At 40.5% G+C, this 106,605-nt stretch overlaps 4 protein-coding genes and 1 non-coding gene across 10 annotated transcripts; 4 read left to right on the top strand and 1 right to left on the bottom strand.

Annotated features, from left to right (window-relative positions):
- Positions 1 to 1,279: 1,279 nt before the first annotated feature.
- Positions 1,280 to 19,938, top strand: LCA5L (lebercilin LCA5 like). Its single transcript, XM_033147047.1, has 8 exons — positions 1,280 to 1,414; positions 2,573 to 3,018; positions 7,250 to 7,755; positions 9,412 to 9,549; positions 11,180 to 11,273; positions 14,174 to 14,271; positions 16,570 to 16,699; positions 18,350 to 19,938. Exons 2-8 carry the CDS (start codon positions 2,595 to 2,597, stop codon positions 19,102 to 19,104), a joined length of 2,145 nt encoding a protein of 714 aa, XP_033002938.1. The 5' UTR covers positions 1,280 to 1,414; positions 2,573 to 2,594; the 3' UTR covers positions 19,105 to 19,938.
- Positions 19,939 to 21,305: 1,367 nt separating this feature from the next.
- Positions 21,306 to 30,886, bottom strand: GET1 (guided entry of tail-anchored proteins factor 1). 2 transcript variants are annotated; one of them, XM_033147045.1, is made up of 6 exons: positions 30,859 to 30,886; positions 30,050 to 30,144; positions 28,227 to 28,392; positions 25,080 to 25,147; positions 22,031 to 22,145; positions 21,306 to 21,515 (listed from the first exon to the last, which is right to left on the bottom strand). In XM_033147045.1, exons 1-6 carry the CDS (start codon positions 30,869 to 30,871, stop codon positions 21,442 to 21,444), a joined length of 531 nt encoding a protein of 176 aa, XP_033002936.1. In that variant the 5' UTR covers positions 30,872 to 30,886; the 3' UTR covers positions 21,306 to 21,441. The 2 variants fall into 2 exon arrangements, with proteins under 2 accessions (XP_033002936.1, XP_033002935.1); XM_033147044.1 differs by lacking the exons at positions 30,050 to 30,144; positions 30,859 to 30,886 and adding an exon at positions 30,451 to 30,668.
- On the top strand, positions 25,772 to 25,878 carry LOC117046151. The gene has a single exon (XR_004426523.1). It is a non-coding gene; the product is annotated as a U6 spliceosomal RNA (small nuclear RNA).
- A 316-nt stretch (positions 30,887 to 31,202) lies between the features above and the next one.
- Positions 31,203 to 35,613, top strand: HMGN1 (high mobility group nucleosome binding domain 1). The gene is made up of 6 exons (XM_033147046.1): positions 31,203 to 31,418; positions 31,956 to 31,976; positions 32,078 to 32,107; positions 32,205 to 32,255; positions 34,011 to 34,142; positions 35,410 to 35,613. Exons 1-6 carry the CDS (start codon positions 31,404 to 31,406, stop codon positions 35,455 to 35,457), a joined length of 297 nt encoding a protein of 98 aa, XP_033002937.1. The 5' UTR covers positions 31,203 to 31,403; the 3' UTR covers positions 35,458 to 35,613.
- Positions 35,614 to 46,779: 11,166 nt separating this feature from the next.
- BRWD1 (bromodomain and WD repeat domain containing 1) lies at positions 46,780 to 93,678 on the top strand. Of its 5 annotated transcripts, XM_033147035.1 has the most exons (42): positions 46,789 to 47,075; positions 47,295 to 47,353; positions 47,522 to 47,551; positions 47,749 to 47,808; positions 51,484 to 51,634; positions 53,028 to 53,126; positions 53,969 to 54,129; positions 54,963 to 55,184; positions 56,457 to 56,557; positions 56,897 to 56,967; positions 57,632 to 57,732; positions 59,229 to 59,269; positions 61,190 to 61,288; positions 62,091 to 62,241; positions 62,372 to 62,506; positions 63,122 to 63,250; positions 64,406 to 64,631; positions 65,778 to 65,963; positions 66,356 to 66,539; positions 67,058 to 67,151; positions 67,932 to 68,072; positions 68,390 to 68,475; positions 69,075 to 69,267; positions 70,204 to 70,302; positions 70,895 to 71,002; positions 74,480 to 74,604; positions 74,697 to 74,779; positions 75,196 to 75,307; positions 75,897 to 75,958; positions 77,040 to 77,195; positions 77,425 to 77,545; positions 78,603 to 78,728; positions 79,789 to 79,864; positions 80,610 to 80,651; positions 80,810 to 80,944; positions 82,341 to 82,493; positions 82,911 to 83,080; positions 84,031 to 84,260; positions 85,056 to 85,220; positions 88,004 to 88,903; positions 89,578 to 90,480; positions 91,224 to 93,678. In XM_033147035.1, exons 1-42 carry the CDS (start codon positions 46,919 to 46,921, stop codon positions 92,243 to 92,245), a joined length of 7,665 nt encoding a protein of 2,554 aa, XP_033002926.1. In that variant the 5' UTR covers positions 46,789 to 46,918; the 3' UTR covers positions 92,246 to 93,678. The 5 variants fall into 5 exon arrangements, with proteins under 5 accessions (XP_033002930.1, XP_033002926.1, XP_033002927.1 ...); XM_033147036.1 differs by lacking the exon at positions 80,610 to 80,651; XM_033147037.1 differs by lacking the exon at positions 88,004 to 88,903 and having other exon boundaries at positions 46,790 to 47,075.
- The last annotated feature ends 12,927 nt before the right edge of the window (positions 93,679 to 106,605 follow it).

Genomic DNA, 106,605 nt, shown 5'->3' with positions numbered 1-106,605 from the left:
TCAGTGATCGGTAATTTATTACACACAGTGGATTTTAGGACTGCTGCCATAAATAGCCAGCCCCCCCCCCAAAAAAAAATATTGGCATGCACTGAGATGAGGTGGATCCTGCACCCTGACCTGCAAAACTGGATGAAAAGCATCAGAATATAAAACTAATTTGGACCCTGCTTCCTCCAAAATCTCAAGTTTTAGTACCTTGTATAACTCTTACTAAACATGCCCATTTGAATGGTATATTCTCTCTGTGTGTGTATGAGAGGGATGGGAAATGTTTTATTTTTACCCAAAAAAATTAGACATTTAGCAGTTTCAATAGACTCTTGATGCTGCCAGCAACGTAATTACTTACTCCAAAATAAAGACCAGTGACATTTCTCCAAACCACGTATTTGATTTTTTTTTAAATAATAAGCTTTATTTTATTATTCATCAATACAACTATTAATACATTCGCATGTTACAAACAAAATAGACTAACATTCATTCATTGTTACAAACAAAATAAACTAACATTCATTCATTTAAAAAAGCAACAACAACAAAGACAACAAATAAAGAACAAAAACAAAAAAAACTCAACCAGTCTTTCCTTGCATCCTTACATCTGTTTTCCCCACCACCTTTCAACACCCCCCTCACCCAGTGCTTGACTTCCAAACCACGTATTTGAGAAGAAGAAACCTATCCAGATTTCCATTCATTTCAGACAGCAGAGATGTCAAAGGGAAAGAAACGTAATCGTCAGCTACTCTCGCTGGGCCTGGCGGTGGGACAAAGAAACCCATCCGCAACCTGCTGCCGCCGCCAGGTCTGAACCAAACTGAACTGCAGCTCCAAGTTCTGCCCATCTCACCCCACCTGGGAAGGGAGGGCGACCCCACATTATTAGAGCAGAACTTTGGCTCCCTTGCCACTCCAGGATCCAGCGGCGCAAGAAGTCAAGAGAGAAACTTCCCCTGCTAAAAATACGCAACACATTGTATTGGGAGTCTGCCCCTTCATTTGACAGGATCCTTTGTCCTAGTTGGACAGAAGCCACGTTGGCTACCCTACACCTGAAGAGTCCCTGAGAGATGCATGATACTCATCACACTGCCCATTAGGAAAGTGCGCGCTTGTTTTTGGGTGAGATCGCCGAGGGAGTCGATCTCTAGAGTCGATCTCCTTTTCTCACGGCCCGCAGGGACGGGACAGGACGGATAACTTGAGGCCCCTGCTGCCGGGATAAAACAAGAAAACCTTTGCGCCGCGGTGCAGAAGGGGAGGCGGGCTGGGGGCTGCGCAGCGAGCGAGCGACGAGGCCCTTTTGTCCTGTCCTACAAGTCCCATGACGCTCGGCGAAGTTCTGCGGTTGCCACAGTAACGGAGACCTGAAAACAACTCCTTCCGCCCATGTAGCCCAAGGAACCAGGTAACGTGGACAGAGGATCGGCGGGGTGGAAGCTTCTGTCTGAGCGCGGGAGAAGGGAAGAAGACTAAGCCCTGAGCTGCACAGGGAATAAGAGTTGTTCTTGGTCCTGGCTCTGGGTAAGAGAGGTCCAGGAAGGTTAAGGCGGAGCACGTGGGGTGGGGGGGATCATAAAGGGACCAACACGGCTACCCACCTGTGACAAAGGGACTGTTAGGAGGCGCGCTCTTTCGGGGGGCAGCAGATCTTCTACCTTCTCCTTCCTCTTGAACTTGCCGGAATTGCTTCTGTCGTTTACCCCCCGCGACTCCTCCAGCCCCACCAATCGGGTGAGGGGGAAGCCACCCGCAGTGAGATTGCAGCCCTATACCTAGCTAGCTCCAGGGTTTACTAATCCCGTGGGGCAGTGATATTTCCCCCCAACATTTCCTCTGATTTAATTTTTAAAACTTTTCAGAAGTTTTTTTTTCTTTTTTCCTTCTCCCACCACTATTGTCCTATGTCACTTCTCAAGCGCTTGCTTGCTTTGTCCTTGCCTTTCTCTGAATCTCAGAATTCAGCTTCATTTATATAAAAGCTGCGTAGTAGAGGGCTCAGCAAGTTAAACATGTTTTTAAATGTGTAAGTGAAAGGTAGTTCATATAGTCAGGGGCCTTTGGTTCTTTGTGGGCTTCTGCAGTAGCAAACGGTGACTTGCCGTTCCCCTTTCTCAGTTTAATTGCCAAGGCTAATGCTGTGGCTGCATACGTTTGTCTGGAGGCAGTTTGGGCCGACACAAAAATTTCCCATGCAAGTTTAAATCCTTTGCATTGCAATCCTTTGCATTGCAATATAACAGTCAATACTGTTACTTTTGTTTAAGCCTTTTTAGTTCCTTGAGAGAACTCAGAACTCAAGGAATGTTCATGAGGAATTGCAGTTCCTGGATGACAGTGCTAATAATATAGTCTATAGTGCAATCACATCACATCTTTGGAAAGTAAACTATATAATAAAGGTGACAGAAACTGGGGATTTATTGGTGCAGAATTAGAGCAAACTACTTACAAAGGACAAGGCCCTGAGTAAGCAGTGACAAAACAGCATAATTTCAATTTCTGACAAGCACCATGTTCTTTTTGTGGTTTTCAATATAATTGACAATCCTCTTGACTTTGGTAGGCTGTGGATCTGTAACAATGGAATGATGGCTTCAGAAGACTACATTATCCATTTTGTAGTCCAAGAAGACAATACATGTGAACAAGTTACAAAAAGTAGAAGTCCAAGTGATTCTCCTAGTAGAGTCTGCAAGAGCACCCAAAGCAAATGCAGCACTAAAGTTAGCCACTGTAGTAAGTGTTCCAGTCAGTGTGGAACTTTTCAGCTCGACTATTCCAACGACTTCAACCAGGATGTTTCAAGAAGGGCTAGCAGCAGTAGCAGCAGTTATTCAGAGCAGGACAACTGCAGAAATTCTCAAGTCTACTATTATGAAGATTTCCACACATACTCTTCAGAAACCCCTTGCAGCAATGGCAGTGGCTACAGCAGTATTTTAGAACAGCCAGAAACCAAAGAGGAGGAATTATCAATGAAAACAAAGGAAAATAATCACCAAGCCAAAGGTAAGAAGGTGGTGGACCACACTGATCACTGCTAATGTTAGCTTACTGTTGACTGATTATGACAGAACTAATGAAGACCAAGGCTTTGCTGGGGAACTGGCAGTTGTGCTTCTCCATTTTTATTGCTGAAGTGCCCCTGCTTCAAATGCTATATTTTTTGGAAACCTCTTGTCTGTAGGAAGAAGCATTAAAAAGAGGGAGAGCAGGGGGCAGAGGAAAGAAAGGCAGGGCAAAACCAGATGGAAAGGAGAGTTGAAGTCAACCAGTGCCTGCTTGTAAGTTATATTTGGCTAGACGTTCCCATAGCTTTGTGGGCAGCCCTCCGGAGTCTATGACAGCTCTCCATCCCAGCACTAGTATTTGGGTATGGCAGTCTGTGGGTGAAGTTCTGAGGCGAAGTTAACCTTCAGCATTACCTTCAAGCTTTGTAGTTTTCATGTGTGCCAAAGTCACAAACAAAAATTTAAAGTATTATGAATGAAAACAAATGATGGCAGTGGCATAGTAGAATCTATAATCCACCACATTATTTCAGAACTACCTGTTATCTTGAAAAACTTGTGTGTAAAAACTTGTGTGTAAGAGATATGCCCCATATATATTTTGCAACACTCCCTCCTCCAGCATCTGCTCCAAAGAATATTAAATCCCAAATGAAACTAATTGATTTACTTGAGGGAAATTGCTATGGCTTCTTCTTCCTTGAAAGGAAAGCTCTGAACTGTTGGAAGGCAATAAATGAGCATCGTCCCGGTAACTTTATTGATTTCACACCTGCTTCTTCCGATCATGCAATGTTTTCAAGCAAAAAAGAGACGCAATATGTTTTTTATTTGCTATGAAGGCATGCTAATGCATCTCTAGCCGACCTTCCTTCCTTCCCCATCACCCTGCAATGTAATGATAACAATGCCCTTCTCCTTTTGCCTTTGTCTAGGCAAACTTCCCCTGTATTCATCCATTCTATTTTCCACCCCAACATGTCACTGCCCTTGCTCATTGTTTCCCTACCACAATCACAGTGTGCTTTGCATGCTATGTCCAGAGTTCTCCCCAGACCCAGCATCAACACATGGCATCCTCAGTCACCTTTCAGAACAGGGTGCACCACTGAATCCTGGTCTGGGCCTCCTGTTGACTACTGAGCGCCCTCCCCACTTGGGGGTCTGGGACCTGCTATTTGAATTTGCAACAATGCCCCCCTAACATAGTATGGATCTGGGCACCGTGGGAAATTAAAATGGCAATGCTAATTAGGGGTATGGATGCCACCATTTTAATTTCCCACAGTGCTTTGGAGTGATGCTACATTGTGGCGATGTATTGTGAAATATTAAAATTCCCCTACCCAGACCCGCCCGCCTCCCAGGAATCCGACATTAATGGTGACTGCCACACTGATGAATGCCAGGTAATCATGTCAGGAGAACCTAGAAACAAGCCACCAAACCTGGAGCCAACACTGACTTTCTGTTCTTTTACATATGGAGATACACACACACACACACACACACACACACATATATATGAATGTAGGTTGCATAGACCTAAATAAAGCTTCATTTATGGACATGCACATTGCTTTAACTTTTCTGAATCTGTGCTTTACTCTAAAGGAGCTGAATTACATGCAGCTTACACTATCTACTGTCTAATGAGCATGATGCCCATTAATTAACAAACCCTGTTTTGAAAATCTGTAGAACCTGTAACTCTTCGAAAGGAGTTACAGAAAAACAGTGTTTGAACATCATAGGGAGTGAAGGCATAGAATAATATGAATAGAATGTCTTGAAGTGGTCTGCAGACTATAAAAAAGAGAAAAATAATAATTTCCGCATAGAAGTAAAATATGTTTACAATTCCAAGTAAAAAAACCAAAAACCTAAAACTGAATTTTGTATTGGATCCTCACCATAGCTGTCAACTTTTCCCTTTTATTGCGAGGAATCCTATTTGAAATAAGGGAATTTCCCTTTAAAAAAGGGAAAAGTTGACAGCTATGATCTTCACTAAGACAACTAAAAATTGAAAAGAAAGAAAAAGTTTAAAAAATGAAATTAAAATAGAGGGGATATTTGTCTGGATGGATTTATTCCCTCAGAATTCAGAACCCAAATCTCTTTTTTTCTGACTAGCGGCCTTTACCTCAAACGAGGTTACCTTTCCAATCACTTACTGATCAGTTCCTTGGAATCGAAAGTTTGTTTTGCCTTTCTTTTGCTTTCCAGGACTTCATATTCCTTAGTAAGGGCTCTAGTGTTTGGCGGGGCAGAGTGGGATGGAGGAGCTTCCCAACACCAGTTTCACTTCTGGGTACCAGAAGTGGGAGGTGGGAAGCTGGTTCAGTGCAGCAGCACGTAGTTTGGCCAATCTGATGCTCCCTCGCCTCTCTGCCTCGCCTCTGCCCCTCTCAATAACCAGCAGCGTCGCTGCCATTGGGAAGCCAGGTGAGCAGTGCAGCTCCCACCGCCCACCCACCCCACCGCCCGCCCACCCCCCACTACTCACTTTTTCGTTTTCTCTGATGTAAGAATGTGAAGAAATGCTGTGTGTATCTATTTGTGTTTTGCGTGCTTTTGAAAACATTTCTCTGACCTCTCATGTCGGAGTGTAACTGCCAACTTCGAGGCCTTCTTCAGTTACTGTGTTTTGCAAGCCTGTTTAGCAGTAGCTGCTTGGAGACAGCTTGTTCTTTTTAATACAACATTTCAAGATTGCTATTATTCCAGCAGGTATTTTAGACGGAATGCTTCTATAGTTTCCATTGGTTTCCATTTTTTTTTTTAACTTTCTGTATCTTAAAAAACCCGCTTCAAGTTAAGTTGTGGTTAAGTGGTATATAAATTATTTAAATAAATAAATGTTTTTTTTAAAAAAAAACAAACAAACAAACAAATAAAACAAGATGCCATTCAGGAATATATGGAGGCAAACCCTCCAGGACTGCTGCTGCTCCACAGTTGCATAATTTTTCTTGGACTAGTATTCCCAGATTTTTCTCCTGTTGAACATTGATGTCACCTGTATGAAATGGAGTCAGGTAAATTCTTTCCAGTATTCTGTGGGGAATTTACAGGTATTATTCATATTAATGCTGACATTTTACAAATGCTAACAAATGCACAATACCCTTTCTTCAAATACCTGCTTGTAGAACACACTGCCCATTGAAGTTAGGCAGCTCCATTATTGTACATGTTTCGTTGGAAGCTAAAAACTTACTTCTTTTTACAGGCTGTCACAGAATGATGACTTACAGGCAATATCAGGCTGCTTTATTTTTTTAAGAACTGTTACATCTGTTTTTACTTTTTGTATTTTAATGGATTGTTGTATTTTAGCTATGGTCTTTTGTAATGCTTAGAAGTTTATAACCATCCCAGATAATTTTTTTAAAATGTGTATAATATGAATGGGTCCCCACAAGCCTCAGACTTGTGATCCTTCCTCTCTCCCCCCCCCCCCGCCATACAGCTGCACAGTAGAGATCAGAATCTTTCATGTCTACTTTTGCATCTGGAAACTGGTTAACCACAGTTCCTTGTGTTGTTAACATTAACTATGGCTAGTTTAAAAGAAGCCAACTTCAAACCATGGTTTCTGCAGCTAGTTTGTTTGAATTAACCATAATTAATGCTGACCACAGTTCTGGCTCTGGGCAACATAATAATTTTTGGTTAACTGAGAGCTGCCGAACTCCTCACAATCTATGGGAGGAGGAGGGTATGCGAGTCTGAGGCAACATTATGCCTCATTCAAAGTATGCTGATCCATCTTTAGTATGATGTTTGTAAATTGCCACACACATTCACACATGTCTAATCTTTTAGTTATTTAAGGAGACCTCAAGTGTGATCACCTGTATGGGTTGTCACTCTGATTGTATCAGTTATACAATCTTTGGGGAAATTGCAGTGAATTTTTTGATGCAATGAATACATAAGCTCAACATGTTTGAACAATAAAGTCTTTTGCACATTCTATCACTTCCTGAGGGTGTATTTAACTTTTAGTAAGCAACTTATACTGAAACGACAAAAAACCTCTAGATGTTCTTGGACTTAAGCCCCATCAGCCGCAGTCATCATGACCAATGGTCAGGGATGATGCAAGTTGTAATCCAGCAATATTTGGAGGATCACAGGTCCCCCATCTCTGTTATATAGACTTACATTCTCTTACTCTCTCTAGTCTTATACCAATTTAGCTTGTTTTGTTCTTCATGTAGGGGGTAAAACACTTCCTAAGAAGAAACAGCAGCAAAAGAGCTTTTTCAATACTAGCACTATAATCACTTCCCAGAAGAACAATGTAGCCTGCCGCTTATTGTCAGCCAGGCTTCACAAAGTTAAAGAGCTGAAAAATGAAGTGTCTGTTCTGAAGAAAAAACTGGAGGCATCTAACATGGAAAATCAGATCTTGAAGCGGCTTCAATATCGACATTTGAAAGCAATAAGTAAATACGAAAATGCAGAGACTAATCTGCCTGATCTTCTAGCAAAACAGTGTGGTGAAGTGAGGACTCTAAGGGTACTTCTTAGGAAATCTCAAGAGCAGGAGCGCAGTGCGTCCAAGAAACTTAGAGAAGTTGAGGCACAACTACTAAAGACAAAAGATACCTTACTGGCATTGCAGAAACTTTCACAAGACAAGAATCTCGCAGAAAGAGGAGAACTTAGACACAGGTTAAACACCCTCACACAAAGAATGGAAAATGGTGATAAGAAAATTCAGGTACTAATGCGCAGTGTAACTAGAATTACAGCAAAAAAATAATTAAAAAAATCAGAGTGCTGCTAGATTTCTAATTAACAGTCCTGGCCAAGCTATTGGTTCCTTAGTGTGCTGAGGCTTTCCTACCGTGTTTCCCTGAAAATAAGACACTGTCTTATATTTTTTTTCCTCAAGAAAACACACTATGTCTTATTTTCGGGGTATGGCTTATTTTCGGGGTATGGCTTATATTGCGCAAATGCATAGAAATCCTGCTACGGCTTGCCGGTATTTTATGGGTATGTCTTATTTTTGGGGAAACACGGTATTTACCTTAAGGATGGGGACAGCTCTGTACACAGATCACCATAACGCACACTGGACACCTGCTTAGGCAGGAACTCCATGTGCATAACTACACACTTGGAGCTTAGGAACCAGAACAGCTTATTTCAAAGCTATTATTATCGTATTTACTCGAATGCAATCCACACCTTTTTTGGCCAAATTACGTTGTGAAAATTAGGGTGTGCATTAGATTTGATGGTGCATTAGATTGCCATAAATACGGTAGTATTAAACCTTAGTACGTTCAGATTTTGTTTCATTTTAAATTGCAGTCTAGAGTTGTAGTGTTTGTTTTAGGTTTAGAACCTTGTGAATGGGAATCAATAGTTTTTTACATGGGGCTGGTCACTATTACTGCCTATTACAGACAAGGAATTGAGATTAACAGTATGGTTCTATACATGTATAGGATAGTAGCCTCAAAAGGCCTGGGTATAGTTATTTAGAAATAAGGCCCATTGAAATTAATGCTGCATCTGAGTAAATGTGTTTAGACTTGGATTAATAGTGAATTGCCTAAAGCCACTAAGGCAGCCCTGCCCTGCATCCTTGAGATGGGAAAAGAAACAGAGCAGGACCCATCAAGTCATCCCACACCTTAGAGTAGTCCATCATTTTAATACTAAAAGCAACTGCACAGCTCCGTATCTGCCAAAGTGAAGTTTCAGGTATATGAGTCAGTCCACACTTTATGTATGTTTGAGCCCTTCCTATTTTCTGCTTTGGAGTATGGAAGAAGAAACCCACTACAGGAGTAGGAATGGCTGAAGAGGCTTGTAGAACTGACTTAGCCTCACCATGTATTTTTCACTGACCCACTGTATTTATGTGGCTCTAATGCGCCATCAAATCTAATGTGCACCTCAATTTTCAAAACCTTCAAACCAAAAAGGTACTTGCTGGTGCCATCAAATCTAATGTGTGCCCTAATTTTTGCAGCATAATTTGGCCAAAAAAGGTGTGCATTACATTTGAGTAAATATAGTATTTTCACTACTAACTAACTGCTATGGGAATGGCAGATTCTCCTTCTAGATTTGAGGGAGAGGGAGAGAACACATGATACAATATTTCTGATTATGGATACAATTTCCTACCACACTTGTTTACCATAAGCAAACTTGTTCTTATTTAAAAAATCAAATTATTTTTAAGAGTCATATAAACCATTGATATCATTAATAAGAATGGGAATTTTCATCTTTCCAAAGAAGTTTATTAAAATTTGCAGTGTCTGTTGTAGTCCTTTGGTCCTGTTACATTTAATATTGTATAATTCTCAGTGGGCAGGAGATAAAGTACATGGTCATGCGTTTGTAATATCTTTAGGTCTTAGAAAAGCAGCTGCTGTTGAATAATACCTCCTTTAGTCATCAGTTAGCAGTTGAGAAGAAAAAGACTCTTGAAGCTCAGTTGATTACCACAAATTTGCAAATGGAAATCAAGTCACTTAACCAAAAAATCAAGGTATTTAAGCCTCAAGTTTATTTTACTATAAGAGAATTAGCAATTTATAGAGAGCATCTGCACATCTTACAATGTTTAGTACAGGTGAGAGGAGATGCTACTTTATAAACATGTATTCTAGTGCAAAAAAATCAAAGTATTCCTAAATGTGGCTATTAAACACTGAATGCGAGAACAGATTGATTATCTGGTTTCTTGTGTTTCAAGCACAGTGGTACCTCTGGTTACATACTTAATTTGTTCCGGAGGTCTGTTCTTAACTTGAAACTGTTCTTAACCTGAAGCACCACTTTAGCAAATGGGACCTTCCGCTGCCACTGCGCCTCCAGAGCACAATTTCTGTTCTTATCCTGAAGCAAAGTTCTTAACCTGAAGCGTTATTTCTGGGTTAGCAGAGTATGTAACCTGAAGTGTATGTAACCTGAAGCGTATGTAACCCAAGGTACCACTGTATCAGACATTATAAACTGTGAATGATAAAATATAGTGACATTTTGTTTGTTTATAATTAGATTCATGGCTGCTTTTGGGTCACATGTCCTCAAAAAGTAGTTTAATATACTATAATCCTTATAAAAGGCAATACAATTAACAAGAAAATCAGTTCACAAATTGAAACTAAGATAGCAGCTAGACAAGATAAAACATTGGCAGGGATTTTAAAAACCTTGTCAGATTGGTGAGTTTTAACTTTCTTTGGAGCAGGTTTGTCAAATCTCCCTTGGGAGTGTGTTCCACTGAATGGATGCAACTACATAAAGCTGCAGTGGTCCATTTGTAAAAAAAAAAAAAAAGCTACAAGTAAATAGTTAATACTGTTGCACAAATTTCAGATATGAAGCAAAGGTTGAGCTAAATACTCACCACCTTTGATTTTTGCTTTAGAAGTTACCCTTTTAGTAAAGGCTGAACTTGTAGTTCAACTTGTCATGCAAAGAATTAGTGCTTTCAATACCACATTGTCAGGAACAGCTGTGGTGCCATGGAGTCCCTCAGCAAATGCAAAATAGGGATAGGGAACATTTCTAGTCCTCAGGAGTCTCCTTGGGTCACACATGCTCCCCACTCACCAGCTAGCTCTGCTTTGTACCCCTTTTTTTGCCTGGCTGGAATGTGTCCTGTGAGTGTGAAGAAACTAGCCTCCTGCACAAATGTAAAATTCATATTTGTTGCTCTATCCGCTTTTGCCTCTGATCCCGCCCACCATTGGTATGTGGCCCCCAGAAGGTTGTCCAAAAGAGAATATGGCCTTTGGATGAAAAAGATTCCTCACCCCCCATTCTAAAAGGACATGCCAGAGAGAATTCTTGCATAGCTGTCAACTTTCCCCTTTTTTAAAGGGAAATTCCCTTATTCCGAATAGGATTCCTCGCAAGAAAAGGGAAAAGTTGACAGCTATGCTCAGGTGCAATCTCAGCCAAACAAGCTCCATCCTACTTTCAAGTAACAAATGATAGAATATTTGACCTGTTGAAATTATGACTAAGCAAAGATGCTTTTTATGGAGAATAAAATGATGGTGCTTTATGGATGATGCATAGTGAATTCAGCTAATTAGGCTACATAGATAAGTGAGGTCCATATAATAAACCGTATTGCATTTTTTTAGCTTACTGCTGTGTTTTTATAGGAAAAAGAACGAGAACTTGGTGTGAGAAATATTTATGCAAATCGGATGCTTAAAGGTCAACAGGACAAAAGTGGTTCAGAGTCTCCCCCCAAAGGTAGCATAATGTTTTTCTGCTCATTTTTAATGTGGAATGTCGCTTTCATGTGCCAAAACTCTATTGGAAAACTCTGCAGTATTTATTATTATTTTTAATGACCGCAATGTCTCCCTCCCTCTGACCAGCCTAAAAGAGATCCACTGATGCCACTGCCTCTGGCTCAGTGCTTTGCTGTTACTGCTCACTGAAAGAGTGGGTGGTATCACTGGTGAAATTCAAACAGAAAGCCCCAAAGGGTGGTGTTCCGGTGAGTGGAAGCGGCTGAGCTGCCTTGGGATCCACCAGATTCTGAGTCAGCTCCACTGCCAGCACATGATGGCACTGGGCCAATCTAGACCCACTCACTATGCCAGTCCCCGGCTGGTGCAGTGTAGAGGAGGTTTTTCTCTCCCCTGCTCCCCTTTCTACCCTGGCTGGAGTGAGCAGTAGCACCTGTGCTGCACATAGACAGCTGTTGCCCAGCCAGGGTTAGGAATTGCTCTGCCACCAGCAACTTGCTGAACTGGGGTTTCAGCAACAAATTCTAATTATCAGCAACAGTTTTGTATTTTAAAAAATCCTCAACATTATTTTACAGTTTTTTCATAACTTTATGGCTTTGAGAATGATTGGGCTGGGGGTAACCAGAAGTAAATTGGCCAGATTACTGTGCAAGATTTAAAACTTTGCATCATTGTCATTCCATAAGAAAAACCAATCCACTCTAATACACATTTAGGTACATAGCTCCCCCTAGTCCTCAGTATGCAATTTCTACTGTCCTGATTAAGTGTCTTGGGTAAGCCTGCATTTGATATCACACCAGCAAAATAAGAGTGCCTATAATATCATTTCAATTTTTGTTCAGTTGCAGGTATTACTAGTACATATTTGCAGTATATGTCATTGCATTTCCCTGCGCTCTGTAATTTTTGAAGGGCTGATGAAATACGCAAATGCAGCATCAAATGTTTAATTATAACACAAGCTATATCCAACAGCTTGGTTTACAGTTAGAAATATGGAGATGGTACAGTAAAGCAGCCTGTATATTGACTGCAGCCCTCATGGAACTCTCCCCTCACATAGGGTAGGGTTAACATTATAGCCCCTCCTGTTGAGCAGTTAAAGCTCCATGAATACTACTGCACAATATGTATCTAGGGGTGTGTATGTGTATATGTTTATCTATAGCTGTGTGTGAATGTGTGTATACACTTGTGTGCACACCTTTCTTTGTTTTTTTATAGTTGCAATCCTATACATATTTACCTGAAAGTAACACTCATTGAACTGAGTAGACATGTCTATCATTGTAAAGAAAGACAGCAATCTCCTGCACATTTTGGGGGGAGTAAGTCCAGCTATGGTGCCCACTTATGCATTGCTCTACCACAAGAGTATATGCACCAAACATAAAAAGACAAAAGGTGCACATTTGTATGTGCTAATTTCTATTCATAGATGCAAATTTAAAAACTAATAATAATAATTTATTTATACCCCACCCATCTGGCTGGGTTTCCCCAACCACTCTGGGCTGCTTCCAACAACATATTAAAATGCAGTAGTCCATCAAACATTAAAAGCTTCCCTAAACAGGACTGCCTTCAGTTGTCTTCTAAAAACTATTATACTGTATGTAAACTATTATAGTATGTAAACTATTGTGGTTTACATTTTACAGAAGGTGAACCAAATGATTTCCCATTCAAATCACTTCGAATAAACTCTTGTGCTAATGGGCATCCCCACTCCTTATCACCCACACCATTTCTTCAATTAATTACCCTACTCATCAATTGCCACATAATTAATTAGCCTTTATTAGTTCAACTAAATAAAAAATAAATTGGTGTGACTCCCTGTGAGATAAAATGGCAAGTGGGTGGTCTTTTCATTCTTCCTTTTTGTACTTAATTAAGCCAAAGACCGCTGTTCCACCATATGAACTTAAATCTCAATCATGGGGAAACAATGTCATTTCTGTTTCCTTTCAATGGACATCAGAAAAAGAAATGGCTACCTACCGGTATATGTAGCAGAAGCTATTTCCCAGCCAGGGAAATGGCATTTGAGGTTTCAGTTTTGCAGCAGCAAGGTGGCAGAACAGCTCAGCTGCTCGCCTGCTTTTTGCTTAATTAAGTAAAAAAAGGGGGGGGGAGATAGCGAAGACCACCCACTGGTGAATTCGTCTCATCTTGTATGTCCAGTACTGGACTAAAGCAGAGGACCTTGAAGTACCAACCTCCCTGAGGACATTGAGATGCAACTGGCTTTGCTTGTGTGTGTAGCTAAAAGGTAGGTTTCTCAGTAAGCCACAAAACAAAAAGTAACACCTTACTCTAGCTTTTTCAAACAACTTGGACTGTTTAACGTATGCCACACCAAATGAGTCTTTAAAAAGTGGGAAGGAGGGACCCCAGCTTCATGGAAGAGGACCTACTTTGCATGTAGAATCTCCAACATCCCCAATTAGTACTGAGGATGCACTGTCTAAAATCCTGAAGAGCCACTGCCGGTTGGTGGAGATAGTCCAAGCAATTGCAATTCCTGAAGCACCATTGCAATGACCCAAACATTCAGTCCAAGTTGGTAGGCTAGTGGCAGCATTTCACACTGTAGCTTCCAGGCAGTCTTATCTATAACATGTTATAGTGCCTGATCCTGGATGTTACCAGAACATCCACTGACCCGACTTTTAAGGGAAAGTTAATAAGTCAAGAAAAGGCTGAATACCATCTCCCTGAATTAATGAAGCACCTGCCCATAGAACTTTTGTCTCCTCAGGATTGAATTTCAGTTTATTGTCGCATATTTAGCCCACCACCAATTCCAGACATAAGCATTTCATATTCATTTTTCAGGAGTGCAGAGGGGATACGTCTCAATATTTACTTCCTCTTGTCTTTTTATAGCTGTCAATGTCTCCAAGTCAGTACAAGTAGATGTGAATATAGAAGCAACAGCTCTTCAAAAGCACAAGGCAGAGAAAAGTTCCATTGTTTTAAAAGAGGTATGGCAGATCTGAATTAATCCTTTTAGAACTCTAAACCACTCTTATTCATGCTGTGTTGTGCCTTATACACTGTAATGAATCCAAATAAGAACTCTGGCCAAAAGTTTTAACCAAAAAACATACGTGCCTTATAGCTTCATTTCTTCCTGCAAATTGCAGATTCCTTAACATTTATTCAGTTTCCTGAATCATATTAAAGTGACATTGTGAAAATAACATTGTCCTCATTGAAATAATTTTACTTCATCATTGAGGTAACTCCCCCACCCCCACCCCCCCATCTCCCCATCCCGCCCACTTCTTTCTCCCTTTTCTTCCTAACGTCTCAACAAAAATGTTACATGGAAAAAATACAAGAGAGACATTGCACATACCTTTGTAAATCAAGAAAATCTTTAATAAAAAATACTTTATAAAAAAATCATTGAGGTGACTCCAGCTTGCATGAAACACTGAGCCAAATGCTGGCTTATTGCAAACAAGCAAATACGCTGGTTCCTAAAGTAAGAACCATGGTGGCAGCTGCACTCTTCCTAAGCCCTGTGTGGCTATCATGACCTGTGGCTAAGCCATGATTTGTCTTTGTCTTTTGATGGAACATTGGTTCATGGTTTGTCTTGCTCCAAATAAGCCATGAGCTATAGGCTTCTTACTGGCTTGGCACTCATAGTTTTTCAGGGCTAATGCATTACTTGAGTTAGTGTTACGTGCAAAGCAGGCCTACGGCTGTGAACCACCCTGACACCTGTGGGTACAGGGTGGTATATAAATTTATTAAATAATAAAATAATAATAGGAAGAGGGACTTACTTTTTAGTAAACACGCTGAGGATTGTTGTGTTAGCTTGCGTAAACAAGTCCAATTGCTATAAATAAGGGCTAGATAAGACACAAGATATTCACAAGGAACCTAATGTTGTACAATTTGCTCTTGGCACAGCTGTGTGAACACCCAGTGAAAAAATCTGTGCAACTACCTCCACCATATATTAGAGTATGACTGCACCATCCTCTGCTTTGAAGAGGCTATTGAGATAGTAATTACATTTTAGCAACAGGATAGTGGAGGGAAAAGGGGTCGTGAACTTAAATTGCCATGCACCATTTCTCTTCACCACTCCTATACTTGATAAGGACATGAAAGAGAAACTGTGGGCTTCTCATTGCATATCAGTTTTTGTCCAGTTCCTGGATAAGAGCAGGAAATGACAGACATGTTTGCATTGCACACTTTTCATGGGTTGTACCACTATGTTGGGAGATTCAGGACAGGGAAGAAGTACTTCTTCACATGGTACATAGCAGTGATGGTCAACAGCTAAGATGACTTTAAAAGGGTTTTAGGCAGATTCATGGAGGACAAGGTCATCAATGGCCTAGTCTTGATGGCTCCATTTCCTCCAGAATCAAAGGCCTATATCCCTGGGTACCAGTCACTGAGCATCTTGAGCAGGAAAGTGCTGTTGTGATCATGTTCTATTTGTGAGCCATTGGCATCTGTGTAAGCAGAATGCTGACATAAACCTTTGGTCTGATCCAGGTGGCATCTTAAGTTCTTACAACAGGACTGGTGAAGAAAGCAAAAAACCCTCCCTTCCACTTTGTTTCTGTGATTTATGGTCAGAAAATCACAGGGGGCAAGTCTTTGTTTTATTTAACAGACATTTTTCTACTCTGACTGAGCCTCTTGGGCTTGCTGATCGGAAGGTCAGTGGTTCGAATCCCCACGACGGGGTGAGCTCCCGTTGCTCTGTCCCAGCTCCTGCCAACTCAGCAGTTTGAAATCATGCCAGTGCAAGTAGATAAATAGGTACCGCTGGGGCGGGAAGGAAAATGGCATTTCCATGCGCTCTGGCACTCGTCACGTTCCTCCATGCGCCAGTAGCGTTTTAGTCATGCTGGCCACATGACCCGGAAAGCTGTCTGTGGATAAATGCCAACTCCCTCGACCTGAAAGCGAGATGAGCACTGCAACCCCATAGTCGCCTTTGACTGGACTTAACCATCCAGGGGTCCTTTACCTTTACCTTCCTGTGTTGTGGACTTTAGTGTGTTGGGACTCATGATCCCACTCATTTTAGACCATCTCCAAACAAAGTATGAGGTTGAAGCCAGCATAGTCTTAAATTAATTTGAGAGGAGTTCAGATAGATTATGTCTACTTTCTGGAGGCAAATTAGGTCACGGATTGAGAACTGAAAACTATCCACCACTTGCTGCTATTCAAAGACATTTGAAAGCTACAAAGTGCAAATCCAACTGACGTATGTGTTTGTATTTCTATTATTTCTTTAGGAGTTGACAACCAAAGATATTAATTTCAAAGTCAAACTACGTGATGTGGATAAAGAGATGGAATCAAAAACAGAAGTTCATCAAAATCAAAAATTAACAATGCAACAGATTTCGAATATAGCATGCACAGGTATCTTAACGGTATTTCAAATCTGTTATGTCTACAGATTTAGCAAACCTTTCAGCAGCAGTAGAGAGTCTTTTCTCAGCCCAAAGGGCAGATTATTTTAGTGTAATACTCTTAAGACAGGCTGGATGGGGCCAGACCCAAAAGGAACAGTACCAGACAGGCAGTCACTCATTTCACATATAAACACAATCATACACACTGCCCCTTCTGCCCTCTGCTCAACCTACCTCTTCTCAGCTGACACATGAAATTCAAAACACACAACAGACGTAACCGGCTGATAAATTAGTCTCAATATAGCATCATTTTACATATAAACGGTATAATATAGAACTAGAAACCAATATACATAGATGCAAACATTCTACTGAAATCTATGACATCAAATGTCAGCACGTCTCGCGCAACCCACATAATTCAGATAAAAGTTCCAAGGTACAAAGGTTTTATATAGTCTTGCCAGTCCGCAACATAGGAGTGTAGTTGCCACAAGGAGTATGATAAATGTTGTGGAGTCTGGTGATGTTCCTGTAGTCTCGCCAAGAGATAAAGGTAAAGTTGCCACGAAGAAACAAAGCAAACCAAAAGGACAAGGTAATCCAGATTACAGTCCTTGTTTCGCCAAAATGGCTTCATCAGCAAAGAATGTACTATATATTGTAAAGAAATATAAATCAGTATGACATTTGATGTCATAGATTTTGGTAGAATGTTTGCATCTATGTATATTGGTTTCTAGTTCTATATTATACTGTTTATATGTAAAATGATGCTATATATATATTTTTAAATACATTTTAACTTTTTCAAAACATCAACAAAATACAAACAACAAACACACTAGAACTATTATACAATAAAAAACAAAAACTTATTCATTTAAACTACTACTTTCCTTAACATTGTGGATTGACTTCCTCACGTCTGCCCTTCCTGCATTGTCTCACATCTTTAGTAATTTCTTTACATTGTATAACCTTGTTTTACAAAAAATCCTATCCAATTTTTTAAACTATTATCTTAATTCATTATCTCCAAATTCCTTAACACTTAACATAAGGTAATTCTAAATCTGCAGTCTAATTTATCTTCCAAGTTACATCTACATTTCAATCTTACTATAATTTTTTAAATACAATTTAAATTTCTTCCATTCTTCTCCCACCGCGTCATCCCTCTGGTCACGGAGCTTCCCGGTCATCTCAGCAAGTTCCATATAGTCCATCATTTTCATCTGCCATTTTTCAATCATTGGTAATTCCTCTGTCTTCCAGTTTTTAGCTATCAAAATTCTAGCTGCTGTTGTGGCATACATAAACACAGTTCTATCACATTTTGGGATAAAATGATGCTATATTGAGACTAATTTATCAGCCGGTTACATTTGTTGTGTGTTTTACATACTGTTGTACGTGACCTTGTTTTTTTGGGTATTAGACATGAAATTCAGCTAAGCAGTGGGTGGGTAGTTCCCAGTAGCTGATTTGCTAAGGGTGACAATTCTGCGTTTAAGATCATTTGTAGTAACTAAATCTATAGATGTGCCTGCAGTTTTTAAATTTCTGTCTGAATATAAAAATTGTGATATAAAAATGTTATTGACTGACTTCTAAGAACTTTTACTGCTGAAATAATAATATTCTTTTGTAGAGTTATTAGGGGAAGAGATATGTCCAAATACAGAAAAACCTTTCAGATGTGAAAACCTAGAAAGACAGAAAAACAGGAGAGAAAGACAAAAGCTTAACTTGTTGAAAGAAGAGTTTGAGAAATTAAGGACAGACCAAGCATTGGAGTCCACACATGACATCCAACAAAAAATGAATAACCAGGAAGAAGTTGCAACTGAAAAACAAGAAAATGAGCCAAAACAAGTGAGCTGTGATAAAATGGAAACAGTAACACAAAGATACAAAACACCATCCACATTAAAGAAACAGTATGTATTTTCAGAAGCTGTTGAAAATTTGCATCAGGGATACCCTTCAACAGGTCCACTGTCCAACACAAGCACCACCTGCAGTAGTAGACAAGTGAATAGACACCAGGGTGAAATAGCTGAGTTGAAGGCAGAAAATTCAAGCAGTGCCTATGAACCGTCATTTGGTAAGGTTAACAAAACAAGGCAAAAGGACATCACGTCAACGCATGGCAAAGAACACATTCCTGCAGTATCAACAGAAAAGAAAACTACTCTTATGGAAGAACTCTTTGGTCCAAGCTGCATCTTAAAGGACAGTCACTCAAAACTGAATTTAAAAGAGGCAGGTAAGGAAAAAAAAACTTTGATGAGTGAAAAGGCTTATGAGATTTCACAAGTCAATGATGGTTTGCAGTGTGGCGATTCCAAACAAGCCCATATAAAGGTTTTCCATACATTTGCCTTCCTGGAAAACTTTAAATAATTACTGCCATAATTTAACAATGTTTTCATCTTAAAACACACACAGTATGTGGAAATAATTCATTAACTGCTGCAGACTGGGTTTCCCCCCAGAGAAAGTTTCATTTACCATAAGAGGTAGACATTTTATATTCCATTGCAGGAAAACATGCACACAAGATATTTTATCAGTTTATATTTAACAATGAAATCATCATATTGCAGTGCATTTTTAAAAATTAAAATGAAGCACAATGACAGGTCTATTACTAGAGCTCTAAATAAGAATACATTGAAAAGAATTGCATTGAATAGGCATTGGTGGTAAAGCTTATTGGGGGGAAAGACAGTTAATGCGTATTTACAATAGAAAAATGAGGCACTGGATAACCTTTCTCACTTATTCCATTCCACAAAGCCTCTTAAATGAATGCAGTGATTCAAATTATCTACATGGTTCCAGTTAGGAAAGTGAATGCTTAGATGAAGTGGCCTTCAAATAGGGCGCTTTTGACCCATCCATGTTGATTTGTGTAATCTGATATAAACATAATGGGTGCAAGTTATGGGACTGTTGCCAGAAAGAATGACAGTATGGCCTATTTTATTAACTCTCAAATTTGGCCATCTTCAGACTACACAGACTAATTCATCTGTCTATACAAATTTCTCAGTGCAGGAAGATATGTTGCTAAAAGTAATTTCTATGGTTATAATTGGATATCCATATTTTTTTTACTATTGTAACTGAACCCCAAATATGGAAAACAGGTAACATTCAAAACAGCCATTAAAAGCTCTTCTTCTAATCAAACATTCTTGGTAATTTAAATATTAAATATTGTGCTACCCACAACTTTGTTCTCTTTTATTTTCCTTCTTAGAACACAAAATATTGAACATAATTAGTACAAAGTGGTGTCAATATATACAAGAGGATCCAGTATGATTAAACACACACAATTGTAACAATGTATCACTTCATCTGTTCCTAACAAAAGGAGATAGATCTTACTGCCATGATTTACCTAGAGCACTTAGGATCAGGGAAGCTGTACACCAGCACCACTTCAGTGGTACAGTATTCTGTTAAAGCAGCAGACATGGGCTCAATATGAGTGGGAGAGGAACATGTGCTGCAGACAGAGCCAGCGGATCACCTGGGCAGCAGAGGGAGTCATAGCATTGTGTTAAGAACTGTATTATTCCCTACATGGGAACCTAAAAGCTTTCAGTCATCAAATGGGTACAGATTTAGCACAAACCTATCCAGCAAGTTTATTTGTGTCAATGGTTGTTTGGAAATTTTATCTAACATGTCAGTTCTCACATCTCCTCCTTCTATTTCTTACACACAAGTGGCTAGAATAAAATACGCATCATGCTGAATTCTCTAAGCAAAAACACAGCATGTGGACAAGAGGGGAAGAAAGAGCCACTGTTACATAAAGCAAACACCCTTCCAGTAATATATTGATACTAATAAAAATATTATTAAAGAAGAATCAGAGGAGGAAGGAAGGAATTGATATCAGGCAGATACAATCAAAAATAGAATATGTGCTAGATTAGCTGGAAAGTTCCTGGCCATAAAAAATGTTGGACCTGTATGCTCCCCCTCTCCTCATACAATGCCTTAAGGGGACCTGTGATTTCATAATAACTTACTAAGCGGAATCTGAAACTATAAACTGATCCTCATTTTAGATCTTAGCCTGATGTAATGAATGGGGAACTGTAGTTCTCATGAGTGAAGTGCTAAAGCTTCAATCTTGTAGTTCCCTGGATTGAATTGCTAAATTGGTAGAATGTGGACTTGACACTTGTTCCTAGCTTAGTGAACTATGGTATATTATGTCTCTGTACTGTGGTAGTGGAGTAGAACAGTCAATAATAACATGTTTGACAACACTAAAATTACAATAGAAAAACAAATGTGGACAAAGTTAAAGAAAACACATTATTTTAAAAAGCTATTTTCCTTTCACTTTTAAAATGTCTACATGGCTTTAAAACCATTACATGCACACAGGCTGCAATCCTAACCTCACTTAACTGGAATTAAGACCCACTGATTTCAATGGGACTTACTCTGAGTAGCCATTGTTAGGATTGAACAACTATCAATTTAAATAGAACTTATGCCGAGCACTGCAGGTTACAAACTGAAAAGGAACTTTACACAATGCAATACAATACATTAAAATATTAACAATGTTACAGTAAGATTTATTGATGCTTTATTACTCAATCCCAAACCCTGCCTGCTTTTCATAGGCAGGTACATTCCAGATGGTACAATGTATGGATGCTGCATTTCACAAGAAACTGAGAAGTCGGCTGAAACTAGGATTCCTTCTCAACTGAAAGGGTGAAGCATAATGGCCACAACTTTGTTACAAACCACCAACCAACAAGTAATGCCAACACCACCTAAAAATAAGAAATACATGCTGTAAGACACTAGTATTCTCAGTAACTAAAACATACATATTTAAACATGTAGGGACAGGAAATCAGATTCAGTAGCAACACCAGTAGTTGCAGAAAACACTTGCATAAGGATATATCTATGAGTGAACTACTGATTCAGAATAATTATATAAAACCCAGTACCACTAGTATGCGTAATGTGGAGTCTCTATGCAAATGAAAGATGTGGTTAGGTGTGTGACTATGGGCATAATCCACTAAGCGCTTCCTTCTCCAATGTAAATTATGGAGTTACACAACAAACTTGTACTCTAACTGCATCTCTTATTCATTTAAAAATGGTGAACATGGTCAGCAACATGGTGAGCCAAGCATTATTAGCTTCTGCAACTACTCAGGAATCTGGGAAGACAGAGGTGTGGCAATGCCTTCAAAACCAACTCATGTATAATATTAGGAAAGATATATGAAATTCCTGGAAAAGCTTGAGAAGCAGTTACATACTATAGGCTTACCTGCTACTCCTGTTGGAAAAGCTACTAAACGTTCTAGTGGAGCTAGCCATTTGCTTGGAAGCACAGTAACTGGTTCAGAGTAATACTTCCAGATTAGTGAGATCATTAAGGCAGCCTGGAATTAAAACCATTGTTACATGATTATGCATGAAAACCTCAAAATAAAAGAGTGCTTGTTTACATCTAGCTGCGCAATCAGCATTTCTGATGCCTAGCAAGTGCTAGATGCCCATGTTATCCTTAAAAATAACCCAATGTTTAAAAAATCAATACAACTACAGTCGTACCTTGGTTCTGGAACACCTTGTGACTCGAACATTTTGGCTTCCTAATTTCACAAACCTAGAAGTGAGTGTTCCGGTTTGCGAACGTTTTTTGGAAGCTGAACATCTGACGTGGCTTCTGCGGATTCGGATTGACTGCAGGAAGTTCCTGCAGCCAATCGGAAGCTGCACCTTGGTTTTCGAACATTTGCGGAAGTTGAATGGACTTCCGGAATGGATTTCGTTTGAGAACCAAGGTACGACTGTACTGTGACCTCAAAGTCAGTGCCACACAAGGTGAGAACCCATATGAGATAACTGTACTGCCTAAGGAACACAGCCTCTTCTTGGCTAGCCATCACTTCTTGGCTTGCACTGTAACAGCTGAGAAGTCTGCATTTATATGCTGGACTATTCAGAGTGCATGGCACTGGACACAGCTTCACGTGATTGGTTGCCAGATGAAAAGGTAGAGCGAAGGAAAGCCTATGGCCTAAATTTCACTCAGATGGTAAATCTGTGCTTACACTATACAACTCTGGTGTATATGAGTGTATCACATAACTGAATGCACCTTCATATAAAATATTCCCCCCAGAGAGAATAAGTGCGTGTGCACGCGTATCACATAATTGAACGCTTCTTCATGTGAAACAATACCTGATTTCTTATGTGCAGGGAATTTGTTTCCGAATATAAACATTGGGTATTATTGCACAAGGCTGGGGAATCTTAATCAATTTTCAGTATTTATTAAATTTGTATACCACCCTTCACCCGAAGATCCCAGGGCAGTTCACAACAGAAAAGTACAAAATAATAATAATAATAATAATAATATTTATTATTTGTACCCCGCCCATCTGGCTGGATTTCCCCAGCCACTCTGGGCGGCTTCCAACAGAAACCAAATACAACAATATCAAACATTAAAAACTTCCCTAAAAAGGGCTGCCTTCAGGTTTTTTCTGAATGTCAGGTAGTTGTTTATTTCCCTGACCTGTGATGGGAGGGCGTTCCACAGGGCGGGCGCCACTACCGAGAAGGCCCTCTGCCTGGTTCCCTGTAGTTTTGCTTCTCGCAGTGAGGGAACAGACAGAAGGCCCTCGGCGCTGGATCTCAGTGTCCGGGCTGAATGATGGGGGTGGAGACGCTCCTTCAGGTATACAGGACCGAGGCCGTTTAGGGCTTTAAAGGTCAGCACCAACACTTTGAATTGTGCTCGGAAACGTACTGGGAGCCAATGCAGATCTCTCAGGACCGGTGTTATGTGGTCTCGGCGGCCACTCCCAGTCACCAGTCTAGCTGCCGCATTTTGGATTAATTGCAGTTTCCGGGTCACCTTCAAAGGCAGCCCCACATAGAGCGCATTGCAGTAGTCCAAGCGGGAGATAACCAGAGCATGCACCACTTTGGTGAGACAGTCCGCGGGCAGGTAGGGTCTCAGCCTGCGTACCAGGTGGAGCTGGTAGACAGCTGCCCTGGATACAGAATTAACCTGCGCTTCCATGGACAGCTGTGAGTCCAAAATGACTCCCAGGCTGCGCACCTGGTCCTTCAGGGGCACAGTTACCCCATTCAGGACCAGGGAATCCTCCACACCTGCCCTCCTCCTGTCCCCCAAGAACAGTACTTCTGTCTTGTCAGGATTCAACCTCAATCTGTTAGCCGCCATCCATCCTCCAACCGCCTCCAGGCACTCACACAGGACCTTCACGGCCTTCACTGGTTCTGATTTGAAAGAGAGGTAGAGCTGGGTATCATCCGCATACTGATGAACACCCAGCCCAAACCCCCTGATGATCTCTCCCAGCGGCTTCATATAGATATTAAAAAGCATGGGGGAGAGGACAGAACCCTGAGGCACCCCACAAGTGAGAGCCCAGGGGTCTGAACACTCATCCCCCACCACCACTTTCTGAACACGGCCCAGGAGGAAGGAGCGGAACCACTGTATAACAGTGCCTCCAGCTCCCAACCCCTCTAGCCGGTCTAGAAGGATGTTATGGTCGATGGTGTCAAAGGCCGCTGAGAGATCTAGCAGAACTAGGAAACAGCTCTCACCTTTGTCCCTAGCCCGCCGGAGATCATCGACCAGCGCGACCAAGGCGGTTTCAGTCCCATGGTGAGGCCTGAATCCCGATTGGAAGGGATCCAAATGGTCCGCTTCTTCCAGGCGTGCCTGGAGTTGTTCAGCAACCACCCTCTCAATCACCTTGCCCAAGAATGGTAGATTTGAGACTGGGCGATAGTTGGCCATATTGGCCGGGTCTAAAGATGTTTTTTTAAGAAGCGGTTTAATGACCGCCTCTTTCAGCGGGGCTGGGAAGGCTCCCTCACAGAGGGAAGCATTCACCACCCCGCGCAGCCCATCGCCCAGCCCCTCCCGGCTAGCTTTTATAAGCCAGGATGGGCAAGGATCAAGGAGACAGGTGGTTGGTTTCACTCGTCCAAGCAGCCTGTCCACATCCTCGGAGGTAACAGACTGAAATTGATCCCACGCAACTGGACTAGACAGGACTCTGGCACTCTCCCGCCCTGCAAATGCAAATACAAAATCAAACAAAAACAGACCAATAACCCCCCTCCCATAAACACATTTTAAAAGTCATGCAAAGTTAATCAGCTGAAGCCCTGGTTGAAAAGAAACGTTTCTGACTGGCGCCTAAAGATATGTAATGAAGTCACCTAGGGAGAGCATTCCACAAATGGAGAGCCACTGCAAAAAAGGACCATTCACATGTTTAGCTTTGAAAGGCTTCCATATATAAACCAATTTTACTTACCTGCAAAATGTAGAATACAATATTTATTACCCACTTTATTTTGGCTAGTTGAGCTGTTCGTGTTTTCACTGTTAAAAGAAACAAGGATGATTTGCATTATTTACATTAATAGGAAACATGATTTTACTTTAAGCTGACAAAAATAACTTTTCTTTCTACTTTAAGGATCCTTGCTTCATTAAAATTGAAATTCTAGAGGCTATGGGTGTATAATTAGAAACGAAAAATAAAAACTAGTCTCTGGCACCTGTTTCCTTGTTTTTTTTCAAAAACATTTTGCAGTTCACAAAACACAGATTAAAAATATTAATAACACAACACTATCATTGTCTTGAAACTGATGTATCAGCAGATCCCTAAACTTGCTGTATTTAATGTTGTTGTTGTTGTTTAGTCGTTTAGTTGTGTACGACACTTCGTGACCCCATGGACCAGAGCATGCCAGGCACTCCTGTCTTCCACTGCCTCCCACAGTTTGGTCAAACTCATGTTGGTAGCTTTGAGAACACTGTCCAACCATCTCGTCCTCTGTCGTTCCCTTCTTCTTGTGCCCTCAATCTTTCCCAACATCAGGGTCTTTTCCAGGGAATGTTCTCTTCTCATGAGGTGGCCAAAGTATTGGAGCCTCAGCTTCAGGATCTGTCCTTCCAGTGAGCACTCATGGCTGATTTCCTTAAGAATGGATCGATTTGGTGCTCGCTTCGGCAGCACATATACTAAAATTGGAACGATACAGAGAAGATTAGCATGGCCCCTGCACAAGGATGACACGCAAATTCGTGAAGCGTTCCATATTTTTTAAAGGGGACTTAGAAAGTTTTATAACATTTTGGATTTTGGTTTGAAATAAAGAAGTTGAGAATTTAAAAATAAAATAAAAAAAAGAATGGATCGATTTGATCTTCTTGCAGTCCATGGGACTCTCAAGTCTCCTCCAGCACCATAATTCAAAAGCATCAATTCTTCGGCGATCAGCCTTCTTTATGGTCTAGGTCACTTCCAAACATCACTACTGGGAAAACCGTGGCTTTAACTATACGGACCTTTGTCGGCAAGGTAATTCTCTGCTTTTTAAGATGCTGTCTAGGTTTGTCATTGCTTTTCTCCCAAGAAGCAGGCGTCTTCTAATTTCGTGACTGCTGTCACCATCTGCAGTGATCATGGAGCCCAAGAAAGTAAAGTCTCTCACTGCCTCCATTTCTTTCCCTTCTATTTGCCAGGAGATGATGGGACCAGTAGCCATTAGTTTTTTTGATGTTGAGCTTCAGACCATATTTTGCGCTCTTTCACCCTCATTAAGAGGTTATTTAATTCCTCCTCACTTTCTGCCATCAAAGTTGTGTCATCTGCATATCTGAGGTTGTTGATATTTCTTCTGGCAATCTTAATTCCAGCTTGGGATTCATCCAGTCCAGCCTTTCGCATGATGAATTCTGCATATAAGTTAAATAAGCAGGGAGACAATATACAGCCTTGTCATAATCCTTTCCCAATTTTGAACCAATCAGTTGTTCCATATCCAGTTCTAACTGTAGCTTCTTGTCCCACATAGAGATTTCTTGAATGTTCCTCACTTCCACTGTGTATTCATAAGGGATTTGATTTAGATTGTATCTTACTGGCCCAGTGGTTTTCCCTACTTTCTTCAGTTTAAGCTTGAATTTTGCTATAAGAAGCTGATGATCTGAGCCACAGTCAGCTCCAGGTCTTGTTTTTGCTGACTGTATACAGCTTCTCAATCTTTGGCTGCAGAGAATATAATCAATCTTATTTTGATGCTGCCCGTCTGGTGATGTCCATATGTAGAGTCGTCTCTTGTTTTGTTGGAAGAGTGTTTGTGATTACCAGCTTGTTCTCTTGACAAAACTCTATTAGCCTTTGCCCTGCTTCATTTTGAACTCCAAGGCCAAACTTGCCAGTTGTTCCTTTTATCTCTTGACTCCCTATTTTAGCATTCCAATCCCCTATGAGAAGAACATCCTTCTTTGGTGTCATTTCTAGAAGGTGTTTTAAGTCTTCATAGAAATAGTCAATTTCTGTTTCTTCAGCACCGGTAGTTGGTGCATAAACTTGAATTACTGTGATGTTAAAAGGTCTGCCTTGGATTTGTATTGAGATCATTCTATCATTTTTGAGATTGCATCCCAGCACAGTCATACCTCGGGTTACGGCCGCTTCAGGTTGCGTGCTTTCGGGTTGCGCACCGCGCTGAATCCAGAAGTAATGGAACGGGTTACTTCCCGGTTTCAGCGCTCGCACATGCGCAGAAGCACTAAATCGCTCTTTGTGCATGCGCAGAAGCACCAAATTGTGTCATGCGCAGACGCAGTGGGTTGCAAATGCTACAGGTTGCGAACGTGCCTCCCGCACAGATTGCATTCGCAACCCGAGCATCCACTGTACAGCTTTTGACACTCTTTTGTTGACTATGAGGGTCACTCCATTTCTTCTATGGGAGTCTTGCCGAAAGTAGTACATATGGTGATCTACTACTGAATTCGCCCATTCCCATCCATTTTAGTTCACTGATGCCCAGGATGTAAATATTTATTCTTGCCATCTCATTTTTTACTACATCCAGCTTACCATTGTACATGGATCTTACATTCCAGGTTCCTATGCAATATTGTTCTTTACAGTATTGGACTTTCCTTTCACTTCCAGGCACAACCGCAACTGAGTGACCTTTCAGCTTTGGCCCAGCCGCTTCATCAGCTCTGAATCTACTTGTACTTGTCTTCCACTCTTCCTCAGTAGCATGTTGGACGCCTTCTGACCTGAGGTGCTCATCTTCCAGCGTCATAACTTTTATATGCCTGTTGTTGTTTGTCCGTGGAGTTTTCTTGGCAGGGATACTGGAGTGGCTTGCTGGTTCCTGCTCCAGGTGGATCACGTTTAGTCAAAACTCTCCACTATGACCTGTCCATCGGGTGGCCCTGCACAGCATAGGTCATAGCTTCTCTGAGTTTTTCAAGCCCCTTCACCACGACAAGGCAGTGATCCATAAAGGAGGTATTTAATATAGTCATGTTTTATATTATGCATGTTTTTTTTTAAAAAAATACTGAGAACAGTACAAGCAATCTAAAAAAAAAAACAGAAATGAAAGGTAGGCTAATGATGCAAATATAAGTAGCAAGTATTTACCATGAGTCTTAAGTTTATCAGTCATTTTGTTAATCTTCCTTTCCAGTCGGGCATATCTAGCAAATTCATCCATCATACTAATGGTAGAAAGTTCTTGCTTCATGTTCTGAATTTCAGATCTCATTTGTGATTCCTGCTCAGCATCCTTTTGTAGCAATCTGGATATCTGACAAAGAGAAAGATGTCCAAACACCTGTGCATTCATCACTTTCCTCTTTTTTTAAAAGAAAATGAATTTATTTGTTCTAAAATATAGTTACTGCTTACTTCTCTCTAAGCAGTCTTTTAGTCCCTCTCCTAAATAGCTTGATCCAAGTACACTTTGAAGCATGCCCCAAGTTATTTAAGTTTAATGTTTTGTAAGCAGAGGCATCCTACGCTCCCTTGCACCCTCAACTAGGAGTTACATCGGCACCCCATTCCCCCACCCTGCCCTCATGGAACAGAAACTCAAAAAGGGTGCCTTTCATGCTCCGCCAGTGAACACTTCTAATAGTGCGCGGGCAGACAGACTCCTAGCCACTCGAAGGCGGAAAGGAGAGGTGTGATTTTTGTGCCCTTCCTGCAGGGTTTGTGACCTTGATGGGGACCAAGCTAACCAACTACTAGGTTATGTCCCTATTTGTAAGTTTCTCGGAATTTTAAATGAAAACCAATGAATAATTTCCTAGAAAGACCTTTGTTAGCAGTCTACCTCCTTCCCAACTCTTCAATACAAGGGTACCTCTGGTTATGTACTTAATTCATTCCGGAGGGCCGTTCTTAACCTGAAACTGTTCTTAACTTGAAGCACCACTTTAGCTAATGAGATCTCCCGCTGCTGCTGCGCCGCCATAGCACAATTTCTGTTCTTATCCTGAAGCAAAGTTCTTAACCTGAAGCGTTATTTCTGGGTTAGCAGAGTTTGTAATCTGAAGCGTATGTAACCTGAAGCGTATGTAACACGAGGTACCAATGTATATCATGCTTGGACCAGAGTGTCCAAACAAACAAAAGCTAAAGGCTGTGTTCTCAAACTCTGAATCTAAAGATGAATGAAGCTACCTTATTTTTATTTATTTATTTTAAAAATACACCCCTACCAAGGGATGTGTTAATCTATTTCTGGTCTGCCACTTTTGATTGTTTCCACTCATAATTCTGTTCCATTTTTTACATTGATCCTCTTTTAAATCCTCTTTAAAATAAGTGTTTTAATACTATGTTTTAAATGATAGGTATTTTCTCTCAAAGCATGCATACATTTAAACTGCTGAGAATTGTGTTGCAATTTGGCAGGGGCAGTGTGTCCTGTTTCACTGCTTGAGGCCAAATGGGAAGTGCCGCCCTGCTGCTACCATACCTGCTGCTGCCACAGACACTGCCTGCTGTGCTGCTGCGAGGCACCAATTCTAGGTGAGATTCACCCCAAATGGACGAATCTTGCCCAAAATTGGTGGTGCTTCTCCACCAATGGCGGAAGGAGCCATTGGGGCGGGGTTCGGCTGCTTGAGGCAGTGGCTTCACCCTGCCTAATGGCTGTGCTGGCTCCACAATTTGGAGAAAAGCAAAATTCACCAAATACCTAGGAAGGTGGTAAGTGATTTGAAAGCCATGCAGGCTGCATACTTTTTCTGCTGACTCCAAATCTGAACCTCACAGCCAAAGAATGTTTTGTTGTTGTTATATTTATTTATATTCCACCTTTTCCCTCCCTAAGGCCGTTTTATTCCATACTCTTTGCCCTGAATGCCTCCAAGTGCAATCAATGTAAATGGCTCCGACAGATGATCATCTGACCTCTTATTTTTCAAATAAAACAACAGAACAGCCACATCCATCACCTGGATAGCCTGCCTGCTAATCCAGAGTGGCCTCGCTTCCATACTTGCGAGAACGAAAATGACTTCGGCTGGCATTGACGTTTCCTCAAAATAACCTATAGAAATTAATTGGCCTAACTTAAGACATGTTCATTAATTTCAATGGGTCTACCCAGTGTGCACTAGGCCCACAGGGAGACTCCCGAAGATGGGCGATAAAGATCGGGCGGTCGCTAGCGATCTCGCTGGGCTGCTGGGCTGGGAGACGCTCCGCTCCGCTCGACCCGACCCGGCCGCCCCTTCAGCCCTCCCCTGAACTCGGGCCCCAGCTGGAAGGCAGCTGCCCTCCCCACCCAGGCAGAGCGAGGGAGGCGGATCGGGGCGCCGTCGCTATGGGAACCCGGCGGGCTGACGTCACTTACAATGGAGGAGCAAGAGGGCAGGAGGATTTTGAGAAGGTTACACAAGAACACGGAGCTCAACACGAGGAACCACGCGCCGTCACCCGTCACATCTCCCGTCTCCACTAGAACCTCCTCGTCCATGTCTCAGGCCGGACTGGACGTGGGGGGGGCAGAGGGAAGGGGAAGGAGTAGAGACACGGAGGAAGACGGAGAAAAGCGGCTGCCAGTCACCCGCCTCCGCCAGAGAATAATAACGGGGTGGGGGAGGGGAGAAGGAACACTATACAGAAAAGGCTCGGGCTCGCGGCAGCTTCTCAAACTGCGCAAGCGCACATCCTCCCACTCCACCACCCTCGCCCCCGCCCCGTGGTTTGTGCCTCGCTGGATTTTTTTCCTCGTAATAACAACCGCGGTCGTTGAGCTCACGCGCTCCTGTCATGTGTGCGCACGCGCGCACATGTCACAGTTACTGTCACCCTTTTGCCGAGACATCCTATCAAACCCGCCCAGGTGGAGGGGGGCCGCCCGCCTCCGCCTCTTCGACTTATGAACGCATTGAAGTCGACGGGTCTCCTTATGGGTGGGACGGACTGTTGTGATTTAAAAAGAGGGCGCGCGAAGTGGGCTCGTCCAATAGGGACGCGCGCGCCAAGGAGCGGGGGGGGGGGTGGCGCCGAGGAGAGCGCGCGTTCGTTCGTGCGTGCGCGTTCCCCCCTCCCTCCCATCCGGCTGGATCCTGTTGCGGTGCCGCTGGCGCTGCTGGGATGGTCGCGGGAGGAGAAGGGGGGTCAGACGGGCGGGCGGGCACACTCTTGGTCTGTGCGCAGGAGTGAGAGTCGGACTTCCCAGTGGGGCTGGAGTAAGAAGTGCCAGCCGCCGCCGCCACCGCTCCCGCCGCCCGACGATAGGGAACAAATAAAAGCACAAGGGAAAGCCGAGCGCCGTCGTTCGGCATCGCCGCTTACTCCGCCATGCCGAAGAGAAAGGTTGGCGACGGGGGCGCGCACACTTTAATGTGCGCCGAGAGCGCGTACTCCCTTCTCCCTCCCCGAGCTCCTTTACCCTTCTCTTTCCCCTTGTTAATGTAATATATTTATATATAAAAAATATAGGCGAGCGGGCTGTCCTTTCATACTGGGGGGGGGGGGTTGTTTCTTTTTTCTGCGGCGACTTCGTCGTGAGGGCCCAGTTTTCGCGCTCCTATTCTAGAGGGGGGAGGGGGCGTGACGGTTGTAAATGGCCGCGAGGTTCGCCGAACTGCGGCCTGTAACGTCTCGCGTGCCCGTTACGCTCGGGCAGCCGAGGAACGAGCGTCGCGCAGGTTCTCGAACGTCTATAACTTTTACGCGGACGTTGGTTAAGGATACGGCCTCAGGTTCGAATTCTCAACACAGCGGCGGGAAGGGGGGGCGTGTGCGCGGTGACGTCAGCGCCCCTGGACGGTGTCGAGCAGCCGTTAATGCGCATGCGATGTTTCGCTCTACCGCCCCCGTTCCTTTATCATATTTTATGTTCCATTGCAGGTGAACGCCGCTGAAGAAGAGGTAAGTAGGAAACATTTGTTTGGTATTTTAAAGGAACCAGGAGGATTGTTAGTATTAAACAAACCATTAATACTGTTTTCTTTTGCTTTGGTTTGCTGTAGCCAAAAAGGCGATCTGCACGCCTGTCTGCTGTAAGTATAGAATTGCATTGACTTCTTATTTACTCTTTATGCTTATTGTGAATATTAGAATCAAAATATAATAATTGTGTGGTGTTTCTCTTTTCAGAAACCTGTTACTGCCAAAATTGAAACCAAACCAAAAAAGCCAGCTTCAAAGGTGAGAGGTTTTGGGGAGGGAGACAAACAAGGTGTCTGAAATCCTTTTTGGAAGCTGGCTGAAGATATTATTTCATTGTAAAATGGAGCAATGTTACTACATCTCTGCAGTAGAAGCACAAAACTACTTTGGGACTCAAGTTACGATTGAAGTGTGGTTACCCTATGGGCCACATTCCACTAATGGTGAGGTCAAGGGTGGAAGCTGGCATGGCAAAATTCATGCCCATCTGTCCCCCTGATACAATTCAAGGTTTGGTACTGGAAAGAAAAAGCTGGGGCTCCCAATTGTCCATACGCAGCTGCGACTTGAATTTGGCGTGTTTTCCTGCCATGCTGCTTTTGTGAGTTTGGATCCATTCAGGAATGATTAGGAGGTCCTAAACTTACCTGAAAAGGTGCCAAATTTAAGCTGTACTAAATTCAAGTCATGGCTGCAAAGGGATTTTCATTTGTTGTATTTGTACACCGTTTTCCCACAAACTGAATCATGCTCAAAGTGTCTTTCAACAAAGAAACGGATACATTTAAAGCAAGCACTACAAAAACAATTTCTTAATAAACAAAACAAAAATATAGTAACATAAATTTATGTGATAGCTACCTAGTGTAGGATAGTGGTGAAGAGTTTTCTGATAAATTGTGCCTTGGTCATGAATTCACTGGCTGGGCTTGGCCAAACCAGTACAGTATATTCTTAGTCTTTCCCTCACCTTGGTAGCATGGGGATAATATTGTACAGGGTTGTTATAAACATTGCTAGCATATCGTATGTTCAAAATGTTTTATATACCAAAGTGCTCACTTTTCACTGTAGGCTCTGAGGCTACTTACCTTGGTGATTTCCCAGCTGTTTCCTCCCAGCATTCCTCTCCAACCAGTCCATGCATCACCTGAAGCAACCATTTTGCTTCAACTTCACTGAAAAGGGCAAGAACATCAGATTAATTCTATTTGGTTCAACTGTGTTATGAACTCAGTTGCTGATTTATTTGAACAAATAAAAAATAAATCTACAGTTTAAGAAAATAAAATATTTTTTTGGGGGGGAGTCCGTATCCAAAATATCTAATATCAGTTTACACAGGAAAATGTAGGGTGGTATCCATTGTTGGGGGAGACCTATTTTACCGGTAGTATTCCATATAGACCAAACACTGCACTAAAAGAGTACTCTGGGGCTAGATGCATATATGAACCAACATAGCATTCCTGGCACATTAGATCTTTCCAAATATGTTTTAATCTGATTAAGACCAGTGGTTTTTTCTGGGACTACTCAAGGGTACACAGTAAGGTAAAGGGATGCCTGACCATTAGGTCCAGTCGCGGACGACTTTGGGGTTGCGGTGCTCATCTCGCTTTATTGGCCGAGGGAGCTGGCGTACAATTTCTGGGTCATGTGGCCAGCATGACTAAGCTGGCGAACCAGAGCAGCACACGGAAACGCTGTTTACCTTCTGGCCGGAGCGGTACCTATTTATCTATTTGCACTTTGACGTGCTTTCAAACTGCTAGGTTGGCAGGAGCAGGGACCGAGCAACGGGAGCTCACCCCGTCGTGGGGATCTGAACCGCCAACCTGATCGGCAAGCCCTAGGCTCTGTGGTTTAACCCACAGCACCACCGCGTACTGTACTGGCACCTTTTTTGTCCTGGAAGAAAAGCACTGATTAAGACCACAAATCTTCACATTCTGATGAATGAGTTACCGGTATTTTAAAAGACTAAATGCTGATTGTCTTATTTCATTGCAGGATAAGCCTGAGGAAAAGAAAGCCCCAGCAAAAGGGAAAAAGGGACCAAAAGGTAAACAGGCTGAAGAGATTAACAATGAGGAAGTAAAGGATAACTTGCCTGCAGAAAATGGAGAAGCAAAAAGTGATGAGGTAAATTTTATGGGTTTGTTGTGAATTCTATAGTTTTCTGGTTTAAATTCAAAATGGCTGTTCTGACTTACTGGCAGAGAGAATGTCCCAGCATTGCCTTTTATGGATGTTGCATGAGGACACTTAAAACAAATTTAATATCCCTTTTCCACTATCCCAGAGAAAATACTGTATATTCTGGCATATAAGACTACTTTTTAATCCAGGGAAATCTTCTCAAAAGTCGAGGGTCATCTTACACGCCGGGTGGAGAATCTGTGGTTGAGTATATCTCAAACTATATTTTAATTGGAAAAGTTGGGGGTCGTCTTATACGCCGGAAAATAAGGTATTTACATTGGTAAAGGAGTCTAATGAGGTGGGAAGAAGTGGAGGAGGAGTTGGCATTGGCATTTGGTTTCATGCCTCTATACCTGTTTCTGGAAATTGCAAGTGGGGAAAGTGCTGTTGCTCTCTGGTTCTGCTTGCGGGCTTCTCATAGGCGTTTGGTTTGCTACCATGAGAACAGGCTGCTGGTCTAGATGAGTCTTTAGCCTGATTCAGCAGGGATTTTCTTACATTCTTACTCTGGCATCAAATAGCAATGCAAAGGGGGTGCTATGTGTTTTAGTAAATTCTTTCATCCTCCACTAGCATCTTTCAGTAGTCACGCTAGTGGATCTGGCATTTTTTCACTAAGTATAAGCTTGAGTATTTGGAAATTTCATCATGCACTACAAAGTTCTGCACAGAATTCGTATTGTCCAGTAATTTTATGAGTAAATGTATTATTCGTTAATCACAAAATAATCTTTTAGCTGGATATGAGTGCAGAATGAGTATCTTTGATATAACTATATCATAAGAAAACTTGGTGGATTTTTAGTGAAATTAGTATGGAAAGCAGTACTGAACATTCCTGAAAATCCACAGAAGCAGAATAAGATAACTCAAACTACAGCTGTAAACTGAAATACCATAATCGAATATAAGGTTTATCAATGTGGGGCTATGTGTTCAACATTTGACTGTAGATAGACCATTAAAAGCAATGTTTTTTCTACTTGTGGATTGAATATATTAATCCTTTGTGGCCAGTCACTCTCAAACTGATTGATAAAAATATTTTGGCTCTGTAATAGCATACAAAAATTATGTTGATCCTAACTTTCATGTTCAGAATACCAAATAGCTTTTAAAACAATATTTTAATAGTCCTTGGGTTTGAACTTTGAAACTATATATATATATATAACCATTGTAATGTTAAACTTTTTACTTTTTTCAGGCCCCAGTATCTGATGCAGCGGGAGAAAAAGAAGCAAAATCTGAGTAACATCTTGTACAAAGTCTCTTAATCAGTGGTTTGTTTGCCACCATCTTGTACAATTCAGAGGAATATTTTTATCAACTATTTTGTAAATGCAAGTTTTTTAGTGGTTTTAGAAAAGACATTTTTTAAGCATGAGGGGATCCCTCCCTCAATATCCCATTTAACGTAGTTTTGAGTGTAAATGCTTTGTTTTTAAAAGGTAAAAATCATGTACTGGTTGTCTCTATATAACCAGCAATTAATGGAATGTTAGATTAAGGACTAATTTCAAAATATTGATTTACTTACAGTGCTATCCTATACATGTTTACTTAGAACTAAATCCCACTGGTTTCAGTGGTACTTATTCTTTAATAAGTGTGCATAGGATTGCAGCCTTAACATTCCAGAGGCCAGGGTGGGCAACTTGCAATTTACATGTGGCCCTTTAAAGCTATTTTTATGCAGGACTTCAGTTACTTTAAATTTAGCTTTGTTTCCTTAAATTTTTAGCCTTTTCAAATAAATTTGAATATATAATGGAAAGATATGCCCAGCGTATGCCAGTATTGCCCCCAGAGGCAAACAAGTTGCTCACACCTGCTGTATACTGTGGGATGGTTTTTGTAATTGTTAAAAGAAGCATAGCACAGATAAAACGTTGACATGGTGACAAGTAGGAAAATGTCTTTACACTTAACACTTATCCCCCTCGATTTGTCATCAGTAGAATGCTTCCTCAGAAAACCCAACTTGTTCCCTGGTGTTGGATCTCCCAAATTTGTTTTATCTGTGACAAGAGTTATTTTTGGTAGTGGTAGTTTATTTTTTCAACAGCTTTGTAACGTGTTGTGAACGGTTGGAAATCTGGGTGTGTAGTGTGTGTGGTGTTCAATTACTGAGTAGATAAAATTTCTGGTTAAGCAGACATGACTTTCACATGACAGTATTTGAGACACTGGTACTTTTCTACTTTGAATTAATGGTCTATCAAATAAGTCATAATTGTCAGATGACTGGTTTACATTCAAATTATTGGAAGAAGAATCAGTACAAATAGTTAATGTCTGTGGTTCATCAAACAAGATCCAATAAAATATTGGTCATAAACATTTGGTGTGTGTTTCTCTTCAACTTGACTGAAAATTAACTGGGATGCAGATTTTTAAAACAAGCAAACATGCAGTTGTATTCCTGCAACACATGCTTTCACTTTAGTGAATGAAATTTCAGTAGTCTATGGTTTTATAGCCTTCCTCAGTATCTGTTGTATGGCAGCTTAGGTATTATACACAATTTTTCTAGCCTTTTTTTTTTTGAAAGGGAGGAGAGTTGGAAATATAAAGTAATTAAGAAACTCCATTGATCAAGCACACAAAAGTAAAGGTGGTCCTTAACCTTTGCTTATCTTTATTTGCTGAAAATTTGTTAGTAGCAGGCTCTTCTAAGAAGTGAAATTCACATAACAGACTTTAAAAACTTTCTCAATGGTAGAAACTTGCCTATATTCCCCTTTTATTTATATCTCCTTTCTTTATAGTCCAAATAAGATTCAGAACAACTACAGAGATCAATAAGACAGTCTGTACCCTCAGGTTTACAATCTAAATCAATACAACGGAAAAAGGGATTGGGTGGGTGGGAGGAGAGGGGGAAAAGCAAACATCACAAATCTTAACAATTTCTAAAAGTACTATTGAATAAATCAAAGGGACTTACTCCCAGATGAGTGGTGTTAGGATTGCAACCTAAGGCACTAGTTCTTATATCAACAGCAAAAATGAAAATGGGTTCCACCGACTAAGCTGATGGGTTTCCTTGGTTTCCTAATCTCTTCTGTCTGATGAAATGGCTGCTGCCTGACAGGTGACATTTAATGGAGTGGTAAGCCTGATGGAGCTAGATTCTCAGCTTTAGTAAGCACTGTACAGTTTTGCTATTATGTGGAGTTCTCAGAATCCAAACAATAGCACAAAATTTGAAACACTTAATACTCTACATTACTGAAAACTCCTTTTTCAGTCAGACAGGATCAGTAGCAAAAGTTAACCTATCAGAAAGCATATCTGCTATTGAAATAATATGTGAAGGAGAATGTTTGCCCTGTCAAACTTGTAGGTAAGGAGAACAGATGAATACAAGCTTGCTTTTAATATCCTGACAGAAGCACTGTGAGTCTTCTGTCCACCATAGTGATAGTCTTTTGCCAGTTAGATTGGGGGAGGGGGTTTGTAAAGAGATCCAGCACATTTAAACAAGCATAGATAGTGACACATTGAAGAACAAACTTTTAAAGCCAAGACTTGCCAAAATGTCTCTATTTTAAAAGTGGATCTGGTCTAGTATTCATTTTGGCAAGGTATCTAGTATAGAGCAGTCTCACACCCTGATAATTCATGAGAAATTGGTGCAAGCAGTTAAATATTTCTACAGAAACTTATTGAGGCACAGGAAGAACAACACAATCAACTTGACACCAACTTCCATCAAGACCTATTGCAAGATACAAGTTCACTTTTGCAATCAGTGAGGCATCTGGAGGCTTCTACTACAATAGGTTATTAGAATATGAGTAGTCTGGGACTGTGTCCCTCAAGAAGTTTTAGCAGCACATGCAGAAAAGAACTTCAAGCAGCTTGGCTAGAAGCCAAGAGTTATAGAATCTTGTCTTCTAGAATCACATTTGAAACCATCATGTCTTGGAAAAAATGGGGAACGCCATGGGAAAGCCTATGATAACATGGCACAAAGTCAACCTTTCCAAGGAGATAGAAGATCCATCGGGTGAAATATACTTTTGCTCTAGATGGAGCACTTGTGGGTGGGGTTGATTGTCAAACAATGGAGGTGACAATAGCCTTCACTGGTGTGGTTCCCTCTCCTGCAAGGCTTTCCTGAAGGTTCCAGGTGCTCTCCCCCCAACCCAACCGTTCTTTGCTTTCCTGTCAATTTCTAGTCTGCCCTGAGTACTTTGCATAGTTCAAAAGGAAGGCAGAAGTGATCCTGATTATGGTCAATAAGGGTCAAAGACTATTTCCTCAGCATACTGTGAAACTACTGTACTGAAGTCATTACCAGATGCTTTCTTCCTCTGGACCTCTTCTATACTCAATCTGCTTGTCACTTTGAAATTCTCAAACCTTTATTGACATATATACAAGATTCCAATAGGGTTCAGTACAATAAAATCACTCCTCAAAACCTGCATATTACACTTAAGTTAATGTACAAAGTTCACGAATCCTCATTGCATGTTACAGAAACCTGGCTACTATCTCCATCTTATTCCCATCCTGATTAAACGTAAGGAAGGCTACTGTACATTTGTCTGAATGCCACTCCCTATGGCCTGCCCTAGTACAACCAACTGATAAACTTAGGGTAGATCAAATAGATACAGTGGTACCTCGGGTTACATACATTTCAGGTTACATACGCTTCAAGTTACATACTCTGCTAACCCAGAAATAACGCTTCAGGTTAAGAACTTTGCTTCAGGATAAGAACAAATTGTGCTCTGGCGGCGCAGCGGCAGGCCCCATTAGCTAAAGTGGTACTTCAGGTTAAGAACAGTTTCAGGTTAAGAACAGACCTCCGGAATGAATTAAGTACGTAACCAGAGGTACCACTGTACTAGTCTCTATGAGGGGTATTTTCAGGAATCTAGTGGGATTTGTGAGGACCTCAGCAGCTACAGGGGAGTTGCGGTTAAGGAGATGCTGGTGATATTCTTTCCAGCACAATGCAATAGCTTCTTTATCTTTTAGAACCATACCATATGTCACAAAATGTCAAAATAACCAACAACAATGCTAGAAACATAACATACAGCTTGTTCTGAAATTGTCTTGTCTGTTATGCCTAATAAAGGTTATTGAATTAATGAATTAACATACAACTTAACTTTAAGAATGGCAGTAGCTACAAACTACACATAAACACTGAAATTAGAGTCTTCAACTATGACTAAGTCTGGATCGTGTATTCTAAAGCAGCAGCACTGAATGTTTCTCCATGGCTACAACCTTCTCTCTCAATGGACGGTTATTAATTTAGGCCTGCCTTGCAAAATAAAAAGTTTTTATTAGTCGTCCTGCCTGTACAGGCCTATTCATGGTGTGTTAGATCATGCCTTATTTAATTTATGAAACTCTTCCTAAATTATTGAAGCAATTTCACAATAAAGAATAAGGCAATCTGAACATCCACAATAAAAGATACAAAAACAATTTCATTTATCAAAATGTTTTCAAATTCAGTAGATACCAACTGGGATGAAAATCACTTAGGTGACGTGTTGAAAGATGGAGGTTTTCAATAGGCACTGAAAAGTATATGCCTGGTATGTAATGGGTGTTCCAAGGGGTAGGTGCCGCTGTGCTAAATGCCCAATTCCTACAGAACCAACCTCCTGATGAGGTATCTACATGAGGCCCTCTAGTGTGGTTGGGTATATAAGATGAGGTGATCTTTTAGGTATCCTGGTGCCAAGCTGTGTAGAGCTTTTGTACACCAATGCAAAACTACCGGGGGGGAGGGGGGAATGACGTGAGAACTACAAGAACCAACGACCCAGAGGGGGGGGGGAGGTACTGATAAGGGACTATCTGCAATGGGAGCGCAACAAAGCCCTAAAAGGAACCTACAAACCTTGAAATGGATAGTGGAGCAAGTCACAGTTTAGTTCCGGCGACATCTTGTGGCAGCCTGATGAACTACAAGACCTTGCCAGTTGCAAAAACTGTGACTATAGCAGACAATAGTAAACAAGAAATGAACCTTAAAGGCACAATTTATGTTAATTGTTTGCAAACTAACCTTCCTGTTTTTGTTCTTCCAGGAATGAAGAATGGACTTTTGAGTGTGTCATGCCTGGTAAAAAGTGGTTTTAAGGTTGAGTTTGAAAATGATGTCTGCACCATTTCAGAACAGGGGAGGGAGCTGGTTAAAATTCCCTGTGAGGATGGGCTTTTTGTTTTGGATGAAGAGCAGTTAGCAGCAGGCAGGTGTTAAACAAGTGAAGCACAAACTAAGTGTGTAAATAAGGCTCCCCATACAGGTTGTGCACATCTACTACACAGAAGGTTAGCTCATATATGCTTTAAGTATGTAAGCAAGATGCCAGATTTAGCTGAGGGGTGTAACATTAAACCCTGTTCAAATTTTCTGGATTGTTGCGCTTGTAAACATGCTAAGGTTAAGACATATAACTACCCTAGATCTGATAGAGTAAGCAAAAAACCCTTTGAACTTGTACATTCGGATGTGTGTGGGTCTATACCACTCAGATTGCTTGGAGGTGCGAGATTTATGCAAATTCTGGTGGATGATTTTTCAAGGGCTAGTTGGGTTTTCTTTCTGAAAGAAAAATCACAAGCAGCTTCAATTCTAATGGATTGGATTGAAGAAGTCGAGTGTAAGTTTGACACTAGGGTACGTAAAATACAATCAGATCGTGGTGGAGAGTTTGTGAACCACACGCTAGAGACATGGTTAAAAAGGAAAGGTATAGTTCATAGGCTTACCAATCCCTATTCACCCCAGGAGAACGCAGTTGCGGAAAGAAAATTCTGAACATTACAAGAAGCCATTGCTGCTTTATTGTTTGATTCTGGACTTCCACAGCGTTTTGGGGCTGAGGCTGCTCTGTATGCAAATTATCCTTTTAGCAGAGTGTATAACATCACAGTAGGCAACACTCCTTACTTCATGTTATTTGGGGGGGGGAACAAAAAATGATCATCTAAGAGTTTTTGGATGTCGTACTTATGTACTGATGCCTAGGGCACAACGTAAGAAAGGTGATCCCAGATCTAAATAAATGTTTTTCTGTGGTTATCAAACAAACACAAAAGGTTGGAGATTTGTGAATGTAGAAGGCAATCAAACGAATCACAGTCAGCAGAAGTGCTGAATTTTGTGAATAGGATGGTTGGAATAGAATCCATGGAAATCCTGACATATTATTTAATGTGGTGAACAGTAACGATCAAACACAGGCCCCAGGGCAGGTATTAGTTCCAGAACAGGCTGAGGAATTTGAGTCTGACGACGAGGGTGAGAAACCATCTAGTTCACCCAAGTTTGTAAAGTCAGAATCATCTAGCTCTGAAAGTTCACCTGTACAGCAAAGGTGACGCGTAGTCAGAATCAGAAAGTTCCTCAACTACCAGTGACAAACAAGAGACGACAGGTGATTTTGAGTCAGAGGGGGCAACTGATGGAACATCGCAGGAGCTGTTAAGATGCTCCAAGCATACCACCAAAGGAAAACCTCTTGAGAGGTATCAAGCTATTAGTGTTTGGTCAGAGTTGGCGAATTGCGAACCTGAAAGTTTTGAGGAGGTTGAGCAATTACCCCAGGAGGAGGCCAGTAGGTGGCGTGAGGCCATGCAAAAAGAATTAAATTCTATGAAGGAACTTGGTGTGTTTTCCATCGCCAAACTGCCAGAAGGTACCAAGGCAGTAAGCTGCCAATGGGTGTATAGAATAAAGACAACAGCAATAGGGAAACCAGAGTACAAAGCAAGGCTTGTAAAGGAAGAGGTTACATTACTCTGAAGTCTATGCACCCACTTCAAGGAAGAAGAAGAGTTTGGATTTGATATCCCGCTTTTCACTACCCGAAGGAGTCTCAAAGCAGCTAACATTCTCCCTTCCCTTCCTCCCCCACAACAAACACTCTGTGAGGTGAGTGGGGCTGAGAGACTTCAAAGTGTGACTAGCCCAAGGTCACCCAGCAGCTGCATGTGGAGGAGCGGGGAAGCAAACCCGGTCCACCAGATTACAAGACTATTGCTCTTGACCACTACACCACACTGGCTCACACAGGAGTGAAACCCTGGGAGCACTATTAGCGGTTGCTGCTCAGAAAGGATTCAAAGTGAGTCATTTTGATATCTCAACTGCTTATCTTCATTCAGACCTGGCTGAAGAGCTTTATATGGAGCTACCGCCAGGATTGAAAGACAATAAATTAAATCAGGTATGGAGACAACATAAATCCATTTATGGACTCAAGCAATCTGCTCATAATTGGAATGAGTGTCTGAATGATGTTTTGGTAGGCATTGGTTTTAGCAGGAGCAAAGCTGACAATTGCTTATATTTCCGAGGTTCAGGAGACGCTCGAGAATCTTTGCTTGTTTATGTAGATGTTCTGATTTACACTTCAAGGACACAAGAACAAGTAAAAAAAAACTGGCCAAAGAGTTAAATAAACACTTCAAAATTAAGAATATTGGCGATGTAAAGGTCTATCTTGGTGTTCAGATAGATAGGACCAAAAATGGCAGTTTCCTGCTGAATAAAAAAGGCAAGATACTGCAAATGTTGAAAAAGTTTGGCATGACGGAGTGTGCAGGTGTTAGAACTCCAATGGAAATGGGTTTTGTAAAAGACAATGAGTTCAAGAAGAGTGCTGAATTCAAGCATCCTGAAATTTTTCAGTCAGCACTGGGAAGCTTACTTCACCTCTCGCGATGGAGTAGGCCAGACATTGCTTACGCTGTTAATGTGCTTAGTAGGGAAGCCTCAAAACCTAGCATAAATGCATGGAAAGGAATTCAAAGAGTCTTAAGATACTTACAATACACCAAAGATATTTGTCTTGAATTATCTTCTGAAGGACAAGCACAGATTACTTGCTGGGCAGATAGTTATTGGGCAAATTTAAAAGATAGAAAATCAGTGTCTGGCTGTGTAATAAAATTTGGTAACTCTCTGATTGGATGGAGATCTAAGAAACAAAACCTGATTGCTTTGTCACTGACAGAAGCCGAGTTCTGTGCTTTGTCCGAATTATGTAGAGACTTAGAATTTTACAAATGCTTGGCTGGCACATGAGATGCATGAAAAAGTCATCACAAAACGGACAGCTTAAAGGTCGAACAAAACATTTGGATATCCGTTTTCAAAATGTTTGTCAAACAGTGAGAGCAGGAATTGTTAAATTAAGTTACTGTCCTAGTCATGAAAATCAAACTGATGGTTTTACAAAACCACTTGGGTTTCAGCGTCATGAATTTTTTTGTGAAGAAATGAATCTGAAGTAATTCTGGTTTTGTTTTGTTTTTTTGTCAGCGAGAGGGGGTGTTAGGGTTTGAAACCTGAGACGCTGGCAAATTAGCAAGGTCACATGATTTAAGTTGTTAAGCTTGTTAAGTTGCTCAGTATATATAGTGTGTTTGTTTTGTTTGCCTTTTGGGGTGTGCAGCAGTTGTGTCTGAAAGCTCCGGAGGAGTGTTTGTTATCTGTCTGCAATAAACCTGTCTTTAGAAAGACGGGCTTCTGTGTGTCATCATTTCGTTGCTGCAACAAGAACCCCTCCGCTGGATTTGATTAATGCTCTGCAAAGAGAACTGTTGCTGGTCTGTGCAGCGGAAGCGTTTACTGGACCAGTACACTAAAAAACTCTTAAATATTAACAGGTCTTTTGGCCACCCATGCAACCTTTTTACACATTCATTTGCAAACAAAACAGGAAGTATTATCAAGTTTTCCCTTTTGCCTGAACCAGGAAACCATAAGCAGTTTCAGAACAAGCCAGCATATGAAGACAACTTCAGATCATAAATTTAAAAATAATAAAGTGTCCTGTCTCTATTTTTTGATTAGTTGAAATCAAATTAGTAAGTTAAAATACCTCCCCAAAGCGTCCCTGGATGGCAAGGAAATCTTTCGAATGACTCGCCAGCTGCACTGAGTGTGGAACCTTTGTAAGCTACCTCAGTTAATTATCTTAATTGGTCCAGCACCACAAGTTGTATTTAGGTTAATTACCATTCTCATCTTCACACCTTAATCACTGATAATAATAGGGGTTTTTTTTAGCTTGGATTCTTTTATGTACATTCGTGGCTGCTGCTGCTCCCCCCCCCCCCGGTAGAACAAGAGACGGGTGCTTTTTTGTACTGCAACAAGTCTGTTTTTTTAAAATGTTTCACCACATATGTTCTAGCACCCGTTAATTTAACAGGCTTAATGTCTACTAGTATGTACATATTGTGATAAATTGTTGGTTTGGAACAAGTTGTGCAATGCCTTCTCATTGTTTATACGTATTTTGGTATCAGGTATACAGGCATCTTTTTGTGCCAGCCTGGGTGGTGGATGAGAACTGAATATCCTTCTTATTGTATTTGTAGTGTTGCTGAGGTTTCTGTTGATTCTGTTTAATTTATGGTCTAGCAATGTTTATGTATTCCATGATTTGAACGGGGAGGGTGAAAAGTATTTTACTTTGAGAAATAGGAAGCTTTCTGATTAGAAGGCTTTCCCTCTCTGATTTCACTTCTTACCACTGGGCAGGGAGTAGCTATTTAAGATACTCTTTTAGGCAGCAACGTCTGACATCTTAACTACCGGTAAATAATCCTCTATGGTGTTAGATATAAGCTTAAATGGTCCCCACTTGTTTGTGTGTCATGATGGGCAATACTAATTCCATAACCAGCTTTATAATTTCTTCTTGTGACATGTACTGGTAACTTCTAATGCCAGCCTTAGTTTGGTTTTTATGTGTTTGTCTCATGAAGTTCAATTTTATTATCTGGGTTATATGGATAACATTCAAGATTCTTAAAGAAACCAAACAAAGGGCAGAAAACCACATGCTCCAACTAGGCAACACACTTACAATGCCGCTACCAAATAACACAGGCAAGTAAAAAAATCAGGCAACAACCCCCCTCCAAAACCTGAATTAACTTTTTTTTTAAAGACAGGCAGGGGTGCTGGTATCACAGGCAGCCAGTGCCCACAGATGTGATGCTGGGAACTCTGAGTCCAGAACAAGAGCACAACCATGTCCTTCCACAAGAGATAGGACCTGTCAGCAGTATAACACAAGTTGCCATTGGCCTTTATTTAAGGTTGTAATCCTACGCATGCTTACTATGCTTTCTTATTGAATAGAGTGCGACTTTGGGGGAAATATATAGGATCAGACTGCGCTGAGTGAAAAAAGTGTACAGTACTAGTAGTAGGGATAATTCCAGAGAACCATCTGAAAAGCTCTATCAGGAAGCATACTTGTAGTGTTTTTATGTAGTACAGGCTTTTGAAGTGTAAGTAATATTTTCCGTGAACCACCCTGAGAATTCCGGGTATAGGGCAGTATATAAATTTTATTATTATTATTATTATTATTATTATTATTATTAATTAGTAGTAGTAGTAGTAGTAGTAGTACAGTAGTAGTTTAGTAGAGCTGCATTGGTTATGCCGCTGAAGATGGATTGTACCCAAACAACTAGGGCCAATGGGACTTTTAAATTCCAGAAGGTCATTCCCATTGTTTTTCCCCCTCTTCTTCACAAATTTCCAATGAATAATTCGTTCTTTTTTTTAATGTGTTACGTTTATTGTGGGGTTTTGTTTTTTAATGAACTGCTTTGACAAGGCAGCACACAAAGGATTCAAATAAGGCTGCAATCCCATGCGTGTTTACGTGAGAAAGTCTAAAATAATGGGACTTCACACTAAACCGAAGCACTCCCAAAACGCTCCTTTTATTTAGGGAAGCGCGAACATTTTCCCTTTGGAAAAGAACAGCCAGTCCACCATTAGCGTGTGTTTTGTAACCGATCCGCACTCTTCTTCGCTTAATTGCAATCCTAGAAACCTTTACCTGGGAATAAACAAAATTCCCCTTAACAAAGAGCGACTTATCTCCATACGTAAACCTGCCTACTGATTTTCGGCCGGACATTGTGAAAGACCCTGACCAGAAAATACATTGGGCGAACCAGGGGAGAAAACCTGGAGAGATTCACATCAGCTTCTCCGGAGGATTATCTGTATGAAAATGGCGCACTGTTTTTCCGGAAGAAGGTGCCTCTGTCAGCGCCGTCCTACATGTCTCTGGCAGTAAGCCCCATGGCACGTACGGACTTACTTCCAAGTAAGCATGAATAGACTGGCGCTGCAGGAGGCAGTCAAGCGAGCGCTCTCGCTTCCCTACAACAAGGGGGGGGGGGCTTCGCCGCTCGCTCCTATCCCTCTCCACTTTAATTCTCCACGAAGCCTCATCTCCAACTGCCAAGTCGAAAACGGCCGCATCTCCTTCCGCGCTCAGCTACCACAGCCTTTCACCACCACCACCACCCTGCCCTCACGTAAAGCAACCTCTTTACTACACAACGATACATGAGTGGCGTTTCATAAGCTTGCGGTCTCTGTGTGTTTTTTAAACTTTTAAACGCAACCATTTCGTTCGCTCCAAAGGGGACTATTTCACCCCCCCTTTTCCTTCCCTATTACTATCCACTCTGCCCCGCCTTTCCTCGGAGCTACGTCAGAGGCGCGCGGGGCGCCTCAGCACTAATGGCAGCGGGGCTGGGCAGATTAATGTGGAGCGCGGCAGTGGCGGCGTCGAAGGGTGGTGCGCAGACGACAGACGTGCGCGCTCCCGCCCGCCGGACCTCTCCCTCATACATACAAATAGAGCGAAGGCGCGTGGGGGAGGGGAAGCACTGATAGGATTATGTCGAGCCAGGCCTGGGCCGCCGCCGCGCCAGACAGAGCCCTCAGCCCTAATCTCCTCCTGGCAACAGCGGCTGCTGCGGATATGGCCGAGCCCTTGCCGGCCTCCAATTCTCCTTTGGGCGCCGGCAGCGGCCCTCTGCCGCTCATTGAATCAGGTAATGCGAAGAGTGAGCGCCGGCTTGGTGAGGAGAGCGAGAGGATGGAAGAGCCGGGCGAGGCGAGCGCTCGCCGCCTCCGCCGCCATCTTACTGAGCCTGGTTATGAGTTACAGTCACCTAAGGGGGATCCCCCAACCCGCCCCCCCCGCCGCCCTCCCCATCCCCCAACGAAGGCCAGCTTCGACTTCATCTCTTCTTTTTTTCTCCTTCTCGCAGAACTGTACTTCCTCATAGCTCGGTTCTTGACCACTGGGCCTTGCAGGAGGACGGCGGAGGTGAGTTCTTCTTCGCCTGCACCCTCTGCACTGCCCCCACCCCACCCCCGCGAAGGGCGGCTTCATAGCGCCCCCCTTCACTTTGGTCAGAAGCGGCGCTTCAAAAAGCAAACCCGAACAGAAAACCTCCACCAGTGCCAAATATCAGCTTCTTTTTTCCCCCTACAGGTGCTAGTGCAGGAACTGGAACAGCACCAGGTCTGTGAGGCTACTCATATATATTTTTTAAAATTCCCTTTATGCCATTCGCTTTTACCCCGCTATTTTTTTCTAATCCCAATGTCTTTTAGAGATGGAAACTATGCCATCTGTGCAAGCATTTGTAATAGCTTTCTTTTGTGCCCCGTTCGCTCCAATTCATCTGGCTTTTCTCTCCTTCCCCCTTTCAATTTTAGTTGCTCCCTAAGAGGTTGGATTGGGAAGGAAGAGAACATTGCAGAAGTTATGAAGACTTGGTGAGACTTTTGTTGTTTTAAAAAAACACCCACCCCCAAACAAGATTTGGGTTGTTTGGGGGGGGGGAATCAACAGTATTTGCTTTTTCAAACTAATCGTGCTATTTTTCATGCTTTTAAAAGCCTGTGTTGTTTTATGGAAGGTATTTATTATTGTGCTAGTCAACAGAAGCCATAAATGGGACTCTGGGAACAGAGGATGTTGTCATCTTACAGAGGAGGCGGGGTGTGGGTGTGTGTCATCACGGCTTGTTAGCATAAAGCAGCCTGAAAAAGAACCTTTATTTATTGGTTTCTACAAAAGATTTGCTAAATAACGCTAATCTGACAATATTTTATTGTTGGTTACCCCAAAATATGCTTTCCTCAAAAGATAAGAGCTGGCTTCCATTAGAGGGTTGAGTTGTTTAATGGCTTCAAATTTACATTGAACAGCTTGGATTAGGATTTAAATAAGTGTTCTGAAGATTCAGTATATTTTTAATGGATGCTTATTATTCTCTTCACAACAAATAACAAGCTGTTCCATGTGGACTTGGAAGCTGGTGGGGAAATGAGCAGGACTTGAAATGCTTCACTGTAGGGTCAGACTTTTGCATCTGCTTTGTTCTTCAGCAGCTCACCCTCCTCCCTCCAAATGTTAGATTGTTAAAAGCTTGAATTGCTTTAAAAATATTATACACTGTAATCCTAAATGTATTTTATTAAGTACCATGGATTGTAATGGACTTTCCTTCATTTAGTATTCTTAGGTTTGCACTGAGTTTCACATGGGATCCTTTATTTTTGGAAGCTTAGATGTGAATTATAAGAGGAAATATTCCCCTTTTAATTGAGAAAAATGCCACCAGAGTTTTTAATGTGATGGTAATATGACATACATTCAGTTTTGTAGGATTTCTAAGTAGAGGTGCATAAGATGAGCTCCCTGGTTCCCCAGAGGTGGTGAACACATGGCTAGAGGGCTACGCTGGGACAAAACTGTTTGTTATGTTACATTGATACAGGAAACAGTTTTTACTGCATGAGCAGCCAAGCTTGAGTGAGGACCAACATATTATTGCGAAACATTGTCCTTTTTTTAAGGCTACTTTGCTTGCATAAAAAATTTGACATTACTCTTTGTCTTAAAATGTTTTTAAACAATTCTGTTTTCATGTCTTATCTTTCAGTTTGGGTCTGAAAAGGAAATGATTGATATAATTTTATCAGTTCAGAGAAATGGAAAAAGTTTTCATAGACTTTAAATACTAAAAGTATATTGCTGCTGTACTACATTAAATGCTTACAGAAATATTAAATGGATAAAGTAAAGGTAAAGGGACCCCTGACCATTAAGTTCAGTCGTGGACGACTTTGGGGTTGCGACGCGCATCTCGCTTTATTGGCTGAGGGAGCTGTTGTACAGCTTCCGGGTCATGTGGCCAGCATGACTAAGCCGCTTCTGGTGAACCAGAGCAGCGCACGGAAATGCTGTTTACCTTCCCGCCGGGGCGGTACCTATTTATCCACTTGCACTTTGACGTGCTTTCGAACTGCTAGGTTGGCAGGAGCAGGGACTGAGCAACGGGAGGTCACTCCATCGTGGGGATTCGAACCGCTGACCTTCTGATCAGCAAGCCCTAGGCTCAGTGGTTTAACCCAGAGCACCACCCGCGTCCCAAATGGATATTTGCAAGGAAATTTTATTTGAGTAAATGGAATATCTAGAGCACGTGTGCCAACTTGAATACTGTAAATATTGGGGGAGGGGCACAGGTAAGCCCTGCCCATCATAATCAGTTACAAGGCACAGTGTGCACACATCATTTGAATGGCAGTGCCCGTCAGTTGGGCGGGAGAGAAGGGACCTCTGCCCCTAGGAGTTAGCACCTATGGTCTAGAGCAGTGTTTCCCATATGGCCCCCTAGGAGGTCGCAGGATATTCCATGGGGGCCCCAGGTGAAAATTGCGTAAATGGGGGTTAACAGCATGAGGATAGCCATAGAGGGTAGTGAGAAGTGGAAGGGGGGGGGAAATCATTTTTTAATTTTAAAAAAATCCTGATTGGCTGGTTATCTGCTTGGCCAACACAAGCAGGTAAGGGGGTGGCCCACCAAGGGTTGAAATCCACCTCAGCCCCTAGCCGAGCGGGGTCATTTTATGCTGCTGACTTTCATCTAGTAAGTAACTAAGTGTCTACTCAGAAGAAAGCCACACTGAATTCAGTGGGCCAGGTAAGCGTGTGTGGCGCTATAGGCAGCCAGGGCTCCTCTGAACCAAGATTTTTTTCAGTCAGGTCAGTGAGGACCAGTTGCTTTTTAAAATTCTCGCATATATACAGAACTCACTGTGCACCTTTTGGACAGTATCTGTAGGATTTCCTCTCTGTGTCAAATAACGGGGGTCAAATAAGTGTTGTTTACTTTTTATAATGCATGGAAGATAGATCTCCCTTGGGAGGTTCTGGACTTTCCTTCCTAGGAGGTTTCTAAGCAGAGGTTGGATGGCCATCTGTCCTGGACGCTTTAGCAACCATGTTTTTCTGCTTCAACAATATTTCATTGTGTTCCTATCATTTTATGTAATTGTATTTTGTAGAAATTTAAACATTATAAATAAAACATGTTCTGTTTACAAACAAAACATTTAAATAACTACTTTTCTACTGGTAGCCCCTTATCCCCCCCCCCTTGGCTATGCCCATGGGGCGCCACAGGAAGGAAACAAGGTGGGAAGTTGGCCACAGTAGGAAAAAGGTTGGGAAACACTGGTCTAGATAATTGCACCTTGGAACAGGATTCAAGATACAACATCAGGATTTTTTTTTAGGGGAGTAACTTGTTTGAGAAAATAATGCATTGCTCTAGTTTAACATTAACATGCATATAACATGTATTGTGTATATAATTGTGTGGATATAATTTATCTTGTTCTTGTTCTTACAATTTAACTTCATCAGATTCATGCTAGATGAAAAATGGGAGAGGTTATAGTCAAATTAAAATTGATGTAATGAAACTGGAAGGAGAAAGCTTGGCTTAGTTACTGCAGGCCTGGTTGGTACCTCATTTAACCCACAGTTAAAATAAACTGTGGATCATAAAACAAAGCTCCTGTTCACTGCAGCAGGTACCAGTGCTGAGGACTGGGGAGTAAAAAGTTGTAGTTTGATTTTCAATACATTAAAGTGAATGGGAAAGCTTATAGATTTAATAGTCCAAAGTTAAGTTGGACTTACAGTTGCAGTATAATATGAAACACTAGCTCATCTACTTGTTTGCCATTCAATTTTTAAAGTTTCTAAAGTAACTTATAACAAAATAGTAGCAAAAAAAACTAGAATCGAAACAAAAAGCAAAACATTGGAATAAAATCAACATTGAAATGATTTAGTTATCAATTAAAAGCATAGTCCTTTTCCAGAACAACATTAAAGTAAGCACTGGGAGAACATCCTGTGTACAGTCCCTTCCCCCTAGTTTGTGAGTATACCTAGAGGCGGCCTCCAAGGATTACTTTACTTATTAGGAGTTTGTCAAGTGATTTTAAGTAACAGTGAAAAAAATGAGGTCAAGTTTGTTTCTTGCTTTTTCTCACATAATTAAACTATTTCTAAAATGTTTAGCTTATGTAAATAATCATTATTTTTGAATTCGGTTATATTAACTTGTTTTAATCATATTTGCGTGTTAGGTCTTGTCTAACAAACATGTGGCTCCTGATCACTTGCTGCAAATTTGCAGGCGGATTGGCCCTATATTGGATAAAGAGATTCCACCCAGCATTCCGAGAGTGAACTCTTTATTGGGTGCAGGCAAGCAGTCCTTACTGCGAACCGCAAAAGGTATATTTTTACTTTTAAATGTGGCATGGTGTGTTAAATTCTAGTGACTATATATGAACCTGCATTTGTACACGTGTGTACTTAAGCTTCCAAGACTAGGGTGCATGAACATGTCACACATTTAATACATGCTGTCAGCCCAGATCCTTTCACAGACATAGTGGTTATTGATATTTTGGTTTAGAGGTTTATTCTAGGGGTTCAAAAGAAAACCTTATGTAGAATACAATTATTTGCTGCAAACACAGACATCTGAGATCTTTAGATAAAGGGTGGTATTCGTTTTTTCATGGGGGTGGGATTACAAGTCTAGTTATGTAATACCATCTCCATAAAACACATTACTTTGAGTTTTTAGTGTCATTTCAAGCAGATTCTTAAGACATTAATAGTTAATATAGGTACTCCAGAGACAAATGGTGGGAGAGAATTGTTACCTTCCCTTACATATGAAAAGAAGGGGGACTAGGTTTCAAGAAAAGTGTTTCTAAGCCCTTAGTCATTCTGAGATAGCCACATCTCAAATGTTGTTGAACTATACTTCAAGGGGTAGCCCAGCCTGAGATTTCTGAAATTATGCTATCACCAAATGCATGACCATCAGTAGAAAGAAAACTTAAATCTGCTTCACCCTATGTGCAAGTACAGCACCATAAGTTGCTGTAGTTGTAACGGGTTTTTTTTTTGGGGGGGGGGGGGAATCTGAGTGAGAAACCTAGAAATACTTGGCTGAAAACCTGTGGAGTGAAACTGCTTTGTACCTGTACTTTGCTTATGTTTCTCCATGTATTACACAACTGCTCTTTCCTCATTTTTCTTCTCACTTGAGAACATCTCCTTATGGCAGCTCATTTGTGTATATGTTAGTTGCATCTCCTAGGGACAGCTAATGGCCAAGAGCTTCCTAGTATACTAGGCACAACTGTTTCTTTTCATAAAGTGAAGAGGAAATACCCTTGGTTATCAAGAATAAATATTCATAATTGGAGAAATGATTAGAGAAATAGTTAAGGAACATAAAAACAGGAAAATGCAAAATCAACCAAGTGGGCACAGTGAATGTTCATTTTAGTGAATGATCAGGATACCATTTCCTGCAGTCGGGCTGGCGCTTGGGGTTTGTAAAACATAAAACTCTTGAAACTATTGTGCTGTAACTAACGCTTGATATAAAGTGTCCCCAAAAGTACAGGAGTCCTTAGTTCAATATGTTATTGATAGAGCCATTGATTGAAGTTTTAAAATACTAAAGGTAGGTGTAACATGCGTCTAGTTAAACCAGGCCATTTAAAAAAAAAAAAGAACTTTTAAAGCATTTAAGACTTAAAATTTGAAATGGTGTTTGAATAAATTTTCTGAGTAACTCTGCATTCAACTGAAATGCTATTTGCAGATTCCAGAAATCCCATTTGGAAAGGCTCAGTCATTGCTGCCCTTCATAGAGGAAGACCCCCAGAAATTCCTGTTAACTGTGATAAAGCACCAAGTTTTGGTAAGTTTATCTTTCGCTAGTTAACCTATTATGTTCTCAGTTTTTTCACTTCTGGTTTCTTTGTTTTGTCCTGACTTTCGTTTTTTTGTGTTCTGCCACAGTAGGGGCAGGAAACTGAAACTGTAAAATAAGGAAATAATTCATAGCATGAAAGATGGGAACAAACTATTACTATATGTTCACACTAATGTTTATAAAAATAGCTGGTATTAGTTATGCTGAACTTTACTTATAAGTAAAATAATGGGTGAAGCAACTCCTACAGGGTACAACTCCTACAGCAAGCATTTTGTCCTTTTCCCAGCTGTTTATATTATATTATAATATACTTCTGTAATACCACATAGTCATTTGAGGTGGACATTCCCCAGAGGCTCATGGAGGACAGCTTTAACACTGGGGTGGCTCCTCTCTGACTGGGCATGCAGGGTCAGATGTGTAGATGCTTGCTGGGGGATTTCACATTCTCCTGTCTTTTGAGCTTGGCACTGACATAAATCAGTGCCTAATTTCAGTGACTTCCCCCTTATTTTTTCTTGTTTTTCTTTCTCTCTCAATTTCCCCTTACTTTGAAGCTCCATTCCATTTTTGTTCTGGTGGATTCCCTAGCATCTCCAGTTCAAAGGATCAAGTGGCAGGTGGTTCTGTCATGAGATCCCAGAGAGCTGCTGGGCTAGATAGACAAATAGTTTGACCTGGTGTAGGGCAGTTTCCTATGTTATTGTTTTGAAGTTTTTTTTTAGAGTACTCCAACCAACATAAGTACCTTAAATTCAGATTTACATTGGCATGATGACTTTTTGAAAAATCCTTAATGAGTGTTTGACTTATTTCTCTTCTAGTGGAAGTAAATTATGCAAAACAGTTGACCGGATGTACAAGATCCAGTTCTATATTCCAAGGCAACATGTATCAGCATATGAAGATGCACAGAAGAATTCTTGGTCACCTTTCGGCAGTTTACTGTGTGGTATTTGATAGGACTGGACACAGGATATTCACTGTGAGTTTCTGTGCATTCTGAAATTTTGTCCCCTGTAGTAAAAAGTGAACTGTAGCAGAACCACCCATCGCAGAACCACCCATCTTTGTTAACGTATTTTACATGCATTGAGAGGTAAACGACTTACTTCTGTAACAATTGTTCGCTTACTCTTTTGTTTACTGCTTTTTGATGTCTGTTCCTTGAAATTACTTATATTTTATTTCTCTAAAATAGATGTGAATTTTTGCTGAATTTATAGTCTGTTCTGTTTAGAGTGGTTTTGTGTAGAATGGTCTATAGATGTAATGTTTTTATCTGTTTTTATAATTTTCAGTTTTACCCTGACCCTGAGATCTTATGGTGAAGGCTGGATTAAAAAAAGCTTACAAAATTAAAAATAATATAATTATTATTTATACACGTGTAAAGAGAAATTTCTGCTTTTTTGGTGGATAACACTTCTGCTTTTTAAAAGTGGTTTTGCTCTTGAGTTACTGAGCACTCACAAACAGTAATCAGAAGTGTAATACATATTTTAGTGTGTTCTGTCACACAGCAATATTTTTGCCTACTTTCCAGTAAAGCAGCATGGTAAACTTCATGAATGATAAATGAATAGAAAAGAAGCACTACAACAGACATTGTCTCTCTTGCTCACTTGTTCTTTGTTTTAGCTAGACTGATTCATAGATGATGATAATCTGCAGTATTGCTACTAATTTATCTCGAATGACTTTTGGAATTCTTGATGCTTTTGTATGTGGGTCTTTTTCCCCTTATTTGTTTTTAAGCCATATTTCAGACTTCTCTAATGTGCCTTTCAGCTTAAAATGTATTTTCTCTCTCTTTAGGGGTCAGATGACTGTTTGGTTAAGATTTGGTCCACACACAGTGGCCGGTTACTTGCTACACTGAGGGGCCATTCAGCAGAAATCTCTGATATGGCGGTAAACTATGAAAACACAATGATTGCTGCTGGCAGTTGTGATAAAATTATCAGAGTATGGTGCCTCAGAACATGTGCTCCGATCGCTGTTCTGCAAGGACACACAGGATCAATTACATCTTTGCAAGTAAGTTTTTAGCTAGCTGAATGTTGATTTGTGTGTGTGTGTGAAACGTGCGCTAATGTATGCTCCAATGTTTTTAAAAAGTTGAGCCTTTTGCTACGATACTTTGGACACTAATTTATAAGTTTTCTGTAAAATGAGGCAAAAACCGTTTCTCCCACTGTGAATTATTGGAGATTCGGTAATCAACCTGTATTTTGTTTTGCTTGTATCTTCAAATAAAATTATACAGTAGTACCTTGGTTTACGAACTTAATCCGTTCCGGAAGTCCGTTCTTAAACCAAAGCCATTCTTAAACCAAGGCGCGCTTTCCCTAATGAGGCCTCCTGGCATCGGTGCCCTTTCACCGTTCGGCTTCCGTTCGTACACCAAGGTAAAGTTCGCTAACCGGAACGTTACTTCCGGTTTTTTGGAGTTCATATACTGAATAGTTCATAAACCGGGCTGTTCTTAAACCGAGGTACCACTGTACTTGTAAACATCGATGAATATAAGTTTGGGAAATCTGAGTGAAATTGTTTGCATGTGTGCAGATTATCAGTTTTTGCAGCGTTCAGTACTAGATTAGTCTCATAGAAGATTAAATGTCAGGAAACTAATGCATATGTTATGCATCAGTTATGTAGCTTCCAGCTCAAAAGCTGTTGGCACAGTGGCAGTGCATGTGTTTTTCCAGGTGTTATAGCACATGTACCTGGTTTTTCCACAACTCCCATCTGTGTGTACACAGTAGCAGTGACACATGTGCTACCGATTGATGTGTAAAGAAGTCCTTTATAGAGGCTGGTAGTACAAAAGCGTCCAGTGTGAGACTTAAGTAGTCAGTTCTAAGGTACAGTATTCACTGTCTCCTCTTGTACTGGTATTGTATTGTCATGGTTTCATTTTTGTTTAGTTTTGCTTTCTGATATTTTGTTCAGTTTTATTCATGCTCAGCTTTATTCAGTCACATTGTACATCATTACTATGTCTTATTCTTATAGTATAACATTAGCATTGTATAAATTATGCATGGTGTATGTGTATTAATGCCAAGTAAGTATATGTAATAGAAAAAAGTATGACTGGTTCTCAGTTTATAACTTATTTGCTTTAAGTGAAATTTAACATTTGATGTCCAATAAAAATACTTTTGAATATTTTTGTAGAAGATGCATGCAAAGGAAACTTGGTTTAAAAACTAAAAGTAAATTTTAGACAATGAATATCACTGCATATTGGTATCCTGTTTCCTTTAAGATGCACAGTAACTTTCAATTGGTTTTAACTTACAGTTTAGTCCATTGGCCAAAGACTCAGTGCGCTACATGGCTTCCACAGGTGTTGATGGAACAATTTGCTTCTGGCAATGGGATACCATTTCTATGAAATTCAAGTATGTAACCATCTTTAAGTTCTCATGATATAAAGCATTTTAGTTCTGTCAGATCAAATTTTATATTGTGACATAGAAAATAAAGTGTAAGCTTCAAAACAGGTAATAGTCTATTGAGATCCTTTTCTTGAAAATATAAAGCGGTATAGAAATGAAATAAGTAATAATACTGTTGAGAAGTAAGCAAAATAGAAATGATACTGCAAATTTTCTGCAATATATAGATGTATGAAGAAATTTTAAGCAGGCTTTATTGTATTTTCTAAAATGAATATCTTTGTGGAATTTATTGTACTGTTTTTAAAAATGTATTTTTAAAACCTGTTTTTGTTTCTAAAGTAACCGGCCACTGAAATTCACAGAAAAACCTAGACCTGGAGTTCAAATGCTTTGTTCTTCATTTAGTGTTGGTAAGTGTACATGCTAATGAAGCAGGTTGTTCTGTCTTCAGTTGAGAAACCATAAAGATTTTTATTTTACTTTTGGTAAAGCATGTAAATTAAAAGTATTACTTCTTATAGTGATGGTAACATACCATCATATATTATACAGAATTCAGAGTGTATGGCACTTTACAAATTAAAAAAGGTTTTAATTGAAGCAGAATACTTTTTCAGTTGTTAAGCTTTGATGGCTTTGCATTCATCATCATCTAGAGATAGACTTTCAGTGCTATAATAAGTAGTTATATTCATGAGAAGAGAAGACTCCCTAGAAAAGACCCTGATGTTGAGAAAGATGGAGGGCACAAGGAGAAGGGGACGACAGAGGATGAGATGGTTGGTTAGTGTTCTCGAAGCTACTAACATGAGTTTGGCCAAACTGCGAGAGGCAGTGAAGGATAGGCGTGCCTGGCATGCTCTGGTCCATGGGGTCACGAAGAGTCGGACACGACTGAACGACTGAACAACAACATTAGTTCTAGAAATAATGGGTTGGGTCTAGATTAAGCTGGTTGAACTTCAGTCCTTTTGCAGTCAATGGGACTTAAGTGTAACTAACCCATTTGGATCCAATCCATATTTTTATAGCTTGCTGCCTGTTAGCATTTTAAACTACTGTTTAAATTTTCAGGTGGGATGTTCTTAGCAACTGGAAGTACTGACCATTTCATCAGAATGTATTACTTTGGTTCTGAAACACCTGAAAAAGTTGCGGAGCTAGAAAGCCATGCTGTAAGTAATTCAATGTTAAATTTAAACGAACTTCTCTTTTAATTATATATATATATTTACATTGAAAGAAGCTGTTCTAAAATCTGACTGATGCAGACTTAAGACCTGATCTTAATCCAGGTTGCTGCAGTTGACATAATTAGGGGGTGGAACAAATTGTACTGTTAACAGATTGGTTCTGTTAAAGGTTTTGTGTAAACGTAAAACCTTGATCTTAGCACAGTGGCCACCTTTTATACATTCAGAATCACAGCTTCATAAGTCAGGAAACGGAAGTTTCATGCACCCTTGCATGTAAGGCCAGAAAAGCCAGAAAACCAAAGTTTAACCATAGCTTTCCATTGTGTCTGAACCAGGAAACAATGGTCAATTGCTTTTAAATAAGGCAGGGTCGGGATGCCATAATTTAAATTTGGAATATTATGTGTACCACTGGAAGCACCATTTCAAAAAGGAATATTTAGTTTATTAAATGTTTTATAAATATGAATACATTATAATGTTAAAATATTCATAAAGTATTCCACTCTAAGAGAGGGTACATAATTCAATGTACAACATACGCAACCATAAGTAACCAGCACTAATCTTAAAACAATAAGCAGAGCACAATATTAGACAGCAAACTTAACAGCATGCAAATACCTGAATGAAGTCTTGACCTGACACTGAAAAAAAATCTAGAGTTGGTACCACATGAGCTGCAGACAGGAAAGGTGCTTTATAGCTTGAGTGCTACCATAGAGAAGGCCTCCTCAGATAATGTACAACTCCTAAAGGTGAGATGCAAAGGAGAGCCTTCCTGGAAGGTGTTAATGCAGGCTGAACTGTGTATTGAGACACAGTCCAAATTCATTAGTTCTACACTGTTTAGGGCTTTATAAATCATCAGCAACACTTTGAAATTAGACCAGAAAAGTATTTGTAGCCATTGTGTTTATTTTAAAACCAGTGTTGTAAGGCCTCTGTATGTCTTCCCGCTTAGCAGCCTGGCCCCCATATTCTGTAGCAAATGCAGCTTTAGTGTCGTTTTCAAATGCCGTCCCATGTAGAAAGCATTACAGTAATCCAGTTAATGCAAGGTTACCATTGTGTAGTTCACTGAGACACAAGAGTAGAAGAAGGTAATTGCTCTCGTGCCCAGATTGTGGGTTTCCAGACAAATCTGGATGACCACTTTGGGAAACAGGATACTGGGGTCAATTAATTAATATTCGGACTAATGTAACAGGACTCTTAAATTCTTGCCCTACTCATAATTCAAGAGGAGAACAACCAATTCTTTCCTATACGTGGACAGTCTCAATTGTTGGCATCCGTCTGTCCCGGGAGACAATGGGGAGTGTGCCTTTGGGGGTGAATTCAAAACACTGGAGAGTTACAGTCCTTAATCTTTAGAATTAATATTCCTTTACTCACAAAACAGGAGTGGAGTGATTTAAGCATTCAATGGTCATTGTTTGCATCCTAATGTAACACATCTTTCTCTCTTGTAGGACAAAGTTGACAGCATTCAGTTTTCTAATAATGATGACAGGTATGTTACACTGAGAGATGCTGAGTGGAAAAACCAGTAAACTGGAGATTTCTAAGAAAATCTAGCAATACAGTAAAACAGAAAAACAGTTTAGACCAGTATGGAACCGAATTCACATTGGAGTCAAACTCTCACCAGCCCATCTAGCATGGCCAGTGGTCAGGTAGAATTTTTGAGCCCAACATCAGGGGTGTACAGGTATCCCATCTTGGTTACAATGCAGACTTAAAGGTAAAGGTACCCCTGACGGTTAGGTCCAGTCACAGACGACTCTGGGGTTGTGACGCTCATCTAACTCTATAGGCCGAGGGAGCTGGCATTTGTCCGCAGACAGCTTCCGGGTGATGTGGGCAGCATGACTAAGCTGCTTCTGGCGAACCAGAGCAGTGCATGGAAACGCTGTTTCCATATATATGCAGACTTGCATATAGACTAATAAAGAATTTTTAGTCCATTTTTTTCTCTGCACTATTTCATAAGAAATTGCCTTATGCTTAACTGGATATTGCTAAACTCCTGGTTTCTTCACACTGAAGGTTCATTTCCCCCCCTTCAAAGCATGGTCTGATTTTTACATTATAAATCTTGAGGAATGTTATATTTCAAGGCTTTTGGTAGCTTCAAGACAGCATAATTGACTTAATAATGTTCTGGTTAATTGCTATAAATTCTTGATCAATTCCATGAAATGTTTTCCCCCTTTTTGTTGATTCTCCTACAAGTCAAAGATAGCAATTTTGGAAGGAAGTAGAGGAGCATGACTTCAATGTCATTCACACAAAATTACTTTTAGTGTAAGATGGGTAGGGAGCCTGTGACCCTGCAGATGTAGGGCTCTAGTTCTCATCATCCCAGACCATTGTGCTGTGAGGATGGTGCTGATGGGCGATGTAGCCCAGCAAGATCTGGAGGGCCACAGTTTTCCTGCCCTGGTTCAGGAAATAGTATGTGCATGAAGTCTTTTGATCACATATACTAGATTGGTGTAGGAAAGCACTGGATGTGCAGTTCTACAAAGTCTAGAGATGCACTTCATTTAGTGCAGGGGTGAGGAGCCTTGGACATGGGAAGTGAATGCATCCCTCCAGGCCTCTCACCCTTGCAACTCCCTTCAGGCCATCCTGTTACCCCAGCAACACTCATTACCAGACTGTTTTGCACCCTTCTTTAGTGTTTTTGACAGCAATAGCCATAATTTCCCTCAGTGCAATAACGTATGAACTTGATGCTCTTCTCTGATGACACCCATGCATAGGCCCCACTCAGGAATTTTCTTTTGCTTGAGAGAAAGAGAAATCGCACAAGTGAGATCTTTTGAGTGATTTCATGTAGCAAGTAGCTTGTTCATCTCTTAATCGGGCGTGGGGTTACCCTTCTGCTCCTGTACTGCCTGAGAGCTGCCACTGCGAACCTATGAATGAGGATGGAAATAATTTATAAAGTGGTGGATGAGGAAACATCATGGATTAGAAAGACCAGTGGGATTTTTGTGATTGTGCCCTTGGTACAGAATACCCCCCCCCCTTTTAACTGCTCATGGCAGCTGTTTTGGGCTGGTATCCACAACACACATATCTACGGGCACCTCATTATTTTTTTACCAACACAAAGCACAGAAAAAGATAGTCCGTTGATTAGGGTGTTGTATACATTTTGTTGTGATACAGCATTCCTTTACTCTGGAGTGCAGTGGGGAGTTAGATTCACTTCTGAATTTTCTGTTTGCAAAGCCTGACTCCTATGTCCTTGGAAAATGTGTTTGAACTGTTTTGAGGCAGCCTTTGGAGAATAGTGTTCTCCAGTCATACCATTTTTGTATATGCGGCATGCATATTTAAAACTTCTGAAAGGTGCCTCTTAAATCTGAACACTATGCTTATCTTTTATATGTCACATAGTATCTTTTAAACTTATGCCAAGGTTCATAAGTGGCAGCAGAGATGGAACAGCCCGAATATGGCGCTTCCAACAAGCTGAGTGGAAGAGTGTTTTGTTGGACATGGCTGACAGGCTATCTGGGTATGTGTAGTGTATTTCATTTATATGGGGTATTAGCATTAAGTGACTATGAAATTTACTATATTGTAATATATGGTTACTGTCAGGATCTTCCCCAGTGTTGCTGGGAGGACCTCTCTCCCCTTGCTCCTCCCAAGGAATACCCTTGCCCCGGCTCTCCTCCCGAGTAGGACCTCCCCTCTCCCTCTCCTCGCGAGGAGCCGGGCAATCCCTGACAGTTACCTTGTTTAGTCGAATGAAAGCTGCTAAGTAAGTGGGAGTGTAAAGCTTGTTTTTGTTGGAAAACAGTCATTAGCATGCTTAGCTGCTCCACTGGCAAAGTGGTATATCTTGCAAGGAAGTTTTAGTCTTTAAACTGCTAGTGTGAAAGTAGGAACACCCATCAAAGAACAGGGAAGAACCACCCTGCTTCTGCTTGCTTATTTTCCTCATTTTCTGGCATCCTCTATGCTAATCTGACACAAACTTGAAAGCGCTGCTACTGCTTCATTCACTTTCCAGAGCAAGGAGTGCCTTTCATTTTCTAGCATACCAGGGTAAATGATGCTGCTGCTCCTGCTCTAAAATGTTTGTTTCAATATTTGCTGTAAAGAGATTCCCCATATAATCTGACACTTGTGTTTCAAGAAGCTTAAATTTAAATTTTCACTTCAATAGTTTGTTAAATCTCTAGATCAATACTTTATATTTTTATTTGGCAAGCAGATTAGTTAAGCTTCTATCTTGATTTTGTTAGAATTTTTAACTTTTTTTTCTAAAAAAGGTTTTAATGTATTGAAATGGTTTAATTTATTTGAAATAGTGATTTGTGTTCAGAAGAGGACAGATATATGAAGCCTAAAGTGACCATGATAGCTTGGAGTAAAAATGACAAGTTGGTGGTTACTGCTGTGAACAATCATCTGCTGAAAGTGTGGAATTCTTATACTGGGCAGCTTCTTCATGACCTCACGGTAAGCACTGGTTCAGAATGTGGCATTGTATATAAACATAGATCAAATATTGTATTCTACTTTCAGTCTTTTAAAATAAGAATTCCAGCTAACTTCAAAAGTAACATCTCTTTCTACTCCTATTCAAAAGGGACATATGGATGAAGTGTTTGTTTTGGAACCCCACCCATTTGATTCCAGGATTATGTTGTCTGCAGGCCATGACGGGAACATTTTTATCTGGGATATAACGAAAGGCATTCAGATAAAACATTATTTTAACTTAGTAAGTATTATTTCTCTTCCAGCAATTTGTGTTCATTTTTACATTATGTTCAGTATTTATCCGCTGTGAACAACTGTGATAAAGAGCTACCTAACTTACTGTCTTCTCTTACGAACATGATCCATTTTGGGGTGCCATTTGCACCCCGCAAACTCCGTAAATAGAGTGCCGCTACTGCACAACGCAATAGAGTGCCTCTGCGCATGCGTGAAGCGCGAGGGGCGAACCTGGAAGTAAACACTTCCGGGTTTGCTGCATTCGTAACCCGAAAAGCCTCAACGTGAAGCAAACGTAACATAAGGTATGACTGTAGAATTAAACAGGCCTTGTACAGCATTTATTTAAACACTGGCCTTTTGTTATTTGCTATCAGAAGTCTCTTGAATATTACAGTTGCTTCTAGTTCTAAAATTGGTGTTCTGTTTCCTATTGGTATTTCTTTGTTGTGTGCCAAATTGTAAAATTAAGATATTCATATAGACCAACATAGTGCACTGTAGTAAGTGGCAAGTGTTGCTTGTTGTTTAGGAAGGAGACACTTCCTCTAATGAAACATTTGCCAATTGACTGCTTTAAAAATAGCAAAATACTTGTAAGTTTTGTGTTGTTATTTAGATTGAAGGACAAGGACATGGTGCTGTCTTTGACTGCAAGTTTTCATCAGATGGACAACACTTTGCCTGTACAGATTCTCATGGGCATCTATTGATATTTGGCTTTGGTTGTAGCAAACCTTATGAAAAGGTATTTTTTCAGTCTTAATTATCATTGCTAGAAAAATTAGTAGTCTTAATAAATGTATCTCATATTCAGCTTTTATTTCTTCTGAGCTTGTTGTTTTCTGCTTCATGTGTGCTGTATAGTATAGACAATCAGTCTTTAGGCCCAGTTCCAGTGTAACCTTGATTGTTGGGACAGTAGATGAGCTTGAGTGCTTCCTTCTCTTCTTGCCAACCTTGCTTGAGAGGTGCCTCTCTGATTTGTTAAATCAATTTCCTGTTCTGTCCAAAACAGGAAGTGGCATTTGAGTGCTGCCTACTATACTAGTTTCCAATCCTGCTTTACAGCCATTGATTAAATCACATGTCACTGGTTTGGTTATCTTTAGAAACTGTGGTTTCTAATTGAAATCTGCCTTTATACTGAGCATATGAACCAGAGTGAAGGGGACGAGGAATTTGCTCAAGCTCATTACTTATTTATACTTCAACAAACCGCAGTGTATTAAAGCTGCCGAGTTAAGTTTGAACCAAACCTCAGTCAACTAAAGCTTCATTTGATAAATCTGTCAGGATAAAATTTAATCAGAGGGGTTAAGACAAGGGCATGCTAAAAAAAAATTAAAGATCATTTTGACTTTTGAATAAAGTACTGAATTGTTGAGGTTTTAGCTAGTCAGTCTGGTATTGCTCCAAACTTACCGAATCCAGTATGGTTCTTCATGCTGAACCTATATTCTGCAGTGCTATACAAAATTGTCACCCTAATTGTTAAAAATACAGTGTCTCATGGGATATTCAGAAAATAATATTCAACTGGGAATTTTGTTAATGGATAACATTGTATTTCATGGAGTTAAAACTTGGAAAAAGGTGCTACAGAAAAACAGAATGGAGGAAGAGGTGAACCCTCACTAAGTGTTAGAAACATTGGTTTGGGAAACACATTGAGTGAACTGTTTTAGCTCAATGAAAATAAGACCTATGAAGACCCTCTGCTTCTGAGGAAGTCCAGTGTGTTTGAAACATGTTGGCTGTTCCTCATAAAACTAATTACAGCATTCTGGCACCAGAGGTCTGCCACACCCTTCATCCTTCTGGTGTACTCAGTTCACTATAGTATTTAATGTCGTTTTTCTCCCTGCAAAGTTGATTATATTTAAGTTTCATTTCTTTCTAGATTCCTGATCAGATGTTCTTCCACACTGACTACCGACCACTGATTCGAGATTCTAACAATTATGTCCTAGATGAGCAGACTCAACAGGCTCCTCACCTCATGCCCCCACCATTCTTGGTAGATGTGGATGGAAACCCTCACCCAACAAAATACCAGCGGTTGGTACCAGGAAGAGAGAATTGTGCAGATGAGCATCTGATTCCTCAGCTGGGATATGTAGCAACAAGTATGAATGGCAGTCTTCCACCTCTAACTTTGATCTCATGAAAACACAATACAATCCATACTGTAGTCTTAAGTAGTTATTGTGTTATGTTTAGGGTATGCTATGTTAGTTATGTCTTCAACAAACACTTTTTGGATTTTTTTGTTTTGTATTGTGCAACTTGATCGGTTAACAATATTGTTTCTTAATACTCACTGCTTGTAGAAATTATATTGAAAAGGAATCAGGTCTTAAAAACAGGCAACTTTATTTGTTGATATCTAAGACAGTATTTCTTAATCATTTACTTGAGATCTAGGGTAGAAAATCAACCAAGATACAAAATTTTCTAGTGCATTATTTTGCTGCAGAAATTTTTCCATTTCCTAAATTCATTAGTAGCAGTGAATGGATGCCAATTGAAAATAAATATTAGACAGTGGACAGTTTAACTTCATTGACTAAATACAAGTAAAATTAATGTGCTAATTGAATCACTCTCTAGGGCAGGTTTCCTCAAACTCAGCCCTCTAGATGTTTTGAGACTACAATTCCCATCATCCCTAACCACTGGTCCTGCTAGCTAGGGATCATGGGAGTTGTAGGCCAAAAACATCTGGAGGGCCGAGTTTGAGGAAGCCTGCTCTAGAGTGTTGAAGCTTTTCTGATACAAACTCAAGAAATTCTAGTTCAAAGCTCTCTGGAAAACCCATATCACTGCTTGAGATAGTTTTGCAAGTTCTGAAGTAGGCACCAATTTAGATTGCTCTCCAAAATTATAAGAAAAATGGTTAGGTATGGCCAAGGATACTTTCTCTTGGCTTTCTTTTTAAACTAGTGCACATAAGTTCTAAACTGTGTTTTTGAACTCTGGAATGTAAAAAGCAGCTTGGAGATTCTGGAAGGCACCTTCTAAGTAAGAGCCTCAAGGAGGAAATTGAGAGCTTTTAGCATCTCTAGATCCTAGCCATGGCTGCTAAAGACCTCCATTTCCCATTCATTCAGCATAGTATTGACTGTTTCAGGATGACTCTGAGAGCGGGCAAAAAATTGACAACATAAAATGTAGAGGATTTTGTATTTTAAGAGATTGGCAAGAATGCGTTCAATATTTTGAGAGTTGTTCTTAATTCTAAAATTGCTAACTGTGAGTGCTTTTCATTTAAGGTGATGGAGAGGTTGTGGAGCAAGTAATAGGTCAACAAACTGCTGAACAGGAGGAACTGGCTTTGGAACCTAGCATACTTGATGGCATGATTAGACATTTACAGCAACAGCAAGACCAAATAATTGGTTCAGATCAAGACATGCTTCCACCTGGGCCACAAAATGGAGATGAAACAGCTAGAAGAGGTCAGTGCTTGCTTTGAAGATTAGACGCAAATTATAAATTTTTGCTGCTTACTAGTATCTCTGACATAAAACATACTGATGTATCATGGTATCACATTACAGGTCAAAAAGCCAAATTGGGACACCACCTTATCTCTCACAAAATGAGAAATACGGCTGTCTCCATAGTGTCATCTCTATTATATAACTTGCTCCCCTTTGAAACATGACTTGATGCCTATCATTACTGTTTACTCCACCTTTGGAAGTTACTATTTTGTATCTCTTGGGTCATCCAGAAGAGTACTTGGTCTGAAATCTACAATTATTCAGTAGAAGATGCAACATGCCAAAGCTATTTGCTGCTGGAATGTTTTTACTGCATGTATTTTATGAATATCTCTTCCCTTTAGATTTCCGGAGGCCAAGCTCTGATATCCAGTCCCCTCCTAATATTGGCCTGAGACGTAGTGGTCAAGTTGAAGGTGTGCGCCAGATGCATCAGAATGCTCCAAGGAGTCAGATCGCTACAGAAAGAGATCTCCAGGCTTGGAGACGGAGAGTAGTTGTTCCAGAAGTGACACCCAGTATATTTAGGTGTGCAGGCTTACTGAACTAAAGATGTTATGGAAGCAAGTTATAAGTATTCATACATTTAATTAAAAATTTAGGCATTTGATAAATATTTTTTCACTTGGTTTTAAAGTGTCATTTCCCGAAGACATCATTTGATCAGCATAAACATGCTGTTTCTGGTCTGTTTACTAATAGTTTATTCCCTTGCCCTAACTTTAGAATCCAGTTCTCTTTTAACCTTTCATGTTCATACTATTAACTCTAGATTAGAGCCTCTGGGCAGGAGCTATAACACTGCTGTTCCACATGCTACTGAACTTGTTTTATTTCTGTTCTGCTTCTCATCCAATCACTGCTGCCAAAGACCAGCATTAATTGAAACACTAGCCTATCATTTTTACACAGCATGAAAGCGGTGTATACATGCATCAGCTTTCCTTCAAACCAGAGTTAGCAACAGAACTGTATACTGTAAGTACTTTACCTTTCACTGATGTGATTCTGCTTTGTCTGACAAGCATTTAAAATGCATTTTTCAGAAATCAAGTGGAGTATAGGGTTGCAAAAGGAGAAGAAGAGAAACGCATATATACAATGGAACAAAAGAAGAAGTTATATCATTCATCAGAAAAGGTAGGAAATGTAAGATATAGAATGTCTTATGAGTAACATGAGGGTACACAGGTTGCTACTCAGAGAAGAGATTTGAATGCAATAGAACTGTGCAAAGCTTGTTGAGTGACAAGGGTTGCAGCAGTGAATGTATACATTATTTCCTCAAATCCCTTCTATGCTCTTAAATGACTTCTTCACATTGCAACCAGGAATAAATGTTAGAGACCCTGGCATCTCCAGTTTGGACTGGGAAGGACCCATATCTGGAACCCTGGAGAGCTGCTGCCAGTCAGTGCTGAGCTAGGTGGATCATGGGTCTGATTCTGTCCAAGGCAGCTCCATCTGTTCTAATTGTAGATACAGTAAAAGAGAAAGATGATAGCATTCAAGCACCTGAAGGACTATTGCATAGATTGCTTGTTCTTTGCTACCTTAGAGGGCAGACGTAGAATTGCCTTAAGTTACAGGGTAAATTTCAGTTGAATATTGGTAGAAGCTTTTTGACACTGGTTCAGTGGAACCAGTTGCCTAGAAGGCTTATAGGTTCTCCCATGTTAGATGCCTTCAAGCAAAGGCAAGACAGCCTTCTGTTGGGGGGTGCCCTGTCTCTGGATTTCCTACATGAGCAAGTGGCTAGACCACCAGTAGATCACTACAAAGCCTCCTCTATGATACTGTGACTACTTGAATGTTTTTCATTTGGAATTTGACACATTAGGTTCCTTGTATATCCTTTCCAGTAATTTGTAATGCATACTTCCACCCCTAACTTGGCTCTTCTTTAATGTTCTAATTCAGAGTGACTCAGAAGATTCACTGATACAGTCCAAGAGAAGGCTTTATAGACGCAAATATGCTTCGTATCAAGCACGGAATAAGATTGAACAATCTGATTCTTCTAGTGAAGATGGAGATGGAGGTTCAGGATTCATTGAACAGGTAACTTTCAATTTCATGTTAGTAATTAGAACTATCAGAAATTCTGATTTCCATTTGTTTGTTTTCAAAGCCCTAGCTTTTACCAACAAAGGCAGGGTAGATACAATTAGTTTCAAGCTGTATAGCAGAGCTCCCTTCAGTGCAGATAATAAGTAGGAAGCTGACATTTCAGTGTTGCATTTTATTGTGTTTTTACTATGTAATCAGTTCTTTCAAATATGGTTTTCTTTTGTTGCAATTTTGTAAATCTTCAACGAAGTGATGATGAAAGAGAAAGAGAGTTAAGAACTCTAAATATTTTCCCATTTTTAATCTAGGAGGCAGAAGAAAGTGATGGGATGAGATTGTCTTCCCATGAGGAAGAATGGAAGAGTGGCAGCAGAACCAACAGTGATAGTTCCAGGTAAAATCAGTTTCAAGTATCAGTTTATGATGTTTGTGAGCCTTGGCAAAACTACATTTTTCCTTCTGAAAGTAACATTTTTTGGGAAGGGGGGAGATTATTTGTGATACAACTAGATGATGCGCTATAGTAGCCCTCATCCTGGAAATAACGCTGTTTGGTGTTTAGCAGCAAATTAAGGGATGTTGAAAAGCCAAACTTAAGAAACGTCCCAGATTGTTAGATTTTAATTAGTACCTTGCAGTAATATCAATGACACACCCTCTATACTGGGATGTTTCTGTGGTACTCTGGTGGAAAGAGGGAGAGAGAGGCTATCTCCTCTGCAAACTGTGTACACTGCCAAGAAGAGGGGAGATAATTGCCACCTCTTTTAGAACTCTATAGTTCCTCACTGTAGTTTGAATGTTTGAAATTCTATGTACATGACTTTATAGTGTGCCAGTTACAGAACTACTATTGAAATTAACATTAACAGTCAGCTCTGAATAATATCCAACAAACTTTAAAACTAGTTCAAGTGCAGTCAGTTCTGAGCTTGCAGAGTTCTCTAACTTGGCTGTGTGTGTTTCCCCTCCCCCTCTCCCCCCCCTGCCCAGTGACTCATCAAGTGAATATTCTGATTGGATTGCTGATGCAGGGATTAACCTTCAGCCTCCTGTAAGAAGCTCTCGGTGCAAAACTATTAGATACTGTAGTTCTTCTGAAGATGAAGTACCACTAGGAAAAATGTCTATGCGAAAGAGAAAGAAAAAAAGACGGAAAAAATACAAACCAAAACAGCATGAGGAGGTAGCGATTCTGGTTTTTGTCAGTTTTTAAATACACCCAATCAGTTAATGTGATTTAGATTTCTTCCATGCTTTGAAGACATTCTAAAAATTATTAGTGTATTTTTATGAATAGATGAGCACAGAGCATTGCAATCCATGACATGAACATTGTAATGTCTTTGTTGGTTCGTAATGCTATTCCAAATCATGGCTTAGCTTGAACAAGGAAACATGCTTAAAGGTAATTGCAGCCCTATTTAAAGTGGACCTAGCCACAGTGATACGAACTTTGGTTACAGCCAGGTAACACTGCTGCAGGGATGAGGATCCTGTAGCTCTCCAGATGTCATTGGAGTCTTCCCATCAGCCTTAGCCAGATTGGCAAATGGTCAGGGTTGTTGGGGTTAAGTCCAGCAACAAGTTGATTTGGAAAATTTACCTGGTGCAGAATGATACAGCCAGAGCACTTGAGGGAGCTGGGCCTTGATTTCATATAAGACCTATATGTCAGTTTGTCTGTTCATTTCTGGGACCAATTCAAGAAGCAGCTTTTAGTCTTCTAAGTTCTAAATGATTTGAGACAACATTATCTGAAGCGTCACCTACATCTGTAAGAGCCTACCTAAGCATTAAAATCGGGAGACCCGGCTTTCTGGTCTGCCTTTGAGACCTGTTGGATGGAATAGAAGGGTTAGGGCTTGCACTCCCTCTTGCAAATGACCTCATCTCTGTAAAAACTCTGAAGTCTCATTTATTCAAGGTTGTGTTTGGCTGAATTGTGCCGTACTTGGGGGAGGGGGGAATCATTAGCTGCTTATGGGGGTTTGTGTTTTGTTTTATTTTCATGTGACTTAGAAATTTGTAAGCTGTCTTGAAAGACAGGTTAAAAACCTAAATAAATTAGCAGTCATAACACTGTGTTATAATTTGGGTAATCCTTTATAATGATGCACAGGTGAATGCACCCCAGCAGTCCCGGGAAGTTCAGCCTCCTGATTGGATAACAGATGTCAGACTCCGAAGGTCTCCTTTTGTTCCACAAATGGGTGATGAGGTAAGGGAAGTTACACTGAATCTAAGCTTGATCTGGTAAAAGTAGCATAGCTAGCCTCAGTCCTGTGAATTGCTGTCTTGGAAAAGTAGCCATCATCCACAAGTAGTAAGCTATGCTGTGTGGTGCTCGCTTGTAAGGATTCTTTAGCTTTTAAAACTACAAGAAGGAGCAGCCACCTAAAAACAAAAGCAAAAAACAGAAAGCAAGCTTGGATTGGGTACTAGCATGCCAGGCCACATGCCCAGCTATCCCCATTCTGTCTTAAAGGGTTTCTGGACCTTGAGGCAGAAACGACGTGACTTGTTTGCATGTACAGCTGATGTGAATAGCAACATATCATAATTGGTCCTTGTGCTCAGCTTTATGCTGTGAATGGAAGGAGAGTGTAGGAGTGGCTGGTTTCCTTTTGCCTCTTTCCATTCGACTTTGATGACTATGCAGTTTTGGCATGGGGAAATTGGTGAGTGAAACAGCCAGTGGGTAGCCAACCCCCTGTTAATGTAGCTAGCCTTGCAAGTAAATAGAGAAAATGTTTCTCAGTTAAATTAATTTTGAATTTCATTCACTGATTTAAAAAAATCATTTTTGTTAGGCAATATATTTTCGACAAGGCCATGAAGCCTACATTGAAGCAGTGAGGAAAAGCAATATTTGTGAACTCAATCCTCAGAAGGAACCATGGAGAAAAATGGTTCTTAGGGTAAGACTGGTTCAGTATGAGTGTTTGCATACTACAAAGTACTTTACACTTCTTCTCATTGGTCCCTTAAAGGATCCAGTAAAGTAGGCAAGGATGAGGCAGATGTGAACCTAGTGAACTTCATACATGATGTAGAGCCGGAAATGTTTCAGAAAAAGGGCAACCCAATTTATGAAAGGGTGGAGTAGCTCCCTTCTTAGTAAAGGTTAGAATGTTTGGGGCTTTTTAGTTTATAGCTCAGGAAGACCTTGTTGCTTGAGGAAGCCTCAGCTGGAACCTGAAATCCTTTATAGTCCTTCCTGTCTGAGACAGAGTCAGTCCAATTTCACAGCAAAATGAAAAGGCATTTCAGATCTGCTTTACCTAGAAGTAAGCCCCACTGAACTCTGTCGGACTTACATTTGAGTACTCATGCATAGGTTGCACTATACATCTTCAAATAGGTAGCCCTTTTGGCAAAGGGCCACTCGGTAACACGGTTACACAAATTTATGGTGTGACTGCACATTGAATATTGTTTACAGTTTTGGTCACCTCACTTAAAAAAAGACAATGTAGAGCTAGAAAAGGCCCAGAAAAGGGCAACCAGATGGATCAAGGGAGGTGATAATGTATATTTTTAAATCAATATAGGGAAAGTTTGATTAGGATCCAAAGAACCACAAGCAGAAAGGAAATGGCGGTGTTCCACTGCAAGGTGTAAAATAGTCCTTCCATAAGTGGAAAACACCTGCTGCACCTTTGGATTTAATATCTGTGGGAATGCTTAGGAGTGTGGATGAGTATATATTAACTTACATATCTCATCCCAGCTTGTATTAACAAGCTCCAAACTTAGCAGAGTTACATTCCCTTTTAAAACACAGCAGAAAACAGTTGCATAGGCTTGCTAAAGCCTCTAGAACAAGTATATATTCCTGGTATATTCCCCTTCTTCCCTCTTAAAAGTAAAGACACAACACAGTACTGTTTATGAGATACAAAAGAGTTTACTTACAGGCATCCTGAGTTACAGTACAGGCTCAGAGAGGCAGGCAGGCTTAGATAAATGTATTTACAGTGGTGCCCAGCTAGACGAAAATAATTCGTTCTGCGAAAAATTTCGTCTAGCGGGTTTTTCGTCTTGCGGAGTGGCAATGACAGCCGCGCTCCGCAAAACGGAAAAAAAGACAAAAAATTTTCGTCTTGCGAGGCAGCCCCATAGACTTTTTCGTCTAGCGGGGCAGCCATCCGCTAGACCAGTGATGGCGAACCTTTTTGAGCCCGAGTGCCCAAACTGCAGTGGAAAACCAACTTTTTTATTTCAAAGTGCCAACACTGCAATTAAATGGCCTTAAGTTCACTTATTTCACTGGGGTTGCTCTGAGGAAATAATATACATACCAGTACAACCCTTCATTTGTTCTTTGAATCTTTCTCAACCTATTATTCATAGCCAGATCGATAGAAGGTTATGGGCAGCAGGTTCAAAGAGTTATTTTATTTTGGGTACACTGAATAAAATTTCGCCCACGACTGTGCTGGTGTGTGTAAATACATAAGCAATCAATCCGCGGAATGTGATACAGGCAAAGCTGCCTTGATGCATGTAATTTACCTTTAAGGAAGTAGAGGGGGGGGGAGGAAGGGAAGAGAAGAGAGAGAAAGACTTTTGAGAGTTAGTTCTCCCTGCATGAACTCCGGTGTTATTCGCCGCCCTCCTCTCCGCATCTGCATACAACTTTGCAGAGGGAGGAGACAGACCGTTCCCAGAAAACGGAACGCAGGAAAGGGCCAGTGGGTTTTTTTATTTATTATGTGTAGGGGTTTTGTTTTTGTTTTGCAAAAACTGGGCAAAGGGAGGAACCATAGCGGTTGCATCCCAAACCTTCCCAAATGCAGCTCCTGCCCTTTCTTCGAGGTTTGACTTCCTCCTTACCGGAGAGCGCTCGGGCAGTCGGAGGAGGTAGCTAAAGACATGTGAGAGCCGCCACCACAGCAACGGCGCCTCCCGGACTGTGAAGGCGGTTGGGAAGAAAAGCCCACCCGGCAGTGCGAGGCGGGAAGCAAACGCCGCTCAGCTCTGGCGCAGCTCCGCCTACCCCTGCGCGGGGGCGCGCTCCCCTTGGCGGCTTGGGTCTTAGCGAGACTTTTCTTCGCGCCATCCCAAACACCGCTCGGATGGAAGGGGAGGTGGCCGCCTACTCCTCCAATGCACCAACCCTGTGTGCACATGTTTAAGTAAAGAGCTCCACATTTGCCTCCTTCCATCCTTCCTTCCACCCGAACATACATAGCACTGCCGTTTTACTTAGGGATGGCATCGCCGGCGGGGCCGCACGGCTCCCCCCCCCGCTCGCAGCGCTCAAAAGGAGGGCTTCCCCCTCACCCGCCGCCCCTGGCCCAGCCCGCCGCTGCTGTTACCTCGCCGTCGTCGTTGCCTCGCGTCGAATCCTCCGCAGCAGCAGCAGCCAAACACCACAGGCGCCAAGGAGGGAAATTGCTGCTGTCCGCTGCTGCGCCTGCGCTGGCAGGACGCATGAGCAGAGCAGCGCGGCGGCGCCATTTCCCCGCCCCTGGCGTGCCAGCAGAGAGAGCTCTGCGTGCCAGCTGTGGCACGCGTGCCACGGGTTCGCCATCACTGCGCTAGACGAATGCCTTCGTCTAGCAAGGCATTCGTCTAGCGGGGCACCACTGTACATGTAGAAGCTAACTCCATAAAGAAGCAGACTTCACTAGGCATTCTGCCCCTGAGATGCTCTTCCTTGGAGAAGCGAATCCAAAGAGACAAAGATGGGGTCTGGTTCCTGTGGTTTTGTGTAAACCTCCCCAGGTGAAACCACACCCATCTCCAGTTACATAGAGGAAGTTGTCTCAGTCCAGGTAAACAGGAAGTTAAGGCTGGAGGACTGAGACACCTTCATGTCCACTCTAGCAATGTTGTGTTTTGACTTCTCTGTTTACACCCCACAATATCATCTCTGCCTTCCATTTCCCCCTGAAATACATTTATCTTAATCTGTTCATTTATAGAAACAGAATTATGCCTGTGATTTGAAATGGCCAATGTAGCAAAGGATTGGTACTTACGAAGCTTAAGCACCTGGAAATGAGTACAGGTTACATAGTGTTTTGCTTCTAGGATTGGGGAAGGGCCATAGCTAAGTGGAGCACCTGCTTTTCATGAAGAAGGTCAGTTTCAGACCCTGAGATCTTCACGTAGGGCTGGGAGAGAATCCTAGAGAGCCACTGCCAGTCCTTGTAGATAGTACTGAGCTTAGATGGTATGACTCGGTTCCTATGATTTGAGTTTTGAATTCTGGCTCAGAAATAAGTTGCCTAGTGGGAAATCTAGTAACATATACCTATAAAAAATCTAAACTTTGGGTTTGTTTGTTTTGTAAGGTTATGAACTGTCTTGTTTCTATGCACACTTCATATATTGTGAATAATTGCATTATTATTAATGGGATTCTTTATTAAATGTCCATCTGTTAGGAACAAGAATTGGTAAAAATTGTTGGAATACATTATGAAGTTGGGCCTCCTACACTATGCTGCCTTAAGCTTACCCTTATGGATCATATTACAGGACAGCTTCTAGACAAATCATTTTCCCTCAAGTATGTATTTTTTCCTGTTTTTTAAAAAATGCATAATGCAGACAATCTGTATACGTACATTTGAAGACTAAGTTTTAATTTTTTTCTCCTAGATACCATGATATGCCAGATGTTATTGACTTCCTTGTGTTAAGTCAGTTCCATGAAGAAGCACGACAAAGAAACTGGCAACCTAGTAAGTCTGTTTTTGTAATACTGCCGTACCCATGTGCCATCAAGCGTTGAAACTAGGAAAAAATGAAAGACAATTTAGAATTATTCGCTATCTGATTCATGGGGTGGTTTGTTGTTGTGATGGCAAGTTATTTCTTTATAAGTGCTAGGAATCAAATTTGAATGTTACAGGATCAATGATTTTTCAAACTTTACAGTTGTGTTTGAATTCAAGAACTGTTATAGATAACATTTTGATAGTCTACAGATTAAACCTGTGTTGGATCATGTGACTGTCTTATTGTGTTGTGATTGACCATTTGTATAGTGAATGAAACACAGTATTTAAATAGTCACATGTGGCATGTGCAATCCTAGACTAGTTTTTAAAAAAGTTAATGCGGAAGAATTATATAGCATCTCATGTCTTCCCTACAGATGATCGCTTTCGTTCAATTATTGATGATGCTTGGTGGTTTGGAACAGTCCTGAGCCAAGAGCCTTATCAGCCACAATACCCTGACAGCCCTTTTCAGTGTTACAGTGTTAAGTATGTGTTTTTAGCATGGCTACTTGAGTTTGATATTGAAGGTTGCCTTAAAAGCAAAAGAGCATTTCTACCTTAACTGCTGTTAGTAATCTTTCGAAGGCATGTCGATATTTATAATGAACCTAAAGAGGAGGAGGAAAATGAACTCTTAAGTGTACCTTTTCCTTTTCTTCTTTGGCTTTTGCATTGAGCAAGAACGTAGATGCAGAGGCAGGCCACAACGCCAGCTTCCCAGCAGCGGTGTCACTGTCACTTATTAAGAGGGAGAAGGACTTGGAGATTGGGGCTGTGCAGGTATATCAGCAGAGCTCCACCAGTGCATCTGCACTGATGTTTGTACAGATCGTGTAAGAGAAAAGGATTGTGACTCTATGAACTTAAGGGTGGGAGGCTGCGGAGCAACATAAACAGGGAATTTTAAATATATTTCGTTCCTTTTCTGTAATTCTTTCACCATGAGCAAGTTTCCTAAAATCTTTTACCTTAAAATATAACAATAAGTCTGATCATAATGGGGATTATTTTCTGTTTGAAAATACCTTTACATATCTTTAAATTTTATTTTATATTTTGCTTATTTTTTAAATAGATGGGACAATGGTGAAACTGAAAGACTTAGCCCATGGGACATGGAGCCTATTCCAGACAATGGTATACAAAAACCAGATGTTGTCACTTTTTCTTGTTGAACAAACAGACAATAAATGGGTTAGGAGGTCAATAAATAATTGTGGGCTTGTGAGCTTTTGTTCTTCTGCTACTACCCTTTGGGGAAGATAGATGTGAGGGTTGGGCATTGCTAGTTTTTCAGAAACCAGTGATTGAGATTCATGGGCGCACCAGACACTTGCGTGCCTTTTCATCCCTGAGAGAGGGTAAACTACAAAGTTATGCAGCGATGAGCCTGAAAACAAATGTGTGCATGAGTTTGCTGTGCTTACAGGTATATTGACGCTAGATCTGGCTAGTAGATTTTGTGAAGCATCACTACTTGTCAGCATGTGTGCTTATCCCCCTGATCTACAGGCAGGAAGATTTCCTTTCTAAACTAAAGATTGGCTATGGGATCCAAACATATCCCATATTTGCTCAAGATGGATCTCCACCAGTAGTTATGCTTTGCAATTATTTAGCAGTTAAGCAGGTTTTGTTTCAATAGCCAGATTTATTTTACATAGGCTAGCTAGAGTTTTGGCGCTACCAGCTGCTTCTCATTTCCAAGCCCTGGTATTACTTTATTTTACTGAACTAAGTAACAGATAATTGGACACTGATGTGTTGCCTTGCCCTTTAAGCAAGTGGGCAGCTCACATTTTAGCTGTTGCCTCTATCTATACCTAGTCTTAAAACAAAGGGCCCGTTGAAATATTTACAGAACTCCAAATCTAATTTGGACACATCTTTTAAGGGAATTGATGTTGATAGATCTGAACCTGGAAATTCAGTGAACAAAAATCAAACTTACATTATTGTCAAGTGCCTGGCTACCTCTGACTTAAAAAGTTTATGGGTTGGTCAACTCCCAACAGTCTGCAATCTACTCAGAGTTTAAAACTGGCAGTGATCTACCCCCTTTCTTGGGGTTCAGGTCAAAGTTGTTGAGTTGTTTTTAGGGATGAGGAAGGCCCAATCTACCTGTTGGACATTTATATCATAAGAAGTGTGATTTAATAAACTTACTGCATTTTGTTTTGTTCCCCTAATGTCTCCTGTATTGCTTGAAAATAACTAGTTGATCAGCCTGTGGAATTGGGAGCTAGTGTTTCTGTGACTGCTGAAGAGATGGCAAAATTATTATACAAACCTCAAAAGGGAGAATGGCAGGGGAAATCCCAGAGTGAAGAATGTGAACGGATTATCCGTGGAATTGATCAGCTTTTGACACTAGGTATGTATCTAGAAATCTGGTACCTTTTCCCCATTATGTTTGTGTAGTGGATTAAAAACTTTGGATTCATACTGCAAATACTCAGACCGTGTTCCAGTCTGACAAGTTTTCTAAAAGGTTGCTTAATCTGTTTTTAATTTCTGAGAGACCGTATGTAAATCTGTGAAGTATGTAAATTGAATACATTAATTTAGATGCTTCAACTGTTGTTATTGTGTATTTATTACAGATATTTCAGCAGCATTTGCTGGCCCAGTTGATCTGAATAGGTATCCAAAGTACAGTACAGTAATAGCTTATCCAACAGACCTTTGGACTATCAAAACGAGACTTGTCAACAGGTTTTACAGGTTGGTCTGAGACTGCACTAGAAGGTTGATAGCATGTCTTATAAAATTGCTGAAAAGTTAAGCCACATGTAATATTGCATATTTTGGAAATCCTTGACACGCTCCTTTGCTGAGGTACAGTTCAGATGAGGCAACATTATAACTTCAATAGGAATTGGATGTTTACCACCCTTAAAATATGTCATACTTTTGGTTTAGCTGCAATACCACAGTTTTCAATATTTCTAAATAGCTTTTGGTTACCTACGCATTTAGAATTTAGCATAATATACGTAGTTCACCTCTTATGCAAGGGTTAGGTTCTGGAGGTCCAAGTGCATGCACAAAAACAGGTAAAGCCAGGAAGCCCTGGAAAAGGGCTCTCTGCAAGGTGGATGGCTTCCCTGGCCTTTGGGAAATGATGCAAGGGCTCTAGGACCCTACGAGAACCATTGCGCCGCCTTCCCAAAGCCAGGTAAGCCTGCAGTCACAGAATTGTGTGGGATAGGTGGGGAAGAGGATACATGGAGAGTGGGTTTCCCCTTCATTCATTCATTCCCTACCCACCCATGCAAAGCTGTGATTGCATAAGAAGCAGGTTACCTAAATACAGATGCCTGACTGACTGGATCTTTCCTTTCTAACACAGAAAAAAGCTGTACATGGGAGGGATTTTCTGGTGGCTTGAGTGAAGATAGGGTCACTGTTGTACTATCAAGAAATAGTGGATACATAATATTTTACATGTAACTGATAAAAGTAAGTGCAGGGTAGGTGGTGATGGAAATGGGAAATAATACTTTCAGGAGGTTTAAAAGTGTGAAGTGTGAATGACACTGGTGCACTTTTGCATGAAATGATCATTGTTAAAGAAACTACTATACTACTCACATGAACATGGAGTATGTCTGGATTCAGCAAGAATAGGACATTAGCTTGTTAAAACTCCATGATAAATGAAAAGCAATATTTTTTCCACTTAAACATTTCCAGTTTTAGTGACTGAACATTTCCAGATCTAGTTGTTGCATGATATTTTTCTCCTAATTAAAACTAATTTGTTTACTATTAAACATAGGAGGCTTTCTGCATTGATTTGGGAAGTAAGATGTCTTGAAAGCAATGCTCAGACTTTCAATGTGCCCAACAGCACTATTGCTAAATCTGCTCAGAAAATCACAGATCAACTCTTAGAATTCATTAGGTAAGCAATATTTCAGGATGAAATATTTTTGGTTTTTCCTTGCTTAAAAGGAAATCAGAATTGTCTTACTTCTGGTCATTGCTTATGACCATGGTTTACATGTCAATGTTCAGAATATATACAGTATTCACAGGATGCTCTTGCCTCAAGTGGAGGCTTCTGTAAACAAGAAGAGGAAGGGAAACAAATTATATTTTTGCTTTGCTTTTTTCAAATTCTCCGCTTTTCCTGGTGAATTAGCCACACAGCCATTTCTGGATTCAAGTTGCTTAAGCAGCCCAATCAGGAAACCTCTTTGATTATTTTGAATGTTCCTCTTTTCTCTCTTGCCATCTTCTCAGCTTCATTTTCCTGCCAGCTGGGTTCACTCCTTCTCTGTCTATTGTGTGTGCTAATTGCTTCATCGTTTGTCAGTCTCTTTCCATTGCCTTTTCTCTTTATGGCATCTTTCTTCCTCTGGTAGGTCCCAGCTGTGGCTGTGTGGCTAGTTTGCCATGAAAATGGAAGGTTGGTCACTATGAAGGGGCCTTTTCTGACAGACAACATCACAATGCCATGCTGCAGCCTGTAGTCATTTGCTCACTGGGGCTACACAGGTCTGAAACACAAATATAAGACAAATAATAGTACCTATTTTTCTGGTGCTGTGGTCCAATTCTAGTAGTATATTAACTGAAAAGGTCTTTTGAGCTTGGCCAGAACATAAACTGAGAAGACTGAGAGTGAAGGAGTACAGTAGTAGTATTTAAAATAAATCAGAGGTTTTCCTGTGAGGACTCCTAGAACAACATGAACCCAGAAAAGGCCCTTTCACAGTAACTGAGCAACATTCCATTCTTTTGTAGGTCCTTTGCCACCTCCTACACTATTTCAAAGAGTCCCTGAACCCTCTGAAGTAGATTCATGAGTGTGTACAGAGGACTGCACACAGAAAGGGAAATCTGCTAAAATCACCCTGCTTTTCATTCAAGAAGCCTCTAAGGGCATTAAAGAAATTTCCACAAGTGAAGGCAACAGAACAAGATACAACCTATTGTAACATCACATTTTTATTTTCCAGGAATCCAGATTGTACAGATATTTTTGAGTTGTGCATTGCAACTAACAATGGGGACAGCATTGATCCTGATTATCTGGTAATAAAACCTTATTTTTACCCTGCCTAGATAACTGCTAGCTCCTCCCACTTCAGTGCTACTTTAATAAGCCCTTCCATTTCCCTTCGCCCTATTAATAACAGTAGAGTAGGCTCAAACTTGTAAGTCCATTGAACAGCAGGATGGTGTCTGGCACATTTTCTCTAAATGACCACTTAAGACCCCAAACCCTCGAGTGGAGCTTTTAAACAAAATATTGCTGTATAGAGTTCTATTCCAGTTACTTCTATTCAGCTGCTTCCCCACAATAGTTGGATAGCATTTTTGTGGGATGGGAAGGAATGGGTATGTGGATCTGCTGGTGTCCAATCCAGCTACATTAAAATATTGTATGGGCAGTTCTCACCTCAGTATCTGGGGACATAAATTCTCAGTATGAACCTGAAAGTGTCCTATCTAAACAATGTGGTTCTCTATCCTTTTTTATATCTCTGCTGTGTCCCGCCCTCCCACCCCCATCAGTTAACATTCTGTGGTCATGGGGTTGTCATTGGGATTTCTGCCTCCCTTGCCTTGCCTTAGGTTTCCCCCACAAAGACTTTATACCTTGAGGGAGTTCGCTCTTAGGTGGTGGTGGTGGTGTTTTGTAAATATTTGTTTATATTCTGGAAACCTCCGGAGTCTGATGGTGAGTAGTTTTGGATAGAAAAGCACAGGAGCAAAAAACATCTGACTCAGTATTAGAAGGAACGCTCTTGATGAACATTTCTGGTCTGTTTTGTAGGATGATGAAGAGACCGATGTTCCCAGAGCATCTTCGAGAAGAGTAAGTCTGTTTACCTTGACAACAACCGTTGCCCAATCTGAGATAGTAGCAGGATTTTTCCATAATACTCCAAGACATTATACAGATGAATGCTAAATGTTGTTTGGCAGTCAATTCTTCCATTCTACATTTAGAAATACTGTATTTCTGTTTTAAAGAGTCGTGGCTTGAAGAGGAGACTCAGCTATGATGAAAACACTTGGAAGAAGCAATGTATGGAACTTGTTAATCTAATTTTCCAGTGTGAAGATTCTGAGCCATTTAGACAACCTGTTGACCTAGATCAATATCCTGTAAGTTATTCATTGACGTTCATTTCATATTGCATTTCCAGCATCCAGTGTTATTTCCTATTATTATGAAAAGAAATGGGTAAGAGTTTTCTTGAGTAGCTTAGGATGAGAGAACCCACACACTCCAATGTCAAATAGTTGCATAACTATTTCCAGGGTTCTAACTGTTAAAGTGGCAGGATACCTACAAGGTGGTCCTGCCTAGCCAATTCCAGATCAGTCAAGGGGAATAGTGACTACCATTTGGCATTATGTTAACAGTGACAATAAAGTAAAATAGAATTTGTGTTCAACATATAAGCAGGCCTTGAAATCCCAATATAATCATATTTGTTCTGAGTACTGGAAGGCCTTGAGTATTTCATGGATAATGATTAATGTCAGTTTTGGATGATTATTGATTTAAAATATATCCTGCTTTTTCAGTATATCAATGTAATTAACAATAAAATTAAAACAATTAAACCAGCAAAATGAATTGAGAGAGAATTAAAAAAACTAATTACATCAAGACAGCATTAAAACAATTCATTTAAAACAATCATACCTCAAAAGTCTTACTGAAAAGGAAGTTTTTAATACTTTAGTGGAAGGCCATTAGAATGAGCTCAAGAGGGAGGGAGCTTAATACCTTGGGTGCAGCCAATAGGAAGTCCCTCTTTGTGCTCCAAACAAGATGTGTGTTGAGACATATGAGAGGATCTCTGTTGAAAATCATGTTAGGCAGGCAGGTTTATACAGGAAAAAGCATAACGACTGATTTAACCTTATACTCAAAAGTGGACCCACCAAAATCTATGGGGTCAACACTGAATGTGATGCAATCCATTGGGAATATTAATTTCCAGGCCTGTCTAGGCCTGCTAATGTTTTTAAATGTTTACAATGCTCCTTCAGATATTCTACAAAATTAGTCCATTATTTTTGTCTTAGGCCTAGAATAGCACTGGTGATATAATTAGGGTAAAATTTGTAATAAGGGAGATGAATAAATTAGATAAAGATATAAAGATGCAGAAAAGAGGTAATGATGGAAAACCGGGGAGGAGGGAAGTCCGGGGTTGAGAACCTCCAAAAGATAATGTTTTATTGTGTTGATATGAATGTAAAATGTAAGCAAAAAAAAATCCTTAAAATATTTTAAAAGGGAATATTAATTTCCAAATCTGTGTTCAAGATGGTTGGCCAAACTTGACAAATATAGTTGTTTCTTTTCAGTCCCTAGGAAAATGTATGTTAGAGTCACTGGGATCATTTAGCACAAAGTGTGCTCCTGTTTTTTTGTTTGTTTGTTTTTTGTTTTAAATGGATTTCAGGTTTACATATCTGTGTATAAGAAACTTCACCCCATTCCCCACATCTTAAATAATGGAGTTATTTGGATGTCTTTATTTAGGACTATCGGGAAATTATAGACACACCGATGGACTTTGGGACTGTGAAGGAGACATTAGAAGCTGGGAACTATGACACTCCAATGGAACTTTGCAAAGATATTAGATTAGTATTTAGCAATGCTAAAGCATACACTCCAAACAAAAGATCCAAGGTAATGTTTCTGTGCCATTTACCTAACTAGATAAATCAAGGGGAAGAAAGGAAGAAAGCAAGTCTCCAAAAAGAAACTGATCACCCTATCATATGTTATATAATTGCAAAGCCTGTCTCTGAATTAAAGGCTGCACTCTTACTCCTAAGTAAACTTGCATAGGATTGCTGCCTAAATGAACATATTTCATTAAACTAGATTTTATTAAAGTGTATGGTCCTGTGTTGTGTGTAGTAGAAAGTACAGTTAGTACATAAATCTCTCATAATTTTTGTTCACTGCTTGAATATTTTATATTAAGCAGTTTATAAACTCTTAAAATAATAGTAATAATTTTTTTACAATTGGATCACCAAATGCAAGTGTCTTAAACTTTTTTTAAAATTAAAAAATTAACCTATTTCTTCTGCAATCTAGATATATAGTATGACATTGAGATTATCTGCACTGCTTGAAGAAAAAATGAGGAGAATTATCTCTGACTTTAGAACTGGACAAAAATACAATGAAAGATTGCGGAGAAGTCAGAGGCACAATAGGAAGCTGCAAAGTCGAAGTAAATTACAGCAATCTACCAAAACACTCAGGTAAATCTTCTTCAATCTGAGGGTGTTCTTCATCAGCAAAATGAATAATATACTTCGTAGAGCATTCCTAAGGGCAGCTATTTGAGGATGTGATTGAGATGCGAAGATTGCAGTCTTGTGATGCACCCTTACCTTAGAGGAGAAGTAAACAGGCATAGGTTTGTGCTGCAAGATAAACAATGTAAATCAGTTCATCTGATTAACTTAAGGTTTTTGACTGATGGAAGGAGCATAGTTTCAATGTGGTTTTGGATACTTTCAAAGGTTGTGCAATGGAAGTTGACCACCCCCCCGGAATACTTTCAAAATCTGTTCTGGATTCTGGTCATAGCTGTCAACCTTCCCCTTTTTGCGGGAAATTCCCCTATCAGTACTATACTATAGACCAGTGGTGGCGAACCTTGGCACTCCAGATGTTTTGGAACTACAACTCCCATCATCCCTAGCTAACAGGACCAGTGGTCAGAGATGATGGGAGTTGTAGTCCCAAAACATCTGGAGTGCCAAGGTTCGCCACCACTGCTATAGACCATAGTACTGATAGGGGAATTTCCCGCAAAAAAGGGAAGGTTGACAGCTATGATTCTGGTGTATAGTGCTTCTCACATGTTTGATATGTTGAGGGACTTACTGCTACTATGTTGAGGTACATTTCTACTAAAATGAGCTTTCAAGGTAATTTCATATTAAAATAATATAAAATGCCAACAGAATTTAAAGGATTTAATACTAAAAAAGACAAAAGAGCAGTGCTGCTATAGCTGGTTTAAAGGTTTAAATATGATAAAATGAACATGTACATTGCATTGATTGTGTTGCATATTAAAATTAACTTAATACAATCTTAGAAGCACCTTAACAAGTGGAAAAGTACCATTGAAATAAAAATTAATTTTATAAAATGCAACCATATTCATGGACTGCATATTGTTTTCCTCCTGTTTGTCAAGAAATGCAAAGCAGAAGCAGTGCAAATCTCAGGGTAAAATTCAGTCTGAGCCAGAAGATTCTTCTAACCAAAATACCTCAAGCAGAAAGTCCTGTGTTACAAGCCATAAAATGTATGCTGGGAACTCCAGCCGCAGTGTTGCCGGCATATCTTCTGATTCTGCCTCATCATTTGGGAAAAATGCACGAACAAGGAGCACAGCTGTAGCACACAGTTCTACATTGTCATCAGGTGAGTGATCAGTTTGTGGGGAAATGGTTAAAAGAAACTTTTCTCTCTAATTGTAAATACACCCTTTGTATTCTGTCATTTTCCAGGTACTCTTACCTTTGGTATATTGAACTTTAATTTTTTATACATCTTTTTGTGAACTGTAAAGTGGAAGTGCAGCTTCACATTTCTTAAATGTATACTTCTGCTGTTTTTCTTAATGTACTTTGTCTTTTGACACAAGCTTTTGGCCATGTTTGCTGAGCAGATGGGAGATGCTTTAGAATGTTGAGAATGGGAAAATAGAATTTGATTGACTTAAGAATACCAAGAGTAATATGGAACAGTTTGAACACATTGTTGTATCTGCAGTTCCTAGACAATAGAACTGAACCCTGTGATCATCATCTGAGGCCTTTCTTCATGTGCCCCCTCCATGAGAGGTCTGGAGGGTGGCAACGAGAACGGACCTTTTCTGTGGTGGCTCCCCATTTGTGGAATGCTCTCCCCAGCGGGGCTCGTCTACCGCCTTTATTACATATCTTTAGATGCTAGGCAAAATCTTTTCTTTATAACCAGGCACTTTGACTGATTAAACAATCTATGGCCTTTAAAATGTGTTTATAGACATGGGGTTATTGGTTTTTTATTTCTTTGTGTTCTTATTTTCTATTTTTGTGTTGTAAACTGCCCTGTGATCTTCGAATGAAGGACTGTATACAAATAATTAAGAAATAAAATAAAATAAAGTATCTTTGAAGAAAAGGGGAAATCTGTTTTGAAGTCTTACTAGCATACAATTATTTACCTTTCCAGAAAGTGAGCTGGACCACTCAACCACTGCTTCATCTTCAAGTAGTTCAGAGGAAAGCAAAGAAAGTTCTGCAGAAATCTCATCCCCTGTAGTACATAATGGAATATGCAGGAAAAGAAATGATTTCAGAGTTACTAGAAACAGAGTATATCAGCAAAAGCAAATGGGTAAGAGTAATTCAGCTAATGTTCATTGCAGAAGTTGGGTCATTGCTTCCATTATTCCCAAGTATATAGTTGTGAATTTACAGTGGAACCCCAGGTTACGCACGCAATCCATTCCGGGTCGGCAGGCGTGCGTATCCTGAACACACGAAAAACTCCTGAAAACAGCCCGATTTGAGTGCTTCTGCGCATGCGTGAAGTGCGCAGAAGCGTTCTGTGCATCCGGGGGTCGCGCACGCTCCAGAAATGCTTCCGGGTTGCGGGTGTTCTTAACCCGAACGTATGCAACCCGGAGCATGCGCAACCCGGGGTATGACTGTACTTTGAAATCTAATTTAGATTGGCCCAATTGAGATCCTCAAGGTATCTTAATGGCAACAAATATATATATATATATAAAGCCAGCACATAAACAATGTTTGTAAACTATCCAAAACAATAATATTAAAAGCAATAATCCTGGTAGATAATGCAGATGCCATAGTGCACAGTACTATACAGTTGCTAGTCAAATCCCAAAACAAATCAAAGTTTATTGCGTTAGCCAATTGGCTATAGCACATATGTGCTAGTCAAATGGTTATGCAAAATATTTAGAACTAGCTTTCTAAAAATGCAAGTAAGTCTGGCAGGTCTGCCTGGGGAAAGAGCTCCATGGTGGAAGTGCTGAGAGCCCAATCCCCATCAGATGGCTTGAAATCTTGAAGTCAAGCAGCGGGAATTCCTTGAAATAACCTTGACCCAGATCCTAACCTTCCATAGGCCACCTTGATGGGTTTGTTTTCAGGCATGGTATGGATTCAGACGGTGTTGCCAAAATACCTTTTCCTTTGCAAAGACCATCTGTGGAGGGAAAACATCCCTTTGAAAGGCATGCTGTTGGCACCAGTCAGTTGACTGGCACTGTCAACAACCCCTACTTGCCAAGGAACAATTGGGTGCACACTTTAACTTCCTGACTTAGCAGCCACACATTCACCTGCTCCATGCCTGATTGTCGGGGTTTGGGTGCTGGAGCTCCTCGTGCACAAACTTGGACTGCCCATGCACGAGGTACCAGTAGCGGGGAAAGCGGCCAGCGTTCCACGTGCTTGTGAGCACGGGCGCCGGCCAAGTCTCACAATCCGAAGGAAACTGAGTAAGCCGGGTGATGACTCCGAAGGTGCATGAGTTCTTAATTGCCTTCTAACCAAAATATTGCCTCGAGAAATAGAAGATACCCTGAATCTGAATAAGTAGATCAACTCAAGGAAATTAAAAATTTTACCTTAAACCTTTTACTCCCCCTTTTACCCCAAAGAAAGACAGACACCGGTTATATCTTTAGTGGCTTTGGCAGAACCCGCGTAGGCTCGTCCCCTAAGCTAAGTTCTCCTAAGCTCAAAGTCCCTGCGCGCCCAATCTTCCGCGAGGCTAACTAAATAATGCTAAAACCAAAATATCTTCCGCGAGCCTAGCCCTAGGCTAAACCTAAAAGAAACCTAACTAAAGCTAAACCGAATGATCTTCCGCGATCTAACTCTAACTAAAGGAAAAACCCATCCAACCCATCCAGCCCGCTCCCAATACCCTTAAACTAAACCCTGAACTTAAAGTAAGAGAACGTGCGACTAACCAAAAAGAACGTGCCTAAGCGGGGAGCCTCAGCCTTTTATTTAGGAACAAACGTGACATCATGATCAATGCCTCAACCAATAAAATCACTGTTGCTGCCCTCCAAAAAGGCGGGAAGCAAGTTTAACGCTCATTAACAACTTTGAACATGACCGGAACTACAAAATAAAGGCGGATTAATCTCATTGGTGAACCAAACTATTCATTCTTACTTTCGCTTTCGCTTTTGCGCGTAGTAATACCAAAAGTAGTTCCTGAAAACCTCATTAAACAAATAAATAAATGTGGATCCTATGGCGGATCCGTGCAACGTATCCCGACACCTGATGTCACATGTGACATATGTTTGGGCAAGTTTGTATTAATTTGAGGAAAACTGATTTCCACACCTGGCTTTAAATGACAAATTCTGTATTTTGAATTACACTTGAAAATTAAATTGAAGCCCAGAAACCAACTTGATGCTTGTGACAATGTGTGCTTTTTTTGATCTTGATTTGCATGTATTTAAATATTGAGTAGGGAAAATGCTAGACTAAAATGCAATTGTGCCATGATTTTCTCAAATGTCTCTCTTGCTATATAGTATTGTGAGTGATTGTGGAGATATTTTAAATCTATTTCAAAAGTGGATTAGATTTCCACTATATAATTTCATGAAATACATGCAGGTTCCGCTATCCCCATGCTCATATGCCCCAAACTTGTTATGTGCTCCACAGAGTCACTTATCCAAATTGCCTGCTTCCTTACTACTTGGTTTGTTTGGTTGCTTTGCTAGTCAGTGGCAGCCATTTTCAGGCAGAGATGGAGCATGGAACAAGATTGGACAAATCAGGAAGCAGGAAAGTTCAGTCAAATTAGCTTTTTACTTTGTCTTTCTTTGGATGATTGCCTGCAGCCATTTCAGGAAGAAACCATGGAGGGAGTGGGAAAAGGGCGTGGACAGATTCTGCATTAGAAATACAATTTCTACAGGAAATAATGGAAATTGTGTACTTGTTATACAAAAGCTCACCTAATGAACAGTTTCCAGGGAACACATTTCATTCAGTAAGCGGGACCTGTGTGTATTGTTCCAGAGCTTTGCATGGTTCTGAGCTTGGTGACAGGCAAATTGTGCACATTTTTAAATGTTCAACATAAGTAAACCTCCTCATTTTTGTGTCTAGCTTATCAAGAGAATGGAAATAGCCAAAGAACTACCAGAAAAAGAGTATCTGAAAGAGAAATGGATAATTCAAAAGAGCTGTATGAGACTTTGTGTAACAGATCTGGAAGGCACAGAAAAGTTCCACGTAGAAGTGCTACTGTAGCAGCTAATAAATTAAGACTGATGAGTGATGTAGAAGAGGAGCTATCCAGTTCAGAAAGTGTTGATATTGGAAGCAAAAACAGAAAACTGCCTCATCGCAATGCTTCTGCTGCAGCCAGAAAAGTATTGCTAAATCACTCTGAGGAAAGTTCCATACAGTCTGAAAGTGACAAGGAAGTAGAAGAATCTAACCGAAGGAAAACCTCCAAAGCTGGTTCAGGTGCTGTTGCTGTTCGAAAAAAGCATGCTAGTGAATCTGAAAGTGGGAGCTCAGATTCTGAAAATAGCATGCAAAAAACACTAAAGGGTTGTCACGTTAATGGCCAGAAGCAGTCACAAAGAGCTACCCACTCTGCATCTCCAAAATTAAAATCCCTTGTTGAATTTTCAGAAGATGACTCCAAAAGCCTTGTGTCAGAGGATGGGAGCATTCAAAAAGCTTCTTGCCAGTTACCTTCTGCATCCAGAAGTAATAACAGAAATATATCTGAGGCAGATTCTGAGCGAGAGAAATGCAATAGTTTAGAAAAACAAACCTGTAAAAGAGCATCAACTCATTTCAGGAAAGCTAAGGTATTAAGTGACTCGGATGAAGGACTGGAGTCAGGGAAAGAGGATGAGCGTGTCACTTTTTCAGAGAGCAGAGGGTCTTCTAAGATGTCAAGACTACCCAAAGATAGCTCCAAGTGCTCATCTGATTTAGAGTCTGGAACTGATAGCAGCAACTCAACAAAAAGAAGGAAAAAAACCAGGAAAGGTGATGTATTTTAAATGTATAAAATGTGATTTAATGCACATTTCAGATTTAAAAAGATTTTTCCTTGTAGCCACTCTTAAGTGTAACTATCCAATATTCAGCAGAGATTGAATTTTGATGAATAAAATGTATCTAGATCATAATCTGGGATTTAAGCAGTACAACAGTTCTCAAGATAGCTATCCTGGTCACTCCCAGTCACTAACTATTGCAGGCATGATTGATTTAAAAGACCTTGCTTAACTGAATTTTGTTTTGAAGAAGTACATGCTATGTAATATTAAACTTAGGATATATAAGTCAAAAAGTCAAATATCTGGGGTGCTGTCCAGTTGTGGCATCCTACTAATACAAACGGAACTTCTATTTCTCCCTGAAAACTCCTCTCCCAAATCTGTTCTTTATAAGCCTTTGAGAACACTTTGTTAGCTCAAGCACTAAAGTTTGTGGAACACTTGAGTGTAACATGGGGCTGATTTGTTTGTGTGGATGTGGATTAATGAAAGGTGGATTATATCTTACCATCAGATATATGCATGTGCTAGCTGCTTAGCTTTAATAAGTAGTCTGTAAATGTACACTTTTTTCAATGAAACTAGCTTTTGTTAATGTTTAATATTGTGCTATACATGCCAGGTCTGCTTTTATATAATCATCTTTGCTTGCCTTTATAGAATGTGTCATCCAAGAGAATGGGTGCAGACGTTCTGCCAGGAAAAGGAGGCATGAAAGTGATTCTCAAGAAGAGGGAGCTTATAAAATACAAAATGGCAACCATCAAGGTTACCGAAGATTGCCTCGTAAAAGTGCTACTGTGGCAGCTTATAAACTGAGGAACATAAATGATATGGAAAATCTCTCCAACTCAGAAACCAGAGGCTTTGAAAATGATGAAAAGCTGAACCATCACAATGCAGCTTCTACAACTAGGAAGTTAAACAGTTCAGGGGATGGAGACCAACAGTCTGAAGGAAAAAATGGGAGATATAGCAGAAGAAAGTGTCGTCAGACTGAGTCAGCTGTATCTGCTATGAGATATGATAGTGAGTCTGAAAATAGTTCAGATTCTGAAAGTGCTTTAAGAAGAAACAGGCATGTTAAAGCCCATGGGCGCAAACATAGAACTCCTTGTAATGAATCCCCTAATATAAAACCCAGGGTGGAAGTTTCAGAAAATAACCCCAAAAACCAAATGCCAAAGGGCAGAAGTCTTGATAAACCTTCTATATATTTGCATAGTACTGTAGCCAGTTATGAATCTGAACTAGATTCTGAGTTAGACCAATACAGTGAGGAAGTTAAGAAGAAGCATGACTCTCGGAAGACTGTAGATTCTTTTAGTAAATCGAAAGACAAAAATTGCAGCAAAGCCACTGCAAAATCTGATATAGAGCATAGAGAGGATGGAACAGACTCTCTGCCAGAAACCAGGGAACTTTCAAGAAAGCCCAAATATAAATCCACAGTGGACTCCAGTTGCCCTCCTGATTTGGAAATTGAATCCTGCTCCAATAGTAGTGATGCCACAACAGAGCAACACAAGAAAAAGAAACGAAAGAGAGAAGCTGTTAGAAAAGGTAATGTTTCTTGTACTAATATATTTCTAAATCAGTGCCTGAGGGAACTGGTAAGCCTAACAGATCTATCTGCTGTTGGGAGCCAATGGACCTCTTAAAGCACTAGCTGGAAATAAAGTGCAATGGCTTGTGTTTAAAATATATAAAGTCTGTTTAAAACAGTATCAGCATTACAAAAACAGTGTCTAACATAAAACTATTGGGGTATGTAGAACCCTACAGTATTGATAGAAGTGAAGGCAAAACAAACCAAGAAAATGGCTAGGTGAAATACTGGGCTTTATAGAAAATAATGGAAATGATCTGTTGTACTGAAATACATTAAGAGAGTCTCCTTATTGGTCAAAATAAGAAATAAGTGTTGCAAGTTCATCCTGAATGATCAAGAATTAGAATTAGAAAGTTAAAGAAATGCCTGCCATGCTAACAGTATAGTCTTATGCATGTCTACTCAGAAGTAAGTTCCATTGCGTTCCATGCTGCTTGCTCCTAGGGAAGTGTGTATGGGATTATTGGTGGGTACTTGCTGCCCTAGGCAGTGTGAAGTGTTTATAACATTAAAAGTCTGCTTAGAACTTTCATTATTAAAAAATATTTTAATGGTGCTTAAATTTCACAGTTGTACTGTTATCCTATATAATAGAGTTTGGTTTTGAATTATTACTTCAGTATATCATTTGTCTAAATGCACTCATCTCTGTTGGGAATAAAGTATTTTGAAATTTAAAACTTTTCTCTTGTAGAATCAACCCGAGTGATAAGGCAAAGTCCAGTAGTACTCCGGAACAGGAAGAATTGCAAAAATTCTGCAGAATTGAATAGTGAAACAAACAATAACAAAACCCCTAATGGAAAGAAAACCCCACGCCGTAGTGCTACTGTGGCTGCAAGCAAAATCAAGCTAATTAGTGATGCCAAGGAAGAGTTCTCAAGTTCAGAAGTTAGATACCCTAAAAGCAGGTACAGAAAATTGCCTCATCGCAATGCCTCTGCTGCAGCCAGAAAGATGATGATGGATGATGCACCTTCACCCTCTGAAAGTGAAGCAGAACTAAAGGAATGTGAGCTCAAGCAGAAACAGTTTCAGACCTCCTCTTACAGAGCTAAAAAATCTAGCAGAGAACCAGAACAGGAACATTTGGACTCTGAAGTAGAAAGTGTGGTGGAACGAAAGAGCAGACAGAGCAGAGCCCCAAGGAGACGATCTCTCACACCTGTGCGCAAAACAGTCCCTAAAAGGAAAAAAAATGCAGTAGAATTTTCTGAAGATGAATCCTCCAGTAGCATAGATTCAAGCCAGCCACTGCTTTCTGATAACCATAATGTTTCCGAATTGGAAAAAGAAGATAGTGATAAAAAGGTGAGGAGTACAACAGAGACTGGAAAAGGAGAGAGAAAACAAAGAAGTTCTTTGTCAAAAAACCCTGGAACTTCAAGCAGCTCAAAACCAGAACCTGATGGCAGTTCCAATTATTCTTCTGCTTCAGAATCTCAAACAGACTCAAAAAATATTGACAGGAGAACTAGAAAGACAAAAAAGAGGAAAAGGAAAGCCATTTCAATAGATGACACTTTAAATGATGGCTTTTATGAACCTTACAAAATACCACAGAGAAGGAAACGGCCAAAAGTGAATGAAGAGAATGATTCTGAGGAATTGGATTATACCAAGTATAAAAGAGGGAACCGACGTTCCAAAATTAGAACTAGAAATGGGGGCAGGAGAACTGTAAGATACGCAGATGATGATGACTGTGAAATTTAACCTTGACAGGAAAATCTAGCCCACTTTCCCTTTGCTAGTGATACTAGCAACATGTTGAATCTTCTCTTCCTCTAATTCAGGGAATATATTTATATTTTTCTATGAAAAAGTTAAATGTGGAGGCTCTCCTTTTCATAATATGACTTGCACATGCCTGCCTATGTAGCAGCATTTAGCACATATGCCAAAATGTGCCTCATTGTAAGGGGCAAACTTTTGTCTTCAATGGTATTTTGCTAAATAAAGTAAGTGGTGGGAGGGGGCTAAATAAAACATTAGGCAAAACACAGCTTAAAAGCTGTTTGTAGACAGTATTATGGTGCTGCAGAGAGACACTACCTATGTCTTACCATATTAGCGTGTTTAAAGAACAGATGAATCTGAACAACCTGGTGTTATAAGAACCCGTATATCAGTAACAGACTAGCCTCTCATACTGTATGTTGTAAACAACTTAAAAGTGGTTACTGATTTAAAAACACACACCAGATATATGATAAATAAGCACCCAAAGTAACCTGTTAAAATGAGCGGTGATATGAATTTCTGAAAAACACAGCTTGAACTAATCAGTAATTAATGGGGATAAAACACTTCCTGATTTTATAAATATGTCAATAAAAAACTTTGCTGTCAGATATGTGGCTTCCATACTGTAAATTTGAGACCATTAGAATACAGGTGACCACTTGAGCCTAAGATTTTTCTTTGTGTGAATTTTTGTTACAAAGAAACAAAAACTTAAGTAAAACCTGTGCTTTGTGCTTTTTTTATTCAAAACGGATTAAAACTTAATGCTCAGAGTGCTAGTATTTAAGGTGTTTTTGCTAAAGTTTGATGCCTAATTCCTTAAGATATAATTATTTATAACTTAGATAATTGGTGCACTTAAGCCACCCCAGCTCCTGATTATTTTTTTTCAAAGTAAAGCACCTTCATGTTGGTGGTGTTTAGGTTGGCACTGTTGGAAACAAAAGTAATTTCACTTCATTATTGTATATCAAGAATGGAAGTAAATAGTAATACCCACCCCATTTGGATTACCTTCTCTAGGATGTTATTTAAACTTCCTCCCCTTCCTGGGGAGTGACCTGTTTACTTTGTATGACCCCCATTTGTTCTAATTCTGTGAAAATTCTGTATAAGTATACCAGGTATTTAATTTATCTCTGTGGGTTTCTTGAAGTTTTATTTTGATAACTTAATTCAGGGTTGTATGCGGTTTTTTTTTTTAAATGAAACAAAACCCTGAACTACTGTCCTAGAAAGCTGGTTTTTTGTCTTCCACTTCTTGGTTTCTCAAGGTAAAACTCCGGATAACATGGTTTGTCTATTAATAAAGACTCCTAGTGATCAAAGTTCTTTATTTTTGTATGTTTAGTTAAAAACTGTACTTGATATGGATAAACTTGCACATTCTGCGTTTAAATGAAGCTTCTTTGGAGTAGATTTGTTTGTTTAGAATCCTTTCCTCCTAGCCATATAAAATCCTAGTTTCTTCATTCCAAAGTTCTGTATAATGGTACGTCTGTGACCAATCTTCCATATTAGTTGAAGTAAATGACACCTGCCAACCATCCATTGTGGCTGCCAGAGGAGCCGGATGCCCCAAGGTTTTTGATGCCACTAAAGTAAAGCATACATCAACAGTTGCAAGCTTGTGGATTATTCATAGAATCATATAATTGTAGAGTTGAAAGGGACCCTAAGGGTCATGTAGTCCAACCCCCTGCGATGCATGAATCTCAGCTAAAGCATCCATGGCAGATGGCCATCCAACCTCTGCTTAAAAACCTCAAATGAAGGAAGATATTTGTCAATGTCCTTAAATTCTGATGCCCAGAACTGGACACGCTGTTCCAGGTGTGGCCTGACCAAGGCAGCATAGCATGATACTATTGCTTCCTTTGATCAGGATACTATGCTTATGTTGGTACAGCCTAGAATAGCATTAGCTTTTTTGCTGCTACACCACAATGTTGTCTCATGTTAAACTTGTAGTTAAGACCTAGATCAGGGGTCAGCAACCTTTTTCAGCCGTGGGCCGGTCCACCATCTGTCAGACCATGTGGTGGGCTGGACTACATTTTGAAGAAAAAAATGGAACGAATTCCTATGCCCCACAAATAACCCAGAGATGCACTTTAAATAAAAGCACACATTCTACGCATGTAAAAAAAACAAAACTGATTCCCAGACTGTCTGTGATTGGGCCGCATCCGGGCCTTATGTTGCCTACCTCTGGCCTAGATTATTTTCATATGTACTACTGGCAATCCAAGTGTCCCCCATCTTACATTTGTACAGCATTTTCTTGCTGTCTTAAGTGTAGGGCTGACATTTGTCCCTATTTAATTTCATTCTGTTAGTTGGGGCCCAGTTCTCCAATCTGTTAATATCCTCTTGAATCATGAGTCTGTGTCTCATGCAGCATTAGCTACCCCTCTGTTTGGTGTCATCTGAAAATCTGATGAGCACCCCCTCAATTCCTTCATCCAAGTCATTTATAAAGATGTTGGAAGAACAACAGGCCCAGGACAGAACCCTGCAGCACCCCACTTGTCACTTTTTTCTGGGTGACAAAGAACCATGAATGAGCACTCTAGGTTTGGTCAGTCAGCCAGCTACAAATCCACCTAATAGTTCCTTATCCAGCCCATATTTTATTAGCTTCTCTGCAAGATTATCATGGGGAAATTTGTCATAGGCCTTACTGTAATCACAATACACTACATCCATAGCATTCATAAGTAGCTTGTCACTGATACACCAATCTGCCCCAGACTGTTTGGCTCAGGCTGACTCCACATATTAGTATGTGATGTAAGCAGTCCACTAGTTGTTTTTGGTAAAATGGTTTGTATAGCGTACATATTTCTCTAGTTCATCACCAGTGTTGGTTAGGCATTTAACCATTCTTTGCATAATTCATTGGTTAGTTTAAATATTGGCTGTAGCCACTGTTTAATACGTGACGGTCTTGTGCTAGGAATAGCCAAATGTCGGTCTCCTATACATACCTGAAAAAGTGCCCCATTGAGCTCAGTTGGTTTGAGTAGACATACAGTACACAGGACTGAAATGTAGGGAACTATGAATCTGATGCATAGGTTGGTTGGTATGGCTTGATTCCCACATGTGGAGTATATGATCAGCCTATTAGCAGTTAGGGCATTTTCATGTTAACATGAGACTATGAGATCATCGCTGTAATGCAGGTGAGAAGCCATCAAAATGTGGCAGAGCCAAGGCTGGATCTCTCGTAACTACCAAAGAGGTAAATTTAATAACAGCAAGGCTGGGGGGGGGGGAGGGTATTTAAATTCCCCAATACAATTTTGCTAGCCTAAATAACTCCTAATCTATTGTGTCCGTGAGGGAAAACAGTAAAAAACACATGCAACATGTTGGAAGGCTGACCCCCCTCTTCTGAATCACACTGATCAAATTTGGTTGCCCCTAAGCATGTTTAAAGCTCACTCTACAATGTCAAAAGATCTGAAAATGGATCTCCCATATCACATGTGGTTGCCAGCACTTTTTGTGAACTCAAGGGAGATAGGGTTGTTGGCAGCAGGTAGCTTGTAAATTATGGAATTCAATTCATAATTTGAACACAGTGCCTTCTAGATGTTGTTGACTCCCAGCGGTCCCAACTTCAAAATAATGGGGTAAGCTCTGTCCTGCATAATTGATCACATGATGCATGCACACCATTTGAAGGACAATGCCCATCAATAATGGGGCAGCCCCCTTTAATTTATTGGGGGGCCCAAACCCCTAGGAGTTGGCGCCTATGTTGACTCCCAAGTCCTATCAGTCTTAGCCAATATGGTCTGTTATTGGCTGTAGCCTGCAGCCTCTGCAGAGGCACTGTATGGGCTCCACTCTTCATTGATTGTTTCTGCCTCTAGGTAGAGCAGAATCTCCACTTCCATTCCCACATCTAGTAAAAGTAATGCATATCCATGGTTTATATTTGGAATGTGTTCAAAAGCTGATATTGGAAAGAAGAAAACAATTGAATGATGTGAAAATGAGAGGAAAATAAGGTGGCACTGAGAACATCATAAGAGCTTCACTGCATTGGACTAAAGGTTCTGTTGTATCTCTTGACCTTACGGAGAAGGTGAAATATAATTAATATAAATACCTGTACCATTAAACATATATGCCAGTGGCTTTCTGAAAATCACCTGCTCATAATCTGATATTGAAAGGGATGTTCTCAGCCGAACTTGAAAAGAAGTCTTTCATGTTTGAAAGTGAAGAAAGTTGACCTCATTCTTTCATCCACATGTGGCCGCCAGACTCTTGTGGCCAGCCACAATGGCTTAGCATTGAATTTGTGTTACAGAAATGTTTGCTGAGTTTGAAACATATTTTAATAATTTTGTCACCTGAATGGTATCTTGATGGTCTTAAAATAACCAACTTAAGTTCTTCTTTGTATTTATTTGGAGCAGATGTTAAAAAATCTTTAGCATGTCCGACACATTTACGTACCAGTTAACTCTTATTAAATGTGACCCTTGCCAAGTGACTTGGAGTTTATTTCAAAGGATTGCAGTTTTATGTAACTGGAAGCAGATAACTGAAGATGCATCCGTAGCCAGATTTTTAATATGTATAAAATGTACTATAATATGACTACTTTAGCATTTAATACATAGATTTTTTTTAAAAAAAAATATGGGTGGTTTGTGCTAATTTATTATTTGTTTGCTGTATATTTTTCAGAATGCCAAATAAGAGTTGATCTTGAAAGGGGTGTATACTTTATTCAAATCAAGCCGGGGCTGTACGCATGTTTGTGCCACATCTAAATTCATCCACTATGTTACTCAGCAAACTTCTTTTTTACTTTCATGACCTGTTAGCCAGCTGCAGCCCAGCTGAGATATTCAAAGATAAAAAGAAAGTTATCCTATCATGTAGGTTAGTTCCATAGTCCATTCCAAAACAAACTATTCAAAAATGTTTGTCATGGAATAATATTTTTTTGGGGTGGCAGGGAGTGGAGAAATAGGAATTGGTCCTAGACTCTGATCTTGAGAGTCTTCCTGTTTGGCCATAAGCTGCAGGAACACTATTGTACATGTGGATATCTACCAGTACTTATTGTACAATGGGGAGAAGGAATCTGCATGCCATCTCCTTAAATAAGTGCTAGCAACTTCCTAAGGAACAGGGACCACAGTGCTTTCAAATGCAGCATACATGAAAAGGATGTCCAGAAAGTTCAACCCAGTCATATTCAATTTCCAAAGAGGAAATATCTAAAAACAAATACTGTAGCTGAAAGGGAGAGCCAAGAGCATCAAATATCTTCAAGATTCTTAGCGGTTATTCAATAGCACTATAATAGAAAGCGATACAATCCCCCCCTCCCAGATTAGGAAAGGTGCAAACAAGTTGAAGAGGATGCTAGGATGGTTAGCAAGTAGAGTGAAGGAACTCGGAACTTGTAAAAGCCAAAGAGACTTTCTTGGAAAAGAGGAAGTCTTTCCCAAATGAAGAAAACAAGAAAAATGCAGCAGAACAAGCTGGTGATAAAAATAAGGTAAGGAAATAAAATAATAAAGGGTGGTCATGTTGCTTTGAAAAAAGAAAAAAGAAAAACAATGCAAGTTTATTTAAATGCATCTGAAGTAGAAACTGGACAGAGACATAGTTGGATTGGAAAGGTGTGAATGACTGAAGGAAGATAGGGAGGTTGCAAAGATGTTGCAAGAGTTCACTGTAGATGATTTTGGGCAGATAAACATCTGAGTAATTTTTTTTGGTGAGGCGATTACCTTAATAACTGAGATGATGATATAGAAGCGACAAGAGAGAATAGTTCTAAGGCTAACTGACAAAGCAGAAATAAGCAAGTTGCCAGGTCTGGTAGTGTGAACTTGGGTGATCTAACAAAAATGTGCAACTTCTCAGGTAAATTGTGGAAAGCTTTACTAAAATGAACTGATTTATTGCATGCAGAGCCAGCCTACCAAGGAGGTGGTGTGAAGCACCCACCTCTGGCAGCATAAGTGCAAGAGGGGGCACCCCACCCACTCCACCGCTTCCCCGCTTCTGCCAGAATGCCCCCCTCTCACCAGCGAGAGGGAGGCATTGCTGCTTGTCTTCCCTGTCTCTGGGAATCGGGCAGATAGTCAAGAGCCCTGAAAGCATATCAAAGCGGGTGAATGGGGAACAAAATGTCAAATAATGATTCATTATAACAAAGTACAGTATAAAGTGATGGGTATTGGTGTGGAGACCCCCCCCCCCATGCACTGGTGGAATATGAGTTAACTGCAATTACCAAGGACAAATATCATGGTGAAGAACTTAATCCTAAAAGTCAGTTTGATGTGTGGCAGCAGCAACAAAGGCCAATGCCACATTAAGGATGATTAGGATGATTAAGGATACTGAAACAAGCCCCCTGCACCAATAATAGGCAATAGAATGAAAGAACAATACCCCCATCTCTCCCCCCCACCTCTCCTCCAAATGCAAGATGTCTATGTCCATGACAAAAGTGTCTCTTGCCAAACATAAATGAACTGTGAAAAAGACTATGAACTGAAAGTGGAGACAATAGATGTGCCTTTCACTGCTTATCTGTTTGCTTTCTAACACCCACCCACCCACCCTTAATAAAAACTAATTTAAAAAAATTAAGGATTACAGTGGTACCTCAGGTTACAGACACCTCAGGTTACAGACTCCGCTAACCCAGAAATAGTACCTCGGGTTAAGAACTTTGCTTCAGGATGAGAACAGAAATCGTGTGGTGGCGGTGCGGTGGCAGTGGGAGGCCCCATTAGCTAAAGTGGTAGCCTACCTCAGGTTAAGAACAGTTTCAGGTTAAGAACGGAACTGCAGAATGAATTAAATTCTTAATCTGAGGTACCACTGTATTAGGAAGGTGATAATTGCATCCTAAATTTTGGTCCTATGGCCCCTAGAAACTAATCCTGGGCCTATATCGTTATAAGGCCAAAAGAGATCTTGGTATGCAGGGTTGTTCAGGGGAGAACTCACCCCCCCCCACAAATATAGGTGAAATTTAAACCAGCCAGGAGTTAAAAGAACAGATGTGCAAGAGCACCACTGTAACCTCACTTTTGCTCTGCTAGCAAGATCTCAGCAGGGTTTGGGACTGAGTGGGGAACTGCCTTCACACACCCTGCCCAAGTGAACAGCTTTACGATTGCAGAATTAATGAATTGATATAATCTATAGTGCACGTGCATCTGGAAGAATGTGTGCAGTTGTGGTCTCCATATCAAGAAGGATACGGTATGTAGGAGAATGAAAATGTGCAGGCAAGGGCAATCAAAATGATCAGGGGATTATAGCTAATTTCTTACACAAAAAGATAACTTGGGACAGGAGGATTGTGATAAAAACTATTAACGGTGTCAAGGAACTGAATGGCAGGAATGTTTTCTAATGAAGGCTTAGAGGGGATTGTGACAATTTTTAGTTTGTGTTTAAGCACAAGAGGGCAGTAGTGTTTAAAGTAAGCATTTTATTTTTTCACATGATGGCTACTCAGAAACACTTGTACAATGATCCGCTCTGAGAAGTACTCTTTTTTGCCTATGTCATAATTCCATAGAAGCAGTAAAGTTGTTGGTGTATTCGCAAATAATTTGTGAATTATATGACCCACAAGAACATGAATAATAATGTGAATCCTTCATTTTGTTTGGGGAAAGCACGCTTGAGGTTAATTTTATCAGAACATTCAAATATACTAACTGAATCCTCTGCTGTTTTGTTTTCATGTATGTTTTGAGGTCTTTCTGTCACCATTTAAGTATGTGAAAGCTTTTGCCAGACAGGCACATGGATTCTGAAGTTTCATATGTACTTCAACTGTAAATGTTCATTCTGAATATTGATTGCACAGATTATCCAAATTCAATATGTGGGCCCTTTTGTAATATCCTACTAATTTAAACAGCAACTCCTTTTTTCTAAAATGCTAGCATCCTGAGTAGCCCTAAATAATAGAATCATAGAATTGGAAGGGACCCCAAGGGTCATTTAGTCCAACTCCCTGCAATGTAGGAACCTCAACCAATATGAAGGCAATGGATTCAGACCCATTCTCTAACCAACTGAGCTATCTCTCTGACACAAGGCACAAGATCTGCAGACATGCCAGGGAGTAGCCGTCCCAGTCTCTGATAAGTACTTGTGTCTATAACATGCATCCTTCAAATGCCTTTTCAAACATTTGCATACTTTGTCATATTTGGATTATCTGGAACTGAACAGAGGTTCTGCTAGAACACTTTCATTTTAAGGCTCCTGTATATTTCCCCCAAGGTGCTCCAATTTACTGCCCTGTGAGCCATTCTTTAGAGTAGTGCATTTCAGTGTACGGAGCAGGACTTTCTTTGTTGTGGCATCTATTGCAAGGAATAATGTTTCTAAAGAAACTCATCATTCCCCTTGTTATTTGTTTGTTTGTTTGTGCCAGAGGGTGAGACCCCAAATCTCCCCAGTTTAGGTGTCTATTGATTTCAACACCTCCAACTTTTAATTGCCCATAATGCATTTTGCAAATTGGTTTTTTTCCAAAATGTTGATTACCACTTACTGTTTTATGTTTTCTGTGTCACCTTCAGCACTATTTTTTTATTTATAAAAAAAGATTATGCTGCAAAAGAGGGATTCCTTTCTGCTGTGATGTGTAACACTTGGCATGCCTCCCCATGACAACATTTTGTGCTGCCATTTAGTGCTTGAATAATGAAGTTCAGGAAGGTAGCCTTGCAAAAAGTATGAAATGTGAAGATTTCTTACATAACACATAGTTGCATCTTTCCTTTTCCCCATTAAATTAATCATAGTGAGCAAGAGGGATGGCTATTGGGATTGTAGCACACAGGGAGGAGAGGTTTATCCCTCCCTTCTCCAGCCATAATGCCTCCCCGTGGCTTCCAGGCTTAGGGAAAAAATCCTGTTGTCACTGGGGGGTGGGAAGGAGACTCTGGAGGAACTGCACCTCAGGAGGGAAGAGATAAATCCACCCCCCTCATGCTGGGATCCTGATTACAGCCGGGCCCCAGCAGCTCTAATTACTTTAAAAAAACCAGAGACAGAACTGCATTCTACTTATTAAACATAAAGTGCAGTTTGATTGCTACTGTTAGTTTTTACTGAGATCAAATATACACCCAATGCACCTTTGGCCCTTTTTGAATGGATAAGCTTTCAGATGTCCCAGCCCAGTAAAGGAAGTTTGCATACACAGATCTTCTTAACACATGCACAACCAGCAAATATACACCGGGGCATGTGCATGAAACTGCATTGTAATACTCATCACTGAATTTGTTGAGTGCATAATTTTGTAGTTTGGAAAAGAATGTGTCTCTCTATCCCTGGCCACTCGCTGTTCCACACAACTCCTTGCATGTGCCTAGAACTCGCTTGGGACCAATGAATGCGCCTTCAATGAATGAGCTGCTTTGAAGGGGTGTTTTGCCAGTCTTCGACACCACCTTGTTACCTATTCAATAGTTCTCTTCAGAGTACCGCTTATATCATGTTTTACTAGACACCTGTTTGTAGGTGAACTGTTTCCATTCTTCATCAGGACCGTTCATCAGGTGTGATGCTCTTGACCGACTCCAGTTTTACAAGGCTGTGATGTTCTGTTTTCATGGTACATGCATCAACTCTGCCATTTTTCAAGATACTAGCTGAGCTCCCCATATGGTTTCCAGATGGAAACATATTGCTTTTGCTAGCCACCTTCGAAGCAGTCTGTCAGCCAGGTCCCCTCTCAGAAACAAATAAATGGTCTAGTGTCTACTGTATTTCCTTTCAGGCTGCACTCTCCACTTTAAACTTGGCTCCGTTTCAGAGCAATCAAAATCCAATCAGCCGTTGTGCTAACTCCATATGTTTTATTTCTAGACGATGCTATGCAGAGGAAGCTGAAGGAATTTTCAATCTGCTGCTGCGTTCAAGGGTGACGTGCTGTGGATCCCTTTCCATGTTTTTCATTTGAATGGAAGCCATTGAGCAGATCTCGGCTTACCAAATATTGCAAATAGAGTTATTTTTTGTGAGAAATAAGGCATCTCTAATAGGAAGTGGTACAAATGCAGGCTTCAACTGTGCTGCGCCTGATAGACAGAGACAGGGTCTTGGGTGTGTGTGTGGGGGGGGGAGAGAGAGCTTTAACAGTTAAGCTAGCTTGACACACCAAAGCTTGCAAGAGTTAAAAGCTTCCACCAGCAAATGGTGACTAAGCTGACCACTCCCATAGCCCTTGCTGGGTTGTGAGGTTGAGGTGAGGCGAAAGATTTTTCTGACTCTCACAAGGACCCCACCCCCTCATTTAACTGTCCCTTGAGAAATGAAATTTGCCACAACCACTTACACTTCAACCACACTCACTCTGACATGCAGCTCCTGTAGGTGGACCATGGATCAAAGTGACCCACTGCCTGGAAATGTTTAGCATCCCCCCACCATATATGCTTATTTACTTAGATTTTCTAAATGTTGCTACATATATGGACCAGATGTATGGAGAGGCGGGGCAACTGATTTACTTCTACGAGGAACAAATAAGATCTTTACTCACTTCAGGCTTGAATCCCTTCTCCATCCAAAAATCTTTCACCTGAAACACAATGAATTTGGAAAATGGCCCTAAATAGTCTTGTTTGCCTATTTATGATTGACTAGGATCACCAATACAACAAACCCAGGAAGTGTTGCCCTCACTCTAAAGCAGTGTTTTTCAACCACTGTTCCGTGGCACACTAGTGTGCCACGAGATGTTGCCTGGTGTGCCGTGGGAAAATTACTTTATATATAGTCAATATAGGCACAGAGTTAAATTTTTTAACATTTTCTAATGGTGGTGTGCCTCGTGATTTTTTTCATGAAACAAGTGTGCCTTTGCCCAAAAAAGGTTGAAAAACACTGCTCTAAAGCAGCTTTCTTCCTCCCTAGTGGCATATCGTTGCCAAATCTGATGGGCAGATCACGACACATCATGACACAATCATCTTCACAACATGATCTCTGATAGTTTGGGATCACTCCATGAAGGAGGGGGGGGGAAAGCTGCAAACGGGGGGCAGGGGTGGATTGGTGCTGAAGCAGGTTGGGGGAACTATGGCAGCAAGTAGGCATGTTTGCTCAGTGGCAGAGGTTGCAAGGAGAATATTCCCCTCCCCCACACTAGGTTTGCTCCAAAAAGTGAAATGGGCAAGCATTCAGAGCTTTAACTACTATTGACTAGTGATTACTGCAGCCAAGATTATCAGTGTATCCTTTATTTGCCCTAGCCATAGAATGAGGAAATGGAAATTCTGTAATCGCCTGGCTTCGCTATTGCTAACGAAAACTTCTTTGATACACTCTGAAGAACTACTCACCAAGGTAGGTCCTGTTTAAAGTGCAAATTTACACCATTTAATTGCAACCCAATTAAAATATACATTTTAGCACCTAAGTTTAAATGTCGTGTGAAAGGTAGACATAGGATATAAGGAAGGATAAGATGATGTGTAGCAGTGGAACGGTGGTGTCGGCAAACTACTAGGATATCATTGGCATAGCTTTCAATGGAAAGAAACATTAAGGCTCATTGAAAGCGACTGTAGCCATTTAAGTATGATATGTGTTTAATACTATCAGCTACTGTATATCTTAGAAGTTAGAGACATTACATCATGGTACATTGGTCTGGTCTGTAGCTGTAAATCCAGCAAAGAACCCCAGAGAGATGGCATCAGGCTGACAGAAGCCTGGCAGCTTCTATATTGGTAGTAAATATACTTGGCAAAGGATGCCATGGTGCCTTTCCAATGTGTCCTGGCTACATGTTGCTTGACTAAAGCCAAATCCTTCAGTGTGGTGACCAAGGAATGGCTCGGCGGGGCTTCATTCTGCTGTGTGCCGAGGAAAATGCTGATGTGGTGTCTATAAAATACAAAGTACCAGTTTGTTCCTTAATAAAACCCCACTGTCCATTCATACACCCAAACTAATCAGCATGACATGAGACCTCTGTACTAGAACTATATTTGCAAGCCCATCCTGAGGGTGCCGTGTCCTGATCTGACCAAGGCCTAGGCATCTCTCAAGTTCTGGATCGGGGTAGAACCATTGCTGGCAGCACCACTACCAGCGGTGGAATTGAAGAACACAGAGAGCCATGTCTGACCATTGATCTATCTAGTTCAGTATTGTCTGCTCTGACTGTCAGAGGCTCTGCAGGGTTTCAGACAGGGAGTCTTGCTGACCTACCCAAGAGACACCACAGGTTGAGTCCAGAACGTTTTGCATATGAAGCAAGTTCTCTATGGACTGTCCCATTCAGACTAATCAGCATGGCATTAGACCTCTAGTCTGTGGAAAACAGGGAGGACAGAGTAGGTGAGGGAGGACAAGCAACCATAATAATACTGTGCTGGGGAGAAAGATGACAAGGGTACCAAAACAATAAAGGTAGAGTGAATTATGATCTATCAAAAAACACTGGGGAAAACCCTATCTGGATCTGAGCTATTTTATACTCAGGTATAGTAGAGTATGATAGGATAGGATGGGATAGGTAATCCTAGGTAATATTATAATTCCACCAGAATCAGGGGGTTTCACATGGCAGTTTTGATCATTACAAGTTTCTCTAGAATAACTGTTCCATACAAGTGAATGACTAAAGGGCACAGCAGCATCAGCAAAGGCTATACAGATGTCATGGCTAAAAAGTGAAATCAGCAGTGGATCTCTATGCACTTTGCCTGGCTAGGATGGAGGCTGGGTTATGTTCTCCTCTCCCTGAACCGTGGTTCCAGTTGAAATCTCCCACATCACTGCTTTAGGGGGAAATGTAATTTTGCCTTATTTAGCCATAAGTTTAGTATGCTCTTCAATTGTCTTCACCTGACCTGGTGGCCTCCATATGTTATCAGGTACTGATGGGAGGTGGAGGGAGCCAGGTTGGAGAAGACAGTTTTGCATAATCAGCCAGATCCAGTTCACACATTCAGAAACTGCATGCCTGTGGTCTTTATGTCTGAATGTTCCCTCATGTCAAAAACTGCCTGTGGAAACCCTAAATGTCAGAGAAAAGTGAGCTACTTAGGACATTTCTCTTTGACCTGTGTAGGCATGATTCACCCAAAATGCAAAGTCATGGTTTGTTTAACAAACCACAAGTTAACTATGAAGCAACCAAACAAACCAAAGTTTTAGTTACAGGTAGGTAGCAGTGTTGGTCTGCTGTAGTCGAAACAAAATTAAAAAAAATTCCTTCCAGTAGCACCTTAGAGACCAACTAAGTTTGTTCTTGGTATGAGCTTTCGTGTGCATGCACACTTCTTCAGATAAACCAAAGTTTATTTACTTATTTTTTTGCAACTGCCCTTGCTTCCTACTTTCATAGTGTGGTGAACATCTAGGATGAAATGTTCAAACAAACCATAGTTAGGGAAGGCTGCTTCAACACATAATGCCAAGCCATAGTTAAAACAAAACAAGGTTCATAAGCCAACAACAAACTTCAGATCATGTTATGTAGGCAGTAAACAACCCACAGTTAAGCTGCTGAGCAGGGTCCATACATAATGGTAAGCATAGTATAATGAACCATAGCTTAGGGTTATATGCAGTCCAGGCTTTAATTTCAAAATGCAGGGAATATATTGTGCCAGACAAACCACCACCTACATTATGAAGTGATACCATCATCCACATGATTTTTCTGAACATTTGAATTGGCTCTCAAACATGAGTCTTGCCAGCAGTTCCAAATACAGTGCTCTTTCTCTAGCTCTCTCCTGAAAGAGCAGCAATAAAATTTTTGGCTTGGTATTCTTCATTCAAGGATCACTAAGGGCCTATAAAACATGCAATTAACTGTTGAAATAAACTGTGCAGTGTATTGAAATGTTAATACATCCAGAGAAATAGTAGCAATGACATTACTGACAAAATTCAGAAGTACGAACGGGCAAAACACCAATACAGTGGTACCTCAGGTTACATACGCTTCAGGTTTCATACTCTGCTAACCCAGAAATAACGCTTCAGGTTAAGAACTTTGCTTCAGGATAAGAACAGAAATTGTGCTCTGGCGGCGCAGCAGCTGCGGGAGGTCCCATTAGCTAAAGTGGTGCTTCAGGTTAAGAACAGTTTCAGGTTAAGAATGTACCTCCAGAACGAATTAAGTTCCTAACCCGAGGTACCACTGTATGCTCCTACATAGCACACCTACTTGGGGAATTGCCACTGACAGCTCAGGATTTGAGGGAGAAGACTATTGCTATTCCTATTCAACTGTTACGTATTCTCATTTTAATGGTGAAAAAAACAACACTTTACAT

Source organism: Lacerta agilis, chromosome 4, assembly GCF_009819535.1.
Source record: "Lacerta agilis isolate rLacAgi1 chromosome 4, rLacAgi1.pri, whole genome shotgun sequence".
Classification (NCBI taxonomy): Eukaryota; Metazoa; Chordata; class Lepidosauria; order Squamata; family Lacertidae; genus Lacerta; species Lacerta agilis.
The sequence above is the reverse complement of the archived record's forward strand: the minus strand, read 5'-3'. Positions and strand labels throughout refer to the sequence as shown.

What these genes read in the sequence shown, in the direction of transcription:
- LCA5L (XM_033147047.1), top strand. Translation starts at nt 2,595, where the DNA reads ATGATGGCTTCAGAAGACTACATTATCCATTTTGTAGTCCAAGAAGAC. An exon ending in ATGGTGATAAGAAAATTCAG is followed by an intron (nt 7,756 to 9,411) that starts GTACTAATGCGC and finishes TAATATCTTTAG; the next exon opens with GTCTTAGAAAAGCAGCTGCT. An exon ending in CACTTAACCAAAAAATCAAG is followed by an intron (nt 9,550 to 11,179) that starts GTATTTAAGCCT and finishes GTGTTTTTATAG; the next exon opens with GAAAAAGAACGAGAACTTGG.
- BRWD1 (XM_033147035.1), top strand. Translation starts at nt 46,919, where the DNA reads ATGTCGAGCCAGGCCTGGGCCGCCGCCGCGCCAGACAGAGCCCTCAGC. An exon ending in CGGAGCTAGAAAGCCATGCT is followed by an intron (nt 57,733 to 59,228) that starts GTAAGTAATTCA and finishes TCTCTCTTGTAG; the next exon opens with GACAAAGTTGACAGCATTCA. An exon ending in GCATTGATCCTGATTATCTG is followed by an intron (nt 79,865 to 80,609) that starts GTAATAAAACCT and finishes TCTGTTTTGTAG; the next exon opens with GATGATGAAGAGACCGATGT.
- HMGN1 (XM_033147046.1), top strand. An exon ending in TGAACGCCGCTGAAGAAGAG is followed by an intron (nt 31,977 to 32,077) that starts GTAAGTAGGAAA and finishes GGTTTGCTGTAG; the next exon opens with CCAAAAAGGCGATCTGCACG. An exon ending in CAAAAAAGCCAGCTTCAAAG is followed by an intron (nt 32,256 to 34,010) that starts GTGAGAGGTTTT and finishes ATTTCATTGCAG; the next exon opens with GATAAGCCTGAGGAAAAGAA.
- GET1 (XM_033147044.1), bottom strand. Translation starts at nt 30,573, where the DNA reads ATGGACGAGGAGGTTCTAGTGGAGACGGGAGATGTGACGGGTGACGGC. An exon ending in TGATAAACTTAAGACTCATG is followed by an intron (nt 25,148 to 28,226) that starts GTAAATACTTGC and finishes TTCTTTTAACAG; the next exon opens with TGAAAACACGAACAGCTCAA. An exon ending in TTGTATTCTACATTTTGCAG is followed by an intron (nt 22,146 to 25,079) that starts GTAAGTAAAATT and finishes TTTTAATTCCAG; the next exon opens with GCTGCCTTAATGATCTCACT.